General features: G+C 43.6%; 2 protein-coding genes, 2 long non-coding RNA genes and 4 other non-coding genes across 10 annotated transcripts; 2 read left to right on the plus strand and 6 right to left on the minus strand.

The window, feature by feature from the left end:
* Positions 1 to 47,031: 47,031 nt before the first annotated feature.
* LOC143688825 (uncharacterized) lies at positions 47,032 to 49,629 on the minus strand. Its single transcript, XR_013178335.1, has 5 exons — positions 49,496 to 49,629; positions 49,218 to 49,339; positions 48,180 to 48,229; positions 47,803 to 47,874; positions 47,032 to 47,489 (listed from the first exon to the last, which is right to left on the minus strand). It is a non-coding gene; the product is annotated as an uncharacterized LOC143688825 (long non-coding RNA).
* LOC143653777 (small nucleolar SNORD12/SNORD106) lies at positions 47,993 to 48,084 on the minus strand. The gene has a single exon (XR_013161527.1). It is a non-coding gene; the product is annotated as a small nucleolar SNORD12/SNORD106 (small nucleolar RNA).
* Positions 48,313 to 48,404, minus strand: LOC143653768 (small nucleolar SNORD12/SNORD106). The gene has a single exon (XR_013161524.1). It is a non-coding gene; the product is annotated as a small nucleolar SNORD12/SNORD106 (small nucleolar RNA).
* LOC143653773 (small nucleolar SNORD12/SNORD106) lies at positions 49,286 to 49,377 on the minus strand. Its single transcript, XR_013161525.1, has one exon. It is a non-coding gene; the product is annotated as a small nucleolar SNORD12/SNORD106 (small nucleolar RNA).
* Positions 49,630 to 50,014: 385 nt separating the features above from the next.
* Positions 50,015 to 75,304, plus strand: ZNFX1 (zinc finger NFX1-type containing 1). 3 transcript variants are annotated; one of them, XM_077167130.1, is made up of 14 exons: positions 50,015 to 50,094; positions 53,342 to 53,495; positions 55,957 to 57,765; positions 61,664 to 61,795; positions 63,160 to 63,308; positions 64,087 to 64,236; positions 65,167 to 65,281; positions 66,631 to 66,878; positions 68,206 to 68,345; positions 69,391 to 69,545; positions 69,941 to 70,086; positions 71,042 to 71,152; positions 71,486 to 71,581; positions 71,926 to 75,304. In XM_077167130.1, the coding sequence occupies exons 2-14, from the start codon at positions 53,435 to 53,437 to the stop codon at positions 74,362 to 74,364; spliced, it is 5,751 nt and encodes a 1,916-aa protein (XP_077023245.1). In that variant the 5' UTR covers positions 50,015 to 50,094; positions 53,342 to 53,434; the 3' UTR covers positions 74,365 to 75,304. The 3 variants fall into 3 exon arrangements, with proteins under 3 accessions (XP_077023245.1, XP_077023254.1, XP_077023262.1); XM_077167139.1 differs by lacking the exon at positions 50,015 to 50,094 and adding an exon at positions 52,325 to 52,878; XM_077167147.1 differs by lacking the exon at positions 50,015 to 50,094 and adding an exon at positions 52,325 to 52,515.
* A 936-nt stretch (positions 75,305 to 76,240) lies between these two features.
* DDX27 (DEAD-box helicase 27) lies at positions 76,241 to 96,256 on the minus strand. Its single transcript, XM_077167160.1, has 21 exons — positions 96,090 to 96,256; positions 93,113 to 93,259; positions 91,367 to 91,426; positions 90,922 to 91,075; positions 90,348 to 90,388; positions 90,146 to 90,232; positions 89,091 to 89,196; positions 84,796 to 84,969; positions 84,032 to 84,182; positions 82,297 to 82,396; positions 82,037 to 82,178; positions 81,091 to 81,244; positions 80,173 to 80,254; positions 79,880 to 80,057; positions 79,227 to 79,333; positions 78,903 to 79,005; positions 78,055 to 78,149; positions 77,838 to 77,961; positions 77,227 to 77,314; positions 76,577 to 76,642; positions 76,241 to 76,444 (listed from the first exon to the last, which is right to left on the minus strand). Exons 1-21 carry the CDS (start codon positions 96,246 to 96,248, stop codon positions 76,426 to 76,428), a joined length of 2,337 nt encoding a protein of 778 aa, XP_077023275.1. The 5' UTR covers positions 96,249 to 96,256; the 3' UTR covers positions 76,241 to 76,425.
* Positions 96,257 to 96,296: 40 nt separating this feature from the next.
* Positions 96,297 to 97,585, plus strand: LOC143688831 (uncharacterized). The gene is made up of 3 exons (XR_013178337.1): positions 96,297 to 96,368; positions 96,729 to 97,029; positions 97,146 to 97,585. It is a non-coding gene; the product is annotated as an uncharacterized LOC143688831 (long non-coding RNA).
* A 9,102-nt stretch (positions 97,586 to 106,687) lies between these two features.
* Positions 106,688 to 106,798, minus strand: LOC143653600 (U6 spliceosomal RNA). The gene has a single exon (XR_013161396.1). It is a non-coding gene; the product is annotated as a U6 spliceosomal RNA (small nuclear RNA).
* Between the last annotated feature and the right edge of the window lie 5,265 nt (positions 106,799 to 112,063).

The following is a 112,063-nucleotide window of genomic DNA, read 5'->3' on the forward strand; positions in this document are numbered from 1 at the left end:
AATGCGACTCTACCATACAGAAAAAAAAAGCAGACTAACAATCCATGTTATTTTAACGGGGAAAACTAAACTTGAGTTTTTGTATGAATACTCAGCTTAACACAGAAGCTTTCTTTTTAAAAAATATATGATACACAAAGCTTTTGAACCTGGATACTTCCTTTCAATAACAATATTCACGAAGGGGAGATGAGGCAGAGATACTACAAAATAATGGAAGAAGGAAGAAATTTATGTTTGGGTTTGGAACACAGGCAGGCATTTATATACTTTATACTCAGAACACAGTGATTACTTTACAACATGCCTGAAATCTCTCAGTCCAATTCAGCACTACCTTCAAATGTCAGAAAATCCCCAAGTTTGAAACGTAATTAGCTTTTAAGGGATTTATATCCAGAAAAAACTCAAATTTTCAATAACATTATTTCCAATTGCTAAAAAATAGCAGGAATATGTTAGTTTCAAACATTAAGTTATTGTTTGTAAAAACTAGTTCAGAGTTCTATTTATTTAAATGCTACTTTTTTATTTTAAAGGTCTTACAAGTGTTATCTCTTTTATGTGCACTTATTAGGTCATTCTTTATCTGCTTTTTAAATTCTTCCAGCATTTTTATTCCACTGTCTTATGCTATGCCCTTATACAAGTATATTCTAAATAGAATGTAAACTCTTTGAACCTAAGAATTAGGTTTTCTCTATTTATGACAGCATTTACTCACAGAAATGTTCTGACTGATATTAAAAAGCCACTACAAATTCAAATTATTTCACATACTGAGGAACATTGAGATAATCAATGGCCTAGTAACCAAAAGCCCGATCTCTTTGAAATCCAGGTAATCAAGATTATAAAAGGATGTATTTATATTTCTTACTAAACTTAACCAATTTCTTAAATAGGGTATATTTGAAGCACCAGCATATAAATCATACTTTATAGAAGTATTGTTATTACCAGGTGTAGTGCTCAGTTTATGTAACTTAACCTATCTAGTTAGGCTTTTTTAAGAGGAATTTTGAGTATATATTTATAATACTAGCTTATTTTTTCAGTAAGCTTATACAGATGTAGGGAGAACACACCCAAGCAATATAAAATAACATTTGTTCAATTCAAAATGTATCATAAGATTCCTTTTATGAGAGGCTGAAAAAAAACTCTTTGTTTTCATAATATCTTAAAATACAAACAATTTTAAAAGTATATTGACTATCAAGTTCTGGAAAAGAAACTGCAATTATCTTATTTGTCCCAAGTCTAAATCCAGGGAAACTTTTCTTTATCTCCCAAAGATCTTTTATTTTACATACTGAAATTTGGTAATTACATTTCATTCAGTTGTTAACCGAGAAGTCAGGACGACCTGGATTACTGAATCCTTATATAAATATTCCTTTTTGCTTTCTGGCGTATCGGAGTAGACAGGGAAATACCTGAAATCTCAATGTAACCCACAGCCCTGATCTCTGATAACGGTCGCACAGCCCTTATCTTCTGCCCCGTGCCTGTGAAAACCTGGGACTGACCTTCATCTGTACCCAGTCATCCAGTTTTCCACTCTAGAGCCCTGTGACCACTGAAGACAGCCCCGAACGTTTGCTAATGAAGGGGGCGGGTCCACCCAGAACTGACCCGCCCCAAACCAAAGTTATCTGGCTGACCGAGACCAGATCTAACCGCAGTGAGCCCACCCGACAGGGGCAGGGGCTTCGCCTCTAACCCCCAAGTCTCCTAGACCTCGTGCCCCTTTTCTTCATGCAGTCTGTGACTGATAACCAGATCCCCTCTGACGACATCATCGGGGCCACTGCGCTCATCATCCTACAGCTGCCCACCGTTTCTCTAATAAAACTCCCCGAATTACTGCAGTCTGGGGAGATTTTGGGCCACTAGGCCACCTGCTCTCCTGCTACGTGCCTAGGAATAAACTCCCTCTCTCTGAGACCCCGGGGTGTCAGGGATTGGTTATTATGGAGACCCCACGGCCTTTGTCTGGTAACAATTGGCGTCCCCCCGCCTCTGGGACGCATGCCCGGGCTCTGAGTCCCAGCCATGCAGGTGAGCAGGGGCACCCAGCCTTCTGCGGCTGCTGGACTGAATTTGGTCTAGAGGCTCGGCACCTGGGATTCTCTGTCTTGCCAGCACTCCAGAGACGTGGCACCTTCAAAATCTTCAGAGAGAGAAGTGGTTTCCAGTTCACATCCGGACATCTGACTGGGTGTCATCAGGGTACAAGTGGGTGGGGAAAATAGGTGGTTTGAGTCCCCTTGACCTATGCCTACGTCACACTTCCAGAACAATCCCCCTGCTCTGACCTCTGCGCCTTCTGATTTTGGGTACCGTACTGTACACGGTCTGAAACCCTGACTTAATCCAACAATTAACTGGTGCTTAATGAAAAGGCCTGTTTAATGTTAGGCGTCCGTATGTTACCTAGGCATTGTTTAATTGGTAGCTGGTGTGCTAGGGGTTAAGGCCCTCATCCAAATTTGTCTTTGACTATACTCCTAAAAATAAAAAAGTAATCCAGCAATTATTTAGTATTTAATGAAATTAAGTAGGCCTGTTTATAAATGCTAGCCAGTGTTTTACCTGGGTATAGGAAGAGTTGATGTTTGTTTAATTGTTAATCAGTGTGTTAAGTGTTTAATGGCTGCTCACTAGTTGGTGTGTTCAGTCTAGTTATCAGATATAATAAATGTTAAGTATCTATTTAGTTTTGATTGGTACGTTCCTGTATTTGTATTGGTCAAATGTTCCTAACTGGTTACTTACTGATTAGGGAAATTCTTTTAAAAGGGAAGCTTTGGGTTATATTGAAAATTTTTAGATTTTGGTTATGAATCTATAAAGAAAGGTTTTATTTCTGTAACATAATCTGACCTTGATATGATTTAAAATGAAAATACTACCATTACGGTTAAAGATATTACACTTAGAATTATTCTGCAAAAATGGTAGCAATGGGATGAGATAATCAATGCTTTATTTGTCCCTCTTAAAAGTATTTGTGTTTCTGTTTTTGTGTAATTTTTCTATTTGTGTCTTGTCTGCATTTTTTCAATGTATATTCTCATACCTCCGGGTGATAGTAGGAAGTTAATAAGAAAATTCTTAAAAGAGCTCTATTTGGACTGCTCAGAAATAATTAAGATGCCTGTTATAAATATAAGTTGGTACTTCTAAAGTAAAAACGCAAAAAAAAGGAAAAAACCTCTGAGTAGCAAGATTTTAAAAAACCTTAGTTTTGTAATTACTTGTAAACAAATCTGGACGTTAGAAACAGCCCCTGGAATTTCTTTAAGGCAGCAGAAAACTGCCAAAGGACTGCCCCTGGAAAAAGCAAAGACCATTTCCAATGATCCTGGTCACAGCTTTTAGTAAAATAAATCTAATAATCGGAAATAATTAAAAGAAGGGCATAGGAACTTTCAAAATTCCACGGGCCCTCGCCTAAAACATTTAAATCCAAGGAGCCTGGTATCTTCCTGTTTGTGCAGCCCGCCCTGCCCTAAGGCCCAACCACCTAAAGCAGTTCAGTAATGAAATTCACCTCCTAAATCCTACCCTGCCGGCCACACCTGCGCCTGGAGCAGGCAGGCCTCAGTTCTGCCCCCCTCAGCTCGGGTGGGGGTGGTGGGGGAACTCAGGTGCCCTCTCCTCCCCCAGTTAGGGAAGTCAGGAAAAATACATAACACCCCCTTAAATCTGAATTGTTTTCGTATATCCTGTGCAGTGGTTGGGATATGCTTATGCCATCTGAAGCTCAAGTTTAACTGGGCTTCCTTTACTTACATTTGCTAAATCTGTCAACCTCCTCGCAGCCCCTGCGCGCCCTCCAGCTCGGGTTCCCTCGTGCCTCACAGCCCCTCACGGCCCCCACTCTCCACATGTCCCCTCCCTACCCCACCCCAGGCCCGCGCTCCCCAGTCCACGCCCCACGCATCTTCCACAGCCCTCGCCCCCTCCCCTTGCACGCCCCGCGTGCCCCTCCATTCCCCTCGCCCCAGGCCTCCTGTGCCGTGCCACGCGCACGCCTCCTCGCTGCGCGCCTCCCTCCGCTGCACCGCCTGACGCCTCGGGGCGCAGCTGGGCAGCCCCGCGCCGAGCCGACGCCGCACGTCTGGGGCCGCAGGAGCAGCGCGGACCCGCAGGCGGCACAAGTTGGTTCGCGGACAGGACAGCAGCGGTCGCGCCCCAGCTCACTCGGCGGCCTCGGCGCCTAGGTCGCCGCGGCCACCGCGCCACGCGGGGCCATGACCGGTTCAGGCTGGGACAGTCTCTTCACGGCCCACCCCTCTCGGGTCCACCCCCGACCTCCCGCCGCGCTGACAGCCATCCCCCCCGGCCCCATCCAAACTTTGCACAGCTCGGTTTGGTGGTGAAATACCAAGAAAATGATGATGATAACCGCAACAAATATGCAGAGTTCCCCATTGTCCATAGGTGCCAGGGAGAGCGAGGTCATCAAAGCAGTATAATAGCTAACAATGTAACAGAATATTGTAATAACAATAGTAAGAGCAATAGCCTCAATTTACTGTTATATTTATAATGGCAATACAGCCAAGAATAGCTGCGAGTGTTGTTAAACCAGCGGCAATAGCCAGAAGAATTGCCCCAGGAGAGCTGCGGAGCCAGGCTGTATGCCTGCCTGGCCCTGTGTTTCAACACTGTTATCCAAAGGTGGGTCCCTTGGAGACGCCTTCATTTTTGCCATTTCCCTACTGCCTTCACTATTATTTCTTGACTAGTTCTCTTGAAATGGATTTACTTTTAAATGAAAATAATTCAGTTTTTTTTAAAGCTATATCAACTCCATAACTGGAATGCCAGCAGTATTTTTCATAATAGCAGGGGAAGGAGGGAAAGGACAGAGGAGGTGCAAGGATGTGTGAGTGGAGCTCAATCCCCGTGAATCGGAGAAAATCAGCACATCATGTCTAAAGCTGATAAATGAACAAACAATGACGTAGCTCATTATTTAGCTCTCCTATAAATAACAACTGGAAGAAATAGGTACAAAAACCAGAAATGGGGGACTTCTGGGTCAAGATGGCGGCTTAACAACGTGTGCGTTTTAGTTCGTCCTCCAGAACAACTACTAAATAACCAGAAACAGTACAGAACAGCTCCTGGGACCACGTCAGTGACCAGACACACAGCATACCCCAGTCTGGACCAGCTGGACCGGCTGTGAGCACCGCCCCCCAACCGTGAGTTCCCAAAGCTGCTGCGGCGGCCAGCACCCCTCCCCCACAGGCCACTTCCCAGAGGGGAAAGGAAAGGACTTTACCAGCAGCAGGGACTGGGCACAATCAAACGCCAATTGTGGAACTAATTAACAAATTCTAACTACTAAAAATAGGCCCCCAGCTTAGGTGAACCTGATCAAAGCGGAGGTTGCTCATTTTTGCCCCAGCACCAAGGGGGCAGGACTGACAGAAAAAGGGGGAAAAAAAAAAGAAGGAAACAGAAGTTTCTGTGGCTGTGTATTTACAAAGGCTTGACTGCCTCTGGATACAGCGGCAGGACTTCTCAGGCTGCAACTGCCCCAGGCATAGGCAGAAGTGAGCTCTTTTGGGGGCTTGTCTGGAGCCTGTGCCTTCCCCAGGGGAGCGGTGAAGCCCAACTCAGGTGGAATCCCTCCATCAAGGAATTCACACACCAGGGTTTGGTAATTTTCAGCCATTAAAACCAGCCTACAACCTCTCCTCTGTCTCCACCAGCCCCCAGCAGGGAGAGTCTGCCAAAGTTAAAGGTACCGCATCATCTTACGCTGGTGGGACCTGCAGTCAGACAAGTGCCACACACAGGGCAGGATAAGAAAAACAGAGTCCAGAGACTTCACAGGAAAGTCTTTCAACCTGCTGGGTCTCACCCTCAGGGAAAACCGACGCAGGTGACTCTTTCCTCCTGATAGGAGGCCAGTTTGGTCTGGGAAAATCTGGCTGGGGTATATAATATCTAAGTAGACCCTCCTAAGTGTGTGTGGGGGGCGGGGGGGGGGGAAGGCACCACACAAGCAGGGCAAGAAACAAGAAAACAAGAACTGAAAAATTCTCCTCTGTTAAACAAAACTTAAGCTAAAGGTCCAGATAAAGCTGAACAGAATGTCAAAGAACAGATAGACAACAAATTCATCCAGCAAGAAAACCCTAGATAAAAGAAGTGAAAGCAATCTCCAGAATAAACTAATTAAGGTAATTAAATGCCTAGATGCCAGCAAAAAATAACAAATCACACTAGGAAAATTAAAGATATGGCCCAGTCAAAGGAACAAATCAACACTTCAAATGACATACAGGAGCTGAAACAATTAATTCAGAATGTACGAACAGACATGGAAAACCTCATCAAAAACCAAATCAATGAATTGAGGGAGAATATAAAGAAGGCAAGGAAAGAACAAAAAGAAGAAACTGAAAGTCTGAAAAAACAAATCACAAAACTTATGGGAATGAAAGACACAGTAGAAGAGATGAAAAAAACAATGGAAACCTACAATGGTAGATTTCGAGAGACAGAACATAGGATTTCAAAACTGGAGAACAGAACATCTGAAATCCGACAAGAAACAGAAACTATAGGAAAAAAAATGGAAAAATATGAGCAGGGACTCAGGGAATTGAAAGACAATATGAAGCACACAAATATACGTGTTGTGGGTGTCTCAGAAGGAGAAGAGAAGCGAAAAGGAGGAGAAAAACTAATGGAGGAAATAATCACGGAAAATTTCCCAACTCTTATGAAAGACTTAAAATTACAGATGCAAGAAGTGCAGCGTACCCCAAAGAGAATAGATCCAAATAGACATACTCCAAGACATTTAATAATCAGAATGTCAGAGGTCAAAGAGAAAGAGAGGATCTTGAAAGCAGCAAGAGAAAAGCAATCCATCACATACAAGGGAAGCCCAATAAGACTTTGTGCAGATCTCTCAGCAGAAACCATGGAAGCGAGAAGACAGTGGGATAATATATTTAAATTATTAAAAGAGAAAAACTGCCAACCAAGAATTCTATATCCAGCAAAACTGTCCTTCAAAAATGAGGGAGAAATGAAAACATTTTCAGACAAAAAATCACTGAGAGAATTTGTGACCAAGAGACCAGCTCTGCAAGAAATACTAAAGGGAGCACTAGAGACAGATACGAAGACGGAAGAGAAAGGTATGGAGAAGAGTGTAGAAAGGAAGACTATGAGTAAAGGTAAAAAGAAGGAAAATTAGATATGACATATAAAATCCAGAAGGCAAAATAGTAGAAGAAAGTACTACCCATGCAGTAATAACACTGAATGTTAATGGATTAAACTCTCCAATCAAAAGACATAGTCGGGCAGAATGGATTAAAAAACAGGACCCATCTATATGCTGTCTCTACTCAAAGGACACGAGGCCAAGGACACAATTGGACATTTACACACCAATGTTTATAGCAGCATTATTAACAATTACCAAGAGATGGAAACAGCCAAATGTCCATCAACAGACAGTTGACTAAACAAACTGTGACATTTACATAAGATGGAATATTATGCACCTGTAAGACAGAATAAAGTTATGAAGTATGTAACAACATGAATGGACCTTAAGGACATTATGCTGAGTGTGATTAACCAGAAACAAAAGGACAAATACTGTATGGTCTCATTGATATGAACTGACATTAGTGAATAAACTTGGAATATTTCCTTGGTAACAGAGACCATCAGGGGATAGAAATAGGGTAAGATATTGGGTAATTGGAGCTGAAGGGATACAGACTGTGCAACAGGACTGGATACAAAAACTCAGAAATGGACAGCACAATACTACCTAACTGTAATGTAATTATGTTAAAACACTGAATGAAGCTGCATGTGAGAATGATAGAGGGAGGAGGGCTGGGGACATAAATGAAATCAGAAAGAAAGATAGATGTTAAAGATCGAGATGGTATAATCTAGGAATGCCTAGAGTGTATAATAATAGTGAAATGTACAATGTACAAATTTTAAAAATGTTTCTGCATGAGGAAGAACAAAGGAATGTCATTATTGCAGGGTGCTGAAAATAGATGATAATTAATACTTTAAAATGTCACCTTATGTGTGAGACTAAAGCAAAAAATGTTTGTTACAAAATTTATATTTTGACTAGAGCATTTCCTAATATAACTCATGTAGCTAGTTTGATTGAATGTCATAAGTACTTGGAATCTCAGGTAGGACAATGAGATTTTGTTGGTTTGTCCAGAGTGATGCCCCGATGAATCCCAGAGTGATTTGATCAGTGACTGGAAAAGTATTTGCAAGCCCCCTTCAGGGAATGGTGAGAATGGGGAGAAATTCAACTTCCCAAGTTGAATTCTTGATATTCTCACAAGCAGTGTGGACAACCAAAGCTATAGGCTGAGCCCCCAGTCTTGGGGTTTGTTCATATGAAACTTAACCCCACAAAGGATAGGTCAGGTCTACTAAAAATTTAGGCCTAAGTGTCACCCCCAAGAGAGCCTCTTTTGTTGCTCAGATGTGGCCCTTCTCTCCAGCCAACATGACGAGCAGTCTCACCACCCTCCCCCTCTCTACATGGGACATGACTCCCAGGGATGTGGACCTTCCTGGCAACGTGGGACAAAGATCCTGGAATGAGCTGAGACTCAGCACCAAGGGACTGAGAAAAACCCTAGAATGAGCTGAGAATTAACATCAAGGGATTGAGATAACCTTCTCAACCAAAGGGGGAAGAGTGAAATGAGACTAAGTGTCAATGGCTGAGAGATTCCAAACAGAGTTGAGAGGTTATCCTGGAGGTTATTCTTACGCATTAAGTAGATATCACCTCGTTATTCAAGATGTAGTGGAGAGACTGGAGGGAACCGCCTGAAAATGTAGTGCTGTGTTCCAGTAGCCATGTTTCTTGATGATGACTGAACAATGATATAGCTTTCACAGTGAGACTCTGTGAATGTGAAAACCTTGTGTCTGATGCTCCTTTTAGCTACTATATCAACAGAAGAGTAGAACATATGGAATAAAAATAAATAATAGGGGGAACAAATGTTAAAATAAATTTAGTTTGAAATGCTAGTGGTAAAAGAAAGAGGGGTAAGTGGTATGGTATGTATAATCTTTTTTTTTTTTCTCTGTTATCGTTTTATTTCTTTTTCTGTTGTCTTTTTATTTCTTTTTCTAAATCGATGCAAATGTTCTAAGAAATGATGAATATGCAACTATGTGATGATACTGTGAGTTACTGATTGTATATGTGGAATGGAATGATCTCAATGTTTTGTTTGCTAATTTTTTAATTAATAAAAAAAGTTAAAAAAAATAAAAATAAAATAAAATAATAAAAAAAAAAGAAAACCCAGAAATGGTTGCCAGGGCAATAAAGCACATGAATAGATGCCCAACCTCCTAAAAAAAAATTTCAAATGTAAGAGAACAGAGATGCCATTTCTTACAGAATAGATTGTAAAGATCAAAAAGATTGATCATTATTTGAATAGGATTGGGGAGGGTGTGGGGACACTTGAGCATGAAGTTGGTGGACAAGTACATAAGTGCAATCTCTGGAGGACCCTTTGTCAATATCTATCAAAATTACAAAAGCACATACCTTTCCGTGATAGAATGCTCGCCTTTCAGGCAGGAGACCCAGGTTCAATTCCCAGACCACACATCCCCCCAAAAATCACATACCTTTTGACTCAGGAATTCTTACAACTAGAGGCACACATGTGCAGGAAAACATAAGTTAAAGTTATTTACTACTTCATTATAATACCAAAAGGGTATAAAAACACCTTCAGAGTTGTTCCTCAGGAGGGGCTCGTTAAATCAATTTACTCCATCCCTAAATGGAATTATGTGCAGCCTCTTAAAATAATAAAGCAGTTATCTGACCTCCAAGATAGGTCATCATATGAAACACTCAGATGCACACGGTGCTTATGGCATGCTACCTCATCTGCTTTACTTTTTTTTTTTTTTGCATGGGCAGGCACCGGGAATCAAACCCAGGTCTCTGGCATGGCAGGTGAGTGCTCTGCATACTGAGCCACTGTGGCCAGTCCCATATCTGCTTTACTTTTGACAGACATTTATATTATATGCTGACACACACAGCATTTCTCTGGAAAGATACCAATAAATTGTTAAGACTGGCTGCCCTTGGGACGAGGGGCTGTGTGGTGAAGATAGAGGAAGAGGGACTGATTTTTCTCTATTTACCTTATTGTACCTTTTGAAAGTTTTGCCGTACATCTGTATCACCTATTTATCTCAGTTTGCCAGGCTGCTAATGCCACTATCACAAGCTGGTTTGCAGTTAACAACAGGAACTCATTGGCTTAAGATTTTTAAACTAGAAGAAGTCCAAAATCAAGATATCATCAAGGCTTGCTTTCTGCTGGGGTCTGAGCGGTCTGGGGCGGGCTGCCATCAATCCTTGGGGCTCCCTGGCTGGTCTGTCCGGCAAGTCACACGGCAATGTCCTCTCCTTTTCTTGCCTTCATAATTTCTGAATTCTCTTTATCCATTAATACGAATTAAGGCCCGCCCTGACTCGGTTGGCCACACCTTAACAAAGACTAACATCTTCAGGAGGTCCTGTTTGTATCACAGGAATGGAATTAAGGTTAAGAACATGCTTTTTTCTGGGGTCCATACTTCAACTACCTCATTACTCAAATAAATGCGAATCAATGTTAAATGATTGAATCTGGAGAACTGAACAGGGGGTAGGAAGGATGAGACTAGAAGGTTCCTTTTACTCTTTCTTATACATATCACTTGATTTACAAATGTTTACCAAGAAAAAGGAGAGAAGAAAGAAAAGGAGGGAGGGAAGGAGAAGCAGAGAGGATGTCCCCCTCAACAGAAGGTCTAGTAAAGGAGGGCGGCCCCTCCCAACCACAGCGTGTCTTGAGCAGCCCCCTGTGACAAGGCCCAGTGGCTTCCTGTAAAATTTCGAGCCCCCCCTTACCTGGTGCTCTAGGTCCTGCCAGGGTTGAAGCATCTGGGTAGCTGGTGACCCAATCCCCAGGAAATCTCTCTCACTGTCCTTCGGTAAGGGCCCCAGGGGCTGCGGGGCCCTTGGCAGATGTCACCTCTGTGCGCGCCAGAAGACCGAGGGCCAAACAGTTGAGGTGGAGCACCCCTACGAACGATTGAGGTGGAGCACCCCTCCAGACGGTTGAGGCGGAGCACCCCTCTCTCCACACACCTGAGCTGAAGGGTACTGTGCTCTGAAGAGAAGTGAGCCAGTCTCCCTTCACTGTTCACTTCCGTCTCAGTTATCTATTGCTTCATAATGAACCACCCCAAAATGTAATGGCTTAAAACGACAATTTATTGTTATATTGCATGGTCCTGGGGGTTGACAGAGCTCAGATGGAAGCTTCTCGCTTGGGGTCAGAAAGCTGGAAAAACAGGGGGCTGCCTGGGCATCTTTTTCTTTCCATATAGCCTCTCCACAACAGCTAGCGTGGGCTTCTCCATGCCATTGTCAGTCTCAGAGTATTCAGGCTTCTTGAGTGGCAATAGGCTTATGCCAGAATAAATGTTCTAAGAAACCAAGATGGAAGCTGCAAAGCTTCTTATGATTTAACCCCAGGAGCACACACTGCTTCTGCCTACCCGGGCTAGTCCAGAATGAAAGTGGTAGGGGTGCATAGTTCTTGGTGATTCATCTTTGGAGGCCAGCTACTACAATGAGTTACCACTCAACACTCTCTTCTCTTACTTCTCCTACCTCACCAACCACTCCTCCTAAATCTTTTCTGCCTTCAAATTAATGGAGTGTCTCAAACTCAGAGCTCAGACCTCTTCTCTGTCTACACCCTTCTCCCAATCCGATGGCTTCAAAGACCTATACTGACAAGTCCCATATTTATATCTCCAGCCTGAACCTCTTCTTTGAACTCTCAACTCCAATTTCCAACTGCCTACTCGACACCTCTGCTTGGATGTCCAACAGAAACCTCAACGTTAGCAGCTCTAAAACCACGCTCCTGCCCTCCCACCTACCAGCCCCTGTTCCTAGCCTTCCAAACCTTTCCATCTCAGTGAAGGAAAACTCCATCCTTCCAGTAGCTCAGGCCAAAAGCCCCGTGTTAGCCTTGATTCATCTATATCTTCTTCTCCCCAGCAATCCTTCAGCAAATCCTTGAAAAACCCATTACCAGGGCAAGCCCCGGTGGCTTAGCAGGCAGAGTTCTCACCTGCCATGCTGGAGACCTGGGCCCGATTCCTGGTGCCTGCCTGTGCCAAAGAAAACCATCACCACTCACCTGGACCAAATGTGCTCACAGTTGGTCGTCAAACCTATGTCTCCCTAAAGCCTACCCCTAGCAGCCAGGGATTCTGTTAAACTTAAGTCAGATATGTCCCTCCTCTGCTCGGAAGCCTCCGGTGTTTTCCCCGGGTCACTCAGTGTCCTTAGCCACCTTCAAGGTCCTACATGATCTGACGCCTATTGCTCTCTGATCTCATCTCATGGTACCTGCCCCTCGTGGATGCCACTCCAGCCACACCAACCTTCTTGGTGGTCTTAGAACACACCAGACAGCTTCAGGCCTTCGGGCCTTTGCATTTGCTGTTCTCTCTGCCTTCCCACATATCTGCTTGACCTGTTCCCACACGTCCTTCAGCTGTCTGCTCAGATGTCTCCTTCTGGAGGCTTTTGTGGCCACCAGAGATAAAATAGTAACTCTCTGTCTCCTCTTGTCCCCAGTTCTCTGTAGCCCCCTATATATGCTTTTCTCAAAACACTTAGCATCATCTGACATGTATTTTTTTTAATTTTTATTACTAAAATCACATACCATACCCCTCACCCCTCCCTTTCATTGATCACTAGCATTTCAATCTACTAAATTTATTTTAACATTTGTTCCCCCTATTATTTATTTATTTTTATTCCCTATGTTTTACTCATTTGTCAGTAAGGTAGATAAAAGGAGCATCAGACACAAGGTTTTCACACTCACACAGTCACACTGTGAAAGCTATATCATTATACAATCATCTTCAAGAAACATGGCTACGGGAACACAGCTCCACATTTTCAGGCACTTCCCTCCAGCCTCTCCATTACACCTTAACTAACCAGGTAATATCTATTTAGTGCATAAGCATAACCTCCAGGATAACCTCTCGACTCTGTTTGGAATCTCTCAGCCACTGACACTTTATTGTGTCTCATTTCTCTCTTCCCCCTTTCAGACGAGAAGTTTTCTCAATCCCTTGGTGCTGAGTCTCAGCTCATTCTAGGATTTCTGTCCCATGTTGCCAGGAAGGTCCACACCCCTGGGAGTCATGTCCCACGTAGACAGGGGGAGGGTGGTGAGTTTGCTTGTTGTGTTGGCTGGAGAGAGAGGCCACATCTGAGCAACAAAAGAGGTTCTCTCTTCCATCTTACCAGGCCTCTCCTGCTCTCCCACTCACTCCCCCACCATGGGGATGCCAGCTGCTGTGCTGTGAATTTCCCCATGGAGAGGCCATGTGGCCAGGGGCTCAGGGCAGCCCACAGCCCCGAGGACCTGAGCCAACAGCCATGAGAGCAGCTTGCCAGTGGAGCCTCTCCTGGCAGAGCTGCCCTGACGGCGGCCTGGGAGGGACTCTGAGTCATGGGCCCAGCTAAGCCTGCCTGCACTCCTGACCTACCTACAGAAACTGTAAGCTAGTAAATGCTGTTTTTCAAGCCACTAAATTTGGGTAATTTGTTACAAAGCAATAGATAACTAATACAGATTACTTCACTGTTATATCCCCAACACCTAAGCAGTTATAGAAAAGTCCTGTTAGCCTGCAAGAGATCAAAGAGTACGGTGGTAAAGACTGTGAACTCTGGAGTCAGGCAGATTGAATTCAAATCCCAACTCTGCCACCACTTGCTGTGTGCTTTAGGGCAAGTCATTTCACCTCTCTGAACCTCCATTTTCTCATGTACAAAATATAACTTCTGTGTTAGTTAGATTCAGTTGTCAACTTGGCCAGGTGAGCATACCTGGTTCTGTTGCTACGGACACAAACCAATGGTACATGAATCTCATCTGTTGCTAATTACATCTGCAGTCGGCTAGGAGGCGTGTCTGCTGCAATGAGTGATGTTTGACTTAATTGGCTGGTGTTTAAATGAGAGAATGCAATGTAGCACAGCCTAGCAGCTCTGCATTCCTCATCTCAGCACTCGCAGCTCAGCCCAGGCCTTTGGAGATGCAGAAAGAAGTCACCCCGGGGAAAGTTGTTGGAACCCAGGGGCCTGGAGAGAAGACCAGCAGAGACCATCCTGTGCCTTCCACGTAAGAAAGAGCCTCAGTGGAAAGTTAGCTGCCTTTCCTCTGAAGAACCAACAAAATAAATCCCCTTTTATTAAAAGCCAATCCGTCTCTGGTGTGTTGCATTCCGGCAGCTAGCAAACTAGAACAACTTCCTTCCATCAAGAAATATTTATTAAGTCCCAACTTTCTGTCTCTTCCATAGCCAGCACCCAAATCCTATCATCTCCACTTTCAAAATATACCCATCTTTTATGAGTGCTGGGGGGTCTCGGGGATGATCAAAATAGACACAGCTCCTAGTTTCACGGGACTCCAGTCCAGAGGGGGAGAGAGAGATTTAACATACAACCACAAGCATACAACTGACAGCCGTGACAAGTGCTATGGAGGAAAGACCCAGGGAACATGTGGGAACACTGGAACCTCCTCTCTCCTGGCAAGTCAGGGAGGGCTTCCCTGAGGAAGTAACATTTCAGCTGAGACCAGAAGGTGAGGGGGTGAGGATGCAGTGGGTGGGTAGGAAGAGCTTAGAGGCCTCAAGGGACAGAAAGGAGGCAGTGGCGATGATGCAGAGGGAGAGGGAGAGAACAGGAGGATGAAGCAGAAGAAGCCGGAAGTGAGGACAAGCAGTGCCGTATGGGCCATTAGGTATACCCATCACTGGGACAAAGTGGCTTCAAGGGCAATGCCCTCAACATCCCCAAGGAACCGGCATTGCATTAGCACAAAACCCAGTGCTTGCGGCCTCGCTAACAAAGGCCCACCTACATGAGAAGGCTAGCGCTGCAGCTCAGTGCAGTCCAAGACTCCAGACCTTCCCCTCATGGTTACAAACAGCTGCCCCGGCTTCAAGCCCATCCTCCTACACTCACAAAAAAGACAAAATAAAAAGGGACTGGCAACAAAAAAAAGGGAACGGCTTTCCTTTCATCAGGTAGCAAAATGCTTCCCCAAAGTCCTCAGCAGACTCCCCTCATGCTCCATGGGCCAAGCCAGGTCGCTGGCCACCACAGCTGCAAAGGAGGCTGGGAAAATGGGCATCTGGCCAAGGCGAACAGGATTTCCCATCACACGTTATCCCCTGAGGCTGAGCACAGCACTTTTCCACATAAACCTGGGGTGTGTTTAGCAAGTGAGGAAGGGGATTGGAAACGAAGAGTGTCTTCCACAGTAAAAAGTTCTGACTCTGTCTCAAGAGGCAGGGGAAAGTCAGTGTGGATTCACTATTACATCTTCTTTGGGTATATCCCTACGGCACCCATATCGGAGCTTGGCACATCCTGGTGTTCAACAAAGACGGAGTCCTTTCTACCCCCAGCCTTTGCACAGCAAACGACAAAACCAGGTCTGGCTCCTGATTTTGTGTCGACTCTGCTGTGCATCCCTGCTCCCTGTGGGCCCTCCTGGCATGCATTTTCTCTTCCTCTAGTGTTCCTTTAGGAAGCCATCCTGTCCCCATTCCAATCGCCATGGTGAAGGGAGGATGTCCTCATTATGTGCTTCAAGGCACGGCTAATAAAAGTATGGTAACTCCTTACAACAGGGATTGATTCTAGAGTGGGCAAGAGACTCAAGCTGGTCCCTTCAGATCCTTCCACGGGACTTCTGCTACGTCTCTTAGGAAAGAAGAGCCTAGAGCTTCTTGGTGGCTGTAAGGTTGGCGCCTGCCTGAGAAGTAACTCAACCTAGAGAAAAGCAGAGCTACGGAGAGATAGAGGGGGTGAGGTGAACTTCTGGTGACACCATTTGCATCCCAATATCAAGCTAACCCTGAAGGTAACATTAACCCTTGGACTCTTCAGATGTGTGAACTGATAAACTCCATTCGCTGACGTCAAATTAAGCAGGATTTCTGTCTCTTCCTCAAATGATGCTGTCAGGAATCTCTCTCTACCTCTCAGCTCTCCCTTCCTGTGTGCTGTCTTCTTTTTCAGCCCTACAGGTCGGCATTATCCTTACAATGACCATGCAATGCAAAGACAGAATCCCTTTCCCAGTCATTCCCGTAAGCGTCCTGCGCTGAATCTATACTACTCAGCAGAAAAGAGGAATGAAGTTCTCATACATGCTACAACATGGATGAGCCTTGAAGCCATTATGTTGAGTGGAATAAGCCAGAGACAACACAAAAGGATAAATATTGTATGAGTCCACGTATGTGAAATATCTAGAATGAGCGAATCTCATAAAGACAGAAAGTTGGTTTCCAAGGAGGCCGATGGGGGCGGTGAGGACGGAGAGTTGTTGCTTAATGGGGCCAGAGTTTCGGTTTGGGGTGACAAAGTTTTGGTACTAGATGGTGGCGATGGACACACAATGTTGTGAATGTAATTAATATCACTGACATGAAAGAAAAAGAACTGCCACTTGTTACCTTGTGCAGAGTTTTCTAGTTTGAATTGCTTATATCAAACGTACTATTTTATGAGGGCAAGGCGGCAAAAAGCAATCTAGTTTTTGTCCCCAAGCTTGGCCCGCCACTTGGGAGGCCGGTCCCATGCCCCGAAGCCAACCATCTTATAGGACAAAGATGCAGGTCATTCTGCCAAAGGCACCTCCTGGATTTGTACCAAGGGTTCCTGGGGGGCAGATTCCCATCTGGAGACAATGAAGCTGTGCTCCCTCAGAGCAGAGACTTCACTTGCCCCTTCTATCTGCCTTCTGAACTGGGGCCCACACAGGATGATTGCCCAGGGAGATAATGGAGTCATTCATCTCTGCCTGGATTGGGCTTCCCGCCAGCTTCCCGTCTGGGTAATGAAACCACCGACAGCTCGACAGCTCGTGTCTGTCTCCACCGCATCTGCAGGGCAGAGGAACAGGCACCTCTGGACACGGCGCTTTCCTTCTTCAGGGGAGGACTGCTGGGTGACTGCGGCACTCTGGTGGCCCTTGGTCCTGACTCTGGCTGGGGGGCCCAGGAGTCAGGCAAACCTGAACCTCCCGGGGTGTCAGGGAGTTAAGAACAGATGGATGAGCTGCTGCTTTTTGTGTGCTCGCCCACATGTGTGCTTCTGTGTTTTCTAACCTCAGGTTCCTTGAAGGCTCCTTGAAGGTCACCGGGCAGGCGCCAGGACCAAGACGTTTCATAAGAGTGCCCCTCCCCACCAGACCCCAGGGAAATTGATCAGGCTTAGCCCTCGCTACTCTGGGCAAGGTCCAGCGTCATCTTCACTTGGGAGCTTGTTGGAAATGCAGAATCTCAGGCCCCTCACCCTGAGTCAGAATCTTCACCTTTGTGAGATCATGGGTGATTTAAACACATCAGTTCTCAACCTGGCTGAACTCTGGAAACAGCTGGAGAGATTTTTCAAAATACTAAAATATTGGTATTTTCAAATACCAAAATACCAATGGCTGGGATCCTTCACCAGAAGTTTTTATTTTATTGATCTGAGATATAATCTGGACATCAGTATTTTTTAAGGTATAACATACCTGTTTTAACATAACATAAGGCATAGAGTACATTAACGTACACTAACTTTAAATGGCTAGCTTGATGTTTTTATGTGTATATCCACATGACCACATAGAACATTCCCAGCATCCTAGAAAGTTCCCTTATGCTCCTTCAAGGTAGGGTGACCAAGTGTCCCAGTTCAACTGGGACTGTGTGTTTTTTCCCAGGAAGTTGTCCTGAGCAAAGCAGGACAAGTTGGTCACCCTACTTCAAGATCCACACTCAGCCCTCCCTACCTTCAGAGACAACCACTATTCTGGCTTCTGTGATGTCAGAATGCAGCTGGTTCAAACACCTCATGCTGAGAACATTTTCTAAGCCAATGGTAGCAATTTCACTCTGCCACAGACTGGTTTAGGCTGGAGCAAGTGATGCATTTCTGGCTGGTGAGATGTGAGGAGAAAGCTGCTGGGAGACTCAGGGCACCACTAGGTTAAAGCCCATGGAAATGGTACCTCTGCAGGGAAGGGGAAGGTGACAGGAAAAGATTTTCCCACTGATAAAGAGGTGGATGGGATGTCAGTCCTTCCAGAAAGATGCCTGCCCTTCCAGACACTGGGTGCTGGCTATGGCTCCAGAGCCGTGGCTGCCATCTCCTAATGAGGCAACAAACCTGAGAATGAAACACCAACCACCCAAGATGGCAGAGAAGAGAGCAAGAAAGAACCTTGGTCCCTGAGGAACTTGTTGAGCTGCTAAATCAACCAGCTTTAAACTGCCCTTCTTAGGAATTTCTCTCCTTTCTGTTGGAATTCCCTTGAACTGGGTCCTCCCTAGCACCCTGCCCCTCAGTGTGCGGTCCCAGGACTAGCAGCACTGGCCTTCCCTGGAGCTTGCTAGAAATGCCGAATCTCTGACCGCACCCCAGACCTCTGGAACCAGAACTGTACTGAATAAATATCCTTGGGTGATTTCTGCGCACATTAAGGCCTGAGAAGCATGCTCTAACATACAATGCAGCATTATGTTTAGTATTTTCTGGGCCTTTCTGTGTGTCCCCTTCTCCTAATAGGTACATGAAATCAAGTTACTGTTAATCATCATAGGAAAAGATGAGTGCTGCATACAGAAGCCCCTAGCCAATCTTCTCTTGTCCAGAACTGGTCATGTGTCTTGGCTGCCCACGAAACTGGGAGGGCAAGCATATGGCTTCATCCACCTCCACCATGGGAGACTTGGCCAGCAAAGACACAGCGGGGGAGAAACAGCTGTTGGGTAGGCAACCATCAACATCTACCACAAATAAATATAAATGCCACTTGCAGAGGTGGGACAAGGCTCAGAGGTGTGAAGTTAGTTGCCTCAGGTCACAGAGAGAGAAAGCACCTGCGCTTTGTAGGCACCTGGTAACTTTTTATAAACGAGAGTTGTAGAGACAGCTAATGGCTGAGCTGGATGCAGATCCCCTCATGTCCAGTCTGTTTATCTGGCCACGTCTTCAAGCTGACTCCCTGTGGCCCTATATTTTAAATATTTTTTTTTTTTTTAAGCTACTAAATTTTTTTTTTTTATTAATTAAAAAAAGAATTAACAAAACAATTAGAAATCATTCCAATCTACATGTACAATCAGTAATTCTTAATAACATCACATAGTTGCATATTCATCATTTCTTAGTACATTTGCATCAATTTAGAAAAAGAAATAAAAAGACAACAGAATAAGAATTAAAACAATAATAGAAAGAAAAAAAAACAAAAAAAACAAAAACAAAAAACCTATACCTCACATGCAGCTTCATTCAGTGTTTTAACATAATTGCATTACAATTGGGTAGTATTGTGCTGTCCATTTCTGAGTTTTTATATCCAGTCCCGTTGTACAGTCTGTATCCCTTCATCTCCAATTATCCCTTCTCTTTTTTTTTTTTTTAATTAACGGAAAAAAAGAAATTAACCCAACATTTAGAGATCATACCATTCTACACATGCAATCATTAATTCTTAACATCATCACATAGATGCATGATCATCATTTCTTAGTACATTTGCATTGGTTTAGAAGAACTAGCAACATAACCGAAAAAGATATAGAATGTTAATATAGAGAAAAAAATAAAAGTAATAATAGTAAAATCAAAACAAAACAAAACAAAACAAAACAAAAACCTATAGCTCAGATGCAGCTTCATTCAGTGTTTTAACATGATTACTTTACAATTAGGTATTATTGTGCTGTCCATTTTTGAGTTTTTGTATCTAGTCCTGTTGCACAGTCTGTATCCCTTCAGCTTCAATTACCCATTGTCTTACCCTGTTTCTAACTCCTGCTGAACTCTGTTACCAATGACTTATTTCAAGTTTATTCTCGAATGTCTGTTCACATCAGTGGGACCATACAGTATTTGTCCTTTAGTTTTTGGCTGGATTCACTCAGCATAATATTCTCTAGGTCCATCCATGTTATTACATGGTTCATAAGTTTATCTTGTCTTAAAGCTGCATAATATTCCATCGTATGTATATACCACAGTTTGTTTAGCCACTCTTCTGTTGATGGAGATTTTGGCTGTTTCCATCTCTTTGCAATTGTAAATAATGCTGCTATAAACATTGGTGTGCAAATGTCCGTTTGTGTCTTTGCCCTTAAGTCCTTTGAGTAGATACCTAGCAATGGTATTGCTGGGTCGTATGGCAATTCTATATTCAGCTTTTTGAGGAACCGCCAAACTGCCTTCCACAGTGGTTGCACCCTTTGACATTCCCACCAACAGTGGATAAGTGTGCCTCTTTCTCCGCATCCTCTCCAGCACTTGTCATTTTCTGTTTTGTTGATAATGGCCATTCTGGTGGGTGTGAGATGATATCTCATTGTGGTTTTGATTTGCATTTCTCTAATGGCCAGGGATATTGAGCATCTCTTCATGTGCCTCTTGGCCATCCGTATTTCCTCTTCTGAGAGGTGTCTGTTCAAGTCTTTTTCCCATTTTGTAATTGGGTTGGCTGTCTTTTTGTTGTTGAGATGAACAATCTCTTTATAAATTCTGGATACTAGACCTTTATCTGATATATCATTTCCAAATATTGTCTCCCATTGTGAAGGCTGTCTTTCTACTTTCTTGATGAAGTTCTTTGATGCACAAAAGTGTTTAATTTTGAGGAGTTCCCATTTATTTATTTCCTTCTTCAGTGCTCTTGCTTTAGGTTTAAGGTCCATAAAACCGCCTCCAGTTGTAAGATCCATAAGATATCTCCCAACATTTTCCTCTAACTGTTTTATGGTCTTAGACCTAATGTTTAGATCTTTGATCCATTTTGAGTTAACTTTTGTATAGGGTGTGAGAGATGGGTCTTCTTTCATTCTTTTGCATATGGATATCCAGTTCTCTAGGCACCATTTATTGAAGAGACTGCTCTGTCCCAGGTGAGTTGGCTTGACTGTCTTATCAAAGATCAAATGTCCATAGATGAGAGGGTCTATATCTGAGCACTCTATTCGATTCCATTGGTCGATATATCTATCTTTATGCCAATACCATGCTGTTTTGACCACTGTGGCTTCATAATATGCCTTAAAGTCAGGCAGCGCGAGACCTCCAGCTTCGTTTTTTTTCCTCAAGATGTTTTTAGCAATTCGGGGCACCCTGCCCTTCCAGATAAATTTGCTTATTGGTTTTTCTAATTCTGAAAAATAAGTTGTTGGGATTTTGATTGGTATTGCATTGAATCTGTAAATCAATTTAGGTAGGATTGACATCTTAACTATATTTAGTCTTCCAATCCATGAACACGGTATGCCCTTCCATCTATTTAGGTCTTCTGTGATTTCTTTTAGCAGTTTTTTGTAGTTTTCTTTATATAGGTTTTTTGTCTCTTTAGTTAAATTTATTCCTAGGTATTTTATTCTTTTAGTTGCAATTGTAAATGGGATTCGTTTCTTGATTTCCCCCTCAGCTTGTTCATTACTAGTGTATAGAAATGCTACAGATTTTTGAATGTTGATCTTGTAACCTGCTACTTTGCTGTACTCATTTATTAGCTCTAGTAGTTTTGTTGTGGATTTTTCCGGGTTTTCGACGTATAGTATCATATCGTCTGCAAACAGTGATAGTTTTACTTCTTCCTTTCCAATTTTGATGCCTTGTATTTCTTTTTCTTGTCTAATTGCTCTGGCTAGAACCTCCAACACAATGTTGAATAATAGTGGTGATAGTGGACATCCTTGTCTTGTTCCTGATCTTAGGGGGAAAGTTTTCAATTTTTCCCCATTGAGAATGATATTAGCTGTGGGTTTTTCATATATTCCCTCTATCATTTTAAGGAAGTTCCCTTGTATTCCTATCTTTTGAAGTGTTTTCAACAGGAAAGGATGTTGAATCTTGTCGAATGCCTTCTCTGCATCAATTGAGATGATCATGTGATTTTTCTGCTTTGATTTGTTGATATGGTGTATTACATTAATTGATTTTCTTATGTTGAACCATCCTTGCATACCTGGGATGAATCCTACTTGGTCATGATGTATAATTCTTTTAATGTGTTGTTGGATACGATTTGCTAGAATTTTATTGAGGATTTTTGCATCTGTATTCATTAGAGAGACTGGTCTGTAGTTTTCTTTTTTTGTAATATCTTTGCCTGGTTTTGGTATGAGGGTGATGTTGGCTTCATAGAATGAATTAGGTAGTTTTCCCTCCACTTCGATTTTTTTGAAGAGTTTGAAGAGAATTGGTACTAATTCTTTCTGGAACGTTTGGTAGAATTCACATGTGAAGCCATCTGGTCCTGGACTTTTCTTTTTAGGAAGCTTTTGAATGACTAATTGAATTTCTTTACTTGTGATTGGTTTGTTGAGGTCATCTATGTCTTCTTGAGTCAAAGTTGGTTGTTCATGTCTTTCCAGGAACCCGTCCATTTCCTCTAAATTGTTGTATTTATTAGCGTAAAGTTGTTCATAGTATCCTGTTATTACCTCCTTTATTTCTGTGAGGTCAGTAGTTATGTCTCCTCTTCCATTTCTGATCTTATTTATTTGCATCCTCTCTCTTCTTCTTTTTGTCAATCTTGCTAAGGGCCCATCAATCTTATTGATTTTCTCATAGAACCAACTTCTGGCCTTATTGATTTTCTCTATTGTTTTCATGTTTTCAATTTCATTTATTTGTGCTCTAATCTTTGTTATTTCTTTCCTTTTGCTTGCTTTGGGGTTAGCTTGCTGTTCTTTCTCCAGTTCTTCCAAATGGATAGTTAATTCCTGAATTTTTGCCTTTTCTTCTTTTCTGATATAGGCATTTAGAGCAATAAATTTCCCTCTTAGCACTGCCTTTGTTGCGTCCCATAAGTTTTGATATGTTGTGTTTTCATTTTCATTCGCCTCGAGGTATTTGCTAATTTCTCTTGCAATTTCTTCTTTGACCCAGTCGTTGTTTAGGAGTGTGTTGTTGAGCCTCCACGTATTTGTGTATTTTCTGGCACTCTGCCTATTATTGATTTCCAACTTCATTCCTTTATGGTCCGAGAAAGTGTTGTGTAAGATTTCAATCTTTTTAAATTTGTTAAGACTTGCTTTGTGACCCAGCATATGGTCTATCTTTGAGAATGATCCATGAGCACTTGAGAAAAAGGTGTATCCTGCTGTTGTGGGATGTAATGTCCTATAAATGTCTATTAAGTCTAGTTCATTTATAGTAATATTCAGATTCTCTATTTCTTTGTTGATCCTCTGTCTAGATGTTCTGTCCCTTGATGAGAGTGGTGAGTTGAAGTCTCCAACTATTATGGTATATGAGTCTATTTCCCTTTTCAGTGTTTGCAGTATATTCCTCACGTATTTTGGGGCATTCTGAGTCGGTGCGTAAATATTTATGATTGTTATGTCTTCTTGTTTAATTGTTCCTTTTATTAGTATATAGTGTCCTTCTTTGTCTCTTTTAACTGTTTTACATTTGAAGTCTAATTTGTTGGATATTAGTATAGCCACTCCTGCTCTTTTCTGGTTGTTATTTGCATGAAATATCTTTTCCCAACCTTTCACTTTCAACCTATGTTTATCTTTGGGTCTAAGATGTGTTTCCTGTAGACAGCATATAGAAGGATCCTGTTTTTTAATCCATTCTGCCAATCTATGTCTTTTGATTGGGGAATTCAGTCCATTGACATTTAGTGTTATTACTGTTTGGATAATATTTTCCTCTAACATTTTGCCTTTTGTATTATATATATCATATCTGATTTTCCTTCTTTCTACACTCTTTTCCATATCTCTCTCTTCTGTCTTTTTGTATCTGACTCTAGTGCTCCCTTTAGTATTTCTTGCAGAGCTGGTCTCTTGGTCACAAATTCTTTCAGTGACTTTTTGTCTGAGAATGCTTTAATTTCTCCCTCATTTTTGAAGGATAATTTTGCTGGATATAGGAGTCTTGGTTGGCAGTTTTTCTCTTTTAGTATTTTAAATATATCATCCCACTGTCTTCTAGCTTCCATGGTTTCTGCTGAGAAATCTACACAAAGTCTTATTGGGTTTCCCTTGTATGTAATGGATTGTTTTTCTCTTGCTGCTTTCAAGATCTTCTCTTTCTCTTTGACCTCTGACATTCTAACTAGTAAGTGTCTTGGAGAACGCCTATTTGGGTCTAATCTCTTTGGGGTGCGCTGCACTTCTTGGATCTGTAATTTTAGGTCTTTCATAAGAGTTGGGAAATTTTCAGTGATAATTTCTTCCATTAGTTTTTCTCCTCCTTTTCCCTTCTCTTCTCCTTCTGGGACACCCACAACACGTATATTTGTGCGGTTCATATTGTCCTTGAGTTCCCTGATACCCTGTTCAAATTTTTCCATTCTTTTCCCTATAGTTTCTGTTTCTTTTTGGAATTCAGATGTTCCATCCTCCAAATCACTAATTCTATCTTCTGTCTCTTTAAATCTATCATTGTAGCTATCCATTATTTTTTCTATGTTTGCTACTTTATCCTTCACTTCCATAAGTTCTGCGATTTGTTTTTTCAGTTTTTCTATTTCTTCTTTATGTTCAGCCCATGTCCTCTTCATGTCCTCCCTCAATTTATCGATTTCATTTTTGAAGAGGTTTTCCATTTCTGTTCGTATATTCAGCATTAGTTGTCTCAGCTCTTGTGTCTCATTTGAGCTAGTGGTTTGTTCCTTTGACTGAGCCATATTCTCAATCTTTTGAGCGTGGACAGTTATCTTCTGCTGCTGGCGTCTGGGCATTTATTCAGATTTCTCTTGGTGTTGGACCCAGCAAGGTTGTAATATTTTTCTGTGAAATCTCTGGGTTCTGCTTTTCTTATCCTGCCCAGTAGGTGGTGCTCGTGGCACACGTTTGTCTGCGGGTCCCACCAGTAAAAGGTGCTGTGGGACCTTAACCTTTGGAAAACTCTCGCCGTCCTGGGGGTTCGCTAGCCGAAGCGGCTTGAGCCGGCCCGGGGTCCGAACGCAGGGAGGGTTGCTGGTCGCCGCAGCCAGGGAAAGAGCCCGTCCGAATTTCCTAGTCGGCCCTGGGCAACAAGCGTGGCGGGAGGGCGCCAGCGGCAGCGGCCCGCCCGAGAGAGTGCACGTTCCCCGGGAGTCACGGGGTCACCGTTCTCCGCGGCCTGGGGGTTTCCGATCCAATTCTCTCAGTTGGTCCGGGGGCTGCGCGTGGTGTGGGCGCCAGTCGCCTTGGTTTCAGGGGAACACCTCTCCAATTCTCCCAGCCGGCCCAGGAAGGGGGAAGGGAGTAACTCCGGCCGCTTGCCACCCCGCCCGGTAAGGCCCGCGCGCCGGCGATCTCACCCGAGCTGCTTCTCTCAGCCAGCCAGCCGTTCCAGGATGGGGTACGCTGTCTTTTTTATCTCTGTTGTGGCTTTGGGCGCTTTCTGTATCGTTTCTACTCCCCTAGTAGGTGTCCTGGAGAAGAAACTAAGATCCGCGCGTCTTCCTAAGCCGCCATCTTCCAGGAAGTCCTATTTTAAATATTTTTAAGGACAGAGCTAACCCATGGGCATTATGGTATTATGTGACTTCCTATGTGGTTAACCACCTTCAGAGAAGAGGTGATGCCTGATAAAGCCAGAACTTCCCCAGCTGCTTTTGGACAGCACCCAACCCAAAACGTATATGGCACTCGCAGACACACAGGAAAATGTTATTTTCAGCACTTCCTGCCAAATATCTAGCTGGCTCCACTGATATGATAAAGTTCAGAGCAGAGCCAATTACCTGACCTTCTTTGGATGACTCACTTTCCAGCTCAGTTTCCCATCTTGGCAGAGAGAGGCGGGAAATTAAAGCATGAGTTACAGATGAGGAAAATTCCCCCTAAGCAAAGGAAAAGTATTAAGTGTTTATAGAGAAATGTCTTGAGTTTTAAATGTTCACTCCACCTTAACATGAGCCTAGGTCTGACAAGTGTCTGCTGAACTGGTCTGTGTTTCATGCCCAACGCCCCAGTTCCTTCAGTGGGCAGGTTTGTCAGCAGCTGAAGTAGAGCGCTGGACACGAGTCTCCGTGGCTTCAACAAGCTCATCCCCATCTCAGAGCCTGCCCACCTTCTATTCTCTCTCCTAGAAGGCTCTTTCCTTTCAGGTTTTCTCGTGCCCGACTCCTGACATCCTTGGGGTACTGGCTCACCTGTCATCTCTTCAGAGAGGTCTTCCCTGACATGGTAGCCAAAGGAGGCTACCAGGAATTTTCTTTTCCATCCTCCTATCTTATTTCCTTTATAGCATTCCCTGTCATCTAAAATGATGTTGCCTCTATATTTTTTACCTCTTTAAGATGTCTCTCCCACTAGAACAAAAGTTTTTTGAGATCAGAGGCCACATTATTTCCTGGTTCTGCCTGACGAGGGGCCTAGAAGCAAGGACGGCCCGCGGCACTGAGCACACCCAGCACCTTGGTTTCTCAATACCACCCTCCAAGAAAAAACCCACTGATCTAAACCTCATTCTCCAAGAAAAGGAGCCATGGATCTCTAGAGAAATGGCTGATTCCAGAGCGGGAATAAAGAAAGTAGAAGTGATCCAGGCACCAGCAATGCTAGTGGGACATATTGACACGATGTGCCTCCTGATATTTTATTCTGAGGACACAAAATCTCTGAGAATTCTTGCCAAAAAATGCATAACTTGAATTGCGTCATGAGGAAACATCAGAATAAATGGAGAGGTAGTATACAAAATAAATGGCCAACACTCTTCAAAAGGTTGAGATAGATGAATTGTCGTAAATTAAAGAGTCTAAGATGACATGAAAACTAAGTGCAGCACAGCATCTTGGATTGGATTTTGAACCAGAAAAAGGACATTAGTAGGAAAATTGGCTAAATTTGAATGAAGTCTATAGATCAGTGGTTCTTTAAGTGCGGTCCCTAAAACCCTTTCAGGGTGTCCTCAAGGTCAAAGTGATTTCATAATGACTTTAAGATGTTATTTATCTTTTTCACCGTGTTGACATTTATTCTAACGGTGCAGAAGGAACAATGAATGAACCTACTGGCACCTCAGCACAAAATAAGGCAGTGGTACCAAATTCTATTTATGTTATTGTATTCTTCACCCCTACATACACTCAAAAAGAAAGAAAGAAAAAGAAGGGAGGAGGGGAGGGAGGAGCGGGGGAGAAAGAAAAGACTCAGAAATGTTCTTGATGATGTGGTATAAATTACTAATTTTACTAAATCTCAACTCTTGACTACATGTATTTTTTAAATTCTGTGTGGCAAACTGGGAAACACATATAAAACTTTTCTACTATATACCAAAGTAGCATGGTTGTCACAAAGAAAAACATTTGTGCAACTGAGTTGCATGCTGTGCTCACTGATTTTTCATGGGATACTATGGCTATTCAGACTTGGGCATTGGGCAGACATTTCTCTGTCACAAAACACTATTTCTTAAATGTCAATAGAACCAATTAAGTCAATCGTTTGTTTGAACCAAGCTTGGCCTGTGACACCCATCAATTCATGGGCACTCTGCCAATCTCAAACTGAGGACACTGAGGCTCAGGGAGGTGAAGTAACTTTCCCACATATATCAGTTATCCACAGAGTGTAATTTATTACAACTCAGAACTTAGCAACTTGGAATAACACACATGCAGGCAAATGATCATTTCCCACCTTCTGTGGGTCAGGAATCCATGCTCAGCTTAGCTGGGTCCTCTGCCTTGAGATCTCTCCCAAGCTGCAGTCAAGGAGGTATGCAGGCCTGCAGTTCCATCTGGAGGCTGGATGGAGGTGGGCTTTGCTTCCAAGCTCACTTACAGAGGTGCTGGTGAGACTCCCCTCATCTGGGGTCTAGAACTGAGGACCTCAGCTCTTACCACAAAATGGCAACTGTCTTCCCTCATAACAAGCGAGAAGAGCAAGAGAGGGTCAATGTTTTCATTTGTTAGGCTGCTGAGCAAATACTATGAAATGAGTTGACCTAGTAATGGGAATTTATTAGCTTCCAGTTTTGAGACTGAGAAAAATGTCCAGATCAAGGCACCATCAAGGCAATGCTTTCTTCTCTGCCCCGGCAAGGCACATGGTGGCATCTGCCAGTCTCTCCCTTCTCTTCTGGGTTTTGTTGCTTTCAGCTTTTTGTCTCTATGGCTTTCTCTCTCTATGTTCATCCCGTTCATAAAGGACTCCAGTAAAAGGATTAAGACCAATCCTGAATGAGGTGAGTCACACCTTAACAGAAGTAGCCTCTTTGTAACCTAATCTCAGCTGTGACATTCCATCACTTTTGCCATATTCTATTCAGTAGACCCGAATCATTAGATCCAGCCTATACTCAGGAGAAGGGGATTATACAGGGACATGAATGCCAGGAGATGGGGATCACTGTGGGCCACTTTAGAGGCTCCCCAATGCATCACACTTTGCATCAAAGGCTAAAAACTCCAAAATCCATTTTATCATTTTAAAACACTACTAATTTTAGAATTTACTAGGTGCCAGGCATTGTTTCTAAGAGGTTTGTTTATTATTGCACATAATCCTTACATTAGGTCTGTGATGTAGATACCATTATACTACACCATATTAGATTTGAGGAATAGGCACAGAGAGGGTAAGTAACTTGCCTCAAGTTACCCAGCTAGGAAGTGGCAGAGCCTGTTCAGGATGCACGATGACCCTCAAACACGTTCATGTGTCCATGGTCTTTGCAGCACTGGTTCACGAGCCGGGACCAGTGTGAGAGTGCAATGAGAACAGCCAGCAGTAACAGTACGTTGTGTGAGACCTCTGCGTCTCCTCCATTTTCCTTTTTCTAAAAAGAAATAAGACCTCAACCCTCAACAAATACCTTTGTAAACAAACCCTACTGTGTTTTTTGCTTAACAATGTCTATTTTAAAATGCGAAGTGTTTGACCCCTCAAAAAAAAAAAACAAAAAAACTTTGTTTCTTAACTCCTACCACAGTCCTATGAGGTATCATTTATGAGGTATCATAAATGACAATTTTACCCATCAGAAATCTAAAGCTTAAAAATAAAAACTATACAGATTATTTTTGAGCATTCGTTACATAGTCATCTTTGTAGCAACTTCCATCTACCACCTAACATCACCCACCCAGCAGCTCCAGGCTGTCCCAATCTCCATGAGCTGATATTCAGAGATTGAGGGTGAAAAATCATTTAAATAACCCAGTGCCTTCTTTGGGTTAGGGACATCTTGCCTGTATCTGTTTTCTTCCACAGCAAGAGAGGTTTAAGGGTTTAGCATGGTGGGGAATTTGGCATCAAATAAAATTTACTACTTGGAAAAATAATATCAGGCAGAGTACGTTGCTCCAACCTCAGCTGAAGTCCACCAACTGGCCAGCTTTTTCAGTAAAATAAGCAAATTAGGAGATTTTCACTCTGGGGATCTTCTCAATGTAGGACTGTATTTCCTTAATTAGGGACTAAGCATATTGAAGAAGAGATTTAAAATGGGGGGGGGGGGGCGGGCACAGTTACTTTAAATGAATCTAAAAGAGAAAGAGGGAGAGAATTTGATTTTTCCACCTTTTCTATATACAGAAAATTGACCTAAGGGTTAAATAAACATGCCATTTAAGTTGCCAGCTCCACTCACTCTCCTATTTTGTGAATATCTTTGTTGGGCAGTAAGGAGTCATCATTTGACAGTCCACTATTGAGCATCCTATTGAGTTTCATGCCGCTTAATCTTCTCTACGGGGCACTGTGACGAGTACCATTTTACAGATGAGGGAACTGAAGCCGGGGGAGATAATCGCATTTGTTGAGGTCACACAGCTGGGAAGTGATGGGTCTCAGGGATGACAACCCAGATGGGATTACCTGGGGGCAAAGTGTGGGGGTGTGGCTGACTAACACACGTGTATTTATTCACCCTTCATAGTGACACATGGTTCCCATGAGGCAAGTGGCATCTCCTGTGACTTTTTCTAGCTGGAATATCTGAATGGGGAGTTGTTCTATATCTTAATATTACTTCTGTTTTCTAAGTTTTACCTTTTTCCATAAAAGAAATATTATTTTTTAACAATTTTTTAAAATTTATTTATTAATTAAAAAAATTAAACCAAATAAAACATCAACATATATAATGAGTAATTCACAATATTATCACTTAGTTGCATAGCAATAATTTCTTAGAACATTTGCATGAATTCAGAAAAAGAAATAAAAAGACAATAGAAAAAGAAATAAAATGAACACAGAAAAGAAAAAAAAAAGATTATACCTACCATACCCCCTACCCCTCTAGCATTTCAAACTAAATTTATTTTAGCATTTGTTCCCCCTGTTATTTATTTTTATTCCATATGTTCTACTCGTCTGTTGACAAGGTAGATAAAAGGAGCATCAGACACAAGGTTTTCACAATCACACAGTCACATTGTGAAAGCTATATCATTATTCAGTCATCCCCAAGAAACATGGCTACTGGAACACAGCTCTACATTTTCAGGCACTTCCCTCCAGCCTCTCCATTACATCTTGAATAACAAGGTGATATCTACTTAATGCGTAAGAATAACCTCCAGGATAACCTCTCGACTCTGTTTGGAATCTCTCAGCCATTGACATTTTGTCTCATTTCACTCGTCCCCCTTTTGTTCGAGAAGATTTTCTCAATCCCTTGATGCTGAGTCTGAGCTCACTCTAGGATTTCTGTCCCACGCTGCCAGGAAGGTCCACACCCCTGAAAGTCATGTCCCACATAGACAGGGGGAGGGTGGTGAGTTTGCTTGTTGTGTTGGCTGGAGAGAGAGGTCACAACTGAGCAACAAAGGAGGCTCTCCTGTGGGTGACTCTTAGGCCTAAATTTTAATTTTTTTTAAAACTTTTTTTTATTAATTAACAAACAAAACATTTAGATATCATTCCATTCTACATACACAATCAGTAATTCTTAATATCATCACATAGTTGCATATTCATCATTTCTTAGTACATTTGCATCTATTTAGAAAAAGACAACAGAAAAAGAAATAAAATGATAATAGAGAAAAAAAAGACTATATATACCATACCCCTTACCCTTTGCTTTCATTTACCACTAGCATTTCAAACTGAATTTATTTTAACATTTGTTCACCCTATTATTGATTTTTATTCCATATGTTCTACTCTTCTGTTGATATAGTAGCTAAAAGGAGTATCAGACATAAGGTTTTCACATTCACAGAGTCTCATTGTGAAAGCTGTATCATTGTTCAATCATCATCAAGAAACATGGCTACTGGAACACAGCTCTACATTTTCAGGCAATTCCCTCCAGCCTCTCCACTACATCTTGAACAACAAGGTGATATCTACTTAATGCATAAGAATAACCTCCAGGATAACCTCTCAACTCTGTTTGGAATCCCTCAGCCATTGACACTTTGTCTCATTTTACTCTTCCTTAGGCCTAAATTTTAAGTAGACTTGACCTATCCTTTGTGGGGTTAAGTTTCATGTGAACAAACCCCAAGACTGGGGGCTCAGCCTATAGCTTTGGTTGTCCACACTGCTTGTGAGAATATCAAGAATTCAACTTGGGGAAGTTGAATTTCTCCCCGTTCTCACCATTCCCCCAAGGGGACTTTGCAAATACTTTTCCACTCACTGATAGAATCACTCTGGGATTCATCAGGGCATCACTCTGGACAAACCAACAAGGAAATATATTATTTTTATATTTTGAAATCTTGGCTGTTTTTAGCAACAAGAATCATCTTTTTTCTACCCTATTTTTTAATTATGCAAGTAACACATCATTGGAGAAAGTTAGAAAATACACACGGGAAAATTTAAATTTAAAAATCACCCTCATATCCCACAGACACATAGACACATACGTATATTTGTGAATATATGTATGGACATACTTATAGCTATATTGACCATTGACACTTATGTGTACCGGAGCATGCAGACTCTTTTTTTTTGCTTATTTCTTTTTTTTTAATTAAAAAAATTTTTTTAAACATAACATACAAACACGGACATTCTTACCATAAGATCATTCCATTCTTGATATATAATTAGTAATCACAATGTCATCACATATTTGCATATTCATCACCATGATAATTTCTTAGAACATTTGCATCAATTCAGAAAAAGAAATGAAAAGAGAAAAGAAAAAAACTCATGCGTACCATACCCTTTACCCCTCCCTCTCATCGATTGCCAGCATTTCCATATACCCAATATTTTAACCTTTGTTTCCCCTATTTTTTTATACCCATTATCACTCCCTTTCATTGATCACTAGTATTTCAATCTACTAAGTTTATTTTAACATTTGTTCCCCCATTATTTATTTATTTTTAATCCACATATTTTACTCATCTGTCCATACCATAGATAAAAGAAGCGTCAGACACAAGGTTTTCACAATCACATTGCAAAAGCTCTATCATTATACAATCATCTTCAAGAAACATGGCTACTGGAACACAGTTCTACAATTTCAGGTACTTCCCTCCAGCTTCTCCAATATACCTTAAATAAAAAGGCGATATCTATATAATCCTGCATAACCTCCAGGATAACCTCCGACTGTTTGGAATCTCTCAGCCATTGACACTTTATTTTGTCTCATTTCTCTGTTCCCCTTTTGGTCTAGGTTTTCTCAATCCCTTGATGCTGAGTCCCAGCTCATTCTAGGATTTCGGAGCACCCAGATTTTTATCTCTACTGCCATTTCTTATTAAAAGTAACTATGGTTTCCAAGAGATAAGGCTGATTCACGGACTGGGACAAGTATGGTACAAAATCAGCCTGGGATATCTTGATGTTCCAGAAAACAAGGATGGTTTGAAAATTAATGGAGTCATTCAATAGGACACAGGAGCCACTTGAAGAAGTCCCCACTGGCCAAAGGTGTGGCAATTTGAGCACCAAAAAGGACAAGGAAAAATTAACGTGTGGTGTCAGACAGTGATTACCTTCGGGGGGACTGGGTTTGGGGAGGACCACGAGAGGCTTCTGGAGTATTGGCAATGCTCTGAATCATAAACTGCTCAGATATGAATGTGTCCTCTCAGGAATTCTCAGAGCAAGATGAGCTTTTCTACAGTATGTTATAGGTCAATAAAAATATTTAAGAAGAATCATTATAATGGACTGAAACACATTGAATCTATACAAATCCGTAAGTTCACAATACTCAAATGTGAGAAAGCCAGAGAAAAGCAAAAACAACTCACGTGTCCCCCCTGTGAGGCTGATACTAAACCAGCTCCTTACTTTGGAAAGCGATTAGGAAGGGGAAAGAGATAAGCATCTACCCTGCCTTTCCTGTAGGCACTGCATCTCCATGAATCCACGTGGCCTTGGATATAGAGAGGACACTCAACTTTACAGAATACCGGGCCATGGTGGAGATGGAATGACAGGAGCAGACAGTCATTTCACAACCACTCAGGAAAGTTTCGATTCTGGAAAAGGAGATCAATTGGTGTTAATTCGATGAGGTGAGGATGATGGGGAGCCAGATACGTATGTGGTGTCACAGCGATATCACTCACATTACTTTCCAGTTCCAAGGAGAAGAAGTATCTGTACAATAGAGGAATCCCACTGTCCCCCTCCTTGCCCAGTGGTTCATCTTGGCATCATTGATAGCAGGTCAAGCAGACGACACCATGAGACACACACAGCATCATCTAAGACATATTCTTTTTTTTTTTAATTTTTTTATTGACAAATCTTGACAAACATACAGTCCATGCATGGTATACAATCAATGGCTCACAATATCATGACATAGTTGTGTATTTTAACCATAATAATTTTTTTGTTATATATATATGTTTTTTATTATTTATTAATTTAAAAAAATTAACAAACAAAAACATTAACCTATCATTCCATTCTACATATACAATCAGCAATTCTTAATATCATCACATAGTTGCATATTCATCATTTCTTAGAACATTTGCATCGATTTAGAAAAAGATAAAAAGTCAACAGAAAAAGAAATAAAACGATAACAGAAAAAAATATTATACATACCATACCCCTTACCCCTCGCTTTCATTTATCACTAGCATTTCAAACTAAATTTATTTTAACATTTGTTCACCCTATTATTTATTTTTATTCCATACGTTCTACTCGTCTGTTGATTTGGTAGATAAAAGGAGCATCAGACACAAGGTTTTCACAATCACACAGTCACATTGTGAAAGCTATATCATTGTTCAATCATCATCAAGAAACATGGCTACTGGAACACAGCTCCACATTTTCAGGCAGTTCCATCTAGCCTCTCCAATACATCTTGAACAACAAGGTGATATCTACTACCATAATAATTTTTTTATGAAACATAACTACATACAAACACAAACATTCTTACCATATGATCATTCCATTCTTGTTATATAATCAATAACTCACAAAATCATCACATAGTTGTATATTCATCATCATGAGCATTTCTCAGAACATTTGCATCAATTCAGAAAAAGAAATAATAAGAAAACAGAAAACTCATACATACCATACCCCTTACCCCTCCCTTCCATTGATCACTAGCATTTCAATCTACTAAATTTATTTTAACATTTGTTCCCCCTATTATTTATTTATTTTTAATCCATAGTTCTACTCACCTGTTGATAATGTAGATAAAAGGAGCACGAGACACAAGGTTTTCACAACCATACAGTCACACTGCGAAAGCTATATCATTATAAAATCATCTTCAAGAAACACTGCTACTGGAGCACAGCTCTACGTTTTCAGACAATTTCCTCCAGCCTCTCCATTACACCGTAACTAAACAGATAAACAGATATCTATTTAATGTGTAAGAATAAACTCCAGAATAACCTCTTGACTGTTTGGAATCTCTTAGCCATTGACACTTTATTTTGTCTCATTTTGCTCTTGCCCCTTTTGGTCAAGAAGGTTTTCTCAATCCCTTGATGTTGAGTCCCAGCTCATTCTAGGATTTCTGTCCCACGTTGCCAGGAAGGTCCACACCCCTGGGAGTCATGTCCCACATAAAGGGGGGGGGGGGGGGCGGTGAGTTTGCTTGTCTTGTTGGCTGAGAGAGAGGCCAATCTGAGCAACAAAAGAGGTTCTCTTGGGGGTGACTCTTAGGCTTAATTTTTAAGTAGGCTTAGCCTATCCTTTGTGGGGTTAAGTTTCATATGAACAAACCCCAAGATTGGTGGCTCAGCCTATTGCTTTGGTTGTTCCCACTGCTTGTGAGAATATCAAGAATTCTCCACTTGCGGAAGTTGAATTTTTCCCATTTCTCACCGTTCCCCCAAGGAGACTTTGCAAATACTTTTTTGTTCACTGTTTAAATCACTCTGGGTTTTATCGGGGCATCACTCTGGACAAACCTACAAAATCTCATGCCCTACTCAAGGTTAAGACACATTCTTGCCAAAAGATTTGACTTGACTCCATCAAGCTTTCAGAATGAACTTCCAATCTACAAGAGATAGAGGAACAAATGAAATGACCTGTCAGATCCAGGAGGAAGCAATCAGATGGATCCAGAAGGTGAAACATTCTCCAGGACAAGCCCAGGTTATGAAGGGGAAGGAAAAAGGATGTGCTAGATTAGAAGACATGTGAGGGACATAACAACCAGATGCAATGCATGTCTTTTACCAGCTGTAAAGGACTCTGGGGGACAAACAGAAAATATATTGACATGGAAAAGTGAAGACGGTCATATAGAAAGCAGGTTACAAAACAGCATTAGTGTGATCTCACTTTAGTTTAAAAAAATACATTTAGTTTATATAAATGCATAGAAAAAGATCTAGAAAGATATACAGTAAGGTTTTAACAATGGAGTCTAAGTCGTATGAATACAGTGTTTTTTCTTATTTTTGTTTTTCTGTATTTCTGACATTCTACAATACACATATTCTGCTCTGGTAATAATAAAAGCTTTTTTAAAAAAAATATTTTATCTACAAATAATTATAGTCTCACAGGAAGTTGTAAAAATAGTACATTAAATCCCCCATATTCTTCATGCAGCTTCCCAAGAGTGACATGTTATATAACTGTAGCACAATATAAAATGAGGACACTGACAATGTACAATACACTTAACTACTTTAGGGCAGAGACTGTGAGATAATCATGTATTATCACCTCCCTGTCCCTGCTTGGTATTTTGCCTTCATAGGGAATGTTCAAGAAATGTTTTTAAAAAAAATTATTAACAAAACCAATCAACATACAACAGGAACATTCTTAATGTATGAACATTCCATACTTGGTGTGCAATCAGTGGTTCACACTATCATCACACAATTGTATATGCATCACCATGATCATTTCTCAGAACATTTACATTACTCTAGAAAAAGAAATAAAAAGAAAAAAGAACAAACTCATACATACCTCACTCCTTACCTGCCTTCTTATTGACCACTAGTGTTTCCCTCTACCCAATTTATTTTTTTAAGCTTTTTTATTAATTAAAAAAAATTAACAAACAAAACATTTAGATATCATTCCATTCTACATATACAATCAGTAATTCTTAATATCATCACATAGTTGCATATTCATCATTTCTTAGTACATTTGCATTGATTTAGAAAAAGAAATAAAAAGACAACAGAAAAAGAAATAAAATGATTATAGAGAAAAAAAAGACTATACATACCATACCCCTTACCCCTTGCTTTCATTTACCACTAGCATTTCAAACTGAATTTATTTTAACATTTGTTCACCCTATTATTGATTTTTATTCCATATGTTCTACTCTTCTGTTGATATAGTAGCTAAAAGGAACATCAGACATAAGGTTTTCACATTCGCAGAGTCTCATTGTGAAAGCTGTATCATTGTTCAATCATCATCAAGAAACATGGCTACTGGGACACAGCACTACATTTTCAGGCAATTCCCTCCAGCCTCTCCACTACATCTTGAACAACAAGGTGATATCTACTTAATGCATAAGAATAACCTCCAGGATAACCTCTCAACTCTGTTCGGAATCTCTCAGCCATTGACACTTTGTCTCATTTTACTCTTCCCCCTTTTGATTGAGAAGTTTCTCTCAATCCCTTGATGTTAATTCTCAGCTCATTCTAGGGTTTTTCTCAATCCCTTGATGCTGAGTCTCAGCTCATTCTAGGATTCCTGTCCCACGTTGCCAGGAAGGTCCACACCCCTGGGAGTCATGTCCCACATAGAGAGGGGGAGGGCAGTGAGTTTGCTTGCTGTGTTGGCTGAAAGACCACATCTGAGCAACAAAAGAGGTTCTCTTGGGGGGGTGACTCTAAGTAGGCTTAGCCTATCCTTTGCGGGGATAAGTTTTTATGAACAAACCCCAAGAATTAAGAGTTTGACCTATTGCTTTGGTTTTCCTCACTGCTTGCAAGAATATCAGGCCTTCTTTAAATGGGGAAGTTGAATTTTCCCTCTTTCTCACCATTCTGCCAAGGGGACTTTGCAAATACCTTTTTATCCACTGTTCAAATCACTCTGGGATTTATCGAGGCATCACTCTGGACAAACCTACAAAATCTCATGCCCTACTCAAGGTTCCATGCACTTATGGTGTTCAATTAAACTGTCCATATAAGTTATATTAGGAGATACACCGGTCAAAATATAAATTTTGAACCAAATAAACATTTTTTGCTTTAGTCTCACACATAAGTTAAAGTTTTAAAATATATAATAACAAAAATAAATTTAGTTTGAAATGCTAGTGATTAATGAAAGCAAGGGGTATGGGGTATGGTATGTATAATTTTTTTTTCTGTTTTCGTTTTATTTCTTTTTCTGAATTGATGCAAATGTTCTAAGAAATGAATATCCAACTATGTGACGATATTATGAATTACTGATTATATTTGTAGAACAGAATGTTCGTATGTTAATGTTTTTATTCATTTGTTGTTAATTTTTTTTAATAAATAAATTAAAAAACATATATATATATAATAACATCTGTAAGAAATGCTTCTTAAAACGATTCTGAGGAAGTTCTTGGGTTATCAGAAGATGGGAAGGGAGAAAGTGTGGGATGTGTTCACTAGGAGAGAGTGTTACTAAGAACAAGTGATACAAAACCAGAATCATTTTCTTATTGTTGATAAGGTCAATGGACTGGCGACAAGAATGTATTTGGCAACATTTCCTGCAATCTTTGTGGAAAAATGATAGAAATGAGAGCAGATCCACAGTCCAAGTCAGAATGGATATGCTATGCCTGGAAAGATTAATGAGGAAGCAGCATGGAGACCAGTTACAGGGAGGTTATTTTAGGATCCAGTGGTCTTGGGTTTGAATCCCAAGACTCTGCCTTTGTACCGTCATGGCCTGCTTGAAATGGAGTATCTCAAGCAGAGAGTAACTTGAGAGTAACGCCAGGATGCTCACAGTGTATAAGGATCCCAGAGTTAGTGGAGAGCTATGGAACCGGAATCAAGGAGTGTCCCCTAGACCCAAGGAGCCAAGGAAGGAACAGTTATCAGAGCCCAGAAAGACATGATGTGGAGTTACAGCTGATGGAGGAACAAAGCGAGCTAGAGGCATCCCTGCAGGGTAGGTACAGGGGAATGCACAGCTCAGCCTCTCTCTCTGTCCTTCCTCCCATCTCCTGCTGAAGCTTCTACTTGCTGAAGCCAACAGGAGCCGGAGGGCATGGAGCTGTGGAGACCCTCCAAGCTCCAGGAGAACTGAGCAGCACGGACAAGGATAGGGAGAGGATCTGGAGGGGCAAAAGATGTCAGCAGAGCCATATACAAGCTGTGTAGCTTTAGGCCAATCACTTCCCCTCTCTGAACCTGCTGGCTCACCTGTAAAACTGGAACAATTAACTTTATCTTCTTCATAGAGTTGTGGTGGGGAATAAATTTGCTCAGATGACAAGAAATAATTTTTTAGTCTTTCCTAAATATTACATGGGACATACTTCTACTAAACAATTATTTTTTTCTTCAACTGAAATTCAAATTATTAGTTGGCATCCTGTGTTTTCCTGGCAAACCAGGAATGGTAACGGCAGTTCTGAAAGACACAGTCCATTGAGAGTCTCAAACGGGCAGTCTCCCTACCAAAAGCAGCCCACACACACTGTCCAGTCCATAGTTTATAAAATCGGAATAAATTTTTAAACCCAAGAGATTTCACTCAACAATTCAGATTTCTGGCTTCCCTTAAAAATGGGAAGCTCCAACCATGACATGTCAGAAATGGCCACCCGACTGTGAAAACATGAGGGGACATGAGGGGATATGAAAGTGAAAACCGACTCCTAACATGTTAGGGAAAATTTGTTTGGGGAGGGTTTGCTGCAGGATGCGTCTGATGAGTCTAAGGGCCATACTGTGACCAGCCCACTCTTTAGCCTGGGGAACTGGTCTTCTCATAGGCTCTACCCCTGCAGGAGACCCCACAAGTGCAGACTCGAAGGTCTGAAAGGCGTGCCCATCTGAAGGTCCCTGCTGGAAGGACTTCCCTTTTCCTAGCCAGAGTCAAAAACTGGAGAAATGTGTGCTGTGGCCTCCCTGCAGACAGGCTAGAGAAGTAAGTCCGGAGAGGAACCTGGTTCCTTCTTTCCTGGCAATTGTGTGGCCACAAATAGGAAGAATGCAGGTGAAGTTTAGGAGAAAGAGGAGAAAAAGAGGAAACTAAAAATATCAAGCATTTTTCTATGTACCAAGCAAATTTCTAAGTGTTCATTTGCTCCTCAAAATCTCCCTGTGAGGTGGGTGATGACCATTACAATATTTTTCAGTTGAAAAACCCGAGGCTTGGAGAGATGTGAATAACTACACCGAAGTCACAAGGTTATTAAATGGAAGAGCTAGGACTCGAATTTAAGAGGTCCAGTTCCAGAGCCTGTATTTCTTTTTAATATATATTTAAATTATCATATGGTAAAATTGATTTTGTACAGTTCTATGAATTTTAACACGTATAAATATATATACAGATTCGTGTAACTGCCACAATCTGGATACAGAACAGTTCTTCTGCCCCCAGAACTCCCTCATGCTATCCCTTTCACACCCCTCCTCGCCACACCGTGGCAACCACTGTGGTCCCTCACCGTAGCTGCCAAAAATGTCAAATAAATGGAATCGTACGGTATGTAATCTTTTGAGGTTGGCTTTTCTCGGCGTAATTTCTTTGGGATCCATCCAAGTGGTTGCATCCATCAGTAATCGTTCCTTTTTACTCAGAGTCCAGGATTTTAACCATCGTGGTGGCCGTAGCTATTACTGGTGGAACACTTAACCATTCTCCTCACAGTGTAATCCTTACAGTTACCCTAGGAGGAAGGTAATGTTGTTATGCCCATTTTACAGATGGAGAATCTGGGGCCAAGAGCTATAGAGTCACAAGCCTTCTGCCAGGGACTGGGTCTGAGCTCAATCTCTGAATCATTTGTAAAACTGCTCTGCTCCCAGTGAACGAGGGTACTTCAGGGAGAGTCCACATTACTCCTGAACCGCAGTTTTCTTATATATAAAATGGGGTGATAACTAGTAAGGTTGGGGTCAAGTAAGCTAGTTTAGTACAGTATTGGCCAAAAGTGAGCACCCAGTGAGCACATGTATTCTTCTTATGCTTCCCCACCCCAGACCTTCTCCCATATCGCTATGATAGGAAAATTTGTTTACTCACTAGATATTGTGTCCTTACTGTGTGCCAGACTCTGAGCCAAGCAATTTACAGAAATGATTGTATTGAATTTCACAACTCTGAGGTCGACATTGTTATGAACTCATTTCACAGATGAGGAATTGAGGCTTACAGAGGTGAAGTAATCTGCCTAATATCCCTCAGCTAGCAGGACAAAGACGTAGGATGTGACTGAAGCATCAAATGCTTGGTGGGACTGCCAAGTGGGCATCCAAAGCCTACCACGGAGCCAAAAAAGCCTGACCTCGGCAATGAGAGCACAGCCAAGAGACTCAGAGTGGTAGGAAGCTTCTCTGTCACTTGGCTGGCAGCCATCTGGGTACACTCCTGCATGCAAAGACGGCTCACTAATAGGGAAGACAAGCAAAAGCATGTGAACTCTGAAGAACAGGAAATTGGCCCCTTCCTGTATCCATTAGATTGCATTTAAGTATTAGGCTATAATTAAGCGAAGGGTTATAAACTCAAGAGCCAGATTGACAGGGTTTGAGCCCTGGCTCTGCCACTTCACCTCTCTTTGAGCCTGTTTCGCAATTGTCAAATGGGGTTGATAATACTGTCTTTAGGGTTGTTGGAAGAATAGATGATTTCTTACCTGTAAAGAACTGTGTGAAAACAGAGTCAAGGCTCAATAGATGGAAACTATTGTTAGTATTATTTTATTACTACAGGCACAGGTATATTAAAGAGGGAAGTGAGGAGCCAGAGAGCACATGACCAGCCAAAAGGGTTGGACACTATTCAGCCACAGCCAATTATTACTAGGCAGGAAAATGGGTTCAAGATGGCCAGATATTCGTATTTCTCAGGAGAAGCCAGAAATCTGGATTTTTATGTGCAGCCTCCTGATTTTTCACCTTTAGCACCCAAGACAATTCATTAGAAGGATTTACAGAACTCAGAAAAGCTGTTATACCCATAGTTACAGTTTAGTACAGTGAAACAGATTAAAGTGACCAAAGAGGAAAAAGCACACAGGACAGAATTCAGGGGACTCCAAGAGCAAGCTTCCAGTTGTCCTCTCCCAGTGGTGCTGAACAGACAATGCTTAATTCTCCCAGCAACATGTGACAACACATTCAAAGCGCTGTCAACCAGGAAGCTCACTTGAACCTTTGCGTCCAGGGCTTTCACTGTGGGTCAGTCCCATAGCTGTGCAGTACCGGTGTGACTGACCAGAACTCCACAGGCTCCAGCCCCTACAGGATACTCCAAGGCCTCATGAGATCATCTCCTGGGAGTCGATCAAGGGCCAGTCCTGAAGACTTCTGGAATGCACAGGGTTTGGGAAACACATGCCTGCTCTGCTAGCACTTTACTACATAGCACTTAATTCTTATAAAAGTTCTCCCACCAATCTTTCTTCCTGCTTCCTTCTTTGCCTATAGCCTGTTCTCCAAACATCACCCGGAAGAATTCTGTGAAAACAGGTCAGTCATTGCCCATCACTCCCATCTCTGAGTGAAGTCAAGGCCCTGGATGACTAGCTTCCTATCACCCTCTCACCCTCCCACCTCAACTCTTCACTCACTAGGTTCCAGCAACAGTGGCCTCCATTCTACCCCCTGAATATAACACACTACGGGCATGTTTTTGCCACAGGGTCTTTCTGCTTGCCTGCAATGCTTTACACTGCTCATACAGCCATACAGCTCACTCCCTCACCTCTGTCAACTCTGTACACAGACCCTTTAGTCTCCAACCACCCCCTTTCTCAACTTTAGTTTTCTCCACTGCAGTTTTTACTTTGTTTTCGTTTCCCGGATGCTAAAATTTATTGGCTCATGATGTTGAGGCTGAAAGTACAAAACTGAGGTTATCAGCAAGGTGAAGCTTTCTCTCGGAAGCTGTGGTGGCTGCCAGCTATCCTTGGGGTTCTTTGGCTTTTCCATCACATGGGGATGACCTCTCCTTTCTCTTCCTGCTTCTTGGCTTCTCTTTCTATGGCATTTTCTGTAAGGCCTCCAGTTTTCTATTTTGTTTCTCCCTCCACTAGCAATGTCAGCTCCTGTGTAAGTAAGAATTGTCCTAGTATACCTAGAACACCTAGATCAGCTTGATATGTATGGAATGAATGGTTGTCTAAATACATTCTTTAAATGTACATATATTTATACATTTAAAAGGGTCCCAAAATGTGCCTTCAGGGTGCTAGTTTGTAAGTGGTGATTCAAGGAATCACTGGATTGTTTTTTGCTTTATCAAGCACCTACTATGTACAAGGAATCACTAAAGAAACTGCAGGGGATGCAAAAAAATAAACAACACTACTAGCTCAAGCAGAAGGGCTTTGGAGTCAGACCAGAATTGTGACCCCATTCACTTAGATAAAGCTGGGGAATCATAGTTCTCTGAGCCTCAATTTCCTCACCTGTTCGACTGGAATTACGGTCATGTCAGTTCTATCCTCACAGGGCTGTCGTGAAGAGAAACAAAAAGTTTACACACACAAGTGCTTTAGCACAATTCTACCACAAGGTATCTGATCTGATCTTTCATTCAACTGGTAGTTATTGAGTGGCCTATCATGTGCCTGGCACTCTGCCACAAGTTAGAGGTGGCCACAAAGGAGTTACTAATAAAATCATGGTCTAACGGGTAGATGCAGACGGTAAACAAGTATGCTACCAAATTCACGTACACACATGTATAATAGGTATGTGTATATTAGACATTAATAAGCAATATGGAGAATACAAGATAAGGAACCAAAAAGTGGTGGGGAGGGCTATTCTTAGATGGGTCCCAGAAGTGGCATTTGAGCAGAAATCTGCCGGAGACAACACTGCAACGATCTGGGGGCTACGGCTGATCATTCCAGGTGGAAGAAACAAGGTGCAAAGCTCCTAAAAGAGCAGTGAAGTTAGCAAGAAAGCCCATGTGGCTGATTCAGACTGAAGGAGAAGGAGACCAAGTCAGAAGGTGGGAAGGGTTAGCTCACGTGGGCCCTTAGACAGACTCTGATTTTTAATCTGCATGAGTGGAAGGTATTGAGTAGACTAATGTAACTGGACTTCAGTTGTCACAGGATCATTCTGGTTCTATGTGGAGAAGAGATTATGGAGGGTATTGGCGTAAGAGACCAGTAATTCCAGTAAATAATGGAGGGACAACTTGGAAGGTGGTAGTAGTGGCAGAGGTAAGAAGAGGAGAGATTTGGATATATTTTGAAAATAGGGTTTGCTGACCGTTGCATGCAGGGTGAGAGCAAAATAAATGACTCTGAAGGTTTAGACCAATAACCTTGTCAGTATCTGGAAAAGTTCAGGCTTGTTGGGGAAGAAGCAGTTCAGGTTTGGAGATAAGTGAGATCCTTACCTAAGAGGAGATATCAAATAGCAGTTGGCTAGACAAGTTTGGGATCTGAGCAAGAATTCATCAGCATAGAGATACTGGAATTCATCAGCACAGAGATGGTTACATCTACTAGGACTTGACAAAATCACCTAGGAAAAGATAGACAAGTGGTAACAATATTCATAAAGCATGTCTTGAAGGATTAGTATCTCTTAGCAGATGAGATGGGGAAAAGGGCATTCCAGGCACAAGGAACAGCAAGGGCAGAGAGTAAACATATAAAACTTGATCAGAGAACAAGGACTGGTAAGCACTGGACAGTGCTGAATGCATGAAGGAAAACACAAGTCAGAAAATAACAGCGCAAGGCCAGACATAAACAGCTCTGAATAGCATAAGAAACTGAGAAGAGTTGGTTGATGCTAATGGATGATGTTCACATCACGATCACTGCAGAGGGCATTTGATTACATAACCCTGCCATTGCTGTGTAACAAACTACCCCTCCAAAACTCTGTGGCTTGTAAAATATCTATAATCTCAATTTCTATGGATCAGGAATCTAAGCACAGACTACCTGGTCCTCTGCTTCTGGGTTTCCTCACAAGCTGCAATCAGGATTCCAGCCAGGGTTGTGGCATCTCAAGGCTCAACTGGGAAAGCCTCTGCGTCCAGGCTCACTCACTTGGTTCTTGGTAGGGTCTGGGCTCTGACAGCATGTTGCATCAGGGGGCCCTCTAGATTATTGTCTAGAGGCCACATGTGTCTCCAAACCTGCAGCTCCGCGGGAGTTGAAAATGAGAGGGGCAGCTTTGGCTCAGCTGTTTGGAGCTTCAGCATCTATTCACCTAGGTCCCTCCCAAAAGGCCACAGCAAGTTTGGTTCCAGAAACTGTTCACTACTTTCAGCCGAGGGGTGCTGTTAGATCCACATTAAAACATCCTTTGCTGTGGTGGATACACCATGTGATGATATTGTGAGTCAGTGACTGTTAATACTTTGGATGAATTGCATGATGTATAAAGATATCTCAATAAAAATATATTTTAAAAAATCCCTTGGCCACTGAATGAAGCTGCATGTGAGGTATAGGTTTTTTTTTTTTTTTTCTTTCTATTATTGTTTTAATTCTTATTCTGTTGTCTTTTTATTTTTTTCTAAATCGATGCAAATGTACTAAGAAATGATGAATATGCAACTATGTGATGTTATTAAGAATTACTGATTGTACATGTAGATTGGAATGATTTCTAATTGTTTTGTTAATTCTTTTTTTAATTAATAAAAAAAAAATCAAAAAAAAAAAAATCCCTTGGCATTTACATACACACGAACTATCCAAATTCAGCAAGCCACTTGTTTCCTGATGAAATCCTGACAGAATATGCAATATGGAGTAGGTTTATCTACAAGGTAAAACTATTCCTTATTGAGTTATGCCAGGAACCAGGCTAAATGCATGTTTTCCTTTAAATCCTCATTTTACCAGCCCAGTGGTAGTCATTTGCTTAACTAGGGGTTGAGTCCTAACCAGTAGACTACACTGCTCTTTTCTTCAAGAGTTCAGAAAACAAAGGAAAATTTTCATCTATACTGCAGTGAAAATGATCATATCAACATGAAATGGCTCCAGGGAGATGTGGCTCTGAAAATAAAATTACACAGTATCATGGCTAATGGTTTTATTCAAGCCAGGCATTTTACCAGCTGCCTTTAACCCTTAATCTCAGTTGCTGGAGAACTCCCCATCACGCGCCCAAGAACAACTATTTCATCTTGGCCTTCCTTGAGACTCAGCTGTGACAGAAAGCATTGAGCAGCCTGGATTCTGCCCAAGTGTCTGTAATAGGTCCGAGTTCCATTTACTCCATATTGGAGTAAAAACTTAATGGGCAATTTTTATTCTGCTACCCCTTTTATTCACCCAAACTTACGGACCACTTACTTAGTGCTCCAATTACTGAAGTAGGTCTCAAGAATAGCAAACAGAGACCAGATGGTACTACTGAACCTGTCAGTAAAGTGGGAACATTCGATTCTGGAACTTCTTGCCACCAGAGAATCAACAATGCCATTCCTGACAGAGGGAAGTCTTACGTAAGGTATCAGGAGCTGAAGAGTTCAAATAGAATTGAGGCTATTCTGGAGGTCACTCTTAAGGAAGCTTCAGTTAGACCTTGGTTACCTATCATAACTTGCCAAATCCCAACCCAAAACCATTCCTGCCAATCCAACTCTACAGATTCCATGCACTAGGGAAACTTTCTATAACTTACATGCTTCAGATGGGTCCATGACCAGGTAAGTCTTGAAATGCAGAGGGGCTAGCCCTTCTAGAACTAGTTCCATCCCCCTACCCCATATTATTGACAGCCCCTACCAATGTGAAAAAGTTACAACAGGCATAGGCCAGATACCCCTAAACAGTGGAAGACCAAAGGTGGTGTAGTAATACAAAGGTCAAGTATGAGTGGTGAATCATTAAACCAATATTTCTTTTAGCCTTCAATACCTTAGAGCAGCTAAAAAGAAACACCTAAAATTGTGAAATTGTAACCAGTACCAAATCTGTTCTACAGTTGTGATATACTTTGAAACTTACTGCTTTAATGTACAGGCTATTAAAAGCAGTACAAAGATAGGACTTAACAATGATTGCTAAATCATTATATCAATATTTCTTTTGCTCTCCAGTGTCATAAAGTAGCTAAAAAATAAAAACTAAAAATTGCAGAACTGTAACCCATACCAAACTTTGAAATTTAACTACTTGTTAAAATGTACTTGGAACCATTTTTCATATTTCACAATTAAAACTTAAAAAAAAAAGGTGATCTTCCACTCACAAAACATGGAACCAGTAATCAGCTAAATGAGATTGTAGCATTTGGTGCCACCCCTGTTTATTCCTTATTAACATGTAGACCAAACACTTGAGCATTTTGATTTAAAGATTTTATTTTTTTTCTCCAGGTAGAAGAGAAGAGGTACAAAGCTGAAAATTTTACAAAGGTCTAGTAATTCTCCACCCTTCAAAAGAGATGGACACAGGCTTTTCAACACTGGATAAATATCAAACTAAGTACACAAGCACAGGGAGATCAGACTGGTTCTCAGGAAAGCAGGGTCAACTGTTTCAAGTTGAAAAATTTTGGGGTTACAGAAGGTACCTGGTTGAAACAGTCATTTTTCAGGAACTAAGCCAAGTGCCAAAGCAAGGCTGATTACCAATAATTCTCCTGCACTTTGTCTAGTACTTCTGAAGTCAAGAGTAGCTTCCTGTTGGCAAGGCTTATTGTGGGGTTGTTGAAGTCAATGTAAATAACATTTTACTCCATGAGCATGGCTACCTGCTGGGAAAAACCTACCAGACATGGAAGTTCTCAGGACTCAGTCCCCTAAAGGAAAAAACACAAATCTTAAAAACGTAAGAATTTGAATCCCAGTTCAAATAGCCATGTGACTCAGAACTACTGATCATTTATGTTTCAACTAACTCCCAATCAATGTTAAATAACCTTTTTTTTATTCATTCCTAGTATCAATAGGTCAACACCAGTAATTACTGACACTGATAATGACCAACCAGTCTTCCTTAATTTGTACCCAAGGTGGAACTGGGCCCTGTGGTAGATAGCTAAGACAAGCTCACAAACTCCTACTAGGCCCACTTTTTTGTACTATGGGGTTGATACCTGTAAACCACCTCACCTGTTAAAAATGTCAGGTTGAAACACGAATCAAGCCAAGGGAAGATGCCCAATGGCGTACAGGGCTCTTGACCTATTGAAAGTTAACAGATAAAACGAAAATAAGATGGATGCTAGAAAAAAGCAAACTATAGTAAGCCCAAGTTCCATTAAAGAAACAATGTCTGCTAGTAGTAAGCAGAAAACAAAGAGCTGAGGCATCAGACAAAAAAACTGGCTAATAGCAAGTAGATCAACAGGGTCGATCTGATGGGGAAAAAAGTTGTCATCAGCTGCCAGCAGCCTGAGTCACAGGTACAAGAGGGAGAGTCCAAACAGTTGGTACCTCTCCTAGATCATATGGTGTCTATTCAGCCAAGGAGATAGATTATAACTTACCAATTCTTCCATATACTGGAAATCTGGTCTAGTTCATGATGACAGCAACCCTACAAAGTACAGAAAGATGAGGTCCCATCAGCTAGGTGCCCAAGGTAGCCTGGGACAGAGAGGCTAGCCACGAGTTGCTAAGGCTGGTGTATCAGACAGAAACTGGCTTAAAATAATTTAGATCAACATGGTCGATCTGTCGGGGAAAAAAGTTCAGTCATCATGTACACCAGCAGGATGTGCCTGACTTTGCAACAGCTATCTCTAGAAGCTGATACTGCTTGCATATTTGCAAATTCTTTCAACAGTAAGACTTCTATTGCATCTTTTAAGATAGCAAATATCCCTGTCTCCTGACCTTACAGCTATTAGAACCATGTCATCAAGTAACACAGCTGGGAATGGTGCAATAGGGTTGGTTTTTACCAATCCCCAGATGGGAAGAAACAACGTTCTGAGCATAAGTTTCAGGATGTTGCTTTTTAATTCAAGAAGTCAGCAATAAAAAAATACCCATCTCTGGGAGCACAGTTTTAAAAAATCCTCGAGTTTCCAAGAGGTCTTGCCTTAATAGAGTTGAAGATTAAGTTTGAGCCGGTAGCTCAAAGAGGTTTAACTTTCCTAAGAAAGTCGTTGACACATCGTCTACTTCCTTGTAAATTTAAGGAATGAAGCCCAAAATGTTCCATAAGGGGTATTAAAAACCAACTTTAACACTTCTGAAATCACCAGTTAGAGCAATTTCCTCATGAAACGCTGCTCACTAAGCGTATAGGTCGAACAAGTCAACTTTGTTAAATATAAGATACATAACGTCTTGTTTTTAAACACCTATCTAGCCCATAATAGGTGTAACTACCTTTAATTAAGCTTCCATTTGCCGAGCAAACCATGAAACACCTTCAAGCACATGCTTCCTACACGAGGCGGGTCGGGGGGGGGGGGGGGGGGGGGGTGGCTGCGGCCGGGGCGTGCACGGGGGCCCTCGGCGACCCCGCGGAGGTCCTCGCCTCCGACACGCATCTTGTGCGCTCCAAACGCGCTCACCTGCGGCCCAAAAAAAGGCATGCGTCATCTCCCCGCGGCTAAAAACCCTCAGGGCCGGGCCTCTGGAGGCCGTAGCGTCAGAACTAACTGGCAAGTTGTTCAGATACATCAGCATGGTCGATCTGATGGGGAAAAAAGTGCGGTCATCATTTACATCGGCTTCTCCAGTCCGTGCAGAAGACCCGGGTTTGTCTCCCCCCGACCTCGGGCCTATGAGGTCAGAACTGGGGAAATGAGGACAGGCCGCAGAAGGGATGCACAGAAGGATCCGCACTCACCACATACCGCAGAGAACTGACGAGACCGCACCAAAAGCCCCACGCAAGCCACCGGCGAAAAAGAACTGGCACTGCGGCGACCGACGCTTATATAGCCCGAGGAGGCCTCGCGCCTGCGCACCAGGCCCACGCCGCCTCCCGACCCGCCTGCGCGCACGTGGCCCCCTGGGAAATGTAGTCTCCGCGCCGCGGGCCCAAGGCGGTCTGAGGGTGGGCAAGGCCGGGTCTAGCCCCGCCCCCTTCCCGTACCCCGCGGCTGCACCGCCCTGTGGCGCTTTTCCAGCACCATGCCGTCCGCCGGGGCTCTTCTTCTGTCGGGCCGGCTGAGGCCTGCGACGGCCTCGGGCGCAGTTAACCCACCCCCTGTAGTCTCCTCCCCTTAGCCGCGCCCACCGGAGCCCGCCCCGGCCCGCTGAGGCGAGATCTGCGGCCTGCCCCGCCCCGCCCCCGCCGGCCCTTCCCGGCTCCTCGCCCCGCCCACTGCCTGCAGGGAAGGGAAACCGAAAGTGCGCGGCGCCGGGCGGGGCCTCGGAGCAGCCTGGGCCCGAGCCGGGGCCCGAGCCGGCGGCAGCGGCGGCGCGAGGACGCTCCAGAGCCGGGTGAGTGGGCCCCGCACCTGCTCCTGCCGCGCCGCGAGCCCCGGCCGCCGCCTCGGCCCCGGCGTCCCGGGCCCGTCTCCCCTCATCCCCGCGCCCCACCGCCCTCCTCGGTCGCCGTCTCCCCTCAGCCCCTCGCGCCCCCACCGCCCTCCCCAGCCCCCGCGCCCCTCAGCCCCCGCGCCCCGCAGCCCCCGCGCCCCTCAGCCCCTCGCGCCCCCACCGCCCTCCCCAGCCCCCGCGCCCCTCAGCCCCCGCGCCCCTCAGCCCCTCGCGCCCCCACCGCCCTCCCCAGCCCCCGCGCCCCTCAGCCCCCGCGCCCCTCAGCCCCTCGCGCCCCCACCGCCCTCCCCAGCCCCCGCGCCCCTCAGCCCCTCGCGCCCCCACCGCCCTCCCCAGCCCCCGCGCCCCTCAGCCCCCGCGCCCCTCAGCCCCTCGCGCCCCCACCGCCCTCCCCAGCCCCCGCGCCCCTCAACCCCCGCGCCCCTCAGCCCCCCGCGCCCCCCCCGCCCTCCCCAGCCCCCGCGCCCCTCAGCCCCTCGCGCCCCCACCGCCCTCCCCAGCCCCCGCGCCCCTCAGCCCCCGCGCCCCTCAGCCCCTCGAGCCCCCACCGCCCTCCCCAGCCTCCCTCAGCCCCTCGCGCCCCCACCGCCCTCCCCAGCCCCCGCGCCCCTCAGCCCCCGCGCCCCTCAGCCCCTCGCGCCCCCACCGCCCTCCCCAGCCCCCGCGCCCCTCAACCCCCGCGCCCCTCAGCCCCTCGCGCCCCCACCGCCCTCCCCAGCCCCCGCGCCCCTCAGCCCCCGCGCCCCTCAGCCCCTCGCGCCCCCACCGCCCTCCCCAGCCCCCGCGCCCCTCAGCCCCCGCGCCCCTCAGCCCCTCGCGCCCCCACCGCCCTCCCCAGCCTCCGTCTCCCCTCAGCCCTTTGCACCCCTCGGCCCCCGCGCCCCTCAGCCTCCCGCGCCCTCCTCAGTCCCACGGCATCCCTCAGCCCCACTGCACGCCTGCGCCCCTCGGCCCCGGTCTCCTTCCTCTGCCCCCGCGCCCTTCGCCCCGGTCTCCCTCCTCACCCCCCCGCACCCCTGTGCCCCTGTGCCCCTCGGCCCCCGCGCCTTTCGCCCCGGTCTCCCTCCTCAGCCCCCCGCGCCCTCCTCAGCTCCTTGGCCCCCCGCGCCCCTCGGTCCTCGTCTCCTTTCTCAGCCCACCCCCCCCCCCCCCCCGTGCCCTCCTCGATCCCCGGCGCCCCTCGGCCTCCCCGCGCCCTCCTCGGCCCCCAGCGCCCCTCTTCACCCTTCTCAGCCCCCCTCGTCACCCTTCTCAGCCCCCTCGTCACCCTTATCAGACCCGCGTGCCCTCGGCCCCCCGCGTCCTTGGCCCCCCTCGGCCCCCCGGCGCCCCTCGGCCCTCATCTCCCTCCTCAGTCCCCCTGCCCTTGGCTCCCCTCGGACCCCCATCTCCCTCCTCAGTCCCCAGTGCCCCTCGGTCCCCCCCCACCCCCGCGCCCCTCAGCCCCCCATCCCCACGGTGCCCCCCTCCTTAGTGCTGCCCTCGTTTTCTCTCTCACTCCATCCCTTCTATCTTTCTCCTCTGCCGGCTTGTGGTCTCCGCCGTCCTCCGGGTGCCACGATGGAGCCCCCGCTCCCCCTCGGCTCCGTTCTGCCGTCCCCTCCGCCCTCGTTCCTGTCACCCCATCTTCTCCAGAGCCCTCACAGCCGAACTCCCCCATCTCTACTCAGATTCTTCTGTCACTTGGGCAGCCCCCACGTTGAGCCCAGCCCCCCCTTCTTCCTGAGCCCCTCCTCCAGCGCCCCCCAGCCCCCTCCAGGCACCACCTTGCCGGCCCTCCCCTGACCCCTTGTGTCTGTCGGTCGGGCTGGTGGGCTCCTCAGGCCTGGGTGCCCTTTGACCCCTCAGGACTCTGCAGAGCCCCCTGAAGCCCAGCTGCTGCCCCTTGCTTCAGCCTCTTACCCCCTGAGGGTCAGCTGTCCTCACCCACCTGTTCCCTCTGCCCCCTCTGCCTGCCCTGATTTTCAAAGCCCACTGTAGTCTTGTTTCATGGCATTCCTGTTCATATCTTCTCCCTTCCTTCCCTGCCTGTTGTACTCTAATATTTCCTTTCTCTTTTTCCTTCCATTTTCTTTTATTCCAGAAAATCTACAGGTTCCTGTTTCAGTGTTTTTATATTTTATTTTTTAGTATTTTCTAGTTTAGTATTTTTCAAGAAGAGGAAGAAGGAATTTCCCTCTTAGGGAATTAAAACGTATATATATTATGTTATATATATTAATATAACATGCGTTATATATATTATGTTGAAGTGTATGTATATATTGAAACTTTGCATGAGACCTGGATTTGGTAAGACGAGGGAAGAGACACACCAAAATATTCCCAGTAGGAAGAAAAGGGACTCCTTTTCTGATGAGGGTAAAAGCTAACCCTCCTATTATGCCAAAATCGATTCACAGTTTTCCAACTATGAACATTTTAAAACTCGGAAGGACAGACTCAAAAATCCCTTTATTGAGGACTCTTGAGTCACCTGCCCTTTCCCTAGACCCAGCCCACATGATGAGTATGGGTTGAATTGAGAAGTTCCCTTAAAGGGACTTCCTTTTCCTCTTACCAAAAAATCATCAAGACAGAAGAGAGGAGAAGGAGAGAATTGAAGATTTATAACTGGTCATGAGAAACAGCGCCCTGTAGATGCAAAGCCTCCTGTTTATTGAAACATGTCATTTCTTTTCTCTGGATTCACGTAGAGCAGAGGATTTAATCAGTTGGCTGAATGTAAGATAAAGGATAAATGCTCACTAATTATTTAAAAACTATACACTACTATATAATGTAAATGTTGGACAGAGTGGTGAATACTTGACTGTAGGTAGATTAACAAAAATGTACTCCTTTTTGCCCTGGTAACAGTATTTTTCTGCTTAAAGGAAGAAGATAAGACCTAGCAACTGATATAGTAACTTGGCTAAAGAAAGGCGTAGACCACTCAGTAGTTTTGAAAACTAATGGATGTCATTCCCTCTACCCCAAGAAGATACAAGGGTCAAGGAAGGGGGAATTTTTCCCATAAATTCACCTTAAATTATGAATTTAATGTTTTATACCATAATTGGGCATTCACAGAACTGAGCACTTATGCTCATGATTAAAATGTCTGTTTAGCTTTTAGTTAACAAATGATTAAAATTTTGAAGCAGGAGGACTGACTTTGTTACCACTTGGTTTTTTTTTCTATTAGATGTTTTTCAAGGGTGCTGATAACTTTCAGCCTGTGCAGATTTCCAGGTAACTAAAAGTACGGTGAACGTGGAGGAATTCAGGTGACTCAGACATGGAAGACAGAAGACCTCGTCCGGAGGCCAGGCCCAGGAATCCCCATGCCAACCGCAGAGGTGAGCAAAGTTTCCCACCTAATGGGAAGTAAATTCTAGGAACAAGAGATGGAAATAGGGTTCTATAAAGACTACCTAATATTGCCTGCATCTCTCAGGTAAAGAATGGCTTATTTCTTAGCATGAATAACACTGAAAAACAGACAGCCCTCCCCTTTTCCTAAGAGAACTGATGAATCAGTCTACTTCATTTTAACAGAAAACAGGGATGGAGTATCAGGAATGGAAATAACTGGTCACAAGCAGTGCAATAGAAATATAATGCAAGTCAATAGTTTTTTTTTTTTGGTGCGGGCAGGCACTGGGAATGGAACCTGGGTCTCCGGCATGGCAGGCGAGAACTCTTCCTGCTGATCCACCGTGGCCTGCCCAGTAGAACTATAATGCAAGCCAAAAAATGTGATTTTTAATTTTCTAGTTAAAAAGGTAAAAAGAAACAGATGGAATTAATTGAAGACATTTTAAATACTAATTTAATTAGATTTAATAGTGTAATGTTTTATTTAACTTAATGTATCCAAAATATTGTTGTAATTGAATGATTAATGTCTTTTATTACAATAAAACTTCAATAATTTTACTGTTTTATTTACCTCCAGATACTCAAATATTATTTCAAGATGTTACCAATATTTTTAAAAATTAATGACATATTAACTTTTTTTGGTAATACTACATCATCAAAATCCAGTGAGAATTTTACAACTCATTTCAGACTAGCATGTTTCACATGCTCAGTAGCCACATGTGGCTGGTGACTGTGTATTGGGCAGCACAAGTCTACAGTCCTAGTCAATAAAGCAAAGTTAGTTCCAAAAGCCTTGAGTCTGCTGCAGTGATTGTTCTGTTTACTTAGAACTTTCTAAAAGAAAACAACCAAATGGATTCTTGCTTTTACCTAAGTTTATAACATGTTGTCTGAATTTTAGCTGTGGAGCAAATGACGAAGAGCCATAGAATTTTATTTTATGAAGCTATGTGAGTGTTGAAAGAATGAGAAACAGTACAGTTTTCCATTCTACAATTTTTTGTCAAGTCTTCTAATCAGATCAAAATATTAAAAGTAGAGCTTTCTTCATAAGTTATTTCTTCTTATGTGGGAGTTTGAAAAGTAAATAGAGTAACAATGATAAAAAATTTAGAGTTCATCTGTATAGGATTTATATTTTGCTAATTATTCCTTGATGTTGTGATGTTAAAATTTTCTCTACAAAGTACAAAAACTAGGGGGGAAAAGTACATAAATGGATTTAACATTTAATGTCATGAAATAGTACAGTCATCTCAAATGTGTGTATTTGAAGCTTTCATAACATTTTTTTATCTTCAGATCATAGCATACAGTCTTATTTTGTTTGTTTTTAAAATTTCCATGCCATTCTGCCTCATTGAGTCAGATCCAGAATCAGTTTTACAGGAGAGGAAAGTGAAAAAATTGGAACTTTGGGTATGGTGGCCATCATTCAGAATATGTGGCTGATCAGGGAAGACCTGTTTGGCTGCATTCACAGGGTGATATTGGCTTTCTTCCATATGCTAGGTGTTGCTCCCCGACTCCTACTTTTTGTATGAGTGTTGGTAATAGATAGGTACATGCTACAGAAAAGGACAACATTTTTAAGTTTCGTTTTCCTGAAGTAAAATTTGAGTTTCATTTTCCATTTTCCTCACGATCTCTTAAGTAACTCAAAAACATCTTGGTAAAGAAAGCCCCACTTCCCCCCACCTTTTTTTTTTTTTCCTGAACTGCCTTTGCTGATGCTGGGCAAAGTTCAAGTAGTATTTCCCTTTATAGTATTATCCTAATGATATTTCCATTGCACATGACATAATTGTTTAGTGGCAAAACCAATGACTAGAAATCTATAGAGTATTTCCAACAGAAAATTATTACTAGTGCTACTGGCAATAGCTAACATTTACTAATAGCTTTTTTATGTATCTGATATTGTACTAAGCATTTTATAAACATCTAATTTTTATAACAACCCAGCAGCTGAGGCTTAGAGAAATTATCCTATTTGCCAAGATTTTATACAGTAAGGAAGTAGCCAAGCCAAGATTTGGACCAGGTGTGTTTGGCTCTGAAATTCATGCTCTGGCTTCTGTTTGATACTGGCAAGAGATTAGAAGTAATGAGCTAATCTTTCCGACTCGCTGAAACTTAAGTCTCAGTTGTGAGGAGTAAATGAGATACTCTATATATCAATTCCCTAGCAAATATTAGACATACAACAAATGCTTATTCCTTTGCCCCTTTGTGCCCTTTGAAAAACAGTATTTTCATAATATATATAGCAGCAATAGTAATCTATCTTCCATACCCTTGGCAGGATACCATTTTTTGTCTCCAAACCAGAGCTCTTGGTTGTTTTAGAAAATGAGAACATGTTTATTGTTGTCCTATTGGGTTTCTTTGCCCCTAATTTTTGTGCTTACCTAGTATTCCTATTGTATTTAGGGCCTATGGATGGAGAATTACCACCAAGAGGTAGAAATCAGGCCAATAACCCACCAGCCAGTGCTCTCAGAAGAGGAGCCAACCAGCCTGCAAGGCACCCAAGGGCCCACAACCATCCTGTCCCTTGCCAGCAAAGGGAAGAGAGATTTAGGGCCATGGGCAGAAACCCACATCAGGGAAGGAGGAACCACGAGGAGCATGCCAGTGATGAAGCTAGAGGCCAAAGACAGGATCAGGAGAATGATACTAGGCAGAGAAACGGCAATCAAGAAGGAAGGAACCGCAGACCACCACAGCCCAGTGAAAACTTCCAACAGTGGCGGATCCCCCACCAGAAGCCAGCAGAACAGCCACAGCAGGTGAAAAGATTGGGCTACAAGTTCTTCGAAAATCTTCTGCAGAAAGATGCCTCTGAGGTGGTCATCACACTTGCTACAAGTTTAGGGCTGGAGGAGCTCCTGTCACATTCTTTCATGAAGTCTAACTTCCTTGAGCTTATCTGCCAGGTTCTTCGGAAGGCTTGCAGCTCCAAAATGGACCGGCAGAGTGTTCTCCATGTGCTGGGAATATTGAAGAACTCCAGATTCCTCAAAGTCTGCTTGCCTGCTTATGTGGTAGGGATGATCACTGAACCCATCCCTGACATTCGAAACCAATATCCAGAACACATTAGTAACATCATCTCTCTCCTTCAGGACCTAGTAAGTGTCTTTCCTGCCAGCTCTGTGCAGGAAACGTCCATGCTCATTTCCCTCCTGCCAGCTTCTCTTAATGCCTTAAGAGCCTCTGGTGTTGACATAGAAGAAGAGACAGAGAAGAACCTGGAAAAGGTGCAGACCATCATTGCGCATCTACAGGAAAAGAGGCGAGAGGGCACTTTAAGAGTGGACACCTATACTCTAGTTCAGCCTGAGGCAGAAGACCACGTTGAGAGCTACCGGACCATGCCCATTTACCCTACCTACAATGAAGTGCACTTGGACGAAAGGCCCTTCCTTCGCACCAACATTATCTCTGGAAAATATGACAGCACTGCTGTCTATCTGGATACCCACTTCCGACTCCTGCGAGAAGATTTTGTCAGACCCCTACGGGAAGGCATTTTGGAACTTCTCCAAAGTTTTGAAGATCAGGGTCTGAGGAAGAGAAAATTCGATGACATTCGAATCTACTTTGATACCAGGATTATCACTCCTGTGTGTGCGTCAACAGGCATTGTCTACAAGGTGCAGTTTGACACAAAACCACTAAAGTTTGTTCGGTGGCAGAATTCCAAGCGATTGCTTTATGGGTCCTTAGTGTGCATGTCCAAGGACAACTTTGAAACATTTCTTTTTGCCACTGTGTCTAATCGGGAACAGGAAGATCTCTGCAAAGGAATTGTCCAGCTCTGCTTCAATGAGCAGAGCCAACAGCTACTAGCAGAGGTCCAGCCCTCCGACTCTTTCCTCATGGTAGAGACAACTGCATACTTTGAGGCCTACAGACATGTCCTAGAAGGACTCCAGGAGGTCCAAGAGGAGGACATCCCCTTTCAGAAGAACATTGTGGAGTGTGACTCTCATGTGAAAGAGCCAAGGTACTTGCTAATGGGGGGCAGATATGATTTCACCCCCTTAATAGAGAATCCTTTAGACATTGTGCAATGTCTGAGGAATGCCAAGGGCTTGAGACATCACAGAGTTAATGTCTTAGACCCTAGTCAGTGGCCCTCAAAAGAAGCCCTGAAACTGGATGATTCCCAGATGGAAGCCTTGCAATTTGCTCTCACAAGGGAACTGGCTATTATTCAAGGACCTCCTGGAACAGGTGAGAATTTTTCAGAGTACATAATATCTAGAGATAGGTAACAGAAGCTTGGCTGTAAGTTCCTAGAACATCTCATTTAGAACCATTCCCCTGAGATGGTCATCAAACTTGTTTATGAAGTAACACTCAGTGATTTTTCCTATGGGGACCTGTTAGCATATATAATAATAGACCAAAATCACAATTTTAGAAAAAACTGCTCGAGGTCAAACTTAGGGAGGTACATTAACTCTGCTTAACTGAAGCAGAATCATTTGTTTGATTTTATAGCTTATATAAAATAAGCTGCCTTGAACTCAGGCAGTCTGTCTCCAGAATTTTTGCTCCTGTCTACCATACATGGTACTTAGTTCTCATGAAAATATACCTCCCTACCTCTTTAATACACCAGCAGTAGTTATCTGTGTGTGTTTCTTTGGTTATTCTGCTTGTTTCTGTGGCTTTTCCCTAAAAGTTGGAATTTACATTAATAGCTCTACCTACCCAAAAATGGTTTAGTGTTTCCATTTTCTTACATTATTTCCAACATTGTATGTTATCGATTGTTTTAATTTTGGGGCGCTGGGAGGTTAAAATTTCAGGCTCATTATTAATATTAGTTCTATGTTTTAATTAAAAAATGGCTCAAAAAATTGTTAAGTGCCTGTCTTCCTCCTCCCTTTATTTCACTCAATTTCCTTACCTAGAGCAAATGATGTTATCAATTTTCTGTGTATCCTTCATGAGATATGCTGTGATTATTCAAGAAAGTACATACTTATATTTACTTCATCCCTTTTTTTTAATCCAGCATGCTATAAACACTATTCTGCACTTTGCTTTGCTCACTTATAAAATGTCTTGGTACATAAATAGCATTCATTCTTGTTTGTGACTGCATACTCTTCCATTGTTTGGATAGATTATAAATGGTTTAACCACTTACCTTTGAAAAAGTCACCATTACAAACAATACTTCAATGAAGAATGTTGTTTCTGATTCCTAGAAGAGTAATTGCTGAATCAAATTATATATATGCATTTGTAATTTTGATAGATATTGCCAAAGTGTCCTTCAACAGTATATACATCACAGTGGTTTAGTTAGTATTTTAAGAATAAGGTTTAATGTACTTTCTTGTGTTTATTGTCTATATTTCTTTTCCAAAAAAATTGCCTTTTTATATTCTTTGCACATATTTCTGTTGTATTGCTTTTTTTTCTTATTGATTTGTAAGAGCTGTTTGTATATTCAAGATATTAACCATTTTTTTTTGTTACGCATGTTGCAAATAATTTCCTTTAATGTTATCACATAAATCCAGATGCTTTGGTTCCAAATATGGAAATCTTAGTCTAGCTTAAAGAAATAAACACAGACACACACAGCTACTAGGCAAGGGCCTACCTTTGAGTATTGGGAGAGATGGTAAAGGAAGGTCATTGCTGGGGTAAAAATCCCAAAAAAGTATCTAATCTAAGGGATAAGTAAAAGAAAACAGGGAATAGAGTTAATATTGAATTACAAAAATTCTCATTCCTACTAAAGTTATCCTCATCCATTCAGTCCTCCAAACAGAAATTAAGAGAACTGGGAGTTACCCTTTTCTGCTCATTCCCCTCCATAGCCAAACCATTGCCAAGTTCAAATCAATTTTACCTCTGAAATTTCTCCCCAGTGTGGAAACTTATCTCTACTGCTGGAGACCAGGCCTCAGTCTTCACTCACCTATGAGATGACAGGAGCCTCCCTACTAGTCCACCTACTTCCAGCCCCTCTTTGCCAACTCTTAACTCAATTGTCACTTCTTCAGGGAAGCCTCTCTCAACTACATTGACCAAACCAGAAGCATGGTTATATGCTTTCTTGGTGCCATATGTTTCTCACTACACTTACGATTTTATGATTGTTTGTGTGGTTAGTTACCTTTCTCCTCTACAAGTTGATTAAGAACCAGGTTAAGAACCAGTAACATTTTTCTCACCATTCTATCTCTAGTTCCTAACCTTTCTAAATATTTGAAGAAGAAAAAAGAAAGGGAAGGGTGACTATCATGCTGTACCGAAATATTTGATTTTCTTTTATCTCTCCCTTATGCACCTTTGAATTTTGAGGAGATAGTGGCTAAGCCTGAAACAATGAAAGAATTTAGCAGTTTGTGGACTTAATTAGTTCATTAATGGCCAATTACTAATGAGCCCATTACTCTGACTCCAGTGCTGATTTATATAATGAGTTTTCCCCTTCCATTACAAAGTAATTCTACCACTGAATTAAAAAGCACTTCTAAAGAGTTTGTCATGTGAGATTGGGCACAATCTATATGTCTATCAATAAGGAACTAGATAAAACATACCATAAGTCTGTATAAAAACAAAAAGAAGGGGTTCTTTTTTTGTATGGATAGAGAACTACCTCTGAGGTACATTAAGTGAAAAAAGCAACATGTAGAATAGTAAAGATAGTTTACCACTATTTATATAAAAAAAAAGGGGGGGGAAGGCTAGCAAAAGAATATATATTCATATTTGTTAGTATATGCATTAGAAAGACTGTCTCTGGAAACTTACACAAAAAACTGGTAACGTCTGGTGCTTCCAGGGAGAGCAACTTGAGTGGCTGGGGACAGAAGCATGTGAGAGGGACATTTCACAATATGCCCAATTAAACTTCTTGGATTTTATTAATGCCCCAGCCCTCCTCCCCCTATCATTCTCATATGCAGTTTTGTTCAGTGTTTTAACATAATTGTATTACAGTTAGGTAATATTGTGCTGTCCATTTCTGAGTTTTTATATTCAGTCCTGTTGCGCAATCTGTATCCCTTCAGCTCCAATTACCCAATATCTTACCCTATTTCTATCTCCTGATGGTCTCTGTTACCCAGGAAATATTCCAAGTTTATTCATTAATGTCAGTTCATATCAGTGAGACCATACAGTATTTGTCCTTTTGTTTCTGGCTAATCACACTCAGCATAATGTCCTTAAGGTCCATTCATGTTGTTACATACTTCATAACTTTACTCTGTCTTACAGCTGCATAATATTCCATCTTATGTAAATGTCACAGTTTGTTTAGTCAACCGTCTGTTGATGGACATTTTGGCTGTTTCCATCTCTTGGTAATTGTTAATAATGCTGCTATAAATATTGGTGGGTAAATGTCCATTTGTGTCCTTGATCTCATGTCCTTTGAGTAGAGACAGCATATGGATGGGTCCTGTTTTTTAATCCATTCTGCCAGATTATGTCTTGTGATCGGAGAGTTTAATCCATTAACATTCAGTGTTATTACTGCATGGGTAGTACTTTCTTCTACTATTTTGCCTTCTGGATTTTATATGTCATATCTAATTTTCCTTCTTTTTACCTTTACTCATAGTCTTCCTTTCTACACTCTTCTCCATACCTCTCTCTTCCGTCTTCGTATCTGTCTCTAGTATTCCCTTTAGTATTTCTTGCAGAGCTGGTCTCTTGGTCACAAATTCTCTCAGTGATTTTTTCTCTGAAAATGTTTTAATTTCTCCCTCATTTTTGAAGGACAGTTTTGCTGGATATAGAATTCTTGGTTGGCAGTTTTTCTCTTTTAATAATTTAAATATATTATCCCCCTGTCTTCTCGCCTCCATGGTTTCTGCTGAGAGATCTGCTCATGGTCTTATTGGGCTTCCCTTATATGTGATGGATTGCTTTTCTCTTGCTGTTTTCAAGATCCTCTCTTTCTCTTTGACCTCTGACATTCTGATTATTAAATGTCTTGGAGTATGTCTATTTGGATCTACTTCTTGGATTTTAAACCATCTAAATGTATTACCTTACATTTTTAACAAATGCATTTGCTATAAGAAATTAATTACTCCTTTTACAAAATCTCCAAATTTTTTAACTTTCTCGTTCTTTTTTCTTTGTTTTCTAGGCAAAACCTACGTGGGTCTAAAGATTGTTCAGGCCCTCCTAGCCAATGAGCCTGTTTGGCAAATTAGTCTCCAGAAGTTCCCTATCTTGGTTGTGTGTTATACTAATCATGCTTTGGACCAGTTTCTGGAAGGTAATGTCTGTAGGAAAAATTGTTCTCTATATAGATGTTTTTATTTGAATTTAAAATATCACCTACAACTTTAGTAGCTTTGTGTTGCTCTCCGAATAAAGTCTGCAGTACATACTTACCACGACCTACGAGGCTGTGTGTGATCAGCAGGAACCTAGCTCTGAACCTTATCTCCTAGCTCTTCACCTTGTTTTCCCTAACTCCAACCACACTGATTCTTTTTTCAATTCCTTAAATTCCTCCAGCTTCTCCCTTGGCCTATGCTGTTCCCCTGCCTAGAATGTGCTTTTTTTTCCCCTCCCACTCCCTCCATCTTGAGTCCGTCCAGCCTGGTTGACTCCAGCATTACTCAGGTCTCACCCTAAAACTCTCCTTTCAGGTGGACTTTTCCTTTTGCCACTAGACAAGGTAAAGTCCCCCTGTTGTATTTTTTCTTCACAGACTTAGCACATATGTAATGAACTATTTAAATAATCTGTTTTGTGTGTCTTTACCCTGAACTATAAACACTATGAGGGTCAGTCATGTTTGTTGCTGTATTCACAGCTCCTGACACTCAAAAACTAACTGCATGAATGAATGAATGAATATATGCTTTTCCTTCTTCTTTGAATATTATTTTCATTCTTCCATACTCTCCTATCACCTAAATAAATCCTCCTTATTCTTAGAATCTCAACTTAAATATTAGCACCTCAAGAATTAGATTTCTATCATCCAGACTGGGTTAGGCAAGGTCCCCTTGTTATATGCACTTGTTACCATCATGTACTACATACTTAATATACTTATTATTGTATTTTCTCTCTTAGACTATGAGACATGAGAAGAAATCAGGAGCTGAGTCTGTTTTGAGCACTGTGTCTTCAGAACCTAGCACATTCCTGGCACTTAATAAGCAATCAGTAAATATCTGTAAAATGAATGATGATAACATTTACTGAGTGCCTGCCTTGTGCTATGCCATAAAACTTCGAGCTTTAAAGCTATACTCTCATGTATCCATACTCTTAAAAGGAAGGGATTGCTGACTCCAGATCACAAAGAAACTGCAGTTCAAGTTAGGAAACTTGCCCCAGACTACACAGCCTGTGTAGTCTACATGAATGGTAGAGCCAAGAGTTGGGTCCCCAGTTGTCTAAATTGCAAAGCCTGTGCTCTTAAGCAGTACTTTTTACTGCTTTGGAGGTCTTATCTTCTCTGGGGCCTTCTCATTTATGAGGTAAATTGCCTGTAAGCACAAATTTGTTCCCTAAGGGCAGAGTGAAAAAAGATCCAGGGACCAGCTGAGACAAATTCCCAAACACACAACTCCCACCTGAGAGAATCATCCTAGCTCCTCTCAACCCTACTTTGCTCAACAGGCATCTACAAGTGTCGAAAAACAAGCATCGTGCGGGTGGGTGGAAGGAGCAACAGTGAAATCCTGAAGCAGTTCACCCTGAGGGAGCTGAGGAATAAGCGGGAATTCCGCCGCAACCTCCCTATACACCTCCGAAGGGCCTATATGAGTGTAAGTCCCAGCTTCAAACTACCTGACATAACTCAGGAAACCAAATAGGAGTGGCTTTCTGGGTAGGCAGTTCAAGATAGATATGGAGGCTTTCTTCCAGCATTCCATTTTTTTGTTTGTCTGTTTTGCATGGGCAGGTGCCAGGAATCGAACCTGGGTCTCCGGCATGGCAGGCAAGAACTCTGCCTGCTGAGCCACTGTGGCCCACCCCCAGCATTCCATTTTGCTGACGTCATGCTGTGACCTTTACCCTCGTGACCCAGGATGCAAAAAGGAAGCAGGGCATACACCCCGCTCACCCTTCTGCCAGGGCCTTAAGGCTCCCTTCCCTAAACCCTCATAACACTTATTACTTCTCATTGGTCAGAACTTAATCTCATGGCCAAATACACCTGGAAGGGATTATGTATGAAGGGAAATGTTATCCTTTTGCTGGATAGCAATGTGCCCACCTAAAAATCTGAGTTATTACTAAGAAAAAAAGAGGGAACAGGTATTATGAGGTTAGAAGTCTGCCATAATATCATTGGCATATTTTTCTGTTGGATTGTTAACTTTTCTTACTGATTTGTAGTAGTCTTTACACATTTGGATTCTAATCCTTTGGTTTCAAGACCGCAATAATTGACACCTTGGGAAATTGGTTTTTAGACTAGTATATTCATTATTCTCCCTTCTTGCTATTCCTCTTTTACTTTGTTTTCCCTCAAGGCAGGAGCTGAGTTTGAGGGATGATGATAATGTTTCCTCATCATTTCTATTCCTCTTTTCTTGTCAGATCATGACACAGATGAAGGAGTCAGAGCAAGAACTTCATGAAGGGGCCCAAACCCTGGAGTGCACCATGCATGGTGTGCTGCGGGAGCAGTACCTAGAGAAGTACATCTCCTTCCAGCACTGGAAAAGCCTGATGAGTGGACCAGTGCAGGTATAGATTAGCCTGGGAAGGCAAAGCATGTCTCTTGTCTCAGTACCAGGCGGGGCACCCAGCTGGAGTATCAGTCTAAAGCTTCAGCTATTTAGCCATAATATGAAAAGTTCACATTTGTAATGAGAACCAGTCAAGTATTATACTGATAAAAAACAAGGTCCTTGAACTAGCCTGCTGGTTTGATTGATTTTGCAGCGACTAGTTGTGTAATGGTGGGCAAGTTATTTAATTTTTCTGTGCCTGTTTCCTCTTTCATACAGTGGGAATAGTAGTAGTATTAAGTTGAGCCATGTGAAATTGCCAGTATTTGCAAATCTGACTTGCAGAAACTGCAGTTCTGTATGGATCAACTTTATTCTTTTCTCTTGATGTTTGTAAACCTCTTAACATAATAAGTGTGTTGTTGATATTTATTAAATGAAATAAAATCAACACAAGAGACATCCTAGCATATACAGAGAGCTTAGGAGTTGACAGTGGCTGGCCAGGAACTCCATGAAATGGTAGTTTTGTTGTCATTGGGTTGGTGATTTCAGGGGTTACAAACCCAAAAGCCTAAAGGGATGAATCAGGTCATATAAATGAGTGAAGCAAGCTAGATGTAGGACATTAGCAAGTAGAAAGGACTATGGTGAGCTGGAAGAGGGGTAACAGCAACCCAGCTCCAGCCATTTGTTGCCATTCAGGAATACAGGACTATTATGTCATAGCTCCTGGTTTTAGAAAAAGAAGCTAAAATTTTAGTTTTTTTTAAAGAAATTCCTCAACTTAAAAATTCTATGCCAAGCCATGTTAAATGTTTCATTTGCCCAAGGGGTACCAAATTTGCAATCTCTGTATTTTAAGGGAGTTTTTTTTAATCTTTAGAAACTGCCTTCACAGTACTTGTCATCAGATTCTCGTAGCTAATACTTCTTCCTTCCTCAGGATACGGAATGGGTTTGCTTCCAGGGCTGGAAACATTCCATGATGCTGGAATGGCTTGGTCTGGGTGTCAGTTCTTTCACCCAAAGTATTGCTCCAGTAGGGCCTGAGAATACAGGTAAGCAGTGTCAGGTTTTAAATGGTAGCGGACTGAAAAATCAGAGAAACTGAGTCTGAGTTTAAAATTGTATTGTCCCGGGGTGAGGTTCCAGGGTCTGGGTGCTTAGGATGCGGGCCGGGGAAGTCGCGCCCCCCAGGAGCGTCAGCGTTAGATATAGGCTAGCTAATGGGGGGTGCTGACGATGCCTGTGGGGCCTCCCGTAGGTTAGGAGTTTCCCCGCGCTTTAGGGCCGGGGGCATAGCCACGGGCCCTGTGCAGTGGGGGGGGGTCCTTTGTTTGTCAGGGCATGTCCTGATTGGCTGACTTTGAACAGTTGTTTGTCCGGATGTTCACGGTTTTAGTTCGGGTGGGGGCCTTCCAGCCAAAGGCTACTGGGCCAGGCCTTACAAGCAGCACACGTCTGCCTGGAATCATTTCTTATGGCTTAATGTGGTGAAGGCCAGAATAGCAGGACTTAAAAGTAATACCCAGAACATGGGCGGGCCGCGGTGGCTCAGCGGGCAAAGTGCTTGCCTGCCATGCCGGAGATGTTTCCCTTTCTTCCTCCCTTCCTTCCTTCCATCCTTCCTTCCTTCTCTCTGTCTTTCCTTCCCTTCCTCCCTCTCTCTTTAAAAAAAAAAAAAAAAAAAAAAAAAAAGTAATACCCAGAACATATAAAGAGCTGAGTATCAATGAGGGAAAGATAAATAGCTTAATAGGAAAATAGATAAAATACTTTAGCAGGCATGTCACAAAATAGGAAATTCTAATGGCCAATACACATATGAAAAGGTGTTCATTAGAAACTAGGGAAATTAAATGACAAGGGAGACTATTGCTGCATACTCACCAAATTGGCAGATTCTAAAAAGTTTGGTGTAATCTAGTGTTGATAAGAATGTGGAATAATGGAAACTCCTATACACTGCTTGTGGTGATATAAATTGACACAATCACTTGACACAAGGGAATAAGTAATATAAAATTCAGGTTAGAAGGGCCACAAAGATACTGGTAATTTTCTCCTTTTTAAATTGGTTTGAGAGTACCTAGATGATCATTTTATATATTCATAGTATTCTATAAATTTCGTGTACACCCTTTTTTTATGTATGTTTGACTTTAAGAAAAACCTTTTTCAAAAGGGATTTATTCATATGCTTTTTAAAATTCAACTAAAAAAAGAAGTGTATAAGGATACCTGAGTCTTCTTCCCTAATTCTCATTCCTCCCGTTTTCCCCTTCCCAGAGGTAACCACTTAAACCCCTTGAGAAAGTCTTCATGGATCTGAACTCCGGTAGGTGCCCTCTCCTACCCTTTGGCTTCAAAAGTCACCATCCATGTTCTGCTTCCTTTCTTCCCTTAGCTCAGGTGAAAGTGGAGGAAGAGGAAGAAGGCGAGGAGGAGGCTTCGCTGATTGAGATTGCAGAAGAGGCTGACTTGATTCAAGCAGACCGGGTGATTGAGGAGGAAGTGGTGGTGAGGCCCCAGCGGCGAAAGAAGGAAGAGAATGGGGCAGTCCAGGAGTTGGCTAAAGTGCTTCTGGCCATGAGGCTAGACAACTTTGGCCCCGGAACAGCAGCTGGTCAGGAGCAAGCCACTGGAGAGTGGGAGGTAAACTTACTTCCTCGTGGCCCTGAAAGCCCTAACAGAGTTTGAGACTCAGGAGATCATTTATTACTGCTAGGTGAATGGAGGTTAGGCTCAGCTGAGACAAGCCTGAGAGCATCTGTTCCCGTCAGAGCCACAACCCCAACCCCTTAACCAGTCCTTTTGTTCCATCCCCCCTAACACACATACACCATTACAGTGTATTTGCCTCATACTCACATTTAACTTAATGTACCCATTGTACAGCTTAACCCTGGTGCAAGATTGGTCTAATTTCCAAGGGTATAAAAATTAATGGCTCTTCAGAGGGGGACTGGCAATAAATGCCAACTTAGAAAGATAGGATGCAGGCACCCAACTGCTTTTTAGAGCAGTTTTAAGTTTAAAGAAAAATAGTGCAGAAATATTTTCATATATTTCTCCTTTCCAACCCTCCCCATTCGCCCAGTTTCTCCTATTAATACCCTGCATTAGTATGCTATATCTGTTACAACTGATGAAATGATATTAGTATTACTAGATGTAATTTTTACCTGTCTCCTGGCTTTTGAACCTAATCACCTGGTTCATTTCACCATCACTGTAAATGATGGGGAAGAGGACATCATCACGATCCCAGTCATTGGAAGCATGGGTTGGGCATCTCTCTGCTGTGTGGCCTCAGGAGGGGTTTGTTTTTGAGGAGGATGGTTCATAATGTGGTGACGTCCATATCTTGCGTGCCATTTCTTCTAAAAGCTCATGGCCTCAGACTCAGTAACGGAATCAGAGGAGAAACATTCTCCTAAGTGTGTCTTTCAGCCATTTTTAAAAGATACCATGTTGATATGATGGCATTAAGACCATCTTAGCAGATCCTGTGCCAAGCCCTGCACTAGGTACCAGCTGCTAGACACTGGTAATACAGCATTCAGCAAGACATACCCACATCCCACTTTCATGACACATTTAGTTTTAGGAGTGAGAAACAGACTATGGTAAAAATATATTCAATGATAGCTAGTGCCAGTACTATTCTAGGTGCCCTGTCTGTATTTATTCCTTAAGTCAATTATTATTATTCCTATTTTGTAAAAGGGGGTGCTGGGGCACTTGCCTTAGGCCCCACAACTCGTAAGAGGTAAAGTAAGACTTTGAACTAAGCAAACCGGCTCCAGAGCCCTTGCCCTTAGCCACCCTGCAAAGGAGACATCTGTTGGGAGAGTGTGAAACACTCAAGAGGTTTATCACAGGTAGCAGCACGTTTTTTATGTGCTCTGCCCCACCTCGGGTATAGAGCTGGGCCTACCTCTGCTTAAGTGGTGACCCAGGCTGGTGTTGATGTCCATAGACCCAGCGCAGCCAGAAAAAGAAAATGAAGAAAAAAGTGAAGATTGAACTTCGCAAACTGAACACCATGACCGAGGCCAAGGCCAAAGAAGTCCAGGATGTGTGGCAGCTGGACCTGAACTCTCGCTGGCAGCTTTATAGGTACTGTACCCATACCCCCCAGTCAGCCCATGTCATTTCCCCAGGGGGTTCCTTTTTTGTTCTCAGAATCCCTTAGGCCTTCAACAACAATATCTAAGCGTTGATTGGTACTACCATGGAGCTAATGTTAGGGATGCAGCCATGGAATTAAACAGGTCCTTGTTCTGCCTTCATGGAGCTTAGAATCTATTCAAGGAGAAAAATGTTCAGATAATTCCACAAATTAAACATTGCAAATGGTTATAAACACTAAGAAAGAAAAGAGAGGGAATGCTAAGAACATTGACATAGGATCTGAACTGATCTGAGGTTCCGGGAAAGTGACATTTAAACAAAGATCTGAAAGATGAGTAGGCATTAATGAGGCATTAACAGAGAAGGAGCATCAGATGAAGTTGAGGAGACCACATAGGTAAAGGCCCTGAGGCAAGAGGGAGCATGGCCATTTGAGAAAGAGAAAGAAGGCAGCTAGCATGGCTATGGTAGAGAGAGAGAGATAGAAGTGGTTTGAAGTGAGTTTGGAGGACAGCAGGGGCCAGACCATGCAGGGACTAAGGGCTGAGGTAAGCAGTATGGATTTTATATGAAGAGGAGCATGAAACCATTAAAAGGTTTTATGACAGAGTAGTGACATGATTTTTTTTTTTTCTTTTTTTTTAAAAAAGCAGTCAGGGTGGTCTATGGAGAATTGACGGGGAAATGAAGAATTGACGGGGAAATGGGGTCCCAGCTCAAGACAGGGAGAGTTCATGAGAAATTCTGTCTGAAGCTTTAGAATTTCCTTCCTCTCTTCATGATAGCTAACATATTTCCTTCATCCCACCCTCATCCTTAGCTTCTGACTATTTATCTATCTCTGCACATCTCTTTCGTTGGGCATTTTGGACTCTTGGTTCTCTGTGCATCTGGGTCTCTCATGGTCCTTCTCTCTCCATGCCCTGTAAGCACCTCAAGGCTCTAGGTCCACTTCACACAGAGGGCACACTGAAGGGAATTCCTCCACCATCTCAAAGGCTCCCTTTCCCTTTTTCTTCCCATTCTCCAGGCTGTGGCTACAAATGTACCAGGCTGACACCCGCCGGAAAATTCTCAACTATGAACGCCAGTACCGCACATCAGCAGAGAAAATGGCTGAGCTGAGGCTCCAGGAAGACCTTCATATACTTAAAGATGCCCAGATTGTAGGGATGACAACCACAGGTAAAAAAAAAAAAGTATGGAGAAATTGACCTGCTCCATCTAAGTTCACACTGCCAAGTTCCTATCATATTATCTGGAACAGGTAAAGAGAAGGTTCATTTGTAAGTTGGAGAAAAATACTGTGGAGGGCTGTCAAAAGCATCCTGTATTTAGGGAACTTTGGTGAAATTCACCTACTTGCTCCTATTGAGTTTAGAACCCCAACAATGACTAAAGTGGGGCTGATGCTCTAGAGACCACTCAGCACTCATTCTCTTGACAGTCACCACAGCCCAGGATGAATCTGAGGGTTCAGTTATCACCAACCCAGAGTCAGGGAAGGCACTTAAGAGGGTTTTCAGAGGCCTAGTGGATCAGCTCAGAAGAGTCTTTTTATTTTTTTCTCTTGACTTGAGGTGCTGCCAAATACCGCCAGATCCTGCAGAAAGTGGCACCTCGGATTGTTATTGTGGAAGAGGCTGCTGAAGTCCTTGAGGCTCACACAATTGCAACACTGAGCAAAGCTTGCCAGCACCTCATTCTGATTGGAGACCACCAGCAGGTAAAGCAGGAGCCCATAAAAGATGGTTTGCTGTCTTTGGGTTGGGGAGGGTGGTATTGTACAGGAAGACCCTTGCCTCTCTACTTCAATGGATCTCAGTCTTTTTAGGGGCTTTATCTGTAATTTTTCTTTTCCTCACCTCCCATATACAATCCAAGAACAGGTGGTGTTAGATTTGGGGCATATTTTGAAGATTGCACCATCTGTCTGTTTTCTCGGGCATTCAACTAGGCTACCATAGTCTCTTTTTCTTTCTTTCTTTCTTTTTTTTTTTTTTGCATGCCAGGCACGAGGAATTGAACCTGGGTGTCCTGCATGGCAGGCGAGAACTCTGCCTGCTGAGCTACCATGGCCCGCCCTACCATAGTCTCTTAAGGGGACTATTTCAACAGCATCCTCCCTGCTTCTACTTTCATCACCATCCTTTTTAATACATGTTCCATAAAAAAACCAAAGTGAATTTTAAAAAATAATAAATCAGATCATATCACTCCTTGGCTTAGAACCCTCCAGTGGTTTACCACTGCATTTTTAAAAATAAGCTTCAAATAGGTGGTCAGAAAAGACTGTTATGATCTGGCTTGTCTGCTTCTCTGACTTCATCCTCATACCACTCTCTTCTTTGCTTACTGTGTTCCCATCCCCTGCTTCTTCTTATGACTTGCTTTTTGACTGACCGGCCCCTTCCTTCATGAGACGATGCTGTTCAGGGTTGGCTATCTAAAGAGCCCCCCACCCCCAGGTACTTTCACATTACTCTTATTTCATACCTTCATGGTGTTTATCACTCTATTCTAGCCCTAGCATGTCAGTACCTGGCATATAGGAGGCATTTGAAAAGCATTTGCTGGTTGGTTGGATGGATGGATGGATGGATGGATGGATGGATGGATGGATGGATGGATGGATGAAGTGTTTTCGATCGAGAGTCCTCAGCCATGTTTCTCTTCTCCAGCTGCGCCCCAGTGCAAACGTGTATGATCTGGCCAAGAACTTCAACCTTGAGGTGTCCCTCTTTGAACGACTAGTGAAAGTAAACATACCCTTTGTCCGTCTGAATTACCAGGTGAGAAGATGTGCCTCTATTATTACCAAATTCCCACAAGGCTCCTGGGAGCCTGCCAATCACCAGCAACAGAGGTCTCCTAAAATAAAACTGGTTTAGTGGTGAAATGACTCTGTCATATTCACCTTGTTGTCTCTTTGCATTAAAATACCGTAAGATCAGTCTTTGTTGAGTTTTTATTGGTAGACAAAGGAGTTGCTTACATTCTGTTCTTTCTTCCTATCATTCTTTTCTAATGTTGCCTCTCCAGTTTTTCCACCAGTAACCTAGTTTTTAGAGAAATTGTCCGTTTATCCCCTGCCTGTGTTTCTAATGACATGTGTCTCATTTCAGCACCGCATGCGCCCTGAAATTGCCCGGCTTTTAACACCCCACATTTACCAGGACCTGGAGAATCATCCCTCTGTTCTCAAGCATAAGAATATTAAAGTGAGTCTGTGCTGTCTGATCTTTCCCTGCTATGTCAGTAACTTAGGAGGCTCTGTTTTCTTCTGAATGAAAAAAGGGCTTTCAAAAGGGAACAGAGCCACCTTTTTAAAAACTGGTTACTGGGAAAAGGTATAGTATGGATGTTAAGAATACAGACTCTGGGCTTTTTGAATCTTGGCTCTGCCAGAAGATGATTGTGTCATGGTTACATAAAAAAGATTCCCAAAATAGGCCTCTGAAGAAGGGTGAATCTTTTTCTGTGTACAAGTGGATGGTTGTAAAGAGAGGGAGGGAAAAAATGGCATGAGTGAATCGTCTAACATGTCTCTTTTTCTCCTTTTCAGGGGGTCTCTTCCAATCTCTTCTTTGTAGAACACAACTTTCCTGAACAGGAAATCCAAGAAGGCAAGAGCCACCAGAATCAGCATGAGGCTCAGTTTGTGGTAGAGCTGTGCAAGTACTTCCTGTGCCAGGAATACCTGCCCTCCCAGATCACCATCCTTACCACCTATACTGGGCAGCTCTTCTGCCTGCGCAAACTCATGCCTGCAAAGACATTTGCTGGTGTCAGGGTCCATGTTGTGGACAAATACCAGGGGGAAGAAAATGACATCATCCTGCTGTCATTAGTGCGAAGCAACCAAGAAGGCAAGGTGGGGTTTCTCCAGATTTCCAACCGCATCTGTGTGGCCTTATCTCGGGCCAAACAGGGGATGTACTGCATCGGAAACATGCAGATGTTGGCCAAGGTGCCATTATGGAGCAAGATCATCCATACCCTTCGAGAGAACAATCAGATAGGCCCCACACTCCGGCTGTGCTGCCAGAATCACCCTGATACCCACACCTTGGTATCCAAAGCTTCTGATTTCCGAAAAGTGCCTGAAGGAGGCTGCAGCCTACCCTGTGAGTTCCGACTTGGCTGTGGGCATGTCTGCACCCGTGCCTGCCACCCCTATGACTCCTTGCACAAGGAGTTCCAGTGCATAAAGCCATGTCAAAAGGTCATCTGTGAAGGTGGGCACCGGTGCCCCCTTGTTTGCTTTGAGCAGTGTCAGCCTTGTCGGGTTACAGTACCCAAAATCATTCCTCGGTGTGGCCATGAACAAATGGTTCCTTGTTCCATGCCTGAGTCAGACTTCTGCTGCCAAGAGCCTTGCCCCAAGCTCTTGGAATGTGGGCACAAATGCAGCCACCCATGTGGTGAAGATTGTGTACGGTTGTGTTCCGAAATGGTCACTGTGAAACTCAAGTGTGGGCATAGCCAACAAGTAAAGTGTGGTAATGTAGAGGATCTCAAGTATGACCTGCCAGTCAAGTGTACCACAGAGTGTGGCACTGTCTTGGACTGTGGGCATCCTTGCCCCGGCTCCTGCCACAGTTGCTTTGAAGGGCGTTTCCATGAGCGTTGTCAGCAGCCCTGCGAGCGCCTACTCATCTGTGCACACAAGTGCCGAGAACCATGCATCGGTGAGTGTCCACCCTGCCAGCGGACCTGTCAGAATCGCTGCGTCCATAGCCAGTGTAAGAAGAAGTGTGGGGAGCTGTGCAGCTCCTGTGTAGAACCCTGTGTCTGGCGCTGCCAGCACTACCAGTGCACCAAACTCTGCTCTGAGCCCTGCAACCGACCCCCGTGCTATGTGCCTTGTACTAAGATACTGACCTGTGGCCACCCCTGCATTGGTCTGTGTGGGGAGCCTTGCCCCAAGAAGTGCCGTGTCTGCCACAAGGACGAGGTTACCCAAATCTTCTTTGGTTTTGAGGATGAGCCTGATGCCCGCTTTGTGCAGCTAGAAGACTGCAACCACATCTTTGAGGTGCAAGCCCTAGATCGCTATATGAATGAGCAGAAGGATGATGATGTTGCCATCAAGTTGAAGGTCTGCCCTATCTGCCAGGTACCTATCCGCAAAAACCTGAGGTATGGAACCAGCATCAAACAGCGGTTGGAAGAGATTGAAATAGTCAAGGAAAAGATCCAGGGCTCAGCAGGGGAAATTGCAGCCAGCCAAGAACGACTTACGGCACTGTTGGAAAAGAAAAACCTTCTCTGCCAGGTGCTTCCTGAAGACTTCTGGATGCTAAAAGAGAAGCTGGCCCAGAAAAATCTGTCAGTGAAGGACCTGGGCCTCGTTGAGAATTATATCAGCTTCTATGATCACTTGGCCAGCCTGTGGGATTCCTTGAAAAAGGTGCACATCCTAGAACAAAACCAAGTGAGGACTCGACTAAACCAGGTCCATGAGTGGCTAGCAAAGAAGCGTCTGTGCTTCAGCAGCCAGGAATTGGGTGACCTCCAAAGTGAAATCCAGAGGCTCACATATCTGGTAAACCTTCTGACCCGCTGCAAGATGGCAGAAGGGAAGGTGAGAGGTAGCATAGCAGAAGAGGTCTACACTGTCCGAAAGATCCTTGAGAAAACATGTAAGTTCACCCAGGAGGATAAACAGCTCGTGCAGGAAAAGATGGACGCTCTGAAAGCTACCCTTCCCTGCTCTGGCTTAGGCATCTCTGAGGAAGAGCGCGTACAGATTGTCAAAGCTATGGGTTTTCCTCGTGGCCACTGGTTCAAGTGTCCCAATGGCCACATCTACGTGATTAGTGATTGTGGGGGAGCCATGCAGAGGGGCACATGTCCTGATTGTAAGGAGGTGATTGGAGGCGTAAATCATACTCTAGAAAGGAACAACCAGCTTGCTTCTGAGATGGATGGAGCGCGGCATGCTGCCTGGTCTGAGGCCAACAACTTGATGAATTTTGAGGAGATCCGGAGGATGATGTAGAAGATGGCCCACTGTTGCCTTTTGCCCTGGCCACCACATGGCTGGGGTGGGCTCCCTTTAGGCAGAACCGAAGTTCGTTTTTTATTATTGACCTTTAGTCTTAGCACCTATTTAAGGATCCACTTTTAGGGCTTGCCCACATTTGTTTCTGAATTTATCCCTGCGCTAGAATTTGCACTTTACCTCCAGAACTGAGAGCAAAGTCAACAAATTTCTCCTTTTCCTCTTTTGCAAATTAATGACAGACTCCCTGGACTGTATCTGGGCTTCCACCTGGGGCTACCTAGTGCTATCTCTGGGTCCTGACTTGGTCATTTGTGTTCTCTGCAGTGCTGCCAGGACACAGTATGAGGTCAGTTTAAAAAGATGATTCTTGCCAGGCCCTAACTTGCAGACCAGCTTTCCTTCTAATACAGACCCAGAGGAGTTGTTTTGTCCTTTCAAGGAGCACAAGAATCCCTCCTACCCTAACCCTGACCCTCTTATATGTTCACTAGGAAAAGTGACCACCTAAGTTTGGGGGCTTAATTTCCTTTGACTTGGTTTTGGGATGATGGAGAGGTTCAGCAACAGTGCTGTTTCCTGGGTCCTGAATTGGAACAAAGCTCACAGTTCCAACAGCACCTATCCGAAGTGTGACCTTTCACCCCCATACTCTACTGCGACTTTTGCCTGGGCAGGGTTAGCATGCCAGCAGCTTCTGCAGGCTCCAAACCCACACCAGAAGCCAGCCACCCAGGCCTGCTGCCTCTACACGCATCCCCTCAGTCCAGTGTGCCCTAGAAGATACACTTAGGCATCTCAGGTCCTTTCTAATGTTGGCGAGAAAAAATGTTTCCTTTTTTGTCCCTTTCCTATATTATGCATTTCCTTTTTTTGTCTTTACTATGCACTTTAGCCTACAAAGCCAATTAATAAAAATGATTGAGAAAATCAGAAACTAGTTTGAGGATACTTCTGTAAAGCACACACAGTCTAAGACACACACTGTCATTTAGCTATATAACCTCCTACTGGTGATTCCAGGTGGGGCCCTAAATGAAAAGCTCTAAAAAAATTATTTAGTGTCTAGAATACATATGTGCTATTGAATAACTATTAAAATTTTTAAGTTGGGGAAGGGGGTATCTATAAACCCCTGAAATGACAAGCAGGATTTTCCAAGGAGTTGTCCCATAGCTTTCATATAATTCTCAAAGGTATCTGTGATGCACACAAGAACAAGAGCCACCATTTTTGCAGGGTGTAAGCTGTTTTGTTTGAATTTATGGTGACAGGGCTCCCCCTTGGAGTGTCTATTGCTCCAATTATCATGTTCTATAACAAAGGTAAGAGTTCAGGGTATGGCTTCAGGTAGAATCTTGCATTCCCAGTAGTGCAACCTTGGAAAGTCAAATTCTTTCCAAGCCTGTTTGTCTACAAAATGGGGATAAAAACAGTACCTACCTCAGGTGGGCATCGGTGGTTCAGTGGCAGAGTTCTCTCTCGCCTGCCATGCCGGAAACTGGGTTTGGTTCCCAGTGCCTGCCCATGTAAAGAAGAAAAAAAAAACTACCTACCTCACAGAAGTAAAGTGAATTAAATAAGACAGTTTATACATTCCACATGTATGTGGTAGGGCAAGCTAGAAGATGGAGACAGAGTTTGCCGCAGGGTGAAGAGATATAGAAATGCCATCTCTTCCCCCAAAATACTCTTCAATTTGGTTTATTCTTTTTGTTTGTGTTCCTTTTATTCCTTGGTTTATTCTTAATTACGAAAACTAATCAGTAGAAAGGGAACCTTGGAGGATCAATGGGGATGCTTAGGAAATACCTACAACAAACCACCTCCCAACTATTTTTTTAAATATACAAATGATGCAGACTTCTTTAAGTTTTTTTTAATAATTATTTTATTTTTTTAAATACCAAAATTAACACCAAACAAACAAAAACATTCCTATCTTCTTTGAGTTTTTAAGCAACTTTTTACAAAGGGAAAAAAGACACGAAGCCACGATCACTTCCCACAGGAAAGGGATTTAAGGGCTGCCCCACAAACTTTTTCAGGTCTCCGTGGCTACTTCCTCCTCTTATACCTATTAAGAAAATCAACAGAATTAAAACTAATCCCCAAGATCAGAAAAAGGAGAAGCTCCATATCCATGAAAGGTTTCTTCTCCAATCCCAAATAGTCATAACTGCTGACACTCCACAACTGCAAACATTACCTGGATTTAGATTTAAAGTTTCCTCCTCGTCTCTGGCCCAACTTTTTCCTTTCTTCAAAGGAGGGGCTGCGGGTGACAGATGAGATGCTGAAATGGGCAAGCTACTGGACAAACGGATGATGTCTGATGTCTGACCCCCACCACAGCCCAACTTCCACACGAAGCAGCAGTACATTACAGGGATGCATAATTTTTAGGAGCTGGAGTTCTAAGCCTGAGTATGTTTCCACCTGGGTATGCAGAAGTCAGGGCTCAGCTTTAAAACAAGGTTAAAAAAGGCCTGCCCTTATTCTCTTATATATAATAAAACTACTTGGGAAGCTTAGTTCCTCCCTACTCCAACCCTGGACCAAGGGATAGGGAGTATAGATAACAAATTACCAAAAGTAAGCCAGAATTCTTTATGTTGGGATCCTATGGGACTGACCTGAGATATGAGAGTAATTATCACTCCCCTAAAGGAAAGCTCTAGTTCTGAACCTATCTTACCTTGGGATCCACTGGTGGATTTGGAGGGAGAAGGGAGATAGGAGCCCTTGAAATTATGTATTATAAAGCTCTATGTGTATGAAAATTGGGGGTAGAAAAGGAGGGAGAACATTCATACTTTTCATCAAAATACCAAAGGGTATGATGACTTAAAACCCTACCCAGCTCGATACTGTTTCAGGGCCTTCTTGCTAGTGTTGGTAAGTTCCTCATCAAATACAGATTTCTTCATCTGCTTTTGCTTCTTGGCTATACAGAAAGAGAATGGATTAGATACGTTCTTCTTTGGCCCAAGCTCCTAAATCTCCTTAAGTTCAGGGTAATGGTTTCTAGCTTAGTGGATGGTCTGGCCTGATGATTTATTGATATAAAGGTAAGACAATATCCCAGTAGAAAAGAGCTGAGAATCAGAAGTACCGGTGTGAAAAAAGTCCTTCAAAGGATGACTCCAAGTGTCCAAAAGTGAAATGAACCTCTTAAATCTGAAATGGGCTGACAACTATCTTCTTTCTTCTGCCTTGCCCAGGTCCTCCATGGAGCAGCGTTAAAGGACACTTAGGCACTGGAGTCAAAAGGCCTAGTTTTCCCCATGAACCAGGGGGTCACTCCACCATTTGGAGTCAACAAAAAGACAGCAATACACACTGGTGTATACTCATTCCTCAAAAAATGTGGGCCATGTTCATCATCTTTCAAATCCTCTCCATACCCCAAGCACAAGTTTCAGGGAAGACCTTCTCACAGGCTCCTACAAGTTCCCCATCTGCCTTACCAGGGCCCCTCGCTGGCTCCTCCTCAGGCATTGCTCGGGCCCGCTTAGCCCTGCGATTCCTCTTGGCCAGCCGTTCGGCAAACATCTGTGCCTTGAGAATTTCGAACTGGGACCTTTCCTCCGCCTGGAGAACAGAGAGGTGTGAGTGTGCACCAGGCCAGGCAGCCCTGACCCACCCCACCGGGTGAAGCCAAACTCCCAAGGGGAGGCTGCTGACGGTCATCTCCTCCTTCTTCTTGGCATCCTTCATAAACTTCTTCCTCTTCTTCTTTCCCCTTAAGGCCAAATCAAACTCCTGCAGAGCCTTGGCAACTGGGATGAGCAGAGAGCATAAGACTTTAGGGATTGCTGTATATCTTTCTTAAAACTTACAGTAACAACTGTACATAGTTTTAAATTAGTAGATAAAAGCTCACGATGAAAGATGCAATCACTTCTTCCTCTGGTAGTTACCCCTACCTCACTAAGTAATAAACAGCACGCTTCCTAAAAATTCTTCTCAAAAAGTCCACCTGGGACATTCATTATCAACCTCCCATTATGAAAGACGAGGGTTTAATTCACTTCTGTTGTCCTACACCTCCCCACCAATGCAATTAAAACTCATTGTTAACACAGAAACTTTACATACCCTGTCCTTTCTTGTCCCATCAAATAAAGACAATATTTCTTAACTTGCTAGTACCTTTATGGAGGGCAATTTCACAATACCTAATAAAATTTACAAATGCACATACCTTTTGATTAGCAAGTGTGCAAGCCAATATACTCACTTAATTGGGAAGGGGCAATTCATAAGATTATTCACTACATCACTGTTTATGCCAGCAAAAAACTGGAAACAACCTCAACTGTCTCTAACCAGGAGACTAGTTACGTAAATAATGGTCCACCCCTGTGACGGAGAACCACGCAGCCAATGGCACAAAAGATGGCTATGCATGCGCTGACGGAATGATCTCCAAGCTAGGAAGCTCAGTGAAAAAAGCACGGTGTAGACCAATGTGAACTGGTTTGTGTATTAAAAGGGGGGTGAAGTTATATATTAAACATCTCCGAACTCACTTTTCTCCTTCTTCCTCTCCTCTTTGGTCTGGAACCAGCTCCTTTCAGGCTCTTGGTTTGGTGCCTCCTTCCCCTTCTCCAGGAGCCGCTTGGCTGTGCTGATCTGTGGGGGCAGCAAACGGAGGCTAGAAGGCCCGCTGCCTGCTACGACGACACTGACCTCTGACAGCACACACTACGGCAACTGCAGGGAGCCACTGTCTGCCAAGGCTTGGAGCTCTGGAGACAGGTTTGCCACATAAAAAGCTACAGAAGGACAGAACGGGCAGGGGCTGACCCACTGCTCCCTGACGCAGCCTGAGAGACCTCTCCTCACAGCTTCACCTGGGCTTCTGACTGCTGCAGTTCTTTTTCCTCAGCCTCCAGCTGCAATACTGCATACACATCTTTCTCCATTTTCTCAATCTTGTCCCGGAATCTGAGGATGACATCTCAAGGAAAGATAACAGAAAAGACTTAAAAACAAGGGAGAATACCATAAAGCGACAATAAAAAAGATAATGCACTTATTACATATTTACATAGGAAATTGTTCTCTTTGCATTGATTTCTTTGCTTAACACCCCCTAAAAATTTCCTGTTGCTCTTGGAATAAATTCCAAACTCCCCAAGATGGCCCCTGACACCCCGACCTAGCTCCCCACGCTTTGAGGCCTCCCTTTCTCTTACACACCGAGCTTATTCCCACCTGAGGGTCTTTGCCCTCTTTGCCTGACACACTGCGGACCCCAGAATTCTCATGACCACCTCAGTCTTATCACCCAGAGCTCAGCTCCAAGGCCTTCTGTCCATATACACACGTGATGGAATGCTGTCCATCAGCCCTGAAAGGGAAGGAAGTCCTGACATGTGCAACAACATGGATGGACCCTGAAGACCTCACATTGAGTGAAATAATCAAACACAAAAGAGCAAATCCAAGGATCGAAGGCCCTGGCCTGCCCACCCAGCCGCTGCACTCAGGGGTGGCTGCTCACCTTGGGGAAGGATCCGGGCCTTCACGGGGGCCTTGGCAGACTTGACAATCTCCTTCAGCATCTTCCGCTCTTCCTCCCCCACCAGAGAGACCGAGCGCCCAGACCTGCCCGCACGGGCTGTCCGCCCCACGCGGTGGACATAATGCTTGACGGTGTTGGGCATCGTGAAGTTGATCACCTGCAGGTTCCGATCACAGCATCAGTCTCACGGGGAGCAGGACAGGCAGGGGTGTGGGAACAAGGCGGCAAAAGTCTCACCCGGAAGCCTCAAGAGATAGACAGGGCTTGCTCACCGTTTTGACCCCCTCGATGTCAAGTCCACGGGCTGCCACATCCGTGGCCACTAGGATGTCAATCTGTTCGTCCTTAAAACGCCTACAAACAGTTACAGGCAGAGGATCGTCCAGATGCCCGAGCCCAGGGTGCTGTGCAGGGGGCCCAAGCCAACGGGGCCCAGAACAAAGTTGCCACAAGACCGTACAGAGTCCAGCAGCAGAGCACAGACCATCAGGTGGGACGGACCCGAGATGTCAGCCCAGCCACCATGTATGCTTGCGCTTAAACAGCCCATAAAGCAAAGCAAACGAACTGTGTATGCAACCGTAGGCAGCCGTTCTCACACGTATCGAAGTCTGGGCACTGCTGGCCTAGGCTATGGGAAGGAGCACATGGAACGTCTCAGCGTTCTCAACAGCCTTTCATTTAAAACACAGCTTTCAGCATCCTGATGTTGATTGGAGAGAATGGGACAGGGGAGAGTCTAAGGGGTTCCCATGTGCCATTCCCAGTGGGTTTCCTCCACTCTGTGAGAATTACCCAAGAAATCACAGGGCCTGGCAAAGTAAGTGCTCGAGAAAGGGCTACTGGCTTTGACTCTAAGCCCTTTAGAGTCTACATCCACTGCTCTGGAAAAGCTCTAGAGAACAGGCCACATGTTGTGTCTTTCCAGGCCGGAATTCCCTGCCGTGGCCCCACTCAAGTCCTGGGGCATGCGTATTAGTCTCCACACGCTATCAACTCAGAGCTGTGGATGCATATTAGACCCTCCCAGTGGTGAGAGCAGACTTTAAAGTGGGGAACTGGGGCATCTGTGTCCCCTGCGACTGCTCCAGCATCAGCCTCTGGTCACACTTCTAACTCTATCAGAGGAGGAGGGGCCCCTGAACCTCCAAGGGGTGTGGGTGGGTGCCCCAGCCCTGCCACCCACTCACCGGAGGGCCTCCAGCCGCTGCGTCTGGGACAGGTTGCCGTGCAGCTCGCCCACCTGCAGCCCCAAGAGCCCCAGGAGGATGTGCAGGCGGTGGGCCTGCTTCTTGGTCTGGGTGAAGAGCATCACGTGGTCAGGGAAGGTCCTCGTCAGGAGAGCTGGCAGGGAGGGCACAGTGAGCGGCAGCTGCCCCAAACACACCCCCTCCTCAAGGGCAGCGCTGTGCCTGCCCACGGGCAGAGGCAGAGAGGCCAGCTCTCAGGCTGATAACCACTGTGCGGGTGAGTGAAGGGAGGACAGGAGGAGACGTGAGGGTCGACCTCTCTGACGAGGGGACACTGGACTGACACCTGAATGACAAGGGCAAGCCACCCACAAGACAGGGGTGAAGGTTCCAGGAAGAGGAAATAGCAGATGTAAAGGCTCTGCAGCAGGCACCCGCTTGCTGGGTGCTGAGAAAGACAAAGAAGGTGAGTGGGCTCAGAGCGCGAGCAGAGCCTCCAGGGCTGCAGAGGCAGCTGGGGCTGGTGTCCCAGAGGCAGTGGGTAGTCTGGACTTTCATCTAAGAGCAACGGGCAGTCAGGAGGGTTTTAAACAGGGAAGCAACAGGAGCACACGTCTGTTTGGAAACGATGGTTCTATATCATCTGCGGTGCAGAGAATGGACAAGGCCAATTAGGAGTTACTGTGTGATCTGGGCCACAGGTGCTCCTGGCCTGGATGGAAGGTCCACTCGTGGCTGGGTGTTCAACAGGACATAAAAGTCACTGAAGGGTGGGAGGGAGGGAGGTGGTAAGAGGGAGGCACAACAAGGGGAGATGCAGAGGGAAGAATAGTGGTGCCGCCGGGGCTGGGGTGGAGAAGGCACCGGACAAAAGCCGAGTCAGTACAGTCACCCTGGCCCTGGCACTGGGCACCCCACCCGCCCTGAGCCCATCCAGGGGCCTCACCAGCCACGATGGCTTCCCGGTCCCCCTCGCGATTGGGCCGGATGCGGATGAACTCCTGTCGCAGGAAGGGCGCCACGTCCGTGTTACTGTTCACAAATATCCGCACGGGGCTCTTCAAGGAGACGGAGGCCAAGTCCTTCACCTGCCAGGCACAGAGCCAGTATGCTTACCTCCCCGCACAATGGGGTGGGGGCACTTGGGGCTGGCCCCTGCCCCCACCCTCAGGGCCCCTGCCCCCCTCGGCCAAGCCCCAGGCCCACCTCCTCCGTCATGGTGGCAGAGAAGAGCATGGTCTGGCGGTGGCGGGAACACATGCGGATGATCTCCTTCATCTGCTCTTCAAAGTACTCGTCCAGCATCCTGGCCAGGGGAGAGAAGAGCACAGTGGGCCGGGCTCCCCTCGGCCGCGGCTGGGGACAGCGGTCAGGCAGGCCCTGCTCGGGCCGTCGCCACTGGCTGGGCTGTGGGCGTAACATAATCAACCTTTGCCCCTGCCACCAAAGTGCACCAAGCGCCCCCTCGTTGCATGTGCTCTTTCCTTCCTCCTGACCTGGCGGCCCCTCCCCGCAGGGCCCCTGCTCAACCCGAAACGCCCCAGAGCCGCCGCCATCTGTAAGCATCCCAGTCCTCCCGGCCGCAGTGTGCTTCGTGTTCACCAACATTCACATCTGGTCTGCCTGATCGCACCAGGCCACCCAGCCCTGCTGGCGATGCCACCACGGCTTGCCCCCGAAGAGGCTGCTGCCGCTTCCTCTGCTGTGACCCTCGACCTTCTCCTCCGCCCGCTAATCGGCAGTGGGTGGGGCGGCCCTTCTCCCTCCTTGCTAGCACAACTCCACTCCCACCCCGGCATCCAAGGGAGCCACGCCTGCCCCAGCTGCTGTGATACGTTCCTGGGTCCTGTGACATGAGCCCCTTGGCTTGGAGCATAACCACATATTCCAGCCTGCACTTGACTTTCTCCCGTCACAAACCCGGCCTCAGCTCTGGTCCCCTTCAACGGAAAGGAGTATTCAGAAGCTGGGATGTGGTGTTAGGGGCTTCATGACACTGAGGAATTACTGCTTTGAAGGCCCTTCGCAGCTCTCAAGGGGCAGGGCTGGAGCTGAAACGCACCCATACCCACAAACGGACCCGCGGTGCGCCTCAAATCAGATCACAGCAACACTTCCCACTCAGCACCAGCACCTCGGCTTTCTCTCTCACCTGCCCTGTCCCACGGCTGTGCCACCTTCTCCCCCTGGCAGAAGCCCGGTTCCCAACATTATTAAATATTTATGCTTAAACTCACAAAATAAATTCAGAATTACCATGCCAACATTTCTACCAACAATAAACCTTCTAAGTAAAGTTCAAGATTTATTTTTGTCCTTAAATATATCCCACGAAAAAATACGGCAGAGAACTGTGTTAAAAGAATTCTTGAGTTCATTGTTTTTTGTTTATATCAGTTTTGGTTTAATTTTGAGTATCTAAAGACAGAGGAGAAAGACTGGGACTGTAGAACCTGGTGATGCCTAGAATGGACAGTGCTGGTGAGTGATTCTACAAATATAAGAATGTTTCTGCATAAGGGAGAACAAATGAGTGTCAACACTGTGAGATACTGAAAACGGGATGGTGGGGGCTGGAAATACAATCAATGCAAACTAGTTCCACAGTTAACAGTAACACTGTAATACGTTTCCACTGACTAACAAAGGCATTATGCCAAAGTTAAATGCCAGTAAGTGGGGGAAATAGGGGAGGGGTATGCGATTCTCTGGAGAAGAAAAGGAAATGTGCTCATATAGACTGTGGCATAGCTATGTGATTATATGGGGAACCACTGATGTTTTCACTTAGGTTGGACTATACGATCTGTGAATAAAACTCTAAAAATGGAAAAACAAAACTCTGCTCTCTCCTCTTGCCAATCAGCCACAGCTAAGGTCCAGGGTGTGGTCTCTGGGACGCCGGGGCCCCAGGGCCCCAGGGCCTAGCATTCAAAGCTACCTGTCAGCCTCGTCCAGGACGAGCACCTCGATGCTGCCCAGGTGGAAGGAGGGGCAGTTGTGTAGGTGGTCGATGAGCCGGCCCGGGGTGGCGATGAGGATGTCAGGGGCGGCCCGCAGAGCTGCTTCCTGAGACTTCACGTCAAGGCCGCCTGCAAGGAGAAGCGCCCATGGGCGCCCATGGCAGCCATTTACCAGGTGTGCTGAGCACCTGCTGCCCACCAGGCCTTGTGCCAGGTGCTGCGGCAACAGCGGAGACCAAGCTGGACAAGTCTCTGGTCCTGCGACTTTACAACATACTGGGAGAGACGGACTATCTCACGACAACTGGGCTGAGTCCGAAAATCAGAAAAGATGACACAAAAGGACTTCAGAAGAGACTCACTGGGGACTGACAAAGGCAGCTGTGAAAACTGATGATGCACTTGTGCACGGGCACAAAAATCACCTTCAGCTTCCAATGGCATAAAGATAAAAGAAGGAGGTCACATCACACTTATCAAATGACTTCATTAGAAAAATTATGCCCCCCCAAATCAATACTTGATTCCTTATTCATACTCTAAGGATCAGAACCTAAGTTTGGTTTGCATTCTAGGAAACAAAACAAAACAAAATCAACATTTCACTAATTTTGAAGTTTCATTTTTCAATGTTAGCTGACCCCCCTGTCCCCATCATCTACTACGACAGGTCATCCCAGTTTCCGCATGGATTCATCCGGTCAGTAGGATCCCTTCCTGGCCGCCCTCGGGGGAAACTCACCCACAGCCAGGCAGGTGGTGATGCTGCAGAACTGGGCGAGCTGCTTGGTAACGGCGTGTACCTGGATGCCCAGTTCCCGGGTGGGGACCAGCACCAGCACGCGGGTGACCGGGGCCTGGCGCGGCTTGTAGATGAGACGCTCCAGCACAGGCAGGGCAAACGCAGCGGTTTTACCTGCACGGGAGGGGCAGCAAGCAAGCACTGAGATGCATCCTTCAAAGTTTAGGTTTTCACATCATCTCTAACGTGCTGACACCATACACTGATTTTTAACTTTCCTTTCTAAAAAAAACCTTAAGCGTATTTTCCTATTTAAAAAAATAGACTCTTTATATTTTTACATCATTTTAAATGGTTATGTAGTAACACATGACTATTTCTACTGAGTAATTAAAGGAACCCTATGGGGGGGCACTTAGGTGGTTTCCCATTAGCCCACCAGGGAGCAATGAACATGCCTTCTACAGACCCTGACCCCCGAGAAGGGCCTCTCCCAACAGGAGCAGGAGCCTGTGGTCAAAGAGACAGGCTTAAACAAGGATTAAGCAAGGATGACCCCCCGCACACACCCCTTGATACCTGCTACCAGCCCAGACCAACTAGCATGTACCACCCACTTTTTTAAAATAAACCCTTTACAAAACAGAGCAAGCACTGCCATCCAGTAAACAATACTGCAGCTACGCAAATTTCCTGGTTCCGACACTGACACTGCTATGTGGTATGTCACCACCGGGGAAACTGGGGGTCAAGGGACTCGCACTCATTTTTACAACTTACTGGGGCACTCATTTCAAAATAAAAAGCTTAGGAATAAATAAAAATAAACACACCCTTTATCCTCAGAATTGTACAATTACACCATTTTTGCATTAAGAATATTAATTTGTTATATGCAAACACTCAAAACAGAGCTCATGATGGCAGGGGTATATACCAATGTAAATATTCATCAAGCTGTACACTCAAGATTCGAGGACTTCACTGTGTATGAATTATACTGTATCCAAAAGTAATTGTAACCGAGCAATCAGGATTTCAGGTATGATTTTTATATAAATATTCTTTTTTGCTTTCTGGCGTATCGGAGTAGACAGGGAAATACCTGAAATCTCAATGTAACCCACCGCCCTGATCTCTGATAACGGTTGCACAGTCCTTATCTTCTGCCCCGTGCCTGTAAAAACCTGGGACTGACCTTCATCTGTACCCAGTCATCCAGTTTTCCACTCTAGAGCCCTGTGACCACTGAAGACAGCCCCGAACGTTTGCTAATGAAGGGGGCGGGTCCACCCAGAACTGACCCGCCCCAAACCAAACTGATCTGGCTGACCGAGACCAGATCTAACCGCAGTGAGCCCACCCGACAGGGGCAGGGGCTTCGCCTCTAACCCCCAAGTCTCCTAGACCTCGTGCCCCTTTTCTTCATGCAGTCTGTGACTGATAACCAGATCCCCTCTGACGACATCATCGGGGCCACTGCGCTCATCATCCTACAGCTGCCCACCGTTTCTCTAATAAAACTCCCCGAATTACTGCAGTCTGGGGAGATTTTGGGCCACTAGGCCACCTGCTCTCCTACTACGCGCCTAGTAATAAACTCCCCCTCTCTGAGACCCCGGGGTGTCGGGGATTGGTTATTGAGCCCATAGGGCGAAAAAATCCACAGCTTTAGTCCAGTAACACAATAAAATTTAACAAAAATGAAGTATGCTACAACATACATACAAAGTTACGTTATGATGCTGGGCTCTGTACTGATAGAATAAAATAACCCAAGACTTCTTGGTTAAGTAAAAAAAGTCCCCGGCAGAACACAAGAGAGTCCCTTACCTTTTGTATAAAAAGAGGAAGACTGCTGTTTATTTGCATCTGAACTGAAATGTATATGAATTACATTTGCATTTGAAAAAACTCTGGAGGAAGAAATTAACAGCAGTAGAGGGGTGGATGGAGAGTGGGCAGATGGGGCAAGTTGAACCCTAAGCCTTCCTAAAACACCTCATTTCTGAGGGGTGTATATTTATTATCTATCAAAAAACAGAAGTTCTAAAAAATCAAAGAGCCAAATTATTAATCTCTAATACCATAATCCCTAAAATGCTGTTTTTGTCACTTCCTCAAAACAGGGACATAAGCCAGACCTTCTCGACCTCTGAAACGCCCTACTTACATCTGGCTTTTTCTTTAGAATAAATTATTTTAAATACGATAATAACACTTGAGTTAAGCTATGTATTACCAAACCGCCTCCAAAATGCCTGACAGCGAGGTGAGGCAATTCTTTCTCTTTCATAAAAATGCAAAGAGGGGCGAGGGGGGTCCTGCCACGCCCAGCCATGATGCCCGTCACCTGTGTGGGAGGCGGGGCTGAGGGCAGCCACACCCACCCCTCCTGTCCGTCACCCACGCAGAGGCGGGGCTAAGGCCCAGCGCCCGCCCAGCCCATTGGGCGTCCCAGCTGGCCTAACTGTCCTGGCCCTTCGGCTGCGGCTCCGTAGGGCAGGACTGGACTCTCCAATCTGTCTCTCTCCCCACCTCCCTGAGGCGGCCGGAGGGGGCTACGCCAGGGGCCTTGGGCTGGGGCAAAGAAGGAGCTTCTGGCTGCCCATGGCCCCCACCCCCGCCACTGGGCCCTGCAGTCCAGGCTGTGCTAGGTGCCCTGCTGGTCTCTCACCGAAGAGAGGTCCACTTTTTCTCCCCAGGTCCCACCAGTCTAAGCAGCAGGGACCCCAACCAGCCTGGGGGCAGAAACACACCTTATGTCCTCCAAAATGCTGCCACAAAGACAAAAGGGACACCTTCAAAATCTTCAAAAGCCATTAAAACCCAATCTGTAATGACAGTGACTTAATGTACAAATTTAAAATTGCTTTTGCATGAGGAAGAAAAAAGGAATGTCAATACTGCAGGGTGTGAAAATAGAAGGTAATTCATATTTTGAAACTTTAACTTATGTGTGAGGTTAAAGCAAAAAATATTTGGTACAAAGTTTGTATTTTGACTAGTGCATTTCCTAATATAACTTATGTGGACAGCTCAAGTGAACACCATAAGTACATGGAACCTTGAGTAGGGCATGAGATTTTGTAGGTTTGTCCAGAGTGATGCCCTGATAAATCCCAGAGTGATCTGAACAGTGAATAAAAAAGTATTTGCAAATTCCCTTGTGGGAATGGAGAGAAAGGGGGAAAATTCAACTTCCCCAAGTGGAGAATTCTTGATATTCTCACAAGCAGTGAAACAACCAAAACAATAGGCTGAGCCCCCAATCTTGGGGTTTGTTCATATGAAAATTTAACCCCACAAAGGATAGGCTAAGCCTACTTAAAATTAGGCCTAAGAATTACTCTCAAGAGAACCTCTTTTGTGGCTCAGATGTGGCCTCTCTCTCTCAGCCAACACGACAAGAAAACTCACCGCCCTCCCCCGTCTACATGGGACATGACTCCCAGGGGTGTGGACATTCCTGGCAATGTGGGACAGAAATCCTAGAATGAGCTGGGACTCAGCATCAAGGGATTGAGAAAACCTTCTCGACCAAAAGGGGGAAGAGAGAAATGAGACAAAGTGTCAATGGCTGAGAGATTCCAGAGTGGAGAGGTTATCCTGGAGGTTATTCTTAAGCAGTATATAGATATCACCTTTTTAGTTAGGGTATACTGGAGAAGCTGGAGGGAAGTGCCTGAAACTGCAGAGCTGTGTTCCAGTAGCCATGTTTCTTGAAGATGACTGTATAATGATATAGCTTTCGCAATGTGACTGTGAGATTGTGAAAACCTTGCATCTCATGCTTCTTTTATCTATGGTATGGACAGACGAGTAAAACGTGGATTAAAAATAAATAATGGGGGGAACAAATGTTAAAATAAATTTAGTAGATTAAAATGCTAGTAATCAATGAAAGGAAGGGGTAAGGGGTATGGTATGTATGAATTTTTTTGTTTCTTTTTATTTCTTTTTCTGAATTGATGCAAATGTTCTAAGAAATGATCATGATGATGAATATACAACTATGTGATGATACTGTGAATCACTGATTATATATGTAGAATGGAATGATCATACGGTAAGAATGTTTGTGTTTGTATATTGGTATGTTTAATAAATAAAATAAATTTAAAAAAACAAACAAAAAACCCAATCTGAATTTTTGTAAATGGTTTAAATGGTTAAAAAAAAAAACAAACAAAAAAAGCATATTTAGGAAACCGGCCTTTTGACGAATGGACACAGCATTCTGCTCACTCAGCCCAGCAGCCTTCTTCTGCTCCCTCGTGTCCCTGGCCTTTTACCTGTCCCGGTCGCTGCACAGGCACAGATATCCTTCCCCAACAGACCCACAGGTATACAGGCCTTCTGGATGGGAGTGGGCTGCTTGAAGCCCATGGCTGTGATGGCCTGCAGGGAAAAGAAGGGAGGGCAGGCAAGGCTTGGCACAGGATGAAGAGTGCAGGCTTCCAAACGAGCGGTAACTATACCCATCTCTGCTGGGCACTCACGCCAGGACCACAGACGGAGGGCCTACCAGGTACCAGGCACTGCTGCGGGCACTGAGGGTATCAGTAAAGAAAGGAAGTAAAAGCCCTGCCCTCATGAATTTCATAATCTGGTAGAAAGAAAGAGACCAAAAAACAAATACAGCAGTGCAGGGGCAGTTCTGTGCTAGAATTCTCGCTTGCCATGTGGGAGACCGGGGTTCAATTCCAGGCTCATACACTCCAAATACACACACACACACACACACACACACACACACACACACACACACACACACACACAATGGGGGAGGCAATGCATGTCATAGGGAAATAAATGCCACAGAGAAAACTTCAGCAATTAGAGGGGAGGGGGAGGTAGAAGGGAATGAGGGCAATTAAAGGAGGGCTGTTGTGAATTACTGATTATATATGTAGAATGGAATGATCACACATTGGGAATGTTTGTGTTTCTTTACTGTAATTTATTTTTTAATTAAAAAAAAAAAGGAGGGCTGCCAGGGAAGGTCTCCTCCGGCAATAGGGGTAAATGCCTGGAGGGGAGGGGGCACACCAGGTAGGCAGAGGACAGGGCAAGTGCAAAGGCTAAGAAGACAGGGACGGGAGGACAGTGTGGCCCAAGCAGAATGGGTGTGCGGAGGTGTCACTGGAGAGGGGAAGGGCCTCGGATGCTGCCTTTCATCCCGAGTGAACAGACAGTGGAGTGTCTGGAGAAGAGGGTGGGGCTGTAAGGCGGTTAGGAGGGTTCTCCCGCAGCTGTGTGGAAAATGAGTTTCAGGAGGCAAGGAAGGAAGCAGGAGCCCGTAAGGGGCTATGACAATAATCCCACGCCTACCAAAAGGAGCTGCTACCTTCAAAAGAGGACGAGAGAGGTTCATGTCCTGGAATGAGAGCTTTTCATCATACTGAGATGCATCTTCAAAAAATCCTCCTGCTTCCTACACCAGAAAAACACAAAAGACAGAGGGTGAGAAGGTAGTAGGATGGGTCCCAGAAAACCAAGTGACTCACAGTCCTCTTGGGTTACACACTGTTTACCACACACACACTCACCTGTCCTTTCTTCTTGCTCCGTGCCTTTATTCTGAGTGTATCTACGGAGAAAAACATGACGACAATCACGGCTCCCACTTCATAAGCAGTGACAACGCACTGCTGGACACTGACCCAGGGCTTTATACAGATTAATTCACAACCACCTGAGGAGGAACTGTTGTCATTAGCTTCATCCCTCTGGAGGAGGTAAAGTAACTGCCTCAGGTCAAACAGGAGGCAAACCCAGCAAGTCTGGTCCAGAGACCAGGCTCACAGCCACGTTAGCAGGAAATGTTTATCAAACATCCGCTAAGTGTCTGGACCCATCTAAGCTGGGATGTGGGGAAACCCTCACCCAAGATCATTTTGAGAGCTAGAGGGGTGCAGCAGCTGTGTGGGGCTGGAGACCGAGCAACACTACACTCTGCCTGCAAAGTACAACAATCCAAACAAAACCCTAAGAGAAAGGAGAACCTAAAAGAAAGGGGCTCAAGATGGCAGGGAGGGCACCCCGAACAGGATCCGGGTGGAAGAGCGTGGGGGCCTTTCTACCCCTGTGCCCCGCTGCGGAGGCCCCCGCTGGAGCACCCACCTGCTTTGGTGAGGACATCCTCCTCGCCCGATGAGAAGTTGCTCTCAGATTCTTCCTCTGCATCCTTCCCTCCCAGGCCTTCCTGCTGTTCCGGGTCGCAGCCCTCCTCCACTTCTTTCTCCTCCTCCAACTTCCCAGACTTGGCTTCTTTATCCTGGAAAAAAAAAATAGTCAAGCCAGGACAACTACACAGAGTCTAGGAAGAGCGACAGTGTGCTGTCCTGCCTTCTCCGAGTGCAGCGCGGAGTCGCAGGGGTCACCCACAGCAAACCCGCAGGTCGGAAGCCCTCCCGGCCTAGTCCTGCCCCTGTCCCAACCCCACCCGGACCCCAGCACCCCCTGAACCCACCCCAGCCCCAGCCTAACCACCCCAACCCCACTGGATGGTGTGAAGAGCCGAGCTCAGGGCTGAACAACAAAAAGAAGTAGCTGCTTTTCTTCTCACCTCCATTTTCCTCTTCTTTCGAACTTTCTCAATCTTCTCATCTAATGTCGTAGCTGCCCTCTGCAAATAAAAATAAAAACTTGGAAAAGAAATGTGTGGGAAAGGAACAAAGCAAGGCTTCTCTGAAGATCAGGTCTCAAGTGCTAATATAGAAACGTTCATTTCTATATTGTCCATGGGAAAAAAATTATTAAATAAATTGTCTACTTGTGAAAAAAAGTTTAAATTACCAGGACGGAGCAAAAAATGTCCTCATTTTGGAAGGTGTTTACTATTTAGCATCACATAATTACAAGAGATGCCATACTATATCTGAATGCTACTAGGAAAACGCTTCCCCTTGCTGATCAAACATAAATTCGCCTATAAATTAACAAATTGAAATCCAAGCAAAACCAGGTACCACTGCTAAAATTTTAGAAAGGGTAAGAAAACGGCAGGTCCCAGATGCTCAGAGCACCTGAACTGCCACAGCACTCAGCACCACCGCGACGACCTACAGGCTTGTCCATTTCCCGCCCTGCTGGAGTGAGATCCCCAAGACAGTGCTGAGTCACACGGGACCCAGGTACCAGGAACTGGCAGCAAATATATTTATTAAATGAATCTAGGATGGATTTTCATTAAAACCTGAACAGGGGAACAAACAGTTCATAATTAATTTCGGAGTTTTATTATGCTCTGAAAAAACCACTAAAAAGGAAAAAATAATCACAAAATGTCCTCTCAAGGTGACCGTGCAAAGTACACGGGTACTCACCTACCACGCGGGAGACCTGGGTTCGATTCCCAGCCCATATACACAGACCCCACCGTACCCCAGCACCCCCCCCAAAAAATGACCCTGAAAAGGCAATGTTGGCTTATTTCAAAACAGGGGCCACCAGAGTCTGGATTAAACTGCCCTGAGCAGGCAATATTTCACTCTGAAGCACTTGCAATGCAAAATAACTTTGATGTACCTTTCAGAAGATGGAAAGAAATACCCAGATCTCGGCAAACAAGCAGGTGACGATGATGACATCTGTGGACAGCTAGGGCTGTGCTACAAGAGTCACAGTGATGTCACCTGAGGTCACCTGGTGAGGTGGTGGGAAGTGGTGGGCATGACAACGCTGGGGCAAGGCAGAGGGGGGTCTAGCTGTTAGACACCCCTACCCAGGCTGCTGCTAGAGTGTTCTTTGTCATGAATGCATTTAATAAAGCTTTCTTACTATTTCAAATGAGGATCGAACACCTAAAACGGAGACCATTTAACACAGCTATGTTTGTTTGTCAAGTCAAGCAATTTATGTCATATTTGGTGTTCCTAAAATGTTGGACCACAGTAATCAAGTTTCCTCTAATACCTCTTTTTTCACATTTTAATGTCTATAAAATTAAGAAAAGGTCTTAATATATATATACATGTACTGAAAGACAGTGTGAGTTCACCATCCCCTTCTCCAGGAAAAGCTGTCATAGGCACTATCTAATGAAAGAAATATGATCATTTCAGTACTTCCAAATGTCATCTGAAGATCAATGAATGTGTTTATAGCTAAAGTCTGCAATTAAACCCATTTTGTATCATTTCATTCTTAGCTTGGTTTTAATCAGCTGTGGATTATTTGTGACCATCTCTCCCCACCTGTCCAAAGGCATCACTCATTTCCAAACGGAAAAAGGTTGAGGTCAGGGTTTGACTGAGAAACCCATTGTTGAACCTGAACAGCTCCAGGTCTGCCTAGCACTGCCCAACCTCACCTTTTTCTTGAGCTGGCTCAAGACGTCGGCCATGGCCCAGGTGCCATCGTACAGCCCCTCCTTCTCAGTGAAAACAAAGTCGGGGTTGAAATCAGCACTGCGGTTCTTCTGCAAGGCTTTCTGTCTTCTGCCCAGAATGATGGGGCCCTGGGAGGAGGAAGAGACAGGGCGGCTGTCAAGAAATGGGGCTGACATGAAACACTAGGGAAGGAGGAAGGCAAGGAGGATGCCTGCAAATGAGGAGAAATGGAACTTTCCATTCCAAAAGTATTGGGAAGTGGGGGAGTGAAATAATTAAAAGAACAAACACAGTCCTAAAAAGACAAAAAAAAAAAAAGGATTAATTTTTTAAAATCCAGGATAAATAAAATGCACCCCAAAAAAGATGGCAGAAATAAATCCAAATAGTTATCAAGAATAACAATAAATAGATAGGGATAAAACTCATGATAGATTACCAGGCTGGAGTTTTTCAAAATCTAGCTATTTATACAAGATACACCTAAAACTGTTACCAGGCTGGAGTTTTTCAAAATCTAGCTATTTATACAAGATACACCTAAAACTGTTGTAAGTAAAAAAGATGGAAAAGATAAAGAGACACCAGGCAATTTTAAGCAAAAGATAGCTGGTACAGCTAGATCAGTAGTACACACAGTACACTTTACAGTAAAAAAGCAGTGTTAGGATAAAAGAGTTACTAGAGGATCAGGGTAAAAATTCACTACGAAAATCTAACAATAACAGAGGCTCAACGTGAGACAATTACCTGCCTCAGCAGCTAACAGATCACATGGAAAAACAAATGAGAATGCTTCAGAAGATCTGAACATAATTTATAAGCTTCATTCCAATGAACAGACAGCGAGAACGCTGCACTTGCCAAGCAGAGAGCCCATTTTCTTCCAAGACACAGGGGAACAGCCGCCAAAACTTATCAGAGTCAGCTTCTATGCAAGTCTCTGATAAAATCTCAAAGAATCAATCTCACCAGACTCTGTTCCCTGACTACAATTCAGTGAAGTTAGAATTCAAAAACAGGAAGATAACTTTAAAATCCAGACAAACGGAGACTGAAAAGGAAAGAGGGCTGACTAAACTGGGACTTCAGGAGGACAGGAAGTCCGAAAAACCCGAGAACTAGAAAGTGCCATTCCGACAGAAGAGCTTACTCTGACCCGGGATCAAAAACCTCATAGGAACTCTGTTCTGTGCATTTCATTCTTATTAATGACCAGACCCCATTTCTCGGGTACCTAGTTTAACTACTAGTATTTTATAGCACTTTGTACTTGATAAAGTGCTTGAAAAACATCCTTGGCTGGCAGAGAGTATCAGTTTGAGTTGGTTTCAGACCTGAATAAACTGGGAAAGAGAGCGGGCAAGCAACTGGGGGTGGAGGAAGAAGGCACGTGAGAAAGCTGAGGGCCTGGTTTTGTCACTATTATCTTTGCTTCAGATCCTCAGATCCTTTTTTATAACAGTTTTCCATTCAAGAAATAGGTTTTGAGACCTAATATCCATGGGGCCTTCTATCAGGCACTGAGGATGAAAGAGGAATCCAGACAAAATCCCCACTCTCAGTCTCAAGCTGCAAACTGAGTGGGTTCATTAACAGTCATCATTTCTCGAGAACAATGACTGATTATAGTCTCCTCAGTCAAATATCACTAAAGTATACATTATGTATACCACATGCACATATATGTAACCTAAGTCTCATAATAACCCTATAAGGTGTACCGCTATTTCCACTTTAGAGAGGGGAAAGTAAGACACAGACAAGGTGGGCATCGTGCCAACATCCTCAACTCAATAAATGGTGAAATTCAAACCCAGAGACTTAGGTACTCCTTAGGAACCCGCTATTCTAAAGTGCTTCTTGACAGACAGATAAGTAAGCAGGAAACTTCAACATTGTGTAGAGGTACAACCTGGGTGACCTAGCCATTTGGAGTGGGGGACTTAAGTATGACACTTAAGTCAAATAGATGACTAGAGCTTCTAGACAAAACAAAGAGAAGAATATTCCAAAGCGGAGGGAAAGGCTCAGGGCAGAAAAAGACCAAAGAACATGCAGGCTTCTGAGAAATGAAGTAGCTGATTCTGCAGCGTGGATGATGGAGATGAGACTGAAGAGCGAGGAAAGAATCAGATCGTGAAGGACCCTGAACAACCATAACAGGCTTTGACATTAGAGGGTTTTAAGCAAGGAATGGCTCTACCGTGACTGTATTATGAAAAGATCACACCGGCTGCTAAGTGGAGAATGCAGAAGAAAGGGGTAGGAGAGAAGATATGGAGACCAATTATGTTGGAACTGCATGCTTCCGGGCACAAGGTGGCAGTGCCCTGGACTAGTGTGGAAGTGTTGTGGCAGAGAAAGGAGAGATGCTTTAGAGATTCAGGAGCCAGCTTGCAGAACACTGGAAGGAAGGAAGGAGAAGCTGTCAAGGTAAGGGAGACCAGGAGTTTTGCTCTGGAGGAAGAGAATTTGCAGAAATCATGGGTCATCTAAGTGAGGTGTCAAGTATACAGAAAAGGCTGTCCAGAGAGAGAACATCTGGGCATCTGTGAGGGGCAAGCGCCCTTTTCATGAACCTGATGTCTTTTGGCTGCCTTACTGCTTACTGTCTGCAACCCCCGACCCCAGCACGAGCGTCAGGAGATGCACCCTTGCGCATCTTGTTCACTGTGTTCCCAATGCCTGGCGCTAGGGTAGTACAGACAGTTTATTTGATGAACGAATGGATGTATGACTGGCCACGGATCCCCAGCCCAGGGGCCAGGTCTACCTTTCTCTCTAGCTCTCGATTACAACCGACCAACTGAGGAAGAGCTTGGGGTCCCAGCCAGACCCTTCCCGAGGCGCATGCAGCCGGGCGCGGGGACGCCGCAGCGTGGGGGGCGGGAACACGTGGCCTAGGGACGCTGGCGGACGACGAGGAGCCGCCCCGCCGCCCCCGCCGCGCCGTACCTCCGCATCCTCGGCCTCCGAGTCGGACTCGGACTCCACGGCCACCTCCTCATCCTCGCCTATGGTCCCGACCAGACCCAGCTCCTCAAGCATGTTGCCGCCGCGGCCACTTCCGGGAGCCCGCCTTCGAAGCGCAACCTCCTCGTCGCTACAGCGCATGCGCTACGCACACTTCCGCGTCCGGAGGAAGACCCGGCTGCGCCCGCCCCCCGCTCGGTTAGGAGGCGGCATCCGGGGCGGGGCTTCGCGTGACGCGCAGAGGGGCGGGGCTCTGTCCCGGTAAGCAAATTCCATTGTCCTGGTACTGTGTACGCCGTGGAAACCTAAAGAGTGAGGGGCAAGGCGGGGATCTAAAGAGGTGCCCGGATAAACCCTCTGTATTGTATATTTTATACACAAAAAGATTTGTGGAAGAAAAGACACTAACGGGATAGCATTGATTGTAGATGGTAGAGTTATAAATGATTTTTATTTTCTTAAAATTTTCCACACATTTATTTTTGTAATAAAAACATTTTAATTAAACAAAAAATAAGAATAGCTAACACTTATGTAACACTATGTGCCAGGCACTAATCTAAACACTTTCTTTTCACGTGTGTTAACGAATTTAATCCTCACGGCAACTCTGGGCGGAAGACACCGTCACTGTGGCCATTTGATAGATGAAGAGACCGAGGCGCAGAGAGGTCCCCAGGCCACGGAGCCGGGACTATGACCCAGACAGTGGCTCCAGCGTCCTTAGGAAGGGAAGTCTCCGAGCTTTCCAAGAACTCTTCCTCCCACCTGTGCTGGTGGAAATCTTACTCTTAAACCCAGCTTGTGATGACTTCCTCTGGACAGCTCTTCCCTAAACGGCCCCACTGCCTACTCTCCTCCTTCAGAGTTCTTTGCTCCTCCTTCGAAACGCTTCCTGCCTTCAACAGCCTGGACCACAAAGGTAAGGTCAGGTGCTTTTCGATGGTGATTGGTGCGGCAGCACAGAGCCTCATGAATGAAGAATTCCTAACACTTCCTTGGGTGTGTTTCTCTAAACCAATGTTTATTTACCTACAGATCCCTAACGAAAGTCTATCCCCTCCCCTGAAAAAGTCGCAATCACAACCTCTTCATACAGAGGCCTCACGGGCCCCCTGAAGTACAACCACTCATCCCAAGATGAAAAGCACTTATTCCAGACGAGGGCCAGCAGAGGCCCCATCTGATTCGCCTTCTGTCACTGCTCTGGCTCCACACCCGTTTCTCCCCTTTGGGCATCTGCAAAAACCTCCCCGCTGGCGAAAACCCACATCATCTTGCCTTGGTGCCCTGCTTAAACACTTGAATTAACTGCTTGCAGGCTGCTGCCATGTGGATGGGGATCTCACTGTATTTGTAGATCAATCTAGGCAGTATTAACATTTTAGCAATAGTAAACACGGGATCTCTTTCCATTCTCATAGCAATGTTTTGTAGTTTTCATTGTACAAGTCTTTCACCTTCTTTGTTAAATTTATTCCTAGGTATTCTTTTCTATTAGATGTTATTGAAAATGGAATATTTATTTCCTTTTCAGATTGTTCGTTACTGGATTACTGGTGTAATCCAGACACGCCCCCACCTAATCCAGTTTAACCACCACTCTTGATTAAACCACATCTCCAGGGAGATGATCTAATTACAGTTTTGAACATAACAGTACTGAATAGGGATTAGAAGAAACGGCTGCCTTTACAAAATGGGATTAGGATTAAAACATGGATTTTCTAAGGTACATACATCCTTGCAAACCAGCAAAGAGACCCTGCGTTGAACCCCATGGCTATGGGGCTTCGCAATTTCTCACCCTCAGAAACCGTGAGATAATAAATATTTATTTTAAGCACTAAGTTTTTTTTGTTTGTTTTTTTCTTTTTGTATGGGCAGGCACCGGGAATCGAACCCAAGTCTCCAGCATGGCAGGCGAGAACTCTGCCACTGAGCCACCGTGGCCCTAACCACTGAGTTTTGGGGTAATTTTTTATGTAGAAATAAATGGCCTATAGACTTGGCTAACAATTTTTCTTTTGGATGCATGGTCTGGGAATTGAACCCAGGTCTCCCGCATGGAAGGCAAGCATTCTACCACTGAACAACCCTTGTACCTGAACAACTTTTTATATTAAATTCTTTCCATTAAAATAACAGTATAGTTGCTGTCTCCTGACTGAAATGTATTGATATATAAACCGAAAATAAACAAATATTCAGAGAAGAGCACACAATTTTATGCGCGTCAAAGTGCCATTTCTAATGCTGAAGAACTTGTAAATGCCCTGCTCTATAACAATGAAATAATTCACTAAATTGTAGTACATTCCTATTGTGGAAACCAATGTGGCCATTTAAAAAGATGTAGCTATATTTGCGTGGACATGGAATAATATCTCAGATGGCTTCCTTAGAAAGTGGATGCCAAAACATCATGTGTGGCATGATTCCATTTTTAGTATGAAACATAAGTTATTGAGAAAATAATTGATATTTTTGTGCTTTCTGCTGCTGTTGGAGTCACCAACTTGAAGAAGGAGAAGCTGTGAATGTTAGGCCCATTAAGGAGGGTTAAATTGGAGAGACCCAGAGTAGAAAGCAATGGACATATCTGGCATCAAAGACGTGAGAGGGGAGGGAGGAATTTGAATTCCCTAATATAGGAAAGGGAGGAAACTAGTGTTTTGAGTTGAAAAGAGACGACTGGACTAATCCCAGAGAGTTGTTTATTGGTCAGTATTTGTATCTGCAAACAGATAAGTAGACATCGATTCTTGAGGTAGAGACTTCTCAAACATTGAAAGGATGTCCAAAGATGTTGGGCAGCCAAAAAGAGTAACAAGCATGTACTATAGCTGAGGGTGGCAGATAGAGGGTGGTTAGTTTCAGGTTAGTAAGGCCAGCATCCCTCACTCCTGCAACACCCTTTGACAGGGGTTCTTGCGTGACCAAGCTTTGCAGAGAGAAGAGGATGCTGAGAACAGAGCCATCTACCTTTGAATGGATCCCTGGGACTCGGTCTCTGAGCTTATCCTCAGTGGCCATGGGCTGAGGACCACAGGGCCTCCTCCAATTTTCTTGGATTATTAGAACCTGAGCTTTTCCACATGGTTCCAGGGATAGGGAAGATACTTCCTCCCCAAACTTGTTGGCATTGGATTTACACCAAACCTGATGAATGAGAACTGAATAAAATAAATTCTAAGTTGATTTCTCTCCGATTCAGTGCCTTCACAAAATCATCAGGAACCCAGGCTCGGCTCCTTCCATCCTCTTGCCCCAGGTCATCAACCCATGACTTCCACCATGCTGTCCAAGACGGCTGCTGGAGCTTTGGCCATCAGTCCCCACCACAGCCAACGTGAAGGAGAAGACACAAGGGGAAAGGGCATGTGCTCTCCTCTGAATCAATGTCTAGAAGTCATACATAAGGCTTCTGTTTCCATCCCTCCGGCCAGAATTGAGGCTTGTGGCCACACCTAACTGCAGAAGAAGCTGAGAAATGTAGGTTTTCTTTGAAGCAGCAATATACCCAGCAAAAAATCTAGGATTTTTTCCTGTGTAGGATAGTGATAGGAAGTTTCTGTCACAGTCAAGAGGTACATACACCAAAATGTTAACTGTATTTATTCCTGGGAGGTGAAATTACAGACAATTTTTAGTTGCTTCTTTATAGTTTTCATGATCACTGATTTTTTTTTTATACACTGACCATATGCTTATAATCAGAAAACAACATTGTCACTCTTTCCAATTCAAGGGGGAAAACAAAATATGAATAAAAGATGTAGTAAGGTGATGTACTAAGAGCCAAGGCAATTAAGTATACACACATACATATCTGCTCTCAGGAGGGTTTCGTCCAATGTCCCTAAGGAAATAAAAGTTCCCTGGATAGGCCACTCCCTTTATCAACCACCTACAGATATAATTTTGTCCTCCCCGGCCTTACCGCCATGATGTTTGTACTTGTCACGGCACTAGGGGTGTTTTGCATTGGCTCATGTGGACTTGCCTCCATCCTGCCAGCACTAGGCTGTGTGCCACGGGGCCTGGGCACCCCCTGCCCTATGCATGGTGCTGCAGCCTCATTAAGTAGTTAGTAGCTAGGACCCAAGTCCAGGCTGCCCTGACCCCTCGATTCTTCAAAATAATTTGCAACTGATAAGTCCTGGCTGGATGTGAAAATCTTAAAAGCCTTGCCCAGGAATGAGCAAATTGCTTATGGGGGGTTGAACAGTGTGCCCCCCCAAATTCATGTCCACCTGAAACTTCAAAATATGATCTTGTTTGGAATATGAGATTTTTGCTCATATAATTAGTTAAGAATCTTGAGATGAAGTCATCCTGTTTTTGTGTGGGCCGTAAGTCCATGACTGGTGTCCTCATAAGAAGGAAAGTGGACACGCAGAGATGGAGAGGAAGGCTGTGGGAAGGCAGAGGCAGAGATTGGAGCGAAGCTGCCACAAACCAAGGAACTCCTGGATCGACCAGAAGAGGCAAGGACAGATTCTCCCCTAGAGCCTTTGGAGAGTGTGGCCCTTGATTTCAGATTTCCAGGCTCCATGACCGTGGGATAATAAATATGTGCTGTTGTAAGCACCCAGTTCACGGGAATTCATGGTAAAAGCACCTGGGGAGAGAAACGTGGAGCTTGACAATGCTGGACACTTCAGAGATTTACTTCCCCTGCCTATGGCATCCACCCTGACTCTCTCCTCCCCTACTGCCCACTCCCAAATGATTTCTTCTTTTCTGCTCTCCAAACCAGAGACTAAGAGGAACGGCTGGAATAAAGGGGAAAATGATGCCTGATCTTTTCTTCAGCCATCTGACATTAGACCCAGAACTGTAGCTACTTTTAAAAGAACGAGTTTTCTTTCTCTCCATTCAAATCGGGGAGAGGCCAATTGATTTTCTTCTTGGGAAGTCCAGGTGTATATGACACAATAGTTAATGTTGAGCAATATTCCATTACTGAATAGTGACGCCAAACCAGGATCAGTTTATTAATGTCATATTTTCCTTAATCCCACAAATATTTATTAAGTCCCTGCTTTGTTCCAAGCCCTATTCTACACTATGGGATATTGACATCTCACTACCTCCTGCTCTCCTCAGAGGCAGCCATTCCCGTGAATTTGAGGGTAACCTTCCTGTGGGTGCTTATTGAACCCCCATTTAATAGAGGATGAAACTAGGCCTGGGGACACTTGGAAACTTGCCCAAGATCCCAGTGTTGGTGGGTCTCAGAACCAGTACAGGCAAGGTGCTGAGAGTGATGAAGAAAATAAGTCGGGTGTCAGGACAGAGGGACTGGGGCTCGTGCTCAGGGAAGACCTCTCTGATGGGATGATCACACTCCCAAACTGAGACCTTAAGGCAGAGGAAGAGGTGGCCAGATGAAGACTTCTAGGAAGGAAAAAAACACAAGTACAAAGGCTTAAAGTAGGAACAAACCTGACATAATTGAACAAAAGCAAGGAGGTTGTGAGATGGGAGCAAGAGTGAGGGTGGTGGTGGAATTCGAAGAGGAGGACAGAGAACTAAGCAGGGCTCAGCTCACAATGTGCTTGTAAGCCCAGTAAGAAGTTTGGTTTTCCTTCAGAGTGCTGCGTGACGCAATTGGAGGGCAGCCAGTTGGCCGGCGGAAGCTGGTGGGATAATCTAGGAGGAAGATAATTGTGGCTTGTGGTGTAGTAGAAGAGTAAACAAACAAAAAAGCAGACAAGTTAAGACATATTTTAGATACAGGACTTGCTGGTGGTTTGGATTTGAGGAGGGAGTCAAAGAGAAGAATGAAGGATGATGCCTGGATTTTTTGCTTAAGTAATTACACGGTGATCTTTGTTAAGATGGGAAGACTGAGGAAGCTAAGGACACCAGACCTTGTGGCAAACACTTACTCATTCTTCAAAACCAGATTAAAAAACAGGCAGCTCATGGGATGTTTCATCAGCATAACCAAGTTATGGCTTGCATCTTTGATATTATTTTGGTCTTTTCCTTACTTTTGTCATCTAGGTTGCCTTATGGTTTCAAGATGCCTGCTGTACCTTCAGGCATTGCATCAACATTCCAAGCAGCTAGAAAGGCACAAAGACAAAGGAACAACGGGAGGTGCCAGCCATGTCTATTCTTTTTTTCAGGAGAGAAACTTCCCCAAAGTTCCACCCAGAAGAATTGCTCATTTCTGATAGGCCGAAACTGTGTTGCCATGATACCCCTAGCTATAAGGCAACCATGAAGAAGGGATTGTGGTTGAGTCTGGGTCACCTGCCAAACCATAACTACCCTAGTAATTAAATTTTTCATGGTGTAATTCAAATACCATTCTGCTGCATCTATACTACACCTCAAATCCTAAGAAAGTTTACATGAACATATACCAGTAATGTTGCCACATTTTTCAGAAACATTGATATTAATCCAAATTCATAAAAAAAGCATTCACCACTTCAAGCCTTTGATTGAAAGAAAATATTCACAGCATACACATCTGACAAAGAACTTGTACCCTCCCCCAATTTTTTTTAATTCCTACAATTCAAGAAGAAAGAAACAAACATCCTGTGCTGTTTTAAAACTGTTATGAACCCCAGAAAAGTCACATTCTTTTCATCTTAATCCAGTCTTGTGGGGGCAGACCTATTGTTTGGGTGGGATCTTCTGATTAGATTGTTTCCATGGAGATGTGACCCACCCAATTGTGGCTGGGATATTTTGATTAGATTCTTGCCATGGAGATGTGACCCCACCTGTTCAAGTTGGGTCTTAACCAGTTTACTGTAGTTCCTTAAGAGCGGAACATTTTGGAGAAAGTTCAGACACAGAGCTTTGGGGATGCTTGGAGAACCGGCGCAGACAGCAGATACCTGTAGACAGAAGAAGCTCAGAGAGGAGGTCACTGGAACCAAGAGCTAAAGCAACAAAATCTGGGAGCAAAGGGCCAGCAGACGTCACCACATGCCTTCCCATGTGACAATGAAATCCTGGACACAATCAGCCTTTCTTGAGTAAAGGTATTCTCTTGTTGATACCTTAATTTGGACATTTTGACCTTAGAATTGTAACTTGTAACTTAATAAATCCCCTTTATAAAAGCTAATCCATTTCTGGTATATTGTGTTCCAGCAGCATTAACAAACTGAAACACAACCCTATATCAAAAAGTGGGCCAGAATTAAGAGAATGAAAAGATAAGCACAGACTGGAAGAAAATATTTGCAAAACATGTATCTGATAAAGGACTTGTATCCAAAACAAACAAACAAACGAAAAAAGCTCAACACTAAGTAAACCGACAATCCAATTAAAAAACCGGTATTTCACCAAAGAAGATGGAAGATTTGCAAATAAACATATGAAAAGTTGCCCAACATCATATGTCATTAGGGAATTACAAGTTAAAACCACAATGAGATAGCACTGCAAACCTATGAAAATGGCTGACATCCAAAAAACTGACAACACCAAATGCCAATAGGATGTGAAGCAACAGGAACTCTCATCACTGGTGGGAATGTCTAGCCACTAAGGAAGACATTTTGGCAGCTTCTTACAAAGCTAAACATGGACTTACAACATGATCTGGAAATTGCGCACCTACGTATTTACCCAAATGAGTTTAAAGCATATGTCCACACAAAACCCTGCAAGCAAATGTATATAGCAGCGTACCCAAATTGCCTAAGACAGGAGGCAACCAAGATGTGCTTCAATAATTGAATGGGTACACAAACTGTGGTATGGTAGAATATTATTCGGCAATAAAAAGGAATGAGCTACCAATTCACAAAAAGATCTGGAGGAAACTTAAGTGAAAGAAGAGTCTGAAAAGGTTACAGAATGTATGATTCCCACTGCATGACATTGTGGAAAAGGCAAAGCATTTTTTGGACAGTGAATCTATTCTGAATGATACTATAATGGTGGATAATTGGCATTATGTATTTGTCAAAACTCATAGAACTGCACAACACAAAGTGTGAACCCTCATGTAAACTATGGACTTTAGTTACTAATAAATAATGTACTGATATTGGTTCATCAGTTGAAACAAATATACCATATCAATGCAAGTTGTTAATAATAGAGGAAATTGGGGGGCAGGAGACAATTTATATTATTATAACAATAATAAATATAAATAAAAATATTAATTAAAAAGTGGTTAAAAGATTTGAATAGATCCTATAATCTACATTCTATAAAAGAAGATATACAAGGGGCCAAGAAGCACATGAAAAAATACTCTACATCATTGATCATCAGGGAAATGCAAATTAAAACCACAATGAGAGGGCAGGCCACGGTGGCTAAGCAGGCAGAGCTCTTGCCGACCATGCTGGAGACCCGGGTTCCATTCCCGGTGCCTGCCCCCCCCCCAAAAAAAAAAGAAAGAAAGAAAGAAAGCACAATGAGATACTACTTCATACCTGTTATAATTGCTGAAATGAGAATGCCAAATGTTGAAGGTGATATAAGGCAAAAAGAACTCTCATATATATATAGTTGACGTCTGCTGGCCCTTTGCTCCCAGATTGTTGCTTCAGCTCTTGGTTCCAGTGACCTCCTCTCTGAGCTTCTTTTGTCTACAGGCATCTGCTCTCTGTGCCGGTTCTCCAAGCATCTCCAAACCTTTGTGTCTGAACTTTCTCCAAAATGTTCCCCTCTTAAAGGACTCCAGTAAACTGATCAAGACCCAACTTGAATGGGTGGAGTCACATCTCCATGGCAATAATCTAATCATATATTGGTAGGAAAGTAAAATGGTACAACCACTTAGGAAAATTTTTTGGCATTTCTTGAAAATATAAATACAGCCCACAGCAGGTGCTCAATGTATGTCAGAGAAGGCTGAGGTGAGCGACCACGTTTAAACTCACAGAAGTCACTAAATGGACATTGTTCAGGGGTGGACAAGCAAAGACTATGCAGGTGAATGCAAGAGATGTGCCAAGCTATATATGAATAAAAAATCTAAAAATAAAATATTTTTATGTAGAAATTTAAAAATGTTTTTGCATGAGGAAGAACAAAGGAATGTCAATACTGCAGAGTGTTGAAAACAGATGGTAATTCATATTTTACAACTTTAACTTATGTGTGAGACTAAAGCAAAAAATGTTTATTTGGTACAAAATTTATATTTTGATTAGTGCATTTCCTAATATAACTTATGTGGACAGCTTAACTGAACACTATAAGTACATGGAACCTTGAGTAGGGCATGAGATTTCATAGGTTTGTCCAGAGTGATGCCAAAAAAAAAAATCCCAGAGTGATCTGAACAGTGAGCAAAATAGTATTTGCAAAGTCCCCTTGTGGGAATGGTGAGAAAGGGGGACTATTCAACTTCCCCAAGTGGAGAATTCTTGATATTTTCACAAGCAGCGGGGACAACCAAAGCAAGAGGCTGAGTCCCGAATCTTGGGGTTTGTTCATGTGTAGCTTGACCCCACAAAGGATAGGTCAAGCCTGCTTAAAATTAGGCCTAAGCGTCACCCCCAGGAGAACCCCTTTTGTCGCTCAGATGTGGCCCCTCTCTCCACCCAACACAACAAGCAAACTCACCGCCCTCCCCCTGTCTACGTGGGACATGACTCCCAGGGCTGTGGACCTTCCTGGCAACATGGGACAGAAATCCTAGAATGAGCTGGAACTCAGCATCAAGGGATTGAGAAAAACCTTCTCGACCAAAAAGGGGAAGAGCGAAATGAGACAAAATAAAGCATTACTGGCTGAGAGATTCCAAACAGTGGAGAGACTATCCTAGAGGTTATTCTTAAGCAGTATATAGATATCACCTTTTTAGTTAGGGTATACTGGAGAAGCTGGAGGGAAGTGCCTGAAACTGTAGAGCTGTGTTCCAGTAGCCATGTCTCTTAGATGACTGTATAATGATATAGCTTTCGCAATGTGACTGTGTGATTGTGAAAACCTTGTGTCTGATGTTCCTTTTATCTACCTTATCAACAGACGAGTAGAACATATGGAATAAAAATAGATAATGGGGGAACAAATGTTAAAATAAACTTAGTAGATTGAAATGCTAGTGATCAATGAAAGGGAGGGGTAAGGGGTATGGTATGTATGAGATTTTTCTTTTTATTTCTTTTTCGGGAGTGATGCAAGTGTTCTAAAAAATGGTCATGGTGATGAATATACAACTATGTGATGATACTGTGAGCCATTGATTGTACATCATGTATGGAATGTTTATATGTTAAGAATGTTTGTCTTGTGCGTTGTTTTATCAATAAAAATTTAAAAAAACAAGGAAAAAGAGAACTTGAATAATATGATAAATGAACCAGACCTAACAGATGTAGATACATACATACATATATATATATATTCTCCTCAAGTGCACATAGATCATTCTCCAGGATAGACCACATGTTGGGTCACACACACACAAAAATACCTTGCATTAATCTGGTACATTCGTGATAACTGATGGAAGATTATTGTAACTGCACTATTAACTACAGTCCACAGTTTACATTAGGGGTCATTGTATTGTACAGTTCTAACTTTTTTTTTTTAATTGTTCTAGTCATAAATATTCAACCTAAACTTTCCCCCCAAATTTGGAACATTTTGCAAATTTGTGTGTTGTCCTTGGCCAGGGGCCATGCTAATTCTTTCTTTAACGTTTTAATATATTTTAATATATGCGCTGCTGCAGCAAGCACCCTCCCTCATTTCTGAATGACAGTTCTGCCAGATACAAGATCTTTGTTGGCAATTTTTTGCTTTCAATATTTTAAATATGTCCTTGCACCGCTGTCTTGTTTCCACGGTTTTCGATGAGAAATTGGCATTTAACCTTATTGACACTCCCTGCTGTGTGACATGTTGCTTCTCTCGTGACTTCTGAATTCTCTCTTTCTCTCTGGCATGCGACAGCTTGATTGTAACACGGCACAGTGTGGGTCTCTGGGTTTATCCTGTGTGGAGTTCATTGGGCATTTAATAACTTTGAGAAGTTTTCAGCCATTATTTCTTTGAATATTCTCTCTGCCCCTTCCTCTCTTCCACCTCTGTAATTCCCACCAAGTACATATCGGTAGCTTCCTTGCCTCTGTTCACTTTTCTTCATTCTTTCTTCTTTACTGCTCCTTAGACTAGATGATCTCACTTGTCTTAACTTCAAGTTCACTGCTGTTGAACCCCTCTAGGGAAATTTAAATGTCTGTTGCTGAGGTCTTCAGCTCTGTTTGGTTCCTTTTTACCATTTCCATCTCTCTTATTGATACTGTCCTTGCGTTTAACTATCATTTTCCTGATTTCCTTTAGTTCTCTGTCCATACTTTCCTTTAGCTCTTTGAGCATATTTAGGGTCATTTTTTTTTAAAGTCTTTGTTTAGCAGGTCTGATTCTCCTTGTTGCTTTAATATTCTCCTTTGCCTGGACCTTCTTGTTTTCTCATATGTAATCTATTATGGAAATCTGGCCATTTTGATATTTTACAGCGTTATTATACTAGCATATATACTCTGAGGGATTTGTTCCTCGAGCTTATATCTAGCGAGTGTTATGCTAGAACATTGAAACCCATCTCGCTGTCTTTTTGGACTGGCCTGTGTGAGTGTGGCCCGTGACAGCTTATCCACCTTTGAGTTTGGAGAACAGCTCCAGGACAGTATGAGGGTCTCCCTGATCCTTCCCCTACACACCTTTTGCCCTGCGCGTGTGCACGTGGCCCTAGGCATTCTCCTGTTTATATGGACACAAATGTCCCCACTTCCCTAGGAAAGTTTACTCAGGCCCGGGCACTGCACTGAGTGACCCACAGCCAGTAGTCCCCAGCCCGGCAGACTGGCTTGACTTCCAACAGCATTGGGAGAGAGAACTGGGGTCCACCTTCTGGGATGGCGAGTCCCTCAGGCCACCCCCAGGCATACATGCACAGTCAGACAGACATGCCCCAGTGTGGGCATGAAGGCTGCTCTGCTCCCTTTACAACCAGAGTGAGGGATGCCCTGGGGAGCACTGGCCGGCTCAGCACTGGGCCAGGGAGGAGTAGAACACCTGCCCAGCCAGAGTCCAGGAGATCCTGCTTTTGAAGTAGACTCTTTCTTGGTTTGGTACTTGCTTGCAGTTTCTTAACTGTGTTCTGGAGTTGGAGAAAGATACTTCTGCCAGTTCTTGCTGGTTGCCAAGGCTTCTGCAGGGGGCAGAGCCTGGAAGCATCTCCCTCCACCATATTGATTGGGGCAGGTTCCTTATTGTTGAATTTTAAAATCTCTTTACATATTCTAGGTATCTAGACACAAGTCCTTTATAGATATGTGATTTGCAAATCTTTTCTCCAAGTCTGTTGTTTGCTTTTTGATTCTCTTTAGTGTCTTTTCTTGTTTTTATTTATTTATTTATTTATATTAACTAAAAAAAATTAACAAACAAAACAATAAGATATCATTCCATTCTACATATAATCAGTAATTCTTACTATCATCACATAGTTGCATATTCATCATTTTTTAGAACATTTGCATCGATTTAGAAAAAGAAATAAAAAGACAACAGAAAAGAAATAAAACGATAATAGAGAAAAAAAAGTTATACATGCCATACCCCTTACCCCTCGCTTTCATTTACCATTAGCATTTCAAACTAAATTTATTTTAACGTTTGTTCCCCCTATTATTTATTTATTTACTTTTTGTTTTTTTAAAATTTATTTATTAATTTAAAAAATTAAGAACAAACAAAAACATTAACATATAATTCTGTTCTACATGTATATTCAGTAATTCTCAATATCATCACATAGTTGCATATTCATCATTTCTTAGAACATTTGCATCAATTCAGAAAAAGAAATAAAAAGACAACAGAAAAAGAAATAAAACAATAACAGAAAAAAACAGATTATACATACCATACCCCTTATCCCTCACCCTCATTTATCACTAGCATTTCAAACTAAATTTATTTTAACATTTGTTCCCCCTATTATTTATTTTTATTCCATATGTTCTACTCATTTGTTGACAAGGTAGATAAAAGGAGCATCAGACACAAGGTTTTCACAATCACACAGTCACATTGTGACAGCTATATCATTATTCAATCATCCTTGAGATACATGGCTACTGGAACACAGCTCTACATTTTCAGACAGTTCCCTCCAGCCTCTCCACTACATCTTTTTTTTTTTAAAATTTTTATTAATTAAAAAAAATTACAAGAAACAAACATTCCCAACACATACACTCAGCAATTCACAATATCATCACATAGTTGCATATTCATCATCATGATCATTTCTCAGAACATTAGCATCAATTCAGAAAAAGAAATAAAAAGACAACAGAAAAATATAACAAACAGAAAAAAAAAATTTTACAGGCCATACCCCTTACTGATCCCTTTCATTGATCACTAGCATTTCAAACTAAATCTATTTTAACATTTGTTCCCCCTATTATTTATTTTTATTCCATATGTTCCTCTCATCTGTTGACAAGGTAGATAAAAGGAGCATCAGACACGAGGTTTTCACAATCACACAGTCAAATTGTGACAGCTATATCATTATTCAATAATCTTCAAGAAACATGGCTACTGGAACACAGCTCTACATTTTCAGGCAGTTCCCTCCAGCCTCTCCACTACATCTTGAACAACAAGGTGATATCTACTTAATGCATAAGAATAACCTCCAGGATAACCTCTTGACTCTGTTTGGAATCTCTCAGCCATTGACACTTAGTCTCATTTCACTCTTCCCCCTTGGGTCGAGAAGGTTCTCTCAATCCCTTGATGTCAATTCTCAGCTCATTCTAGGGCTTTTCTCAGTCCCTTGATGCTGAGTCTCAGCTCATTCCACGATCTCTGTCCCACGTTGCCAGGAAGGTCCACACCCCTGGGAGTCATGTCCCATGCAGAGAGGGGGAGGGTGGTGAAATTGCTCGTCATGTCGGCTGGAGGGAGAGGCCACATCTGAGCAACAAAAGAGGCTCTCTTGGGGGTGACCCTTAGGCCTAAATTTTAAGTAGACTTGACCTATCCGTTGGGGGATTGAGTTTCATATGAACAAACACCAAGTCTGGGGGCTCAGCCTGTAGCTTTGGTTGTCCACACTGCTTGTGAGAATATCAAGAATTCGACTTGGGGAGGTTGAATTTCTCCCCGCTCTCACCATTCCCCAAAGGGGGCTTGCAAATACTTTTCCACTCACTGATCAAATCACTCTGGGACTCATCGGGGCATCACTCTGGACAAACCAACAAAATCTCACGTCCTACCTGAGATTCCAAGTACTTATGACATTCAATCAAACTATCTACATAAGTTATATTAGGAAATGCTGTAGTCAAAATATAAATTTTGTAACAAATAAACATTTTTTGCTTTAGTCTCACACATAAGGTGACATTTAAAAATATTAATTACCATCTATTTTCAGCACCCTGCAATAATGACATTCCTTTATTCTCCCTCATGCAAAAACATTTTTAAAATTTGTACATTGTACATTTCACTATTGTTATATACTCTAGGCATTCCTAGATTATACCATCTCAATCTTTAACATCTATCTTTATTTCTGATTTCATTTATGTCCCCAGCCATCCTCCCTCTATCATTCTCAAATGCAGCTTCATTCAGTGTTTTAACATAATTACATTACAGTTAGGTAGTATTGTGCTGTCCATTTCTGAGTTTTTGTATCCAGTCCTGTTGCACAGTCTGTATCCCTTCAGCTCCAATTACCCAATATCTTACCCTATTTCTATCTCTGATGATCTCTGTTACCAACGAAATATTCCAAGTTTATTCACTAATGTCAGTTCATATCAGTGAGACCATACAGTATTTGCCCTTTTGTTTTTGGCTAGTCTCACTCAGCATAATGTTCTCAAGGTCCATCCATGTTATTACATACTTCATAAGTTTATTCTGTCTTAAAGCTGCATAGTATTCCATCATATGTACATACCACAGTTTGTTTAGCCACTCGTCTGTTGATGGACATTTTGGCTGTTTCCATCTCTTTGCAATTGTAAATAATGCTGCTATAAACATTGGTGTGCAAGTGTCCGTTTGTGTCTTTGCCCTTAAGTCCTCTGAGTAGATATGTAGCAGTGGTATTGCTGGGTCATATGGCAATTCTATATTCAGCGTTTTGAGGAACCGCCAAACTGCCTTCCACAGCGGTTGCACCATTTGACATTCCCACCAACAGTGAATAAGTGCCTCTTTCTCCACATCCTCTCCAGCATTTGTCATTTCTGTTTTGTTGATAATGGCCATTGTGGAAGGGCAAGGTGCCCCGAATTGCTAAAAGTATCTTTTTTTTTTTTCAAAAAGCACTAATTATTATTCCACTTTATGAATGTCAGAGTTTATTTAGCTAGTCATAGACCAACAGACAATGGTATTAGTTTCAAACTTTTGCTTTTACAAACCAAGTTTCCATTAATAGCCTTGAATTCATACTGATATTTTAAAGAATCATTTGTTTTTCCCTTCCCTTGAACTGTCTGTTGCTCTCTCCTATCCATTTTTCTATTGGGTTGTTAATCTTTTGTTATTCATAGGAGCACTTTATACTTTATGAAATTTGCATTTTCTGTAATTGAGATGCAAATTCTTTCCTGTTTGTCATTTGTATTTTTACTTTTCAAGATTAAAAGTTTTTCACTTTCTTGAAGACAAATGTATCTTTTACTTTAAGGCTCCTGAGTTTTATGTTATAATTAAAATGTTCTTTTCCATTTCAAGATTATAAAAGAATTATCACAGAGATTCTTCAGGCAATATTACAGTTTCTTTCTTTCCTATTAAATCCTTGATCCATTCAGCATTTTTCCCTGGTGTAAGATATGAGATATGGATTTATCTTTACTTTTTTTCCCCAGAGGCTAGCTTGTGGTCCCAAACCATTTATTGAATACAATCCATCTTTTCCTCATGAATTTGAATACGTTAATGAATACTAAATTCCT

This window comes from Tamandua tetradactyla, chromosome 1 (assembly GCF_023851605.1).
Source record: "Tamandua tetradactyla isolate mTamTet1 chromosome 1, mTamTet1.pri, whole genome shotgun sequence".
NCBI lineage: Eukaryota > Metazoa > Chordata > Mammalia > Pilosa > Myrmecophagidae > Tamandua > Tamandua tetradactyla.

Coding starts and splice junctions, on each gene's coding strand:
- ZNFX1 (XM_077167130.1), top strand. CDS start 53,435: ATGGAAGACAGAAGACCTCGTCCGGAGGCCAGGCCCAGGAATCCCCAT. Junction 57,766..61,663: donor TCAAGGACCTCCTGGAACAG/GTGAGAATTTTT, acceptor TTTGTTTTCTAG/GCAAAACCTACGTGGGTCTA. Junction 63,309..64,086: donor TCCGAAGGGCCTATATGAGT/GTAAGTCCCAGC, acceptor TTTTCTTGTCAG/ATCATGACACAGATGAAGGA.
- DDX27 (XM_077167160.1), bottom strand. CDS start 96,248: ATGCGCTGTAGCGACGAGGAGGTTGCGCTTCGAAGGCGGGCTCCCGGA. Junction 90,389..90,921: donor GGATGTCCTCACCAAAGCAG/GTGGGTGCTCCA, acceptor TTTTCTCCGTAG/ATACACTCAGAATAAAGGCA. Junction 90,233..90,347: donor GGAGCAAGAAGAAAGGACAG/GTGAGTGTGTGT, acceptor TTTCTGGTGTAG/GAAGCAGGAGGATTTTTTGA.